Source organism: Molothrus aeneus, chromosome 6 (assembly GCF_037042795.1).
Source record: "Molothrus aeneus isolate 106 chromosome 6, BPBGC_Maene_1.0, whole genome shotgun sequence".
Lineage (NCBI taxonomy): Eukaryota > Metazoa > Chordata > Aves > Passeriformes > Icteridae > Molothrus > Molothrus aeneus.
In genome coordinates this window covers 35,573,334-35,717,512 of record NC_089651.1, presented here as the reverse complement: position 1 = coordinate 35,717,512, position 144,179 = coordinate 35,573,334, and the positions used below count along the sequence as shown (strand labels likewise).

The 144,179-nt window shown below is 36.9% G+C and overlaps 2 protein-coding genes across 2 annotated transcripts; both read right to left on the bottom strand.

Moving 5' to 3' along the window:
- Positions 1-30,013: 30,013 nt before the first annotated feature.
- SCFD1 (sec1 family domain containing 1) lies at positions 30,014-78,498 on the bottom strand. The gene is made up of 25 exons (XM_066551377.1): positions 78,431-78,498; positions 73,238-73,308; positions 72,440-72,528; positions 71,387-71,477; positions 70,544-70,666; positions 69,368-69,455; positions 65,539-65,628; positions 64,293-64,348; positions 63,239-63,324; positions 61,533-61,632; positions 58,225-58,364; positions 57,095-57,185; positions 56,700-56,773; positions 56,076-56,157; positions 49,103-49,199; positions 45,790-45,860; positions 44,825-44,904; positions 44,212-44,274; positions 43,178-43,253; positions 40,960-41,013; positions 36,511-36,563; positions 35,185-35,218; positions 33,843-33,908; positions 31,172-31,240; positions 30,014-30,235 (listed from the first exon to the last, which is right to left on the bottom strand). Exons 1-25 carry the CDS (start codon positions 78,459-78,461, stop codon positions 30,212-30,214), a joined length of 1,899 nt encoding a protein of 632 aa, XP_066407474.1. The 5' UTR covers positions 78,462-78,498; the 3' UTR covers positions 30,014-30,211.
- A 548-nt stretch (positions 78,499-79,046) lies between these two features.
- G2E3 (G2/M-phase specific E3 ubiquitin protein ligase) lies at positions 79,047-101,088 on the bottom strand. Its single transcript, XM_066552662.1, has 16 exons — positions 101,034-101,088; positions 98,346-98,400; positions 96,952-97,049; positions 94,908-95,009; positions 93,285-93,409; positions 92,039-92,204; positions 91,250-91,356; positions 90,077-90,193; positions 89,137-89,261; positions 88,899-89,031; positions 88,101-88,223; positions 86,639-86,949; positions 85,821-86,002; positions 85,486-85,658; positions 83,528-83,727; positions 79,047-82,929 (listed from the first exon to the last, which is right to left on the bottom strand). Exons 2-16 carry the CDS (start codon positions 98,383-98,385, stop codon positions 82,697-82,699), a joined length of 2,235 nt encoding a protein of 744 aa, XP_066408759.1. The 5' UTR covers positions 98,386-98,400; positions 101,034-101,088; the 3' UTR covers positions 79,047-82,696.
- Between the last annotated feature and the right edge of the window lie 43,091 nt (positions 101,089-144,179).

The window sequence follows — 144,179 nt, the reverse complement described above, 5'->3', positions numbered from 1 at the left end:
TTTTTTTCCCATGGAGAGAATTTTTAAAAACAAGTGTTGCTGTAACCCTTTGTGATAGAAATTCAAGATATTTTATTCCCATATAGCTAGTGTAGTTTTGTAGGACCAGGGTCTCTCTGAGCCCCTAAGTTCAGAACTGCTTGGAAAAACATTGAGAATAACATGGGTTATGGTAGAATTGCTGGAAGTGTCTAGGATCACAATGTTTACTTTGATGTCTCTGTAAAGGCTTGAAAGGCCATAAACTCGTACGCTTTGTTCTCAGATTTTTGTTTTAATTCCTTCTGGTTTTACTGGTATTTATTTCCTTTCTTTTGACACTGCTGTCTGTATTGGCTCTTAAAATCTTACTCAGATCATGATATCAAAAGAGAGGAAGTATGTTCTTCTATCGTCCAGCTTGGCAGGCGGATTGGTTAATTCTGAAAATGGGAGTGTGGCAAAGGATTTGAAGCTCCTAATTTGTTACCTCAAGGATCATCACTATTCACTATCTCTGAATTGCTCATTTATTTCTATATAGCGTGACTTTTGCTACTGTGATGCAAATAATTTCTTTTTGTAGTGACAATTGTGACACACTTTGATTATTGTTAGAAGAGAAAAGAATAGATTTTAAAATTTATATCTGAACCTTAAATTAAAGCATTTTATTCCAATTTGATAATGAACTAATTATTGGTGTTTTATTTTACATTAGGGTTACAATTAAAGATAATGGAATTTTGATTGAAAATACAAGCAATTTTATTTTTAAAATATTGAAAATCCCCTGCTTTTCTGAAATGAAACATCTGATTTTGATATATTAGAATATTCTAATATTACTAGTATTTAAAGATAAAAATATCAGATTTTTTCACCAGATTTAATCTCACCTTCTAGAATATCTGTCTGCAGTTCTGTTTTCTGAATAATTCACTCTTCATAAAAAATACAGCTCTTCAGGTTTTTTCCCAGTTTTATGCATTTGCTTGTGTATCTGAAATGAGTACTGTAAGAAATATTTACATCTATCATATAATATTTACATCTATCTATTATATAATTAATGGTCAGTACAAATAGCTTAATCCATAGTTAACCCTCGTGGGACTCAAGTGTCCACAAAGCCAAGTACTTTTTGTAACCTTCTTGCCAGTAGCAAATGTGGCGGTCTCACATTTTCCCCCCATGGATATGTCTCTCCAAGATATCTGCTTTTATTAGCAGCATTTGATCTCTCTCTAATGAGCTGACCACATTACAGCTTTGTCAAATTCCTTCCCAAGAATGGTACTTCATGTTCAGATGTTTTGTTTATGTCACACAGTGTCACAAAAAGGGCTGCTGCAACCCTCAGATGTTGATTTATTGCAAGTACTCCTTGCTGGGAAAGATTGTTTTTATTTTTTGCTAGTGTACATATTTTTAACATTTACAGGGAAATATTAAACTATCTGTTTGTTTGTTTGCTTGTACTGCAGCCATTTAATTAACATTATTTGGTTACATTAAAATTAAGAATGTTTTCCATGAAGCTATGCTAAAGGAATGCCTGAACACACTTTTTTAATGTTTCTGATCCAAATATGGGCGATTTCTTAAAAGAACACTAGTAGGAGGTCCATTCTTCAGTTTTATAAACATTTCTGTGCCCCACTAAGGCCCACAAGAACTGGGACAAGGCCAATGTAGACCAAATACAAGTTGGCTGATACATGTGCAGGACTTAAGGCCAATATAAATGCATCCATGAAATGTGTGTGTATGAAAAATCTGGGGAAAACAGTTTGAAGAAGACCACCAACAAATAGATCGCACATGAACATTTCTTTCATGTGCCTGAAAGAGAATCATTACAAATATATTTCCACAGTTTTATTTGTAGATTGTAATTTACCATAGGGCAGGAGAGAAAATGGTGCTTTACAACTATGTCCAATCCGAGAGATGGAAAAAGTAACCTATGGTGTCCCATTGTGGAGGAACATAGCAATTTTTTAAAGAAGTTTTTGGAAGTGAGGCAGTATGGAAGAAATAAATGTCTAAATTTATGATGTTACTTTGTAATATGTGTCTGAAGGAATGTTTAGTCATTTAGGAAATGCTACACACAAATGCTAAGCTGAACTGATAAAATATGTGCAACTTACCACTACGAATACTGTGCTTCATCAGAAGATTTTAATAATTTGTTATGGTTTGAAAGACAACCCAAATATAAGAAAAAAACCAATTCCATCTGCTAGGTAGGAGATGAAAGTGTGATTGGTAAAAGACCTGGGGGCTGCAGCCCATAGTCCTGTTCACGAGTCGTTCTGAAGTCTGTGACAGTGAGCACTGTTCTGCCTTAGTGAGGGCTGCAGATTTGCACTGTTTATTAGGATTAATTCTGTATTCCAACTTTTAAAGGGAAATGTCACACTAATGCCAGCATTTATTGGTATCCAGCAAAATTTAGAGACAATGAACCCTTGATCTTTCAAAATCAAACACTCCATGAAGCAATTCTTTCCCCAGAAAGGGATTTGAACTCATTGTCACATCTGGCATATGCAAAGCCACATCTAACTCTTTTGGGTTTTTTCTTTGCTTCCAGGAAAAAAAATGCAAAAAAACCCAAACAAACCACCTCGCTTCATAACCCTAGCTACAAAAAATATATTGTGCTGCAACTGTCCCTCCCTTCCTGAGTTTCCCCATTCTGTCCTTTGTTTTTTGGAGATAATGCTTTCTTTTCATTGTCAACAATTATTAGATTCATGCTTTATGCATTTTTATAGTGCACATCTCTTATTTGAAAATCTCTACACGTTTAATGACATTTAAGTTTTTAATTTTTAACTTTGTGATTCAACTGTCAGTAAAATTTCAAAATCCAAACGGTATAATTTCATGGGGACAATATGTAGTACTGAATGAGGTAAGTTAATTTCCTCTTAATGGTAAGACATACTTGTTCAGATATTTGAATAAAATTTTGAAGAAAATAGAATATATAGAATGCATTTTATAAGTTTTGTTACATACTTCAAATACAAGATGATGCCCTAATGATGTCAAGCTATGTTAAATGGGATGCACATGCATGCTGTTGGTAAGTAGAAACTGTAATGGAAATATTGGATATTACTGTCTGGGAAATATTCATTACTCCCTTATTTTGGACTACAAGCTCATCTGATAATTTAGAAGTTGATTTCCTTTGCCTTTTTCTGCAGATACTACAAAAGGTAAAGGAATAATTTCATTCAGATGTGCTTCATTGAAAAGGGAAGGGAACAAATGGAACATACATTCCTTTTAATTTGAGGACCCCTCTCTAGTGTGACTGCTATCTGGCAGAGAGGTACAGTGTGAATAATATGAGGCTGAACAGGCCAAGTGCTGAATCCTGTCCCTGGGTCACAGCAAGCCCAGGCAGCGCTGCATGCTGGGGGCAGAGTGACTGGAAAGCCTGGTGGAAAAGGACTTGGGAATGCTGGTCAAGAGCAGCAGGACAAGAGCCAGGGTGTGCCCAGGTGGCAAAGAAGGTCAATGGCATCCTGGCCTGTATCAGCAATGGTGTGGCCAGCAGGAGCAGGGCAGTGATTGTCCCTCTGCACTTGGCACTGGTGATGTTGCACCTCGAATCCTCTGTCCAGTTCTGGGCCCCTCAATACAAGAAAGACAAGAATGAGGAGCTGGAGCATGTCCAGAGAAGGGCACAGAGCTGGGGAAGGGTCTGGAGCACAAGTTATATAAGGAGCAGCTGAGGGAGCTGGGGGTGTTCAGCCTGGAGAAAAGGGGGCGCAGGGATGACCTTATCCCTCTCTACAACTGCCTGAAGGGAGACTGTAGCCAGATGGGGATCAGCCTCTTCTCCCAGGCAACTGGGACCATGACCAGAAGAAATGTCCTCAAGCTCTGCCATGGGAGGTTCGGGTTGGACAGCCTGAAGAATTTCTTTATTGAAAGGCTGGTCAGGTATTGGAGCAGGCTGTCCAGGGAAGTGGTGGAGTCACCATCCCTGGCCATAACACCTGGTGCTGTGGTTTGGTTGACATGGGTCAAAGGTTGGACTCCGTGATCTTGGAGGTCTTTTCCAGCCTTAATGGTTCTATTCTATGATTCTCCTCTGTGATTCAGGAGATGACAGTCCTCTCTCCCATAAGTAAGTGCCTTTAGTGGTCTTGTGCCTGGGATGCCAGTTGCTGTTTTCTGCCATGCCATGGAGACCCAGGGATTCTGGCTACTCCTGAATATCCTTTCTCTCAACTGATAGTAAGTAAAGTATGCATTTGTTTTGCACTCTGTGTAAAACTGAGTTCCACATATCAGCGCTGATGAAAGTTATGGAAAAGGCTGTTAAATGTGTGAGATGATTTTGCATTGAAGGTTGAAGTCAGGATGGTGGTGCAGCAGCAGCCAGATGACAATTTTCATGCACTGGGGTTAGGTTGGGTGTTGATGGGTAGAGGAGCAGTCAGGAAAACCAGAGATGAGTCTACAGGTGTCACACAGTAACAGCAGGCTGGAGGAAGTAGTCTGTACATGTCAGTGTATACACTTGGATTGGCTCTTTTGGGGGGTGTTTGTACTTATATAAATACGTGTATCTACACATCATATACAGACATTCATTTATAAAGTGTGGTAACATTTATTTATAAAGTGTGGTAACTGCAAGGGTAAATAGGATGGGTTAGCAGAAGGCTTTTAGCATGTTGAGAAAATAGCATGCAGTGTAAATGTTAGCACTGAAAATTTTAGGGGCAAATTCACAAGTATGAGCATTGTAAATGAGTTGGATTGCTACAATCTTCTGCTGGAACAGCAGTTGGTTGCAGAAGTGATTTTTTGTCTGATATTTCAGTGGCAACAAGGTGTCAGCTGGAGTTCAGAAAAAGAAGCAACAAACTCTTGAAAATGAGGGTGAGACCAAGTGAAAAAAGCCCAGAAAAAGGAAGAGGCAGGGAATGAGGTGTTGAAAAAAGATGACAGGTAGGATATAGAATGAGAAAAAAGACAGGAAAAAGAGATCTGACTGCTCTATTTCATGTTCTTTTTCCCTGCTTACCACTTGAAACACTGATTTTATTGAACTCTCCTCATGTGCTTTGAGGCTTTTGTCCAACCATGAGTTACAAGAAGTAGGCAGACATGGTGAATATTAATTTACTTAACTGATGTATAATATTGATAACAAAGCAAAAGCCTTTTAGCTACATGGCAAAGAAACAGGATTAAATAAAACCCCAAATCCTCTTTGGCTGCAATATCAATCCCTGATCAGTCTCAGAGTGCAAGAGTTGTGAAAGTATCAAAAGTAACCTTAAATTAAAGACTAAAATAACTAATATTGATGTCCTGTTTGGGTACAGAAGGGCCAATTGAATCAACTGAAAAATAGTTTGTTTATACAGCCAGTCCTTCAAATAGGCATCTAGAAGCAAAATGACCATTAAAGAACACATGGAAGTGCTGAGAGAAAAGACAGTCCAGGGAGTGGGTTTTTCCTTTGCTGCTGCTTTGTGAGCTAGGAAATGTCCTCCTTATTAAAAAAATTCTTCCTAGCAGCTAGTTCCCAAAAGCCCAGAGAAGAGAGTTGCTACTGAGAACGAAGGGTAGGACTCATCAAGTAACAAATAGAGGAGAGAGAACTTAGGAAGAAGATTTCCTCCTTCCAGTGTTTATTCAGTGCTTATAAGTGTAAATACATAAACACCTTCTTGATCTCTGTGGATGGGAAAGCACTGACAAGTTTCAAGTACAGCTCTACTCTCCCATTTTTTCAGAGCTGTACCCCTCTTCATTCCTGATTGAAAATGCCATATTTTTATCAGTATGCACAGATTTTTACTTTTATCAGAAAGGTACTACTCTTTCCTCTCTGTGACACCATCAGTAGAAAAGTGGTCTGGAAGGTGCTGTGTCACTATCACTGATATTAAGTGTTTCTGCTGGGAATCATGGCCATCGAGTTTATTAGCAGAGATTTCTCTTATGAATGTCTCTGACATCTCAGGACTCAGATTTCATGGAGTCCTTTAGAAGAGGCAGTTAATTAATTATACTGAGAGGATAAAAAAAGTGAGGAAATAGTTATTTAATACTGCAAGATACCTCTCTCTGTATATTTAGCTATGGGGACAGAAAAAGAAAGGAAAAATATTCTGATGATTCTTAAGCATCTTGGAAAGTCATCGTTCTCTCATGGCTATGACAGAAGGATAGTCAGTATTTTCCCTGCTCTGTGTATTGAACGTGCAATTGTTAACCCTGGCTGTGGTTTCACAGTTCTCTCCTTCAGGTGGAAAGGCAGATTGAAAGGTCCTCTCCATCCTCCACCCCAGCCATGCTCTCTGACTCCTTATCCTGCTCCTCTATAGCTGCCCATGTGCACAACGGCCTGTGAGCCACCCTGCAAAACCAGAAGGGACCCAGGTTAAAGTCAGCTCTGCTGGAGCCATGAGCTCTGCTGGAGCCATGAGCTGATGGTTATTTTCAGCAATCCGGCTCACCCCGTGCCTGTGAGCAGGTGCTGCGGCGGAAGAGCAGGGCCACGCAGCCGGGGGAGGGCAGGAGGAGCAGGAGCCAAGCTCCTGGGGCAGGATGGGCTCTGTGCCATGGACACCTTCGGAGCTGCGCTGCCATCCTGCTCCTGCTGAAAGCAATGGGGTTAATCAGGGCATGGAGGAGGGGGTCTTCTCATCTCATCTCTCATCTCAGCTCCCCACAGCTGCAAAGGCTGTTTGTTAGTGGCCTTTTCTCTCTGAGAACCTCTCACTGCATTAATAGTTCTACAACTAGTTAATGAACACTTATTAATAGTTCTACCACTGCCTTACATGAACCATTATTTTCTGTGTCTGTGTATTGGATTGTTTGTGTCCATTGCATATCTGCATGTAAAATTAGAAATCTGCAGTCAAAAATTAGCAACTGAGAATATTCCAACACCAATATTTAATATTCCATAAACCAACACGAATTTCACTTCTGATTTGGGTACATATCAAAAGGATATGTGGTTAAAATTTAGTAGGTGGTTTTGGATATCTCCAAGATATTTGAAACAGCTGAATGGGTTTTCTATATCAACAATTTTTTCCTGTTTCTGAATCACAAAATCAAATAGATAAAAATAATTTATAAAATTATTTTAAAAATAGTTTTTAATTTAAAATTTTTAATTTTCAAATTTTAAAAATAGAGCTTTGAGGCATATGCACTTGGCAACTTATTAAATTAACTGGAGCTGGTTTATTCTCTTAAAGCTTTTTCTCTTAAACTGTGGCTTGGATGTTGCTTAGGTGCCATAGGACAATTTATTTTTATAATATTAAATTTGGGAATGTTTATAGATAGTCCACTTGGCTGGCAATAGGAGGCTTGTGAAGATGTGCAAGAACAAGAAACATAAATTCACCCAGTTTGAGTGGGCTTTTAGTGAGCAGTGCCTGCTCTTCAACCTGCCCAGGAGGGCACACTTAAAGCTGCTGCACAAATCAAAAGATTTGGGCCCAAAGGCAAACCAGCAGAGGGAGATGCATTTCATTTCATTATGAGCAGAAAAACTATGTAGTCTTTTAATTTTCCCTTCTCAGTTATTTAGAATTAGAATAAATTATTAGAATAAAAATACTGCTTGAATTAGTCTTGCTATAAATTAAGAACTGCCACAATTTCCAAGTCTTCCCAGTCTCATAGTTTTGTGGTTACAAGGTCTGGTTACACTTTCTCTTCTGAACCTCAACTGTATTAAATAATGAACTTCAACTCATAAAACTCTTCTGAATAATTTTGATATCCTCAAACCCCTTCCTCTGCCCTTTATCTGCTGTGATGGAGACTGGTTATTCACAGGCACTTCCAGAACTTGCATCCATGGGGATAAAATTTCCTCCTAGTGGCTCTATCAGCTGTCTCCTCCATATTGACCTGTTTCACATTTTTTGCACAGCAGCCTCTTCTCCACAGAAAGACAAATTCCCTTGTGTCCTTATCTTGGCATCAGGTTGGACATGTCTGCTATTTCAGATCTGCAGCAGCTGTATCCTGACGATTTGTATAGGGCAATCAGAAACTGATCCTGGGGATTAAAAACAGTGGGTCTTGTATTTAATAGGTGTCAACCTACACAGGGATGAATTTCCAGCCCTCTGACCACCTGACTCTCCCACCAAGTGCCATGGGAGTTAACAAACTGTATGGGATTTGGCCCAGGAATAAGGAGAGCAATTTGTAAAATGAGTTGTCAGGTGTGAATTCCCCATGCACATGGAGACTGGTCTGTAGAGCCTGTTGTGTGCAGAGAGGTTGAGGTGCTGATAGAGAACTGATCCTTATGCTACAAAACTGACTGGATATTGGTTTGGGTATTAAAAAAATTCCTGTGGTTCTCCCCTTTCTCTTCAGCAATATTTAATGAGAAAATTAAAAATGTAAGCTATACTAAAGGCAAATTCAAACAAAAAATTGCTGATAAATTTTTGAAGTTGTAGTTGATGTATTTCTTATACCTAGAAAAATTACTGACATTCCAGTGAAAACAGAGTTCATTTTGCTATTTTGTCATTATTGGTACAAGGATAGATACAGCTTCAACAGTGGGACAGCTTGCTATCTGTCTTAGTGCAGGTGCTTATTCAGGGGGGGAGCAGAGATACAGGAAGCTGCATTTCCATAGATTTTAAATACACATTATTAGAAGGATTGAGTGTTTTTTAAGGGAGGATAGCTGGCCAACAGAGGAAAGTTAAGTGTCTTAAAAGTACTGTTGAAACAAGAGATCTATGATGTTGCCATTTTAATTGAGTGCCAGTAATCACTGCAAAAATAATCTGTTGACAGACACTCACAAAAATGAACAGAAAGAAGCCAATAATAATTTATAAAATACTGGTTTTAAAACCACATTTCTAACACTGAGTTTTTAATCCAAAACAGCAGAAGATGCTAAGCCTGTCTGAGATTTTTTCTGATATTGAGAATTACTTGGAAGAAACTTTGAATTAGTTTTTCAAATTAGGAAAACTTCACCAATGGGATGCTAGCAATTGGGAATGTTGAATTCTGAGAATTGCCTGCAATGGTAGGAGATGATACTGAATATAAGTTTAAAATACATTTGGTTTTTTATAAAAAATTATGCTCCTGATGTCTGAGAGCATCTCATAAGGAAGCACTGCTGTAATGTAGGGATGATTCAGCAGAGTTTTGGACTTTCTCTTCACATAAGGCAAACTGACTTTAATGCAGCACAGCTGTAGTATCATCAAGAGTAATTATACTCCAAATTTTAATGTTACATTTCACCTTACTTTGCTAAAACCTGTCACCCATCTTCATTAGTTGCATATGCCTCTCTTGCTCCAGTTTCCTGCCTGGAAAGTGGTGATTAAGTGTAAAAATAGATGACTATAAGTGTATCTAGATTCTTGTAGCCAAATACACACCACCCACTACATGTAAGCTGATTTGCAGCCTGTAGCAAGCCAGCTGGATCAATAGGCAGTGAAAATTCATCAGGGGCAAAGGAAGAAGGGGAACAGAATGGGTCTAGTTCAAACTGCAGAGTGTACACACACATGGCTGTGTTCCTGTCCACAGAAACAATCTGAACAACTATGTGAACATAAGTCATTAAAAATATGGATGTAGTCTATACACCTAGAAACCTAACTCAAACCATTCAGAGACTTGAAATGTAAGAGAAAGAGTTCAATTTTCTCAACTTACATGTTGAGAAGTTCAGTTTTCTCAATTTAGATGAAGATTTTCATACTCTGTTTTCAAAAGTAAAATCCAATGACATTTTTCTTCTTAGTCTTCATAAATAGAGACAGATTTACATGCAAATTTCCTCTTGTAACTAATCCTAACTAGAGCATCATGTCTGCCAAACTGCCAGAATTTTGTCCAACAGTTACAAGTCTTGGCAAAAAAGACATATGTACACACATACATATAGGTTTACAGAACATTCTGCCATCATGTTAGTCTGTGGCCTGGAAAAAAGTGATACTTGGAAGTTTATGAAATTTTACTAAGAAAGTCTTGACTTATGGTGTAGACAGATTATACCACAGAAATCAGACCAGATTATACCACAAAATTTTAGAGCATGATAGGTCAACAGTTTACTTTGCACACATTTGTGAGAGGTACAAAGTGAGGGATGAAACAATTCATTTGCAAGAATACAGAAAATTACTAGTTTCTGTGGTTTTTATGATCCTTAGGACAAACTAGGATTTCTGAGGGGGCCAGATGGAGCTGGGGTCTGGACTGGCAGCACAGATTCTTGTTAGCACTGTAGCAGCCTCTACTTTTGCTGGCCTTGATCTCTTGCTCTCTTGCTCCTCGATCTCAAAGCTTGCATTAGTTCTCTCTGCTGAACCACTCAGTCTGCTCTGAGGAGACCAAAGCTTTGGTAGGCTGCTAGCTTGGGTAGTTTTGGGAAAAAGACAGCTACTACCTCCCTATACCCCATTCTCTCACATCTGAAATAGGGATAATAGGTCTTTGTTTGGTGAGGTTGCTGAAAGACAGCAGCACATGTACACGTGGCTGCTGTTGTTATTTGTGAGTTTGTGAACAGCATGATGGGAGTACTCAGTGAGACCTACAAACAGGCAAAACGTCAAATCTATTATCCTCAGATATTAGGCAATTTTTTCTATTATCTACTGAACCCCAGACATGAATCCATTTACTAGTCAGTCTTTAATTATACACACCAGTGGTTCTGAGGGTTTTGGTGATTCTTCCCTCTGAGACTGAGATGACTAGCCTCAAAAACTTTTCTCCAGGGAAAGCTTTAAGCTTTCCCAAGCTCCTCAGTTTATCACTGACCTGTGGTTCAAGGTCTGCCTGGTCCAAAGGATTGTTTTCTCCTGTCAAGGATCAGCCTCTGTTCTGGCTTTGTCAAGGGATGTGTTGTCAGCTGGATGCCACCACTTGTGTGTCAGCCTATTCCAGCTTGCTCAGAGCAGAGCACCTGCTGGCAGGTGGTGTGCCAGTTCTCTGATTCCTTTCATTGTTGTAGACTGGCTACTGTTAACTTAATTTGCACAATTTTTATGCAGTTATGCCAAACAAAATGTATAGTTTGCTTCCTACTCCAAATCATAGTTGCAAGTCATAGTAAGTCTGGGTGTGAGAAATTCAGAAATGAAGTCCAAGTGTGCCTTCATGCTACATTTAGATCATCTGATTCAAACACCACAGAAATGTAAAATGTCAGTGTGGCAGTGTAAGAATATAACATTATGATTAGGGATATAGGACACTTATTTTCAAAATCCATTAGAAAATGTAAATTCAGTAGTGCTTGAATCTGATTGGCATGCAGAGCTATGACACTGCTGCCTTTTTAAGTACTAGCAGAAACACTTCATACTTTGTGTGGAGAGAAAGTGCTGCACTGGTGCTGTAGAGGTGCCAAATCTCTGCAGGTTTGGTCTCTGATGAGTTCTGTCTGTGGCACTGGCAAATTGTGAGGGTGTGCACTATCCCATCACATGTTCTGTTTTCCTGCAGAAGGAATCAGAAGCACATCAGCATGGAGGAAGATAAAACTCTCAGTGGAGCGGGGCTGTTGAAAGCCAGGTGCCTCAGTGCTGGGCTGTGCCCCCTGCCCCCAAGTCAGGACTAGAATGCCCTGAGGCACAGCTGCTCCACCTTGCAGGTACAGCCAGCACAGCACAGGCTGCAGCACGGTGCTGCCCAAGCTCCTGGGGTGATGTTATTGTACCCCCCCCTCACCTCTGCCTCTGTGCACCTTGGAAGGGTCCCTTGTTCCTTCCTTCAGTCCAAGCCCACCAGTGTACCAACACCACAGCTGCTCCTTGCCCAGGTCAGGGGGTGCTGAGTGCATGATTTCAGGGCACACAGCTCCTCCAGGCTGACATAAATGCAGCAATTTACTCCAGCTGAGGAGCCCATTTGTCTGCTAGCTTGCTCCATAACCCCTTCTGTAGTTTGGCTAATTAGTTACATTTTCTTTTCAGATGAATGAAAATCTCTAGCCTTAAACGAAAATTTTGTGTCTCAAATGACTTCTTGTTTTTTCTTTTTTTTTTTTTTTCTTTTCCCCACTAAATCTCTGTTGAAACAATTTCTGTGTCTAAGGACATTCTGAAGATTTGGATATAAACACCCAGAGCAAGTAGATGTCTGTTTTACTTGTGTTGTATCACATTGCACTACATCTGTTGACATTTAGTCATTCCAAATACCCTTTTTTTGCAAGCAGATGTAAAACACGTAGTTAAGTAAGAGAACATGTTGTATATTTTGTTGTATTTCAATGAAACTCTATACCTAGAATAAATAAATGTAAGTGATACTTGTTGATTTTTTTTCCTGTTGGGCTACAGACTGAAAAGCTGTAGTATTCCTTAATGCCATTTCTATTTTAATTATGTAACATTCCCAGGGAAATGGGCAGCTAATTTTGGAAGATATAGATAGATATTGTAGATAAAAATAGGTAGGTATTGTAGAAAAAAAGACTATTTTTAATGGTGGTTTTACAGCATTCATAAGCTTGGGTAAAAAACCAAATATTACAACTGGGAAAACTGATATTCATGACTGACAGAACCGTTTATCTGAGTGTTCAGGTCTTCTGGTACTTAAAAATTTCCATAGCTAATGTGATTCATTCAAAAGACTTCAGTCCATCAAAGGTAGAAATCATGGGCTTAGGAAAAACACACTAAAGCATTTTAGAAAAAGGGTTAAGAGGAAATAATGTGGCAGGATAATAAGGAGGACTGGAAGAAAAGAGTAGTGGGAAAAGTTATGAGATCAAAGCTTAACTTTGTTTTAGTCACTTGTTTTGCTGGTTTCATTTGGCAAATTGCTAGTGTAGTTTCCTGGGAAATATTCTCTTACATAAAGCTTTATTTCTAGTGACAATTTAGCATGTCAGCTAAATAGTAGCTGGAATTATTGACTACAGTCGTCTCTATGTGAAGAAAACATCTGGGCTGTGATACCTGGGAAGACAGGAATAAATAACACTGGAGACATGGCTGCTTGTAAATAAGGACAGAGTGTAACTGTTGTGGGTTTGTTTTTTTTTTTTAAGATATTTGGGAAGGATCCAAGAAATATTTTGGACTATTTTGAAGATTAAAGGATTAAAAGAATTTTATTAGAACTGCACCAGTTTTGGAACATTTACCTAGCAGTTAATCTTCAACTATTTTTTATTATGTTTCCTAGGCTGGTAAAAGAAATAAGAATTTCACCAACACATTTACAAGTGTGAGAGAAGAGTTAGTGAAGAATAAGAAATAGTGAGTGGGTGAGCTGTCTTTAAACCAGCAACAGGCAGGAGTGAGTGTTAGTAAATGGAATTTATTGTAAAGGCATTAAAGGTGTGTCATCATAGCCAGGAAAAATGATCCATCTGTGCTGTATATCCTAGTGTGAGAACACGTCCATTGCTCTTCAGATCCTTGCAGAAGTCTCGCTATAAACCCATGAAAAGCACATTCCTGACTTCTTAGGATGACTGTTGCACTAACTGTAAAGCACCTGTGGTGATCCCCACCTGCAGAGAGCTCAGCTGGGAGCTGGTCAGGCACTGGCAGAGATGACACAGCAGAGTTTGCTTGGATGGACTGGGGATGAGCAGGAGAGGTATGCAGGAGTAAGTCTTTACTAAGAAGAAACATGACATCTGCATCACAAATACACAACCCAGCTGTGGTCAATCAGCTTTACCTTTGACCTACTGGCTCCTTTTCAACAAGTGTCATCCTCACCAGATTTCATGGTGTCAGCCAAAACACTGTTGAGCCACTCTTCCAAAGAGCTTCCTATTTGAAAGTGATTATATTGAAATAAAAAGGTTGCAAAGACCGTACTTTAACAGGTTTCATTGTTTGTGCAAGCCAATCCAAGGCATGCTTGTTTCAGTTTTCATGAGATTAGTCTGAGATACGCTATGATATTGTCAGTTATTTATTGCATTTTACTGCAATTACGTCCTTCATCAAACTATTTACATAATATATTTAATAGAGTTAATAGTTCTCTTTGAGAATGAAAGATAAGGATGTAATATCAATCCAAGACCAGTGGGACTGAGGGAGAGGAAAAATTAAAATTACAGTGTTCAGAGTTCCAAGCCAAAGTCCTTTCTGATCTTCAGCTCTGAGATTTTCCTCTGGCGGGATCTCCAGAGTACTCTGTCACCAGATTACTCCAGTTACTGTGGAGGTAGCCCTGAAGTCTGCTGGGTTTGGGTATGTGCTCTGAAGAATGTGCCAGGTTTTGAGGAAAGTTGATTTGGATTAGGTTATACCCTTCTTGGAAAGCCTTTTAGTGCTGATGGAAGTGCTCCACACTGCACAAGCGGTCCCACAACTCCTTATTTTAGCAACAAAGCCTTGTTTGACACTGCCTTTCCTGCCTCCTTTGTGGCCTGTGACCACAGCACTGAGGCATAAGGGACTGACTCCCAGTTTCCAGACACTCCTTTGTATCTGCTGCATTCTGATATTGTTGCAGCTGGTTACCATGGTGTGAGTAGCATCCCTCGGAGCTGCTGACACCCTGGAGAGCAAAGGGCTCCAAGCGATCGATGGGCTGGAGGGCAGGATCATCAGCCTCTCCTTAACCCTTGACATTGAATGCAGATATTTCTTTTTCTTTCTGCCTTTTTTTCCAGAAAGATTGATTCTCAGGGTCTAAGTCCTGGTTGCCACCAGCCATTTTCTGAGTGGCTGTCAGCTGTAGCAGAGGAATCGATGTAGAATGTAGCAAAGGACACATCCTTGGCAATGCCTTGGCGTGCACATGACCAATGGTTTTGCTGTTGAATCAGACAGAAGGAAAACTGCAGACTTGAAGAAAAAAGACAGCGTTTTGTGGGGTGTGTTGAGTAACATCAGCAATAGGGTTTATCTGGAAACTGAAGCGGCGTGGAAACATTGGATTTTCCTGTGTGTTAATGTGTATATACACACCAGTACTACCCTCTGACAGCACTGGAAGGGCTGTCATGAAAATCCCCTTTTCTTCTTGTTATCTTCCCAGTGTGCTTATCAACCTCATAACTAGCTCGCAGAAGCAATTTAGGATCAAAGACAATAAATTTGTGTAAGTAAAGGGGCTTTTTTTATAGCCTGGCTTTAATATCTTTCATGATGCCAAGTAGCTTCACTGACAGTGGCTGCAATTTTCATGTGTTATTAAAATTCACTGCCATTGTTATGCTAATTAAGCCTTAACAGAAAATAGAGCATTTTTAGCCTGTTGTTGGGATGAAAGTGTTAAAACCATAAGAGGAGGAGAAGGGAGTAGCTTCTCTCAAAGTGACCTTGATGCTGGGAATGCTAAAAATGTAGGTGTAGGAAAACTCAATTTCTTATGCCTAGTGTTGCTCATCATGCCCTGGCTGTTCTGAGAGGTAGAACCCCTGTGGAGGGGCAGCACACTCTGACAGACAGGCTGCAGGCTGAGCTGAGCCCTGTGCCCGTGCAGCCCGGCTTTGCTAGGGAGGTAATGAAACAAATCCACTTATTGCATTTCACCTGTGGCTTAATGGTTGCTCTTGCTTACTGATATGTGTTGATTCACACAGATGTGGGTAATTCAAAATTCATGAGCAGCCAGGAAAAAAAAAAAAAAAAAAAAAAAAAAAGGAAAAAAAGGGACATTTTAAAACCATAATCTTTCAGGAAAGCTTTAGGTAGCCCTCTATCCTTATTTCACTGAACTGGTTTATTTATTGATTTCTGTCTTATTTCTCAGTGACTGATTTTATTTTTTAATTACATTGATCCAAGATGATTATTATTAGATTATTAATAAATTTGATAATTTCCAAGCAAGTTTTGAAGAATACTTCTCACCTGACAGTCTGAATAATAACTGTTTCTCCAGCAAATGGTGAGCAAGATTCCTTTCTTTACTGTAATAAATACTACTTGATATTTTCAAATGAAATTTAGGAATGCTACCTGGTTTGCCCAACATGTAGTAACTAGGTTTTTTCCCTAAGTCCCCAGAAAGCTTTTGCTTTATTTTAAGCATGATTTAAATTTAACATCTCTTTGTCAGATGTTATGGAGAGGATCTTTCCTGATGTCCATTAGTTAAACAATTCCTTTTTTTCTTTAGTGCCCGGATCTTTTTTTTCTTTTTTTATCCATATGAATTTCTTCTCAGGTTTGTTCTGCCCACCTTTTACCTTTCCTATTTTGTCATCTCTGTGATTATTTGTTCTATATTTTGGACTTAATCTTCCTTGGCAATGGGAGAGGGGGTGGAGGGGCAAAAAAAAGTCAGAAGCCTCTAGAAGAGAAGAGATCAATTTCCTCATCTGAAACTTAAGGTCCTGTCATTTGTCCCTTTTCCCAGCCTGAATTTTCAGCAAACTCAAGGTCTTGGCTAATTAGAGGGAAAGAGTACCTGATTCTTGCAATATTTCTACTTGCTTACCTGCTAAGAATTTAATCTTATTTTCTCTCTCCTGTGGTTTGGGGTAGTAGGTATGGAAAATTTCTGTGCATAAATAAATGTTCTTTTGTTTTTATTCCACATTCACTTTTCAGGGACTAACTTTACTTCCATGTTTAAAAATATCTTTTCACTTGTCAAATTCACTGACTTCACTGTTACCAAAATAATTCATCTGGTACATCTGTAAACTTTCACTAAGGGTCATTTTATTTTATGAATATTGAGATAAATTAGAAAAGGCATTTGGGAAATTTTCCTACTTCAGAAAAATAAGATTAACTCACTGCTTGAACACTTTCTGTTTTGGCTCATTATATCTCAAAAATAGCTCAGTATAGGACTTCCAGATGAGTACATTGGCCTAATCTGTTAGCTTTGGCACCTGTTAGTAGTGTTGAGTGGCCTCTCCTTTCACTGATAATAGTTAAGCAGTTGTGGTTAAAATTACTTTGTTGATAGAACAGTTTCCACATACGTAAAAGGCTCTGAAATGCTCATGAACAAAACCGTGGGTAGTACAGTGTTTAGAAATTCTGGAAATTTGTAGAAACGTCAAATAATTTGTTTCCATGTGTTGTTTTTGATTATTAGTTTTTAGTCTAGACTGTGAACCTTTATCTTCTGATTTAGAATTTGTGTTATCCTAACTTTAAATTAAGGGCAGGATTGTTGGAGGGTCAGGAAGAAACAAAACAGTTTTTATCACTAGAATTTTACCTTCTTATACTGAATGTTTTAAAGTGTAACTTCAAAGTGAATCACTTGTCCTTTTCAGTATTTAAGTGGTTTTGAGAAGGAAAAGAATTCAAAGTGCTCCCTTGACCTTTCCTTCTTTATGGCCTCATTATCTTCAGGCTCTGGAAATTAAAAAAATTCTTACCCTCCTGGCATGTAACACTCTTCCACCTTTAGTCTCCAACCATTTGCGCTTTAACTGTAGTGAAAATTTAATTGAAACAAATGTGGCATGGACTAGTCCCCTTGCCTGGCAGTAGGTGGGGTTCTCTATGGATGGCTGTGCAAAGAAGAGGGGTAGAAAAATGCATCATTACCTTGCTTGCCTGACTGAGGGGTTTGGAGGCAGAGGATGTATTTTAACATTGCCATATCTGATGGCTCTTATTTAAGTTGATTGGATTAAGATACTACTAGAGATCTAAATAAAAATAAATATTCCCATACAAGGATGCTGATTTTTTAAAAATTATTAGAGTGAATGCCAAGCAGCATTCATTGTCACAAATGAGTGAGAAAGAAAATAAATGTGTGAAAAGTGTCTGGTGGGTAAGCAGAGAAAAGAGAGAAGAGAACTTGGTAGAGTGATTTGTCTGGAGAAAATTAACAAGTCAGCAATGGGTGATACCATTAGCATTAATAGGGAAATAATTTTAGTACTTCTTCTTAGGACATGGATCTGCTGGAGTGGGTCCAGAGGGCCACAAGATGATAAAAGAGAGGGAGCACCTCTCCTGTAAGGAAATGCTAAGGGGTTGGGGCTGTTCAGCCTCAGAGGAGGCCTTGGGGTGACCAAATTGTAGCCTTCCAGTACCTGAAAGGACCCACAAGAGTTCTGGAGAAGGACTTTTTACAAGAGCAGGTAGTGACAGGGGACAGGACAAGGACAAACTGAAAGAGGGTAGATATTTGGGATATCAGGTTAGATATTTGGGAAAAGTTCTTCAATATGAGAGTGATGAGGCACTGAAATGGGCTGCCCAGAGAAGCTGTGAATGTCCCATTCCTGGAAGTCCTCAAGGTTCTGAGCAATCTGGTCTGGAGAAGGATGTTCCTGCCCATGGCAGGGGGTTTGGAACTAGATAATTTTTAAGCTCTCCTCCAGTTCAAAACATTCTATGGTTTAGTTTCCTAGAAGCAGCATCATAAGAGCCAAAATAATAAAAGTCACATTTAAGATTAGTAAGCACATACAATTCAAACTTTCAAGGAAATAAAGACACTAAGAGTTTCCTTGCATTTAAATTGCATATTTTTTCTGACTGTTATGGTTGTGAACACTATCTAAGTGACCCATTAATGGAGGCAGCATCCTTTTAAATTTTGGGTTTGTTTCCCACTGCTGCCAATGTATTTGATTTTTAGAAGACTCATATTAAACTGTGAGGAAGTAAGAGAGGTGATTGGGATATTGTAGTTGATCTCCCTCTACCTTGTCTCATGGGCAGAGATTTTTGCTGAGCTGCCCTCAGTGCAAATGCATAGCTCTGAACTTGCAATTGGTGATGTACTTTTCCTTGGCAAAAATGACTGTGTGTTTTATGCATGTATATTACAAATCTTCAAGAAGGACTTAAGCGGGACTGTAGTTCGACTGCTACCATTAAACCTGTGATTAAAAAAAAAAATTCAAGCAAGCTAGGACACAGTTGCCCTCTCTGCAAAATATCAGTGAGATCAAATGTTCAGGCAGAGTAATCATAATGACAAGATTTTTTGGCCATGAAGCATCTTTTTCACTAAGGCTGAAAAAGACCTCTAAGATCATTGAGTATGTCTTATGAAATACAGGTAGCTTGGACTAATTTGTTGGCACCACCCAACAGTGGGTGTGAACCTGCATTAGAACCAAGTTCTTGGCTGCAGAAATGTTTTATCTCTGAAACTGCTGGTTCTGACCTGGCTGGAGGTGCAGGACTGGATGGATGCCTGATCTCTGTAATATGGCTGTTGATGTTTCCTGTGTTTTTCTGACTTCACTTGCAGTAGAATTAAGATAAAAATGAGCTCTTTTGAAAAATCTGATTCTGTATAAAGCATATGCATGTTTTAGTAAACTCAAAGTAATTTGCAAATGCCTCTCAACTCACCAGCTTTTAGAATACATGATACCTGGGGACAATGAACACAAATGTGCCACAGACTTGGCTGAAAACAGTTTTAAGTGCTCTTTGTTATTGCTAAGCATTTAAGGTTGTTAAAATTTTCTTAGTGAACTCTTTGCATAGATACCAATAGTTTGGAGTTTTGTTTGGGAGTGGTGGTGTCTGTAACTTTGTTATTGATGGCAATAATTAAGCTGACCATCAGAGGTTTTAATAGGTGCAATAATTTAAGTATTTGTGTAGTTTCTAACTGACTAATGGCAGAATATGGTGGCTGTGTGTGTGTGTGAGCTTGTTGCAGTGCATGCTGGTGCTTACCAAAGAGGCTGCTGGAAGTGGAGCTTCCTCAGGAGCATGGACACTGCATGGACAGCTGGACAATGTCCTGTTTGTGTCAGGACTGCTTCACCCCTCAGACAGCAACTATGGAAAACTGTCTTTCTCCTGTGATTTGCATTGTGGCTGCAATTTCTGTGATTTTAAATATATTCAGCTCAGCTGATTATTCTCAAATGTCTTGACTTCTTACTAGAAACATGATGCATTTAAAGGCTCATGGCATTAAGTCAGGACTTTGGATAAACTGAATGTCTTCAGAGGTAGCTCTACAGCTCCTGGATAGGTGTCTTTTCATAAAGGCACTGCTTGAACATTAAACAGCTTTGAATGTTTAACCTCAAAAAGAAAGTGCTCATTTCTAAGTGGTTGCTGTAGACAGAAGTGAGAGTACAACAGTAAACACTGCTGGCCATAATAAATTTTTTTCCATAAACACATATCTTCACTATAAATTATAGCATATGTATTTGAATATTTTACTGCTGCTGGTGCTGTAGAGAAATTTGAAGTTATGTTATTTTAACCTTTTCCTATAAAAATATTGATGGTGGAACAGTATTAAGATAAGGTTTTTTGGGCAAGGATTTTTCAGGCAGTGATGGGCAAGAGCAGCTCTGAAAATAGTTCAATCAAATTGACGTGAAAGTTGCCAGTCAAGAACAGAGGCTTGTCAGCAATACATTTATGGTGGGCTCTGAAGAGTCAAATGAAGTGCTTTTTTGCCCACAGACCTGCAGAAGCTCTGGGTAGGACTTGGACACCAACTGCCTACAGTCTGAGCAGTGTGCAGGTACCTGCAGATTGGCCCTGCAATCACTCCCGGGCCTCTGTCACACAGGAAGAACTAATGAGATGGGGGAATTTCTCAGATTTCTTTCTACTTAGATAGCAGTTCATTTATTCAAACTTCTGGAAGGTAAGTTCATGCAGAGCAACCTTACTTAATTTTTTTCATCGTGAATAGTGCCATTGCTTCAGTGAAGGCCTGTTTCAAAATGAGAGCTGTTTAAAGGTCAGACATAGTTTATAGTATCATTATTCTCTTCATGTGCTCATGCTTTGGGAAGTACATTCAGACACCTGATTGTTGAAAAAATATTTTTGCAAGGCAAAAGCTCTTTTTCTACGTGCTAGAAGTGTTAGTTTTGAATTCGAGCAAAATGTGCTATTTTACTAAGGCTGCAGAGCGATATGTCAAAAACCAGATAAGATTAGTATTTTTTGTGCACTCTGATTTGATAAAGCCCATTTTCCTTTTGGAGGTACCTTTCTTGGCCTCCTGCCCCTATTCCTCAAACAAAAGTCTTTAGCTACCCATAGCTTACTAGCTTAAGTGCACTTTCAAAATGGTAATTTAAGAGCCCTGTATAGCCAAAATAGCTCTGTTCCGGAACGACTCACAGCATGGTCTTTAAAACAGAACACCCAGCCACTAAACTGTTCTGTGTCACCTCAAAACATCTGCTGGAAAACAAGGCTATAATAGATACATTGTTCTCAGATGCTTTTTTCTTTTTTTTGTTAAGTCCTATTAAGTAGCCAGTATTTTATTTCAGTAAAATAGGGCCCTTTTCTCTTGAAGGAGGAAAAACTTTCCTTCTACAAGGATAATTCTGCATGCGTGCGTGCCAGTTCTTTCTTTTACATCTTTTCTTTTAGAGTTTCCAGTTAAGAACTATTCTCTCTCAATCAGGAGCTGTTTACTCCTCTTGGATGTTTCTTTCCCACCGTGCATATGGCTCCCTCTTCGCTCCCCTTCCCTGCGGTCCCAGTGCTGCCTCACTGCCTAAGAAAGGGCAGTGTTCACACGGGGGGCTGTGGTGCACTTTCCCTTTGCTCTTTGCACTGGCACGCAAAATGTTTGCTGCTCTTTGGGTTCTGCTCTGCATCCACAGCTCTCAAAACAAGTGACATGCATTCTTTCTACAAACATAACCTCTTTTGTGGTCCATGGGACCACACTGTCCTATGGGGAGATGTCCAGATCAGCTGGGTATTTACGCTACAGCATTGGCTTCCCTCCATGGTTCCCCTTCCCTCTTTCCTCAAAGGCAGTGTGTGTAACAAGATAAAGTATGCTTAATCTACAAGAAAGATTGGTAGTTGCTTTTAGGTCTACAGGTCTAGAAATCTAGAAGATAAAAATAGAAACTATAGGTAGCTTTGAGATTCAGAGAGCTCATGACCTGAGAGGAGCCTTTGGAGGTAGTTGGCTGAGAAGGAGTCTCCTGAGGCCTTTCTTTTTATTCATCCTTTGATCAAGAGTGCTTGCCTCTGAAATGGCAAAGTTTAAAGACTGCCTACAAAAGCATCTGCTATGAGCCTAGTATGGCTGTATCTGTAGGCAAACTGGAAACAACATTTCCTCTGCCAGATGAACTTTCAGACAGTTATATTTTGATTATAGTGGGGAAAGAAAAAAGGAACACTGAGTTATGAAAAACACCTTTATTAAAATAATAATAAAAAAATTCAAGTTAACTGCATTCCATTTAAAGTATAGCCCATAATACTGACCTACCAGTCAGGTTTAAAATAAATAGCAAGCAAAATAATTTGATGTAATTTGATGAGTAAAAATTTTACTTTAATTCACATAATCATGTAAACTCTTCCTCTTTCAAAACAAGTGACTACTGACTTCTTAAATTTAGATGTGGGAATCTTTCAAACATGTAATGAAATAAAAGCATTTCATAAGGAAGGCAACACATTCCTCTAATTATAACTTATTTGGAAAATGTTAAGATTCTTAAAATCATATTTTGTATTTAATAATGAAATTTGTGTGTGGAAATATATATTGCAGGTCTGCCATTATAGCACATAAAATATTGATGTTTTTTATGAGTTCTGATGAATTTGGGGAGGAACAAAAAACACACAAAGCAGCATAAGATGCTGCAGTTAAATATTCCTTGCCTTTTGGTCTTTCATTATTTTACAAGAATTAGATCCTCACAGAGTTGCGTATCCTTGTAGGAGAACCAGTCTCTTCAAAAGACTTGAACCTAATTGTGTGCATTGCAAGGCAGTCCAATGGCATAAATTGATGTTTTCATGTGCTTTCTTTCAAAATAGCTGTAGTGGTATTTGTAGCAAAAGACGACTTTAATTTAGTTTATATCCAACTTCTGTCTGATATGTGGACATGCTGAGATTTTCTTGCCTTTTCAATCTGGGATTCCCAATAAAACAACTGTAGGGTCAACCTCATGTTTTTTGTCTCCACCTTTATTTTGTATACCCACAAAGTTTTATAGGGTGGAACTGGAGCTGTGGCACCAAACAATGTGCAAGATTTCAGAGGCACCTGTAGTCACTTGAACTGCATTTTCTTTGTGCTTCTATCTTGACAACAAATTCTCTTTGCCTAGGTGGCATTCTTTTCCTGGTATTTGCTCCTGTGCCTAAATATGTGAATTTATTCACTGGTTCCTTGGGAAATGGTTCTTCTAGTGAAGAAAGCCAACATGGATCCAGTCTCACACCTGGCTCAGCAGGGTGTCATTTTAGATGCTGGAGTTTCCCTCCTGGCTCTGTTTAGTGACTGATGTTACCAACCATATGTGGTCACTTGAGGTTCATGACTTAGTGCTTTGCTCTTCCCCTGACCATCTTGAGAAGGAAGGGAGAGAGCAGGGGTTGGAGCCCCCCTGTTATTTCATGGTCCCCTGCTCATGGCTGCTGTGGGAAGGGCATGGGAGCCTGTGTAGTGTCTCTGCATGCTTGCTGACTAGTAGGATTACTCATTCTCCTTTAATTTCATTTTAGGGGACAATCTCCCCCTTGGACTTGTGCTGGAGTCTTTTTACAATCCCTCCCCCTTCACATGCTGCTGCCTGTGTGATCTCTACACCTGGATGCCTTGGGAATGGCCTCTTGCTCCATTTTCCTTCTATATGACAGACTGAAACTGCTTCAGTTACCAATCCTTATCACTGGACAATGAAAATTGCCTTTAAGTGAATACACTTAAAGGTCCCTTAGATTTTTCTATTGCCACTGTAGAAAAAGTAAATATATATATAGATGAATAGCTTCAAAATGTGGCATGTTAACTAAATTATAGAGACATGTGTCCATAATATCTTGCTGTGAAAATTTCCAAAGAATGCAGTCCAGATCTCATCCTTTCTGTAGCCAGAGTTGCACTTATTTTCTTAGCACTGTTTTTGTTCCCAAAATGTGTGTTTATTAGAAATAGGTAACAGAAAGCAAGGTCATGTTGTGCCAAAGGATTCTTCTAAATGTGATGTGTTTTTGCTTCAGGAACTTTAGCTGTACAAATATTTCTGTGGGTTTGGGAAGGGAACTAGTTGTTTCCTCTGAGGTATCACTACAAGTATTTTGAGGCTAAATCCTTGTCTCTGCTGGGACACTGGTGCCTGGCTGGGATACAGGTGAGCTTGGCACTTGAAGCCCAGATCCTGACCAGACAGAGAGACTGCATACAGGGAGGCCAGGCCAGGACAATGGCAGAACAAATTACTAATGACACCTAAAGGAAGAAAAGCAATCTGGAAAGCATCACTGTTTGTTCATGATTTGACTGCCATGATTACAAAACATCAGATTTCATGAAGTTTTCACTGACTGCTTGACAAAGTAGGATCCAACCCGACAGTATAGGGGCTGTTCTTTTGATCCTTGATATTGCAGTGAACTGAGAGGGAGAGATTAATTCTAACTAATAAGTGAGAGGTATTATCATTAAAAAACCCCTTAAACTGGCTCTGCAGAAGAGTTCTTTCAGGTTCCCCTGTTTTCACACTGGGCCCTGAGCATGCACAAATGGAACTTTTCCAGTGAGGAGAGAGCATGGCACCATTCTCCTCCCTGAGAGCCCTGGGCTGGTAACAGCAGAGCTGCTCCTTGTCCTGTGCAAGGCTAGGCTGACAGACAGATGCCCCCCCTGGGGAGAAGTGTGGTCTGCAGAAACATCAGAAAGCTGGTGATCTGGTCAGTGAAGACCTGTACAACTTCCCTGTAAGAAATTCAGAACAGTCCCACAGCATAATGTGAGGGGTTTTCCTCCCTGCTCTCCTTCAAACTGTCACTTATCTCTCGTATGATAAAGGTGATTTCCAGCCTGACAGAGGTATAAAGCCCACAGAAGGTAGATTTATATAGTTACCTTCCCTGTGTTGCAGTGTTTATTTTCACATTGTTTGCTTTCAAAGAGCTCATCAAAGCATGATCCCAGTGAGGGAAAGCCAAAGCTTTTCTCCCTGGGAAGACAAAAAATATCCTCAGCACTGCTGCAGACTATGACATTTAGGAGTAGGTATCTTTCCTTGTGAGTTACCTGTACAAACAATACCTGAATGAATGGGGCCCATGGCTGATTAGTTATCTATGGGAATGGCTCATGTTCCAGTTCAAGGGCAGATTTACAGCCCAGCTGGAGCTCAGCAGTTTAGCTGCCAACAATCCCAGGAAAATGAAGCAAAAGACATCCTCCGAGATGACTGGAAGATACTGGTAAGGGAATCTAAAGAAAAAATGTCACCACATGTGTTTCACTTCTTTGACATATAAAAAGAGAGGGTTTATTTCAGTGCTAGCAAAACTGGCAATACAATTAGCTTTGCTATTACACAAGCTCTACATGAAAAAAGTGTGCTTGCCTGTGAAACGTTTTGTGTCATAATCCATCATCTCTCCCTCATTTTCATTTGGTTTTGTGACCTGATCTGAAAGTCTTTGTTATGGATACAGAGAACTTGCTGCATAAAAGAATAAACAAACCGAGTAGGAAGACACAGATCCCAAGGGATTTGTAGATGGAAGAAAATGTTGACCTTATTCAATCTATTTCATATGATGAATATTGTGGTATAGAAAAAGTGAACAAACATAGATATTTGTACTTGGAACAGATAAAATATATATGTGTTGATTTATGGTTTAAAAAGTCTTTTGAGAACATATATCAGATTGAATGTAATAAACACTCACTCCAGAACAGAATTTCCATTGTCATTTGGCGACTTATACAACAGATTGCAATTATTCCCCTGGTTTAGAAATGCAGGAAGAGCCCAGGAAGCTTTGCCATTGTAGCTGAATGTACAAATGGTCCTAGATCATTTCAGAGAGTAAACTAAACAGCTCAATTAAGTCTAACTCACAATAAATTATTGATCTGTGTAAGTTTACTCTGCAAAATGAAATAGGAACAATCCTGTTATTAGTTAAAACTGTATCTTCAGTATGATTTGAAAGCCTTGGGAAGTCTGTATGTAGAGAGAAGATAGAAATTTATTTGGGGAAGGAGAAAAGGTGGGGGAATGGTTTTAACTGTAGGAAACACTATGGAGAACTCTATTCCTGTCAGAAAATACTGAATCCACACCAATTACTGTTAAGGAAAGCTACATACCCCTTCTAGGACTTAATTTTCTCCATTAATTTTCATCCATTGATTTTCATGCTACCTGCATAATACAAGTAAGAATTCAGAGCAGTAAATGAGTTGTATTACCTGTCTATGCTGAGGTGCTAAAACCAATTTTCTGTAGAAGCAGTATGCCTTTGATCTATCCCTTTTGTACTGCCAGAAACAGGAATGCACATATGAGATGGGGAGACTGAAATAGGATGTGGAATGGATAGTTCTGAGGCTTTTGAGCATAGGAGTCTGGTTTCACAGGATAAAGACCACTCTTCCATTACTAAATCAAACAAGTCAACATATGCAACTATGAGAAGGAGCTGGAATAACATTTTAGGAAAATAAAATCTAGTGCTGCTTGATTTACATAAGGGGAAAGACACGAGCAGATAAAGGGAAAGATACAAATTTATCATTAGAATTTAAAATTCTGGTGGCAACTGAACTACCTAATGGTTTATAATTGTAGGAAAAAAATATGATGCATTGATGGATTCAACCTGCAGGTTTTTGCATGCTGGTGAAGTGACATGTGACCCTATTAAGGAGCTGTATGTGTTGCAGTGACATGTGACCATATTAAGGAGCTGAATATATCTGAATGTTGCTGAAAACAACTGCATCTGCTGCACAGAATGGGGTTACTAAGCCACTTCCACATAAAACAGAAGTGGGTCAATTAATCTACTGATTTACAGTAAGAAATATAACATGTTCTCTGATCTCTGAAGCTACACAGAATTCACTGACACTGTGGCTCACTTTTCTGTACCACTAGAACACTGGGCAGGCTTGGCTTTCTCTGAGCCAAAGCCATTAGTCACAACTAATGAACGATCTTAACAAAGAGAGGGAGCGGGTGCCTCCACTGTCAGTAAATAAGGGATACAATGTTCCAGCCCAACACCTTTTATTTCAGATCTCAAGAATGCAGTTGTGGTAGTTTTGAAGTAAGTTCCCATGTACCCTCTTATAAACCTTTTATCTCCTAAATCTCATAGGATTGCTCTAGCCAGCACACTGAACTGGCCATTAAGCAATTCCATTTTGGAATATACCATTAAAGTGAAAAGAGAAATGCTGCCCTTTGTTCAGCTTTATTCCTGAAGCCATGGTTGGCACAGTTGGGTTGGCTTTGTAACTGTGACTGATAGCAGTGTTCCCATTCTCTGCAGAACCTCTGGGTTTTGGGAAAAACTTGCTATTTTACATTTCATTCAGATTGATGGGAGCACCATCAAGCAATATGAAAATTTACTTCTAGCCTAAGAAAGATTTCTATCTGATTTGCATCAGAGAGTATAATACAAATAAGGCCATTTAAATTAAGTGCTAGTCTCCAGAAGCTTCTTTCCTTCATTCTGATTGTTTAATTTTTTTTTTTATTGTTACTTCTTTAGAGTGTCTAATTCTGAAAAAATAGAATTTTCACTGAATTCACCATTAAGTCACAAAGTATCCACCTAAATATTCTAAAATCTTCAAATTAAATCAGGAAAGCAAGCAAAGGGCTTTAATTTCAAAATGTGCATGTATTCTCAAGTATGTGCAACTGTTTATAAGAATGGTCCATAGTTCCTGAAAGATCAACTGAATTTTCCACAGCTGAAGACCAGACTGCTAATTTGCTAATTTTCTTCCTGAGAATAGGTACAGCACTTGACACTCATCATTGTGCTGTCTTTACTTACTTAAATGAAAAGTAGATACCAATGAAAAATTGCCTGTCCTGAGATGTGGAAGCTGGAGCTGCTGTGCCAGAAGCTGGCACTGCTGTTGATGCTGCCTCACCAGCTGGCCCTGTCAGAGCTTTATCAACAGAGAAGGGGCTAGAAAAGTTCCAAACCTCACTGGTCTTCCATGCACCACCTAAAATATTTATTAGCAACATGAATGCTGCAATTTTACTTAAAAGACTCACTGAGCCAGGCATAACCTCTCCTTTAAGCCCAGGCCTTTTAAGGGACCTTTGAAGACATGAAGGGCACTGTGACAGCTGTACATTGAAGCAGCTTGCCAAAGAGAGAGCTTATTGTTAACATTGTTTGCCTCTAATTAACCAGAGACTTTTGGTACCACCTTCCACATTCCCAGATCCACAGGTACTTGGGAAAAAGGGCCATGTAACAAAAACTTGCACGCCATAATTCAGGTTATGTTAGCAAGGAAGGAGCATGAGGCATACATGCTGTTACAGGGACAGAGCAGTAATGCACAGCTTAAAGTAACAGAGAGCTTCAGGACTACTACTCCAACTAAACCAGAAAACTATTTTGGAGATGAAGGAGAAGAATGTTTGAAGTACAAAAATTGTGTTTATTATTTTTTTTTAAAACCTGAACCCCAAACTGACCAGAGCCTGCTCACAAAGCAGACCTAAAGGTCCAGTTCTAAAGCTGGGCACGAATGAAACCTGTCTCCAGAGTCACTAAAGACAGAAAACAGATTTTTGAATGTAGCCACCAAAGTAAATTCTTCTATATTTACACAGTTTACTGCAAAAGCAAATTCTGTAAGCTGGGATTTAGGAGTGCTTCTCGTTCAAGTGAGCAGTGCCAAGATCTGGACAAAAACCAAGTGGCAGATTTCTCCTAAGCTGGTTGTCAGCTGCAAGGTTAAAGCTCTCTGCACAGGAAGCACAGCTGAGGAGGGATCATTTCAAGCGCCTGGAACAAACTCCCACAAGAAGTGATAAACACTTTAAATGTAATTTTCTTTTCCTGACACACTTTGGCCTTGTTTTTGCTAACAAAAATAGCACATATATGTATCTATATATATGGAATTAGAATAACAAACTGCATTTGATAGTGAGTCCTTGCTTATTGAAATCTGGGACAGTGTTCACATGCAACAACTACAATGAACACCATAGTAAATATATTTATTGACTCAGCAAAATTAGAAATTTATAGCAGTATTGTGGAGTAGATTACAAACAACACTTAGATAATTAAATAACACTATTATTACTTTTTGATAACATGGTCTAGATCAAGCATATTATTCTTGTGATACTTTTAAGGAATAGGTCAACTGCATTTCTTATACAGATGTTCTGAAAAACAATCAAGTTGGGGAAAGGGCATTGTGTTTAGTGTAAAACTAACATTCAACACTGAAAAACAGTGCAAAAAGCACTACTGAAAATTTTACAGTAAGCCAGTAATTCTCACAGTTGGCTAATAAACCCACAAGAAATGTTTTCACATTTTGAGTGTGTTAGGCCTTGTTTTGAAGTCATATTATTGCTTCACCAGTAGCTGTTTCCAGAGAGGAGGTTTCTAAAGACAGAGACCTCCACCTATAAAAAGAATTTGTTATGTTCTTTGATAAGTAATGATAATTCTCCAGAATTATCATAACCAGATTCTTTAAACTACTAAACTGCCCCTACTTAATGGAATTGTTAAAAATGGTATTTAAAATATGTGCTGATACAAGTTAAGAGCTGTTTTGTGAGTATGACTTGGGTTCTTCCCAAACATAACAGTCAGAGCAGTTACAATAAAAAGCGCAGAAGAAAATTAAAGATTTCAGTCTTACAGTTTGAAACTGACTGTGTTGGCAAGCAATTTTCTCTTAACCTTAAAAGAAAAGTTAAATTACTGTACCAGAAACTTGTACTGAAGGTATCTTCCAGTACATCTTTCGACCATAATGCAAAGACTGCACAAATCAAATGACTTTGCTAAAATAAAAGGGTAAGAACTAGAAGTAGTTCTCTTACACTAAGGCTCTTTGTCTGTGGTCCTGAAAGGCTCTGCTCTTTTGAATTTTGTTAAATAAAGATATTCTGGCTTTCAAGAACATAACTCCTAAAGACAGACTTGACCTTTTCTTAGAGCTATTGCCCTGCTTACCATATCAGAAACTTACATATAAGAACTTGAAAATGCCATACTTTTCAGCCAGTTCTGTCATATACCATAGCTAGTACTGCAATAAAAATGCAAAAATAGTGAAACTGACCTCCACCAAAACCACAGTAGGTTTTAAGTTTTATTTCTGAAATGCTGATATACACCGTATTAATTACAGATTTTTTTTAAAAGTTATCATGTTAATGAAATGGGTGAAAGTTTTAATATAATGACAAAATTAAAGATATGAAGATATCTGAATGTTGTAACAATTCTCTGTTGTCACATTTCCATCCAGGTAATGGTGTTATGGTGTTTCAATTTTATTTCTGGCCAAGCTGGGACAGCTAAACATGAAGAGAAACAAGTCATTAGATTTCTAATCTTATTCTTTCAGTCAAACAAACATCCAGATCATACAGCAAATATTTCTGTCATATATGCTTTGTTTGTCTCTGAGAACCAAATGTCTTCTGGTGATATTTAATTCATAACCTCAGAGGAGAAGGCCTGAGCTTCAAATTTTTATGAATGTATCTCATGAAGCAAAGGTACAGTGTACACAGTCAAGACAAAAAAAACGTTAATTAAGCTGAATGAGGAGGTAAAAGTCATCAAGTACTATCTGTCTCCTTCAAGTGCAACCAGAATTAATGTAGTTCTTTAAAATATAGTTTTGAATAACAACTTATTCTCATCTTAGTAGGACATAAAACCATGGGAGGTGACAGCTACTGAAGGGCTGCTATTTGCTGACCACCATGAATAATTTTTATTTTGTATTCATATTGGAATTCTATAGAGAAGTAATGATGTTTTTAACAGCACAAAAGACAGAGTTTAGTACAGGTATGGACATCAAGCTCCCACCAGGCCACTACTTTTATATCTATATATCTGTAGATATTTATAAACCAGGTCAAAAGTGTAAACATCTTGTAACTTGAAAAAGCTGCAAGAAGACCCTAGAAAGAGATACTGTTTGTGAAAGTTCCAAGAACTGGCTCAATTTTTTTCAGTAGGATTAAGACAATTATTATGAACTTGTTTACCTGCATCACCTGTGTGAACTCACATTGATAACAAGCCTTCAACAGCTAATTAAAAATAATGACATCAAAACCCCACTTCAAGCAAATAAAAATAGAATTGGTAACATGCATTAATCTTTCACAGATTAATTGGAGGTTTTTTTGGTAAAAATCCATGGAGATGTAGAGTTATATAAATCAACTTACAGATAAAGAGTAATAAATATTATAGAGGTTATCAAAGTTATCTACCTGTTTTATAAACTGTGTGGCATTAAAAAGTTCACTGCAGCCATACAGGACATGTTTGCCTTGTTTACTCTAAAAAAGAAAAGTCCATAGGAAATCAATTGTTTAACAGTATAGTAGAGGATTAACAAGCAATACTTTTAAAAGCATCTACAAAGGGAAATTACAGGATCTACTAAATTCTTTTGCACACAACAGTATGATAGCCTCTTGGAGGCTCCCTATGCCTTGCCATTTTGATGACACATTTTCAGCGTGTTGAATTGAACTTGGACAATAGATTTATTTTAAGGCACAATCTACCTCAATGACAGTATAAATATTTGCTTTTTGACATTGTGAGATAGTCTATTCTAGCACAGAATTACAAATAATTAGATTTGAAGGTTTCTCTTAATTCTTCTACAAAAAAATCCTGGAATGTCAAAGCTGAATGAACATTGCTTCCTGCTTCAGAAAGTTTTCAAATACTTTCTCTGTGCTTTCAGGAGCAAACTGGCAAAACAGATAGTGCTTAGAAAAATAAAGCCATGAATAAAATCTCTGTGGTATCTCCTTGCAAGAACAGAGCTGTTGATTTTTCTCTTTTTTATTCTGGAGGAAGACTGATTGAATTTGAGAATAATTAATAAGCTACATCTGTGGAAACAACAGATGCTCAAAGTCTACCACATGGAAAAGCAAATTTTGTTGGATAAGACTGTAAGTGTCACCTGGGAGAGGCACACAGGTTTCCAGGTGGTGGGAGGGAGAATAAAGGTTTTCATTAACCCTCCTCTTTTTTTCAAGAGCCAAGGGCTAAGCAGAATAAAGGTGAGGGAGTCTTCCCCCTTGGGAGGTCATGTCCCACTGCTCAAGTACACAGTCTGAGTGGAGAAACATACAGCAAACTTCAGCTGTGACACTGTAGTCACAATTGTGACAACTGTGATGAAAAACCTCTGTTCACAGGCTCCAGAAGAAGAAAGAGTATTTTCAACTTCCAACTCTCCATAAGATCTAACATTACCATTTCCATAGTTTTCAGTTTCTTCTGTTTGACAAATGACCTCCTGTTTGCTCTCTTATTCCTGTCAAACTTCTGCTTCCTGACACTTTGTATGAAGTGCTGAGTGTTTAACTTGTCATCACACCAGTGCCCTGTATATACACATACACAGCAAACCTCAGCTCTGTCAGCATGCAGTTAAAATTAGGGAAGTGAACTAACCTCTAGGGGTTCAGATGTTGTTTTTTTTAATAGGAAGTAACACATAGTCATCCTCTTGGGCATCTTTTGGATTGATATAGTAGCTAAAGAGGCTTTGGGTAGACTAAGGAGCAAGCTAAATGTTTGCCAATACACTCTGCCACACTCAGATGCTTCACTGAATTTGTTATTGAGGACAGTGATGAGTGCAAAGCCAAATCTAAATGATTTCTTTAATTTACATTTCTCTTCCTATCCTTTCCTCTATCCAGACCACTCTGTTTCAAAATGGCTGCCTGTCAGAGGGAGAAACTCAGCACACACATTCTGACTTTGCATTCTTCAAAATCTACCTGGACATCAAACTCTCATGTGCTTGGCAGAACAACTGGTTTTCAATGACTAATGCTCCATATCTACTCTTATGTGTGAAAAGCCTCTATCCAGTCTACCAGAGGGCAGGAAAACTGTACCATGAACAAGGTTAAGATCAGGAAGAAAGAATGGTATTCTGCTGCTGTTAAATAATTTATTACCTTCTTCAGAATTTTACTAAGGTTACTTTGGCATTTTTTTTAATTCCTGGAAAGTGCTTGAATATGACTCCTGCCTCCAAGGAGCTGTAATGATTTAGTTATTTTTCTCCATCCACTGATTTTTGGTATACATGTGTTCTGCTAGTCTGGCCAGTTGGAACCAGAGAAATTAAATCTGTTACACCAGCATTACATAGTTGATTATGTATTTTATTACTTGAGCATATGACACCTTTTATGATTTCTACACAGAATTAAATGATGCAGTTCAACAAGAATGAGATTCTACTAACTCAGTAGGGAAAACTTCTAACTGTGGGTAAGTAATAAATGCTTAGATATTGGTGCCAATCTGATATTTGCTTTAACAGATAGTATAATATTTGCATTATGTTGGTTTCTGAAACAACATACTTTATGCACAACTAAGATTGTCATACAATAAAATGGTGTTATCTCATATTACAAAACTGCATACAAAAAAGCACCAGGGTATCTCTTTTGCAAGATTTATGAAAACTAGAGAATTCTCAGCAGTTCCTTACTTTCAAGGTTATGATATGCTACAGCTGCTTCATTTAACACCAGCACATGAAAACTACTAACACAACTCTGAAACAGGTTAATTCAGTTTGCTACATCTGTTGACAGTTTTCAATCACGTTGGTGTGTATGAACACAAAATAAAAGAGAATGCAGTTTATTTACTCAACTCCAAAGGGCAACATGAGCAAAATCCCAGAAACAGTAAGTCTTTGTTGGTCTGAATTAGTAACCCACAATTTCTACTCATTTCTTACATTCCTTTTTTCCCAGACTCTGTATAGAATAAGGATGTTAAGGCTAAGTTCATAGACTTTGTCTTCTAAATACTAAATATTACAGAAAATATGCTCTATCTGGTTTCTACCAGTAAGTTAAGGACTACAACTGACAGAAGTACACATACCTTTATGTAGTCAATAAGATTTTGATATTCAATATAGTTTCCTCCTCCAACTACAAACACTATGGCCTAAAAGGCAACAGACATATTATTAAGAGTATGCATTCAAATTCTTGAAATTTCAGTAGTGATATACCAGATAATTAAACCTACAACAAAAATCATCACAATCACACTGTGGTCGTATAAGAAACTGGATACAGAACCACTGCTTCCTATCTGAAAGAAGATATCTGAAGTTTTGGTAGGATGCAGAATAGCAAGCTGAGAGCTTTTAACATGTCACTCTCTTCTGTTAAGACCTACTCATACATATACAGTTTCAACATGTTCCCTTTGTTGTCCAGAGATGTCTCCAATGACTAGAAGAAGAGTTAAAGTCTCCATGGATGTTTATTTGGGCCATAAATAAAGTACTTCTATCATAAAGAAATATACCTTTTCATCATTTTTTTCCCTTCCCACCTACTACTGGTAATAACTTCTAATATTACAGGTAAAAGCCATCAGTATTTTCTGGGCAGTGTTTAAAGGAGAATTCATGTCTAGAAAAAGGAGACTTAATAGTTGTATTATTATTGTTAGCATTCATTATCCAAAATTGTTTGACCATACTATATGAATTTTATATAGACTTTATCTTATTACTGACATTTTTGGTAGGACCATCTGTAGCTATATATATATGTGTGTGTGTGTGTGTGTGTGTGTGTGTATATCTATATATCTAGGATACGACATGGTATTTCTTTTGTTCCTGAGGATAATTAGGATATTTCATGAGAAACAGGAAACATTTGTATATTGCCAAGGTAAATATTTTGCTTATGAAACTTTGTAGTAATCAGGTAAGACTTTTTCTATTTGTAAATATTTACACAGAAAAATACTGAAAGTTACAGGCATTTGTATGAAATGATAACATTCATTATTTTGGTTTTTTTCCTTTAACTGCAGAGACTCCTTAATATGGTCATTTACATCAATGCTGTTGTTTAAGGCTGGACAAAGGATGAAATCTAGAGAGCATTCTGAAAATCTGGTCTAAAAATGGGGGATTTAAATTGCTCACTCAATTATGATATTAGTAAATCCCTCTAACTACCTTCCGGAAAATTTTCTACTTTTTTTCTCCAGTATTAGTTAATACTTACATAGTCCTATAAAGATGAAAAGCTTCAGAATAACAGCTAATTATAATTAATACTAGATATAATTAGTCTAAGTGCTTTTTTGCAAATAAGACCTCTCATTTTCTTAATCGGGATCATCAAAAATGACTGCACTTCAGGATTTATTTATTTTTAACACATGAACATTGAAAAATAATTTCTCCGTGACTTACCTCCTGGAATGGATTTTTATTTCTTGGAACTGAACTATAAAAAATACAGCACAGATTTCATTACACATTAATAGAAATATGCACAATAAGCATCACGTACCCATCATAAACGGACTACTATATACTATTAGACAAAAATGTAAGATAGAACAATAACTGCCTTTCCATTTGTTATGGAAAATCATTCATTCTACAGAACTGAATACATGAGTAAATAGGAATTGTACTTCATAATTTCTAATGTTGCTGTTTGAATAATAAACTTTATGACAACAATTCTTCCATAGTTTAAAAGCTCTAACTATAGTGCTGTTACCTAGGAGCAAATAAAATGAGTTAAAATGTGATCAGCATTAGTACAACTCAAGGCACCTAGAATTCCTACCTCCTGGAATCTTAACTAGAGAAGGCAGTCAGTTTGCAGTTCCTGCATACACTTACTGATGCTTCCAAATCTCAAAACCAGCTATGCAGGATCAGAATGATAAAGGGAGGATAAAGGGAGGAAGAGGGAAATTACAAGTTTGGGTGGTACAGAATTTTCACACAAATAACTAAAACCAAGCCTGAATCTACTTTATCCACACTGATCCTGTAATAAAGTGGTGCAACCAAATGAGATTATTGTTTTCCCACAGGTTAAATGACAGTTATTTTTAGAAAGAATATCAAAATAAAGTATCTCCTCTGTTGCTAAGATATTAGATTAGGTGAGACTATCAGACAATTATTAGTTAAAGATACAAAGCAAAAATCAAGATTTATAAACTTCTGATGTAACTCCTCTTCCTCTCTTTTAGTGGCAAAATAAACTATATCCAAGCCTCCCTTCATATACACATGAAAATAAAATGTGCACATACCTGAACAAAAGTAAATGCAGTCAAATTTAATTTTTTTTTTCGAACTTAGTAACAAATTACTAAAGAAGGGTTGTATTAAAATCAGACTTGTAACTGTTTAAAAAGTGACAAGGAAATTTTGGTGCACCATCCAATGACTATTTAACTTAACAGTGTAAATTCACAAAGTTTCTAAGAAACCAAGCAGTACAACTATGAAGAACCCTAACACTTATTATTGCTAAATATTAATGCACATTCCTGTGACTAATGTACATGTTAGCACTTATTTTTTAGAATTTTTTTTGCAGTGTTATAAAAATTTATCTGATCGATCCAAATTCCCACTTGTAAATTCCTTCAAGACCAACTGTCTTGACTTAGAATTAATGATCAAAATAATAACTTGTAGTCAGCAAGCAAAATAAAACAGATTTCTTAAGTTAGTCTTTTCATGGAGTAAAAGGAAAGAAGCAAATCTCACCTGTCACTGCCTCGCAGCATCTTGGGGTCAAAATACCGGTAGTCATCTGTCTCCTATTAAAAAGTATGTTTTTATCTCAAAAGATCGGAATTTTGGCTAATGAATTTTTGCTTGTATCTATTACATTAAACATTGTTCAAACCAGTATCATTTCCCATCACATCATTCAACATTAATTGTGGTGTCTACTAGTACTTAAAAAGCTTGTATATAACTGAACCACTACAGAATAAACAATAGTGAGAAGCTATGAAGAGTGCTATTGAGCTTTTTATTTCTGGTTCACCTAAAATTGACTATCACACACTTTCCAAAAAATACACTGGTTGCATAATGAATCCCAACAGAAAGACAGCATGCAGAAAGAAAAATTGTTACCAGCTTTAGAGGAACACCGATGGTTAGTAACAAACATGAACATTTTCCAGGTTACGGAGATCTGCTATTGATTTAATATTATAAAACAAAACACTTCTGAGGCAATGAGCGCTAAGGACAAGACAGATCAAAATCTGCTACTGTTATGTAACTTATCCTTCTCATGTCATGATTTATGACTACTATTAAACCAAAATTAAGCTCTTGAAGAAGAAATGAGTTCCACAAAATTTGAAAAGTTTGACTCTCTAAAGTACAGAAAAAAAATTTCTTCACAGAGAACACTGAGGCACTTCCAATATTTTTATTGGCAACAAGCAGGATTTTTGCCAATTATTATGGATGAAAAACAGGACTTCTTAGTAACTCCTTCTGACAACTTCTTGGCTTTCTCCTGTTTCTATACTACATTTTCATCCAGGTACTATTAAGTTTAGTTTGTCAATAAACTGCATGCAGAACTACAGTTTATCTGTGTGCTTACATGCAAAAACCTCTGAATTCTGCTGATTCTGTAGAGCAGAAATAATACTTCTTGAGTAGTAGACAAATTATCTGGGGGATTTACTAGAACTCACCTAGCATACCTACCTCTAATAGTAAAAAGTATTTAATATACATGCGGAGGTTACACACACACAATCCATTTGATATTACAAACTTTTATATAATTATATAAAATAATCCTGCAGCTTGGCTTTTAAAAAGAAAAGAATTTTGATCTAATTTCCCACTGAATCTCTGTAAAAGGCTTTTATATGTTCCACTGGGAATTTCAACTGCTGGAGTCTGCCAGCATTCATGATTTTGCAGCATTCAACTGCTGGAGTCTGCCAGCATTCATGATACCTAAAGGTGGTATAGTGACTCTGGGGTAAAGAGAGCTGGGAATGGACAGATATTGATAGACTAAAACTGAGAGGTATTTGAGAAACCTTTACCTGGGATAAAGAGTTTAACTTTCTCTGCTTATTACAGGGAATTACAGATTAATGACAGAACTAAAAATCAGAGCTAATAAACATATTACAAACATTTACTCCTGAATGTATTACTGCTGTGTTTTTTCACTGTGGCCTTGTGTAAGTAGACACACAGAGAGTGGTAAAGCAATAGAAATGTGATAACCTAGGGATTTTCCATTGTTGCTGTTTAAATACATTATTCCTGCTGAAATCAGTGCTGAGGGTGCAGGGAAAAGAAAGCGTAGTAGATTTTATTTTCTTTAACATATAGCAAGTCTGCCAAGAAAAACAAGTGTATAGCACTTTCCTTACATACAACTGAATTTGTGACTTCCCTAAGCAATTCCAGAAGAAAATAAATACTTCTGAATGTATAAACTTAGTTTTCAATATTTCAAATAAAATGGAAAAAGATCCATGGAAATGTCATTGACTTTCAGTCTGTATTTTTTTTCTGCAGAATCTAACAGGACCAATTTGGACTAGAATTTTTCTTTGTAATGCATGAAAGGTATATCCTAAGTCTGAGAGGTACCATATCTGCTGAAAGGGACAGTATTAACCAAAATACAGTTTCATTAATATCTATCACAACTAAGATCTATCTACTTCTTAAGTCAATACAAATGTACACACTGTATTGACAGAGGCTAAACCACTTTGTAAAGGTTCACTTTTCAAATATTTTCCCCACTCAATAATCAAATCATTTTCTAGAAGATCCTTAGAAGGATCTCCATAACTCTATAGTAAATCATGGTCAATTTCACAGATATGAATTAAAAGTTGTGTATACTTTTGTTTGTTTATGATGATTCAATGTTTTAACCAACCTCTATTTAATAACACCAAAACAAAGCAACTATGTTTTAGTTTTATGAACAGAATATTCCTTTATTAAAATAGGACCTTAAAAGAAATGGCCTAAAAGTGGGCTTTTAACAATAAATATTATTATTTAAAATACTCACAAGTAACTGATTACTTTTAAGGTCATCAAGGAATGATTCTGAATATGTTTTTCAAGAAAAGGTGTAGCTATAGTTAAACAATCTAGAAAAATTTAAAAAGTTACAAGATAGCAACTTAGATCTTATGGCCCATAAGATCTGTTCTAGCTATTCTTGCTTCTGAAAAACCTGAAAAGCATGGGTGGCATGGACTTATTTGTCCTTGCCAGAGAGACAAAAGAAACAGCAGAGACAAGCAACACACAAAGTGATTTACAGACAACCCCACAGAGTTTTGTGCAGGACATCATTCTAAACAGGTCGAAGATTTCAACTGAAAATACTATTGATCAAATGTTTGTGGTACAACTTGTATGCACATTTCATATATTTCCTTTATTGTTGCAGTTAATATCTAGAAAAGAAATGACTTACATTCATTGTATGTAATTACTTGACTTCTCAATAATCTGCTCTAATTTTGCATTACACCTTTTATCAGTATGTACACTTCATATACTGATTACTGTGGTTAATACGATTTCTTGAATTATAAAGGAGACTTTTATCTGTGTTGTAAAAAAAATAAAATCTTGAACTTTTTTCCTCTCCCTTTGTGTTTTGCCTGCAGTGCAGTAGTTTTCTATTCTGGGAAATAGAAAATGATCCCACACATCAGAAGATGAACAGAAGCCACAATGGTGTATTTCCACACATTGACCTTTTCCAGATACAATTTCACTTCTGTTGATAGTACAGCAAGTCTAAACACATTCCACAATGACTCTCTGGCTTGCTTCCTTGAGCTGAAACTTACTCCAAACTTGCTGTCAGTTTTCCTGCAGGTTAGGAGGATCAGCCTTTAGGGATTGCCTGGTCTCCTATGACTTGAAAAGTGGGACTCCCTGTTTTGTGCCATGAGTCTCTGCCATGGCAGTGGAACAGGAAGCTGCTGACTGACAGATTGGCCCAAATGCTGATTTTTTAAATGAGAAGATCAATGTTTTCTCCAAATTATCAAAGTGCTGGTAGCTGTTTTCTACTAAGTAAATGTGAAAAAATCAAGTCAGAAAAGAAACTTCATATGACTTGTAAACTTTTCTCAATCAACTCCTAAACTTGTAGCCTAAAGAAGCTAATGTTTATTTAAAAAAAATTGGTTTAATTTTTCACCTTCTTGTAAGTTCTCTATAGTTTTAATTTCAGCTTTCTATGGTAAGTGTTCTGGGTGACCTCTGCTGGTTGACTAAATAAAATTAGCCCTGTACATCTTTTCCAAGTCTTTCAAACAGGAACAACAATCCACTAACTCTGGAAACAGTGTCAGTTCCTTTGTTTGTTAAGTGAAAGCAAATTATCTTTGATTAGCTAAGAATCACGACATATATCATCTATGAAGTACAGTTTAAGAAAAGAAAGGATTACTTGCACGTTGATAATTTTTGTATTTTACCATTATTTTTCTCTCTGTACATACAGTTAATACATGCAGGTGAAAGTGGACTAAGAAGAATGTTTTGAATCTACTAACCAGGCCTACTTTTAGTTTTAAGTTCTAGCAAATGCCTTGACTGTGTAGCTAACACACAAGCAATTCAAAAATTTGTAACATTTAAATTTAAAATATCTGAGCAAATTTTCACAGAAACAAGGCAAGAAGAGGAATTTTCTGACAAAAACCACCTCTGCTTGTAAGAAGAATGACTGAATCAGTAGTAAAATATTTTCCTCTACATAGCAAAGTTTAAAGATGTGGGAAATGTAATTTTCCCTAATGCAACTCTCTAAATATTTCACTTCTGAAATTGTGCTCTTTAAAAAAAACAAACACTTTGATGCAAAGAAAATTTTAGTCTACAGCTTAATGTAGAAATTTAGGAGCAACAGAAGCTTAGTATAACACAGGTCTTATAGAAGCTCAGAATAGGAAAAATCTAAAAAATATTAGTTCCAATGAGACACAATAAATTGTCATTGTTTAGAATATTAAAATGAAAGAGGTCTTACTAAATAGTTATGAAAATGGTGCCATTCTTGAAATACAGCATGATTGGATTTTTTCTATCATGAAAAAAATTAGCTTTTGCATATGACATATCACAGCCTCAAGATTTCATCTGCTCCACCTCTCTCTATATGAAGGCAATTGTACTCACAGGGTTTGACTTCATCTCCATAAGGTTGTCCAAAATACGTGTGACTGGCAGATTCTGTAAAACATAACGTGAAATTGATGGAATGCTGAAAAGCTTACTACGAACTATTCCCAGGCACATCATTACTTATGGAAGAGTTTACAGAGCATCTGAAATACTCTTTTAAACAGTTTCCTCTTATGCTTTGTTAAGGTTAAGCTTATTTATTATCACCTAAATTACTTCTCTGTAAAAAAATGCAAACATCTGAGGTGCATAAGATAAGACATAAAGTGCAAAAAAGGTGTGAAGACAGGAACAGAGCTGTATTTAGGTATTACCAACATATGCAGATGTGATCAAACATGAATTCTTATTAAAAAATACATTGCAGTTAAGGAAAGAATTTTAAAGCTGATGCTGATAATTGTGTGATTCTGAAAAAGAACTAATGTTGTCAAAGAAATGGGTAAAAAAAGCAACCCTAGCAACAAATTTTTGGATGACCTGCAAAGGAATAAACTGAGGTGAAATTCAAGATTACTGTTCCTTATTTAACACGGGAAATGTCAGCTGGGACAAAAGATCAGAATATTAAGGAGTTAAACTACTTCAGTTATAATAAACTGAGGGTGAGTTTACATAGCAACAGGATTGGAAGTGAGTCTTGTTGACAGAATGTATCAAAAGAGGACATTCCAAAGGATGAGCTACATATTACACTGGAAAATTGATGTGAATCCCTGAATTACTGAAGGAAAAATAAAAAGTTATCTTTAATAGAAATACCACAGACCTACATTAGGCTTACAAATGCGAGGAAGAAAGGCTTCTCATCTTGCTAGCCTAAAATACCTGGAGAAGAAATTGAAAAGCCAGAAAGGCACATCCTGAAAACAAAGCAAATTGGCTTTTTGCTCCCTCAGAAGGCAAAACAAGGCAAGCCATTCTGTACAGAATAATATTAACTCTTTAAAGCCACACATTTAAAGAAATGACAAAATGTTTAATGCAAGGAGAGGAGGAAGTCTCCTGGAGACTATACTTGTTTTCTATTATTAGAAGTAACAGTTTGTCTGAAGAATTCTCTGTAAAATATAACACACAGGCAAGCTGCATGTTTAAATTTTCCTCAATCATATATCATGATATACCACTGAGTTGTAACTCTGCAATGCAGCTTATCATTCTAGTCATAGTGAAATTCCTGCAGAATTAACTTCATTAACTGCACTACAAACCCGAGACCCTAATTTTAAACTTTTCTGTGATAGCTGATAACTTTCATGTATAAATTATGTGTATAACAGGCAGAATAAACAATGACAATGATATGATTAAGTAGGTCAAAAGGATAAACCTTTAGTTAAGATTTCATTTTATTTAGTTCTAATATGTTGTATTTCTAATTTGAATTCTGACTCTTCAACTGAATTATAATATGATGATCTTTTTTTTTCAGAAATCTTGATGTCAAAATACTCCAGAATTAAGATTTTTAACTGTAAATAAATATTTATTTATTGCCATCTGATGAAATGACATACTGGGAAAATAATGTATCCTCTGCAGAGAAGGAGGTTTCTGGGAACCACAATTCAACATTCAACATGTCATTCCAGCTACAAGTCATACAACCAGTTTCTTTTTTTTGTGCTGTTGTTGTTGTTTGTTTTCTTTGTGAGGATGTATATTTACATGCAAGTTATGCTCAGAAATATTTTACAAAGTTAAGTGAATATTTGAAGATGGTCACGTCATTATAAACATATTTGTATTTTCATGCACATTACAAGATTATAGTTGCTGTACATTACACTCACATGGGAAAAAAGAAATGCTTTGAATTGTAAGTAAACACAGAACTAACACTTTCAGCCTTTTAATCACTCTGAAATAGATTAACTTAATGCATGTAGTTCTAAGTAAAGATACAGATAGTTACATTTTTTGTTTATGAAGGGCTAGTCTACTTTGAGTATTCCACAGCTGATTTTTTTTATAATGCTGAAATCAGTCTTAATTGCTACAAAGAGGTCTTCAAAGAAAATGTGAATTATTCATTACTTATTTGATATCTGGAAGTTACAACGGGATAGATCTATCCATAAGCAGAGATTTATGTTTACTCTTTTCACCGCACAATGAATTTTATTAATGTAACAAAGGTACTGAAATTTGTTTTTCCAAATGTTCACAGTATTCATGATAGACTTTCTAATTGTTTTTTTAAACTTACTTGTTGCTTCAGTACCAAGTTCTTCACTCCTTCCATTACAAACTGTGATCCTGTATTCATAACACGTGAAAACAGACTGAAAAAACAAAATGAAGATGATGTATGAGTTCTTTTTAATCTGTATTCTTAAGCTTTATAATGACATCCAATTCCCAATGAAATCAATAGGACCTAATTAACAAGTAATTCAGTTTGTCATAAAATATATTCTTCAAATCACATGGCAATCATGTGTATAGGAATACACTTGTAATTTACCAGATAGATCCTCACCTATCAATGGGAGCTTTGGATTTAATCCACTGAATAATTTATTTTACACCCAATGACCAGGGTTAACAGAGAGGCTGAGCGTGTTCAACAATTCAAAGAGCTTTTTCCCAAGTGAAACAGCACCAGAATTCTCTCTAACCATATTATGCCAAGATTCCTTACAACAGTGACAGGGCATTCCTGAAAGTAAAGCTGGTAATGAGGACTGAAATCCTCTGAAGAATGGGAAGATCCTAGTCCTATATCCTTACTGGATATATGTAACTTTAGCACAGTAATTTTTTTTCTCGTGTCTTGAAATAAATAACTACACCTTTCAACAAGTCAGATACCCAGTCCAGGACATTCCAGAGTGTCCTTGCACCCCTGGCAGTCTCCAAACCCAAGAGAGATATGATTTTGAATATACAGGGCTGTTTTTATCTTCTGCCACTGACTACTTAGGGCTCAAAGTGATAGCTGTCACAGATCCAGTCCCTGCTGCTGAATTCCTCTCCTGTGAGAGTACATTTAATGTGCAGGTGCAGAGAGCACTGTATTAAGATAGTTTGTGAATTTAGTCCCAGATCCTTTTATTTTCCTCTCTTCGTGTACTATGCTGTTAAGGGCAGATGAGTGCTTGTAATTGTCTGTAACTTAAAAATTTTACAAATAGGGAGATGTTTTGTTCTGGGCCTTGTAGAATGCTAACCACACTTTCAGCACTACTAAAATAGGATAAAAGAACCCAAAGGCTTACAAAAAATTAATCAAAAGCATACCCCAAAGGTTTAGGTGTAGCGTTTCCATAGCTGGTTGGAGCTGAAGCCATCTTAGTGAAAGCTCTGTGAAAGCAGGGATAGAAATCAAATATTTATCTAAGGCACATACTTCTGTAGAATGTTCCACTCTAGTCATCTGAAAGTGAAAAAACTTCTAAATTTTGAACTCTTTCAGGAAGTAACTATTTATTATATGCATCCCTCTTGCCTACAAATACAATAGGAATTAGATTCTATAGTTAAAGACAAGTATTTCATTTAAATACCATGTAAAACTACAATAACTGATATCCAACATGACTCCCTGGTATGAAAATAAAAAACTTTGGGGTCTGAACCAGCACAACTTTTCAACTAATTCAGTAAGTTGTTTCTGTCCTGGATCATTAAGGGCATGTCCTGTTCTATAGTGTTCTGGCACTACTGGAGCTTAGTTTTAAATTAAGATTTGCATGTATTACCAGAACAGTAACAGTAAAAACTTATACCAAATGAATACTTAAGGATAATTTACAATTTAAGACAAATAACACATAATTCCTGAATACAATGCTGGGTTCTATATTAACCTCATACAGTTAGCCTCATACAGAAGAAAAAAGAATTTACTTACTTCCATTGTTTTATGTAGCTCAAAGGAGCAAGATTACAACCTGCATCCATCAATGCTTTTTTATACTGCTCCAAATCAATCTGAAATCATAAAGTGGAGAATTATAAAAGGTTGAAGCTACTCTTGACTCCATGTACAAAGACAAGATATCCTTATCTAAATATTAAGTAAGTAGTGCAAAGTTATAGCATTGACCCAACTTAAAAAGTAATTATGAATCTTAACCCCATTTCCTACCAAGGACAGAAATGCAACCTGAAATTAAATTTGCCATGAGCAGATTCCATTAAAATGAACAGTATTTGTGGAATTAAATCCTGTGCACTTTCAGATATGGAACAATGTTTATACTAGCACCAACAGAATGCTGGTTTCTGTACAATGTCAAAACAGTAAAAAATAAACAAAGAGGAGCTAATATACATTAATAAAAACACTTTCTATTTGCCTAACCAAAACATTTTTTCCATCAGATGTTTCTATAGTGTAAGAATCTTCCTTGAAATTAATCATCCTACGTTCAAAAGAAATATGAAGAAATTGTTTCTTGAATTACTCAGATATTGGCAGATGCATTTCTCCTTCATTCTCCGGCTAGTCAACTGACTCAATCATTCTTGAATATATGAAGTGAAATGAGTCATATTTTTGTTTTGCTTTACCTACTTCTTTGAGTAGTGGAGCAGAGTAATAGAAAGCATGCTAAGATGTGTCTTGAAGTAACTCTGATCTAAATATATCACAATATAATATTCCTTCTTACTAGTCATTCATATTCTTTGTAATGGTGGCTAAAGCTTTGTGAGCAGATTTCCTGGCAATAAGACAAAATTTATTTAAAGTTTTAGAATTTCCTGAGCATTTCATACTTCCCTTTGCAAAGAAACAGAAATATCTACTTTGTGCTGAAATAAAAATCCTTTGTGGTAGCATCTGGTGTTGGAAGCTGTAAAGAACATAGGTACCTCTGAAGGTGCCTGAGCTGAGCTTATGTAATAGATGAGAAATAATCGCATTTTGTCTTCAGGAGTTCCTGCTGCAGTAAGAAAGAAAAAAAAGAATTATAAACTACAATTGTAACTATGCTACTACATTAACTGCTCTTCAGCAGCCATACATATGTATTGACAATAAATGTTATTGATAACCATGTGTATAATGGCAGACAATTTTTTTTAAGAGTTGGGTTAGATGTGCTCATTCTTTCTGCAAGTTTTACACTTCCCCCTTTTGTCTGTAGTAAATATTATTCTTCATGTAACATAATAAATAAATTGTGTAGAGAAATTATGACTCATTTTATGTGGAGATTGCAAATGTTATCTGGAAGTAGGTCCATGAAAAAGCAGACTTAAGAAAAATCATAGAAGTAAAAGCCTCAGCATATTATTTTTTAGCTCTACAACTTACACAGCTCTATGGTTCACTGTACTGAAATACCTGAGGACTGCAAAAGCACTTATATGAACCTCTGACAGGAAAAAAATCCGTGAACTTCCAACTTGCCTTCAGAAAGGATTTGACCTCCTAAATCCTCTTTTGTTGGAGAAAAACACTTCCCATTCTTGGGAAGCATTATTCATATGCAATGAAAATTCATCTCTAGAGATCAAAAGGTTGATGTAGCCATTACTTAGACTATAAATTATTACATCAGATTTTGAACACTATCTTTTTTATTTTTCTAGATGAGAATCACTCTGAGTAAAAACAATAGTTTCAAATGAAGTTTTCAGAAGAACAACTTCTCAAAACAAACATTTCAAATTAAAATTCATTATAAAAGCCTGATACTTTCAGTACAATATTTTATAAGACTGCACTTACTTGTACTTGCGGGTAAGAAAATGATTTTTTTTCCTGTTTTTCTTTTTCTGTATTGTTTGTTTTGGGCTGTTTTCCCCTACTATGGAATGTGGATTATGTCAGCAGGAGACCATCTGACCTAATCTGCAACTTTTATTTATAAGTGAGCATATATTTAGTCTGGCAGAAGTTAAGAGTAAGCACTGTCATAATGAGCATTTATGACTTGGTAGAATCTTCTCAAAGATTCTTCTGACCAGTAAGTCAGAAGATCAAGAACTGAAGAAACTTTGTATTATCAATACCAAAAGCCAGCTTTCAAGGTACAGATCCACCTGGAATTCACTTGGGCAAAAAAAGCTGTCATAAACAGCTGTAAGACTCAGGTCAATTGCCTGTCAAATATTCACTACTTTTTTCTAGACTACGATCTGTGACAACACAGAGAGGCAAACTGCTCAACATTCTGAAGAAAATCTAACTTGGCAAACCTAGAATGGACCACTTTTTCAACCACTTATATTCAGTTGAAAAATCAGCAGGCAGCCCCTAGCTTCCATTTTATCCCTACTCCAGGGTATAGTAATACCCACTAAAGTGGGAGGCAGCTGATAGAGCTAATAGAGCAGTAGATGAGAACAACACAGTAACAAATGTGAGGCTGAAGCCAGCAGCTGTAAAGTGGTCACATCTAAGAGCTTTCATCAAGAGCTCTGCAGATCCCATTGTCCACAAGACAAATATCCCCACACATTATGCCAATAAATAATCCACCAGAAGCACAGGAAGACTTGATGTATTATTCCTTAAAAATGTTTTTGGTGGTATTTCTCAGTGAATCCCACAATATGAGGCTGGACAGTTTAACAAGACAGCTTGCCTGGAAATAATCACCATGGTTTAACTTAAATCTTTTTCTTACATAAACTTAAACCTAGACAATGAATACAAAATGCCAACATAATACTGTGAAAACCTAGCTTATGAATACTTAGCTTATGAAGAAAAACTCTAGCTTATGAACCTAATCTTTCTCTTGCATAAAACCCAGGAACCTCGCCAATAGGAATGTTGGTAAGGTACATCAGGCTTGGAAAACAATTTGCTCTACACTGAACTCTAAAAAGGCATAGAAAATGTGGATTCAAGTAAGAAGTAATTGTTTGATGCTTAATAAAAGTACAGATTATGCATATTCTTATTAGCTTCAAATAAAAAGTGAACGTATGTACTGAATTACAGACTGATGTCTGACATTAGATTTTCTGAAAGCTTATTAGTTTCTAGACTTGACTTATTATGAGATCTCTAAAATTTTAGCTCAGATTTCTACCATCTGTGCACTATTTCTCCTACTGCCCTTTGATTATACAGCATGGACACTATTAAAAGATTTTTGCAGAATGTCAGCAGGATGTATATATACTCTTTCTACAAATATGAATCATTATACAAACTCCAAGCAGGCATTAAGCTCAGTATGTAGCTGTAAGACTACACACATAATCATGCACTAACAAAACGTTTTCTTGAAAAGCACACTGGAAAAAAAGCAGGAACCCTGGGTCTCTAAATGCTTGAGGTTTGCCAACATAATTGCCAGTATGCAGACAAGTCAGAGATCCTAATTTAAGTTTTACAATTTTGCTCTGCCCGTTATTTTCTTCCAGCCAGCTGGTATCAGATGATACTGAAATCTGTCAGAGTGTTTTGGCATACATCAGGCTGTGACAGATTGAAAGAAGAATTGATGCTGAAATAGTACAAAAAGCTGAGAAGTCATTTGGGTCAGACTTTCAGAGGAAGACCCCCAGTGACTCCTGCTAACAGAGAACCTGAGCACCCCTGGTGTGCAATGTTCTGATATGTCTGATCCCTCTCTGACACAGAAGCTGGGATGCATTGCTTGTGCTCTTAATGATCAAAACAGACATGGCACAGCTGAATCAACACATGCAAAGCTTCAGGTGAGTCCAGTGAACTGGCCAATTTACAACTTGTGTTCCTTCTCTCCACTTGTCCCATTCATCTATTTCCTCACACAAGCAGGAGCTACCTACATTACAGTCCCTTGATCTGGTCAAATTCTATGATGTTTTCATTGTGCTCGTGAGGTATGTATATGTTATAAAACATGCAGGAGGATTTTAAAGAATTAGTATTGTTCAGACCACAGAATGCCAGAATGCTACACTACTAAATACTGCAAAAGCACATAAAATAAAATATATTGACCTTCCAAAATAAGGGGTTAGGATAGGATTTTAGTAGAGCTGCAGAAGTAGCTAATATTTTGGATATTACTCAACTGAAGCATTAAACTCTCTAGACTGCTACTGAAGATCAATCAAAAGCTGCTTTCGTTACAAATCTTGCACAGGTTGCTTTTTACCAACCCTGAAATTCAAGCAGGTATAGATTTATTGGATAGCTTAACAAATTTTATACCAAGTTCAGATTTAAAGTACTCACCATCTGGGTCAGAAATCATGTCCAGAAGAGATTTATCCAGAGTGGATTTGCTCATTATTTTTTCCTCATATTCAAAATACACATCCAGCTTTCGACTCTGTTTAAGAGTAAGTGTTAGGATTAACATCTTAAAATTGAGAAAGAATATTTATTTTCTCTTTCAAGAAGGATGCAGTTTAAGTTAAAAATACAGTTTTAAAAATTTTATTTTTAAATACATTATTAGTAAAAGTAACTAATGCTTGTATTATAATATGCTTTTATTAACTCTCAGAAAGTTGATGTGTATTTAATTATCATATAAAAAAGTGAAAAAGCAAGTTAAGACAGGGGTGTCTGCTGTGAATATTGAACTGGAAGAGAAGCTTTGTTTTCAACTATGGCTTTGCTGCAGCTGAAAACTACATGCCATCATACACATTGCTATGTTGTAAAAGGAAAAAATAATGGTCAAGTGAATATCATGTCCAATTTATTCTGAACCTCCAGGCTCCCAGGCCACAAGACAATTATTCAATGCAGATAAATATGGGAAATTCCTTTATACATTAAGGCATCATCCCGAAGAAACGTTGGCAACTGCCAGCTTGGGCTGGTACGGAAATTCTACCTCAGATCAAAGGCTTGCCATAATTCACTTACACTAAAGATGGAGAAGTTTATAGTTAGATTATCTTGTTGACACTGGAAAAGAAGTCTCTCATTATACAATGACACATCTAGATGTTGTGAAAATCCTTTTCAGGGAGGATGGCACAGGGACTACACAAAATTATTGAGGCAAAAGCTTTATGGAAGACATCACATTGCCATGCAAGTAATGACTGCATTGCAGCACATCTGCACAAACAGACAAGCTTTGCACTTATTGATCATGATCTTACAAGCTAAAAATAGAAAAATGCACTCCAGAACTTATTTTAAAACATTCCACTACAATGCAGATCATTATGTGTGTTTGAACATTAAAATGTAGCATCACAACCAATGTTATGACTACTCAGCTTACAAAACCTTAGTATCTGGTAACTAACTAAATCCTGATGTTTGAACACATTCAGCCATGTATTGGCTCCAACAGGAGACTGGCAGAGTGGATTTCCATCTCACTGCTTTGGAAGTGTGTCAGGTCCACACCATTGCTGCTGTGAGACTGAAATGATATTGCCAGAGAGAGCAAGAGTCACCTTGCTTTTCTTGGGTTAAATGATTTGAGAAATTTTGCCTGATAATGCCAAAGCATTTAAAACTGCTATGGCGTATTTTATTCAGTGCAGTAGTAGTTCTAATGACAGGACATAAAAACTTTAGAAGTCTGGTTTTCACATATTTCTGAATTCTACTAAAATTATTCCTGAGATCACAAATAAAAAATTAATTTCAAAAAAGTTATTTTACCACCTCTCCAAAAAAAAAAGGTATTTCTCCAGTGTAAGGCTATCAGGATATTTCACCTTCTGAGCACTGTAAGTTCCTCAAAAAAAGAGCTAGAGAAGAGAAAGCAAAGTAAAAAAGATATGAATTACAAGAATATTTTTATATTGAAAGCATATGGTGATTAGCTTATGATGCAGGTAGCTGTACAATGCTTCAATTTCTCAGTTGCCACTTACTGAACTCCTTGAGAAGAGCATTTACTTGCAAAGCAACAACTTAATTTAAAGTTTTTGTGGATGCTTGCAATTATAGCTTATATAGTAAATCACCATGAAGAGCACTCAGAGATGACCCCCTGCTACTTTTAGGGGCAGAAGAATGTCTTCTGCTGATTGTTATAGTGACTATGACTACATAGAAGATGCATGAAATGAGGAGAAAAAAAAAAGGACTAGAGCTTCCTTCAAGCTATATTTACCTTGAGTTTATGTTAAAAGAGCAGTATGAAGCCTGAATAGAACCCAGCTACCAGCCTTTTTCCAAGACCTTACATCACATGTAATTTGGTATCTGGTAAACCACGTGAGACCTCAATTCTACAGCACCTTGGAGATTTTCTGCGTTACAGTTTCTTTAAATCTCTCTACAGACGTAAAGCAATTGCAAAGAAACTAATACAAATTTTTAAGTATTTCCATTACATTCACTTGCTTTTTGTATTTCATCTACATTAGTATCGCGTTATGTGAGGCTAGATTCAATGTTTTTAAGTTTAAAATATTTTTCCCTGACAAGAGGCATCCAATAAAAAAGGGATTGTCTTGAAATGTGGAAATTTGATCTTATAAAGTTAAATATATTACTGTTGAATTTGGCAAAGCCCATATTATCTTAGCTGGTGATCTGTTTACGAGAAATTTATTCAGATGCCATGTAAAAATGTACAACATAAAAAGATTCACTGATTCTCTGTATTTGTTTACAGATCAACTTCTAAATAAAATTTCGTAATTCAAACATCAATTTCAATTTTAAGAACAGACTGAAAATTGTTAACTTACTTGGAGCACAGGCTAGGTAAAATTCTTCTCAGCTATGTGCAACTTTATGATTGTTTGACTATGGCAGCTGAACAGAACAGATTACCAGCAGCAAAGAAAATTCACTGGTTGCATATATGGGCTACACTTTGAGCCTAAACTGAAACATTAATGATACATGTACACTCACTCTCTTCAAAAATTTTGCAGAATTACTTCTGAAGTGTGAACTCAGCACTCTTTGGGGGAAAACCCCCCAACTGAAAATCCCAAAACTTCAGGTCCATGTTTCTTTTTCTATCCACTATTTTTTTTTTCTATCCACAATAGGGACATCAGAGGTAAGCAGCAATGCAAAACTTTTGAGACTCTGTCTGATGTGATAAACTAAAGGGATGGATCAATGTGGTAAGCCTATTCAGCTGCTTCTTCATTAGATAACTAATGAAAGTTACTAGCAAAGATCTAATTAGGGCAATAATTTTTGCTAGGAATTGGATGGACACCTAATCAAATTTCACATGGGTTACTGTGCCTTAAACACAACTAGTTACCTTTTGATAGATATCCCAGATATGCCACATCAATGAGACAGTTTTCGAAGAGCCAACTTGTCTAAGAGGTGCTGATAAGAAGCAGATGTCCCATTTAATTTAAATAAGTGCAATTTTGCTCACTCAATGGCAAACTCATAGGCATGCCAAGAGGAAAAGCTGGGGAATAGGAGCTAAACAATCCTGTAGATTCAATAAAAAACACAGTAAAGAATATGTTCTTATGGGTGCCAAACTGGCAAGCAATGTGAAGAAAATCAATAATAATAAAAAATAATATAAATAAAGATGCATTTACTTTTACAGTTATTCCTTTTCTGACTCCTGCTCTTGACTTTCTATTACGACGTCTTGTTCCACACCAATCTCATTCAAGAGACCTTTCTGGCTGCCCCTTAAGAAACAGGATCCTACATTGCAGTTAAAGTGCCACACTTCAGATGCTTTTTAAAAAAAATACATTTGTGAAAGTTTTCAACTTATCATCTTTAGAAATAGGCTATTCGTAAGCCAAAACTTATTTTAGGGAAAATTACTGAAGGGCATGGGAAAGTCTACTTGAGCACTGTACTCCAAAACGAACACGATTCTTCTTAAAGCAAGTAAGTGGAGGCAGGACCCATTAAAATCTCTTAGAGGGTAATTTTTGTAGAGACTTGCTGGAAGCTCTTCTATCCTCTTTACACTACAAAAGTTCTTAATTTTAGAGAGAGAGAATATGCAGAAGAGAGGAGACATTTTCTAAGAAACTATCTGAGGTCCTTTTTAAAGATGCTGACAGAGAAAGACCAGAAATAACCGCCTCCAGAATGAGGGAGGCTGGTCAGGTAATCACAGTGTGCTGCTATGGAGAGGAAGAGAAACTCTGGAAGAAGGCTGGGAGTGGCAGACACAGCCAATTCCTTTTCACTGAACTGCACAGAATGATGATTGGAAGGTCACTGTAACTGAACTCAGGAAAAGCTGTTGTTACTAGAAGGTTAATGAATTATCAGTTCTGAACTACAGAAAAACAGCCTGGCCCACTATGACGTACATATTTCGCAAACACATATCATTTCACGTGGTGTAAGATCAAAATGTAAACTTATTTAAAACAGAGTACTTAAAATAGTGGAATTCCTTTAAAAATATGAATTTGAAAAGTTGAAAGGCTATTGTCAATCCCAATTAAGGGGATCTCAATTAAGAGATCATTCAAAGTATCAGACCTTGAGATCAAGCAGAAGTAGAGATACATAATAAAACCATGTAGGAATTTTAAAAATAACCTAAGCCAAATACAAGTAATTTAATAATACATATACATTTATACATATAATTTAACAATACATATAAAAATCTGCCACTTAAATTCTACATCTGTAGAATTCTAGCAAGAGATTATCTAATCTACCCCCCAACCATCATTTTACAAAAGTATATGTGTGCATCTTTTTATATTTATGATTTAACATACATCAGTAATCCTATTCCTATTATAATGACATGCAAAGATATGCATTACTTGAAACTTTAAAGCAGCTACATAGGCAACTGTAGCTCTAAATCTGTTATCTGTTGGGTACAGACCTTCAGTCACCAGCTTCAGCAGCGGAAAAAACCAATAAATGCAAAACAAGGATGCATTTGTTCTAAGCACTGACAATAAATACTTGATAGCTTGCTTCATGAAAAAGTGATGCATACTTTCCATTATTTCACTAAATCTTAAGCCAAAAAACTGCCAGGACCCGTAAGTATGTGATTAATTTCTGGTTTCCTCTTGCTCTGTCTTAGAAAATAATCCAAGAGAATGTGGAAAGCAGCTGTAAACTGAACATTAAAGTATAACCACAAGAAAATTTTAGTTCACTTAGTATATCCAAAGCAGGTCTCGTTGCACTCTTTCCATAGAACCTTATATATATAGTGAAGAAAAATGCTCAAATAATTAATATAGTAAAATCACATAATGGATAATGCAAATAGTCTATTTTAAAGTAGGAATGCACTTCCTGATTATTTTAGAAGTGAAAATACAGTAACCTGAAGAAGAGCATGGCACCCCACTAGCTCCTCATGACCTTAGCACTTACTTGCAAAAAAGAATCAGCCTTATCCTAATCTGGTTTCATTATGTAACTGTGTATAAAACCTCTTAATTACAGAGTCAATGTCTCATCAGAATTTCTTTTAAAAGTAGAGGATGAGACACTGCCTTTTTTGAGAGTATTTTTGAGGAATCCATTAGGTAGCATAATGTCTTGTCTACTAAAATTCCACAACTCAAAATTGAAAGATACTTTTTCTAACACTGGAGGGTGAAAAGAGAGGAGAAAACGGTCAGGAAAAAGCAGTTGGAATAAACTTTACATTGATTCAGTTAAAAAGCTTTATCATAGGCAAATTTCAATATGCGTCCGTCTGCATTAGTTTAAGGCAGTTTCCTAAATATCTGGAGATGAACTGAAGCTTTTTAAATCAAAAGAAAAGATGATGGAGATGTACATATCAATATATTGAAGAAACTGCATGGCCATTTGTCTCACAATTTTCTTTAACATTTATACAATAGGAAGGTAAAGAGCCTGAGCACTTTGCAGTACCAGAATTAAGAATGTGGAGGAATGGACCACCACTCCTAGGGCTCTCCCTAATAGCATCTTCCCTATCAGAGCAGCAAGCCAAGGGCTGGTTGAATGCCCAGATAAGGCAATTCCTTCCACCTCTAGGTAATCAAATGTGTTGCTATCATTTAATGCATCTGACTCCAGCTCACTGCCAATAGGATACTGGAAAGCCAAACTGATGTTACTGCCATTCTACATCTTGCTCTGAAACTTGTTTTCCAACCAACAAATCGTATATGGAATACTACTGGTCTAGGCCTGCCACTATCATGCCAGTCTCTTTCCTGGAAAAGTGAATTTACAGTCAAGGGATCAAAATATTAATATTGTTGACTTCAATTTTTTTCAGTGGTATTAAAGTACTGCTTTTAAATTGTCAGATACGAAAATTGACATATCTAATAGTGTAAAAGCCCATATACTAGCCCCTAGAGTAATGAGCTAAGCACAGGCACTTACCTCTTCTCCAACTTTATAAATATGTAAAACAAATTTATTAATTTAATTGCAGAATTAATCCTTGGTTCATATGCAGTACTTAAAAAAAAATCAGTAGCAATAATAACTGAGGACAGATCTTACATTCTTTACAAATGTTAAAGCTAGCTTCAAAACACATTGCCTTCCAAGAATTTTAAGTAGCTTGGGGTAAAACTCTCTAATTACTGATTTTCAGTGAGACTTGATGTTTGAAAAACCTTCCAAAACTGAAAAGAATTTCAGCGTTTCTGAAAGCCTCATCTACAATTTCTGTTTTCATGCTGTGAAAACAAATCCATTTTCCAAGTTATCCTGGCAGTAACCAGGGCCTTCACTTGACATGAATCCCTCTGCAAGGTCTCTGACAAAAGCAGCAGACTTAAAACAGGAAAGACAAACTCCCTTGTGAAGTTCTTAAATTATGCACAAGACATCTAACACAGACCCTGCTGGAAAGACCACTTCAGTAAGTTGGATCATTATTGCCACATCTCTGGGTATCAGTTTTGCTGGTGAGCAGTCAACAGTGCCCTTCTGACAAACACATACAGAACAGAAGGTTGCTTAGACTAAAGTAATGAATTGCCATGATACATCTCTAAAATAAACAAAACACTACCATCATAAACTTATTTTTTGAAAGACTTCAACCCAACACTTGTGGCCAACATTAAAAAAACTAGAATATACTAGTAAATTCTGATAAGAAAAGAACTGGTGTTCTTTGCTTTCCATGCAGAGGCATTCAGAATTCATTCTCTCTCACCCTTCAACACTAAGTAATGCAACACAGTGAATTCTGAAAAAGCAGCACCATTGAGAAGGCTCATTTTATCTTCACTGCCTCAAATATATTCCTAAAGTTAAGGAGTACTACTGACAGAAAACTGAAGTTAGAGCGCAATTGTACCTTTATGTGCTCCAAAACGGCAGTTGCAACATTTGTATGAAGATCAATGAGCCTCTTCTTTTCCAGAAGTTCTGGAAGAGAGCTGAAGAGATTAAATACAAACTAACCTGCTGATTTGCACTGTTAGTGGAATTGTGCACTGTATACAGTAGGCACTAAAACATTTATAGAACAGTCTGGGTTGGAAAAGACCTTTAAAAGCTATTAAAATCTAAAATTACAGAATAGGGTTGGAACTAAAAAATGACAACATATTGATGTAATGATTCTCATAATGATACCTGAAGAAGGGGATTTCACTAATTTTTTTTGATGAAAGAATGCAGAGGTTGGGGATTTTGGTGGAAGAGTGCAAGCAAATTTATGATGCACTCAGATTACTTGTCTTTGCTGAGGAAAGACTCCAAAGTCAAACACATTGTGGAAGTTACATATGCAAGCACTGGTTTAGGACACTGCATTTAACTTTATCAGAATTATAAAGCATTTAAAAATATTATAGAGCTGAACAGCCTCCATTTAAAGATATTTATTTCAAAGAATACTGAAAGTACAATAACAAAAAAAAAATTAGAAATGGTTCACAGATAACTAAATGACAATAATGCATTATTGACTACTTACCTGACAGCTGAAGTTAGCTTAGCTGTATTATCTGAAAGCATACTTATTGCTCCTTCATCCTCCCCTTCAATGCCCTGGGTTTTGAGGAAGAGTTTGAAAAGATGAATAAAAATAGTCATAATAAATACAAATATCATGCATGCAGATAAAGTCAATACATCTAGAATCTATTTTCTCGTAATGGTATTAATGTCTGGATTGTGTTTTTCAGTTAGTATGGAAGTTATATAATTGCAACACCAATGAACAAGAAATGGAAACTTCTCGTGAAATGTGGTACTTCTAGTCCTACTTTTAAGATCATATCATGCCTAAAATTCAGCATGCAATGTAAATTTTTGTCCATGGGATGACATGGGTGGGCTAGGCATCTCTACAAGCCCTATTAAACTTACCATGATACTTTTAAGTCTTTTGACTTCATCTTCTTGGGCTCTGTAAGATTCCAGTTCTTGCTGAACAGACTCGGCCACCTCTGGAAAAGGACTAATGCAATAATCTGCATTAAGCTCAATTAAATCAACAAACTGAAATAATAGAACCAGACAATAAAAACCTTTTTGGAAATAACAACACACAAATCATTCAGCAGAATCAAATCAGTGAAAATAATGACATCTTGACATAATGTAGGTTTACTTTAACTTTCTTACTGCAGGTTTACTTAAACTTTCTAAGATATATTCACTGCTTTCAATAATTTTATGTAGTTTTGGTAAGAACAATTTTGAGCTCTGTAACAAAGAAATAACAGACAATTATCATGGACAATGAATACTGGCAAAGATCATTCCTTATGTGGTGGTTTGACCCTGGTTGCATGCCAGTTGCTCACCAAGTGACTCTATCACTTCTCTCCTCAGCAAGACAGGGGAGAAAGAAAGGTAGAAAAACCCCCAAAGTCATGGGTCAAGATACAGGTGGTTGAAAAAAGGAAAGCTTATGTGTGAAAGCAAAGGAAAACGACAGGTTTTATTGTCTACTTCCCACCAACAGATGATGTCTGGCTATTTCCCAGGAAGCAGAGCTCCAGTAGGCAGAGCAGTTGCTCCAGAAGAAAAACATTTTAAAAAAATCCCATTGAACACTGCACACTTCTTCTCCTTTCTCTTAGCTTTTACTGCTGAACAGTGGAATGGAATGGAATGGTACAGTATGGTATGGAAAGGTATGGAGTATCTCTTTAGTCAGTTTGAGTGAGCTGTCCTGGCTATGCCCCCTCCCAAGATCTTGCCCACTCTCAGCCTGCTGGTGAGGGTGAGTGTTGGGGAGACAGTGCTGATGCTGTGGGAGCACTGCCCAGCAGTAGCCAAAACACTACCAGATACCAGTGCAAAGCACAGCACTGTGAGGGTTGCTGTGGGGAATGAAGTTCATCTCAGCCAGACCCAATACACCTTAAAAAGAAAGGCCCCCAAGCTAGAAAAGATTTTCAAAGAAGCTTAAAACAGAACTGTCATATATGAAGAATACTTAGAGTTTATATTGACTAAATAAATATAAACTGTATCCCTTTACAGCTTACCTGCCCTTATGCTTTTGCCAGAATTTATCAGATGTAGTTAAATCATAGGACTTCTTATTTTTTTTCTTAGGTCTTGCACCTGCTGGAGTGCTTTCTGTTCCTGCTGATTCTTCCAAGTTAACTCTATTCAAATGGAAATCCTACAATAAAGAAGAATCTTATGTAAGTATTTGACAATTTAATTGTTTATTCAGTCTTTTATACCCAACAAAATATTTTCTAGAATATTTTCTAAAAAAATATTAACACAGCTATTTATCAGAACTTCCTAAGAAGGCAGGAAACAGTTTACTGGTTAACTAGATAATAACAACAGCAATATAAGGATTCCAAAATTACTCACAGTTACTGAACTGTGATCAGTTCAATACTAAACAAGGCAATGAATGTTATGCAAAGACATTTGATTATCTCATATGCAAGCACTCTTCTGACACTGAACTTTGAACACTGTTGTCTGCATAGAAAATGAGTTATTTAGCAAGGACTGTGCTCTAACAATTCCCCAAAACTTCAAAGTAGGAAAGTATCTATGTTGCAGACAAAAAGTGTTTCTAAATCTGTTCACTTACATAGCTACAACATATGAATCAAAGCTGCCAAGAAGCTGATGCCAACAGCAACAGGATTATTCACTAAGAAGACTACTGAGCCACACCTTCACAGCTCTTTCCCTAATTTTTTGAGCACTAGTAAAATAATGACTGCATGATAAAGCAAAACTTTGCAACAAAGCTGCTATTTTTCCATATAGTTTTTCTTCTTCTACAGATGCATGAACGTAGAAACTACATTGCTTTGCTAGAGGACACAATTCTGTTCACATCACCAACTGCTCCCTGTGGGTCTTCTGGTTCTTTCCCCCACTGCCAAAGACTGCCCTGCATTTTTTGCAGCTTACTTATTCTCTCTGGTTTTCAACAAAGAGTATTAACAAGTATTCCACTTGCTGACTTTGTCCTAGCTCTTTTCAAGGACATTTAAAACTTCAAAGGTGCTCTTTGCTTGAGAAATAATGATAAGAGTGAAACCTTCAACTACAAGAAACTGTTATGAACCTTTTAGAATAGATATTTTTTCCAGAAATAAAACATCATTTATTATTTTCATTGAAGTATACAGAAATGGATCACTGTGAATGAAACTGTCAAATAAAATTTTAAAATGTTTCTAGTTAAACCCTGGCAGGGACTTAAATACTTCAAATGATCCATGCCAGAATAGAAACAGAACCAAGTAACTACTCAAAGGAAACACATAGAGTTGATGAATACAAACCTCATCTTACAAGAGGTGTTTAATACTTCAGAAAAAAAATAGTACATTTCAAGGACACATATTTGATAAAAACTTGAAGAGAAAAAAATTAATTTTATAATTTATAATTTTATAATTATAGCTAAATTATATTTAGCTATAATTTTTTTATGGAGATATATGTTTTGGATCATTTTAACTCACCAGTGACCTGTGTTTTCAAGTTAGTTTTGGCATTTACAAGTTTTCCTAAAATAATTCTTATTGATTAGTGTTCTTCCTTTCAACCCCCCATTTTGCCCTTATAAGGCTTTCTAACCATGCCTCCATGCCTCTAACTATTTTTCTGTATCCACTGATGAAAGGATTTTTATTCATAAATATAAATCCCTTCATGTAAGCATGTTTCTGTCTAGAAACAGCATGGTTATAATCTCAATGGATGCAGCACTCAACTTTGTGCCTGGGTAGTTCAACACTGCACAGCATTCCTGGACTATTGTAACTGAGACCTTAAACAAAACCCAGTTTGTTTGAAAGCACAGTTTACATAATCAACACCTTGATAACAATTTCATGGTTACAATTTATGGCGTCTTAGAAGACTACGGCAGTTATTTCATGAAATATTATGCTCAGTATGTGAAGAGTTTGGAAAGCTTGCCTTCAAGGTAAGTAACTTGACTAGTTTTGAAATTAAACTTTTGCCCTTGTCATGGAACCACAGACCACTTGGTTACAATTTCATGAAAAAAATTCCTAATCTGTGCACTTTTAAGATACAACATTTAACAGGTTAGTCCAGAGAAACTACAGAACTCTACTGATGCAGTAGAGATCTAATATCACTGAATAAGTCTTCCAGGGTTATTCCAATACCCCCCCAGATTTGTAGCACTAGCTGTCCTCAGCTTCCAGTACATCTTTGATCACTGCATCTTGATGAACTGAAGTCCTAACCCAACTCATGCTTGAGGCCACCCAACACCAATTTAAAAAGAAACTTGTAGAAATTCACTACTTCTATCTGCAAGTCTCTAGCCAGTTCAACACTTACTGGAGAAAACCTGGTGCAAACTGTTTTTTTCAGATACCCCTTTCCTAAAGAAACTAGGCCAAAAATTGTTATTTGCAGAAAGCACTCTTAAGTTTAACAGGAAAGGATTTGTGATAATGAATTAATTACATAAAATAAAATTTACAAGTGCCCTAAACCATTATATTAGTGCTGAAATATTTTCATCATAGCAATACAAGTTTCTGGACACTATGGATGACTATACAGTTCACCATCAACTTTGTATATCAACACATATGTGCATATTTCATGTATGCCTGTAACAGTCTCATTAATAAATCCAAAATAATTCTCAAAGACAGATATTGAAATTATTTTCACAATAACTCGCAGCACATAAAAACCTCCAGATAATAATTACTCTTAATCTTTTTTTTTAAATTATTTACTCCACACCTATACACAAAATGCACAAATCTGAGGTAAACAGAATGAGCTATCATTCAAGTACATTTCTACTATTGGTTTTATAAAATAAACTTGAGGAAATAAAGGCAGCTTAAGGTTATTTAAATTAAAAAAAAAATTAAAAAAATCTGTTTTAGATTCCTTACAGTAGGACTATACCACTCTGCACTGAACACTTACACCACCTTGTGGAGAAAAACAGGAAGAAGTATTTTTAGAAGCTCAAACTAAAACCAAAACTGGTTTAAAAACACATTAAAAGCATTTCTTTTTCAAAATTGAATTACACTTAATGGAGTCTGGATATCACATAACCTACAGATCATGAGTACTGAAAAAAAAGTTGGGATTGCTGAATTAGCGATCTTCTGATGATACCAAGATTTCAACTTTTAAAATATTTGAGAAATTATTGCTAAATAAACCTTCTAGGGAAAATCTTCCAAGTTGTTCTTTATTAAAACAGACAAAACAGATTTTGGATTAAGAGAGAATCTGATAATAAGTTTTAACAACAAACTGAGTGAAAAAATAGTTTTGGTAACAAAATCAGATTTATCCTTACCAGAACATCATGCACTAAAGCTTGGTATGTCCAAGTATGATGTAGAGGAGTTGCTAAATCTATGTTTCTGTCAACAAGGACTAATAAGGGCCTTTGGAAGCTGAAAAGATGACACTGTGTTAGTACTTCTTTATACATGGTTAAAGCACCCCAATAACATCCTGAGTGATATCAGCCACTTTAAGTATCTATTCCAAGATAAAAGCAAACTGCCTACTGCTGAGCTCCTCCAGCCTTCCCAAAAATAACTGGGGCTGATCACTATGATAAATTCCATTAATCAAATCTTAGTAATGATAAAGAGATTACTTTATACTTAGTGAAATTACCAATATAAAAATATTGAGCAGAAGTTGAAACACTTCCAAGGGTTTCTAATTTCATTTTGCTCTTTGCTTGTATATAAAGTCCATACAAAAATAAATTATGAACTTCTGAGATGCACTGTGGTAATTCCATCAATACCCAATTTTGTAAAAATTGTACAAAATGCAGTCATACCTAAAGTTCTTGGGCTATGGCTACATGAAAAGCTTATAGTGAAGACAGGAAGACTGTGAGCTGACAGAACATAATAATAACCATTTCTCTTAAGCACATAATCCCTACAACATGCAGTTGAAGTGCATTTGAACAGAGAAAAAGCATTTAAATTCCATGCTCTGGATTTCCTTGCAGTAAGTATATTCACTTAAATATATAATCTCAAAAGCCTTAGACAGCTGATTCTGAAAAACTAAACTAAACATCTGAAGCCATTCAACTGGTTAAAGTTTCCTGTGTTTGCTTTACCTTGCATTTGCATTTTGAGGGCAATGATGCTACACTATCAGGAAAACAAGCCATGCCTCTGAAGGAAAAGCAGTGCTTACAATGCAGTTCCCATGAAAATGAAGAAACTGGTATTTCACAACTATTCTCTCTCCTTTCAAGCTCATTCCTTTTGCCAATGTTGATGTTTTTGTGCCTTTTATCCCAGCCTTGATTTTAATTTGAGATAAAAGTATGATGACTGTTTTATACCCAGTTAGCAGATTGTAAGTTTCCTTCAGCTATGGTCTTGCCAATACATCTCCTCCTTTTCATGAACAGGATAGGCTCTCATAACACACCTTCCTAAGGCAGCCTGTGGAGTATTCAGCTGTCTGGGGGCGACAGTGTACAGGGATGCTGCTGAGAACATTATCAGATGCTCACGAGCATCCACAAAGGACTCAAATGGTCCTGACTTAACAGACCTTAATTATCCAGGTGGTAGTCCTCAAGCAGTGTCCTCTGATCAAGACAGGGATCAGCTGGGAAACACTTGCTTTTAATGTAACTAAACTGGTAGTAGTGTTCACAAGCAAGAAGATGGGTCTGTCTTTCTTTTTGAGGACTTCAGAGCTATGTTCAGACATCCAACTGCATTTCATAGCCCTGTAAACAGAGTGTATTTACAGAAGTTTGGCTCCTGCTGGGTTTAGAGGCTGAACAAAATTAACTGGTTCATAACATAACTTCTGACTTACTGTGCTAGAGCCATACTCTTAATAGTTATAGAAGTTTTTAAATGGGTTATGCTGTGGGATTGCAAAACTCCCTTGAAAGTATGTAAATTCTATTAATATAGAATTTGAACCAAATTTTTGTAAATACAGTTTTCAGTACAGTGGTGATTTACCCAGACATCTGAAATATGAAAAATAAAATGACTAACACGATACCTGAACTGGCCAGCTCCGAGTGTGTCACCTGTAAAAAGACTGTTTCTGGCATCTCTTAGATTCTCTCTGAGCTTCTTATCCAGTTTCTGAGGATGGAAAAAGAAACCCCACTTTTAACAAACCAATGGTTTCCTAACCTCTTTACAAGATCAACATTAAAAGATTTATTGTGCTGTTTTTGTAGCTTATGGAAGTCTTAAATGCAGGAAGACTAGGTCCAGTGTACATGGGAAATAAAGAAATCATACATCTATTTTGTCCCTCCAGCATTTCTATCTATGTCCAGGACTACACTGAAGATGTTTCCTTTATGTCTACTAATCTCATCCCAATTAGCACCCATTCCCTAAACATGCAAGTAAAAAATACCAGTAGGAAGCATCAAGAGGGAACCACAGCAGAAGCAGCAAATTGGGCTGGCAGACACTACCACACAATTGTTTTATAAAAGTGAGATTATCCTCAATATGAGTGCATGCACACTGCATGCTTTAATCAGTACTACCATTTCACTGACAAAGAAAATGTGAAGAAGATGGAAGAAATGAACCCCAGTGACTCCTAATGAAGACAGTTCTGTAGAGGTTGTTAATTGTGATTTAGTTTGGTCATTCCATTCCTATTTGATGATCAAGTTCAATGTCAGCTTAATTTGCTATACTAAAAATGTCTTGTACTTGCAGGGTTTCCCAGTAAGATAGATAAACATTTCTTACTGATACACACAGAGGAACACAGGTCCAACAGCCACTTTTTAAGTTGTAGATGCAGCTTAATTATAACGCATATTAGAAGATCTTGATAAACTCTAGATTAGGAATAATTATTTATATTTAAGTTTCCCATTATCTGATTCCCTAACACTACAGTTTCTACAGAAGTTCTGTGGAACTGAAATCAGAAAGGAAAGTGAATGTATCTCTTTTCCAGTTTTACTTCCTTCACAAGGAGAAGGATACAATGACACACGATCTCTGTCTAGTACAGAGAAAAGTGAAAGTGATGTTTGGAAAGTTGTAAAGCAATGATAGGTGTTTAGAAAAACAGTTCTTACCACTGCCACCATTTCAGCTGCAGTTCCTCTTGAGCATCTGATTATAGGTATAGCGCCTAATAAAAGATACATTGACTTCTACATGCATTGCCATTTTCAGATTCTTTATTACATTACTTTTTATAAACAACTTTAACTAACATTCTGAGATTAAATACAAACTTACATGAAACTTTTCTCTTGCAGTCTTTATCTATGAAATGAAAAATACTATATAGAAATATTAAATAAAGTTTTACAGAAATGAATACCCCATATAACAATTTATGAGAAATAGAGTATATATTAGAAAGAAAGCTCATCCACTGTTGGAGGGGACAAACTATCTCATGCAGATGCATTAGAAGTTATTTTCAGAAGATCAGAAGTCCCTTGAACACAATAGTAAGTATTATACCACCACAATGTATCTGTTACTTCTCACTGCTATGTCCAGGACTATCTATCTATGGTAATGCTATTTTCAAAAGCACATTTTCCATTGGCTTCCAGGTTTCAAAACATTTAGCTACAGTTTCTCACTTACCTATACAAATATGAAAATTCCAAAACCACAGATTTTAAGTGACTGAGGAAAAGACATTAATTTGTATCATACTAACACTTGAAAGAACTGAATAGGTCCAAGGGAATCTCTCTTGAAGAGACTGCCCCATGGCAATCCCCAGCTCCCCTTGTAGGAAAGCTATCTCAGATGGACCAATTTCAGTTACAACTTAAGTTAAATGTCATCACTATGAAAACTGTATCAGCTAAGCGTCAAGGAAACTCACAATAAAATAAGTAAATGGAATTCATCTTCCTATTTTTTAGGCAGTTACTTCACTTAGATCTTTGCAGGGTTTGTGTGAGGAATATTTTCTTCTAATTCCATGGTGTTTAAGGGATTGGTTTTTTTTTTTGAGAATGACAAATCCAAACTCAAAGCACTATTATTCATTGCAGACTAGGATTTTGTTAGAACCGTGCATCCAAACCTTTGCATTTCAGTATTCTCCTCCCATTGGTACTGAAGACTGAGACTCAACTCCCATGAAGGCCAACCTTTATTGTACTTTGCAGTGATATAAAGCAAGATATTTGAGTGATAGAAAGCAGTGATATTTGAGCAAGATCATTATCCCACCGGTGAATTATTGAGATTTTCATCACAGATATAATTCTGCTTTTGATTTTCTATATGAAGTCAGCAGACTTCTAGTTATCTCATTGAATATGGAAAATATGCTAAAATTTGGAAACTTACCAAGGGTAACAAAAAAACAGAAGAGACTATCAACAATAGTGTCCATTATAGTTTCCATTTCTGTGTCTGTTATATCTGGTCGGTTAATGGCTAAAACAGTGTGGAAAAGAGAATAGGGTTAAATAAGTTTACGCCATTTTAATAGTGAGAGAGCAATCATCTCCTTATCTGATGGCTGTTAGTAGTCAACAGCTTTTGTTGCAGAAGAGATTACATCCTGAAATGCCCCTCTGACCACACCTGTTAGTTTCCACTCCCTCTTTTTTCTGAGAAAAAAACTGGCAAAATTATTGGTTACTGTAGAAGGTCAAACACTATACAATAATTTCTGAGTCTCTCTCACTGCACACATATCTTTTGGATCGTTATTATTGCATCAACAAAAACCTACTAAGAAACATGTTATACAAGAGAAATGGCCATCCTCTTGGCTAACATTTTTCAGGAAGAAAATCCTCAAGAAGTACCTGTATAAAATAATTATAGAATGCAGTTATCTATATTTAAAATTTCTAAATCCCACCTTTTGTATGGAGATTCCTTTTGTTTCTCCTAAATTCATCGTCAGTCTCTAAATTAGGGGTAATTCCCAAGTTATAAAACATTGTACTTGACAGATAAGAGAGATTTCCTTCCCACATTTAGGTCAAAACAGAAGACATGCAGCAACATTTCTCTTAAGTAACTAACCCTGACAAGAATAAAATAGCCAACAGGAAACATCAAACCAAATCTTATCACAGATCTCAAGTCAAGCACTAGCTAGGATTCATGCCATAAATCCTATCCTTGTTTGTTTTACATTACCTTTAAAAATTTCTCACATGATTACCTGTCTTATCCTCTTTCTTCAAAAATGAATTTCAAAGCTCTAAATATTAATAAGCCTCCCATCCTAAATTTATGCATGGACAGCCATAACCATTCTATAACTTTAAAGGTGCTTTTTTCCCCCCAGCTTTTCTCCTGTAAGAACTTTAGAGACATGGATTATATTTCAGCAACTACCCTTAGTAAGCTAAAGTTCTGACTAGACTGACAACAGCAATAGAAGTTTCAAGTTTCTGATATATCAGCACCAAGAAAAGCAGACCATTCCCCATATCTGTATTTTTCTATAATGACAAAGCTTTGAAGAAATTCACTGGGGCTATCATTCTGTAGTTATCGCCAACTAATGGTCTCCCACTTTACAGGAAAGAAAAAACCTCATTTTTACTCTCTTAACTTTTCCAATTTTAAAATTTATTTCCCATCCTGTTAATATGTTTAAAGTACTCATTTCTGATGTTCCAGTAATTGGCTCACTGTCAGTGCCTTCTAATTTTGTCTACCATGAACATTTTATCAGCACATTCCTTTTCTTGTACCATAGCAACCAACACAGATACTTAATATTCCTGCTCCTTAGATCAACCTTTGAGAAACTTCATTAAGAATCTTTAGGTAAAATGTTCTGCCATGTTTTCTATAAGTTTTTCTCTCTCCACTCTAACAAGCTTATGGGGAATGCATCAACTACAGAAAAGTAAGTATAGGTCTCCTACATTTTCCTGCTGTACTACAAAATTCAACCAAATTGTAAAGGATGGTAAAGAAGCACTCAAATAGCATGAAACAGGATGTCTCAAATACCAGCTTTATACCAATATTACTCATTTACTCTTCCTTATACACTATCTTAGGAAAACAGAATCAGAGGGAGCCTGAGGGATTAACTAGCTGGTCCTCCTTTCCAAAGATGAGTTAATTTCTGTATCTAAACCAATTCAAAGAGCTTCCCAGTCACAAAAATACCATAATATTTACAGGTAATCTAATATTTAATTATTTTTAAAGTTAGAAAGTGCTCCTAACATCTGATCAAGAACATTCTTGATGCATTTAAACTCATCACTTCCTGTCCATTACTAAACAGAAAGAATGTATTTCCTTTTCTGTGTAGGAAAGTCTTTCACATAATTGAAGGATTTTATATTGCTTATTTGTCCTGACATTACCTCTCTGTAAAAGCAGTCACACAGCCAAGGAATCAGGAAACTGAAAATTAACCTGTTTTGTGATATTTGCTCTTAGTTCATCCCTTCAGATGAACTAAGATGAACTAACACAGATGAACTGTGTGTGACCACACACAGCAGTGCTGCTGGCAAGAATAGCAGCCATCTTTAAGTACCCTCAGATTACACTGACTTTTGTAGATTATAAACTGGCAGTCTCCTGTTAGGGATACTCTCCACAGGCAAAAAAGCCCACTCTTCCTCACCTCTGTACTCCTACTGCCTGTCCGTGTCAGATCTAGAACTCACACAACGAGACAGATCAGCTACCAAGCTCTAATGGAAAACTCATCACTCTCTGTGGGGGATCAGATTTCTGTTCCTGAGCTTTTGGAAACAGCCACTTCTACATTGGTTTAAACATGCTGGCAAATTTCAGCAGCCTAAGACAGGAAAACAAGCCAGATAGAAACTGATGGGTGTAAAACATTTTCAGTCATTTTAATTCAAATTCCTTGTTAGCATAAGGAATCTGATGACAAGTCAATTAAGTATCTTTATATACATAGGAACACATCACAAAACAATTAGTATTAAAACTCTTCAACATCAGGTTTTAGTGAAAAAAATTAAATCTGCTTTTCAAACAAAAATCCCTTCATTCGGCCAATGGAATCAATCCCTAGTGTGAGACACCCAGTGTGCGACACACATCTCAGTTATTATGGATCCAGTTTTAAAGAAAAGGTACTGACTTCAGATATTGGGCAAGAAAGCAGAAAAATCTCACTGCTAAATATTAGACATACAGAGACATCTCATCTCTATCTGGTCACTAAGGAGTATTTCAGGCACCAGGAATTAGCTGTGTGACTTTGTAGCTACATTAAAGCAATGAGGAGCTGCTGCAAAAATAGGACTATCTTGACTTCTGCTTCTTCCCTTTCACTGCATTTGTACATCCACACAAATGAGTTGGTATTTTAGAAGGAATGAGTCAATTAAACACACCCTGCAGCTCTTAAATTGGTGGTCCTGATGTAAAAAGACAGGAAGAGTAAAACTACAGCAGAAGCAGCCACACGACATACCCTGTAACATCTATGAGTAGATCATCTGTGAGTTACAGCTGGCCCCAGAGTAAGGGGCAGGAGAGGTGGAGTGGTGGTTCTCTACATTTAGCACACTGAATGGGTCAGAGGTGTACATAACATCAGCACAAGGGAGGAAGGAAAATCATGTGGACAATTATGACAACTAGTGTGTATATTGATTTGAGCTGCCATAGCACCAAGGCAACTGATCTAGGGCAGCCACTTGCTTTTCCTGCTAGGTTCCAAACCAGAAGAAGTCTTGAGAAAAAATAAAAACAGTTCCAGGAGGCTGACTTCACTTGCAACTCTGAAACTTTATGAAGAAGCTGAAATGCTTGCAGAAGCAATCAGTTTTGCTTATTGTCTAGAATGCACTTTCCCACCGACAGTGACTATCCATATGTGAAAACAATATGTAATTTTTCCAATGTTATTTGTTACATAAAAATTGTTGCATAAAAAATTTGTTGCATAAAATTTGTTATTTTCCATAAATGTCCATACCATAGTTTCACTTTGTATTTATTTTTCAGTATCACAATCGCCATGTAATAAAAGATGCTGAAATGAACATCTAAGAACTGTTTCTTTCATGATTTTACATATGTAACAGATTATCCTGAATTTTGAGCAGATCAAAGCAAAATAAGGTAATTGCTGGTTATTAGCTACAACTTCAAAAGTAAATTTCAACCTCAGACATTCCTGTATAATTTTTATATAAATTCTACTTACCACGGTATGAAACAAGTTCTTTGTTTTGGTTACACAATACAAACATATCATCTTCTAAAGTAATAAAATTAAGATATTGATCGAATACCTAGAAAGCAAGGAATAATGGTCAGAATAATCCAGAGTGAAGCATAAAAAAACTTGTATGTGATTTACTGCTACATTTTACAGAAGTATCTATTAAAAAGAAATAAATGCAAGATATAATTTATGAATTAAAAAGCCTGAATTAAAAAGTGTAAGGGTTGAGTGATTAACCCAAAATATTAGAGCACTGGAAAATGCCAGAACTGTCCAACTTCAACTGTTTCTGTGCACAAAGTTTCAGCAGCCAAGTATCACTGAAAAAACACATGTGGAGGACATTTCAATATTATAGGTTCACTTTTTATGAATATGAAGGACTACAACATTATCAGCACTGAGCTCTCAGGCAGGAGAGAAGAAAGAGGGCAATATCTGAACAATAAGACATTACAGCTCATGAATTTTAACTTTTCTGTAACACCATGTGCATTCAGGAAAAAAATTAAACTCCTCTATAGCATAAACTATTAATGAGATATCACAACAGAAAAACAGATTTAAGAAAGTTAGTTTACAGTGCTGTACTAATTTCCTGCTGCTGACGACGTAAGGCTTAAACAATACTAGTAGTGTTCATTTTATTTCACAATGGGTTCTTTCTCTCATGCCAGTAGTACTAACTGGAGTGAGAAAAAGTGAGTGTATTTAAGTGTATTACTTAGTAATTTAAAGGTTTTGGTGTAGCCATCTGACAAAAATAAAAGTAAATCTCTAACACATGCCTTTAAATCATAAAGGTACAGGAGAGTACCCAGTAAAACTGTGTATATATGAAATATTATTTCAAATGAGAACTGCACTCCTACTGCTCTTTTTGTTTATTTTGGAGATAATACAGAAACATATATGCACTGAAAGGACTCATTCAGCCGTTGTGATCAAGAATCCTCTGAAACCACTGTATTTCCCCTCCTATCATTTAGCCCAAAAGTCTTATAACACTTTGACTTTTGACAGCTGAAGTATGGTACTAAGCTGCATTATTGGGATGACTGTAGGTTCTGTTTTTCTCCCCAGTATGCCTGAAAATAAGAATGCAGTCTTATAGCTTTAATGGTGCTAATATTAGGGACTGGGGGACTTTCTTACCTTAGCCACTTGAGTTACTGCATTAGCACCTATAGCAGCATTTGCAATATCTTCCAGTTTACTTCTTGAAATGGCAGAAATGAAGTTTAAATAGTAAGACTCATAAAGCTGATTTCGAAGATCCTGAAAGAAAGGAAAACTTTCCTGAATAAGTACTAACAGATTTCTGAGTAATTAAAAGAAGAAATCATACTTTTACTATGTAATGTTACAGTTATCCACAATCAAACTAAACCTTCAGAAGTGCTTAGCTGCCTGTTCATACACGACATTTTGATTACATATCCAGATATAAACAACCCACCACAGAACTGCAAAAAACCAGGAAATGACATTTAAGCCAAAAGGCAGCAATTACTGCTGATCAAAAATATCCTTTGCTCTTCTTATTTTGGCAAAAATGTCAACCTTCCATCCATCTCCTTACCAGAAATGTGAAAAATTGAGATTAGCCTAATCCAATCTTCCCACTCAAAGCAGTATCAAATGGTGCAGGTGGCTCAGGATAGCGTCCAGTCAGGTTTTGAACCTTTTCAAGGATGGAGACTCCACAAACTCTCCAGGCAATCTGTTCCAGTGTTTGGCCACCCTCATTAAACTAGCTTTTTCTAATGTTTAATGGAATATTTGTACCCACTGCCTCTTGTCTTTCCACTCCCCAAACTCTCTCTGAAACACACGAGACATGTTTACCTTTCTACTTGCTGGGAAATTTAAGTTTTGCATAATAATATTTTTCTGACAAATTTGTGCTAGTAGTTACAGTCACGTTCTGGTGAGTGCAGGATTACTTCACACACATTGTTGTGTGGGCTCTTTTGAAACATTACAGATGCAAGTTACCTGGCACATTCTGTCAATATTTTCTTCTGTTGGCATTACAAAGTAAACAGCTGGGACATCTGGAATAGCATCCCGATCTGAATGCAAAAGCCTGACAGGAAGAAAAAAGACATCTTCTCTGTTTTTTCTCTGATATGTATAAAATTAAAAAAGTTAAAGAAATTATTTATTGGTACAGACAAATGAAATTTCCTACAATTTCCTTCTATATTTAGCAAGAGTTTTAGCAAGAAAAGAAATCACATTTGTGTATTTTTTGACTGAATATATTAATAGATGTGTTCAAAGTTTATTCAAAGCTTGAGAAAAGGCTATGCAAATGTTCAAAAGCAGATTATCCATTCAGAGAAAGCTAAAATACTGCATCCACAAAGTTCATATGTGAACTGCTGCTGTGGTAAAAAACCACTATATTTAATTCTATTAAACTTGCCTTTCCTGCTTGAAGACAAAGTGCTTACATGTTTTTGTCATGTTTCTGCTGATGTGTAAGCAGGTTAAACTGTTTCCATTTCTAGCCTTCACTTAGCAAAAGTTAACAAACTTGGAAAAAAATACACGTTATGTTCAAAGTTTCTTCATGACTATTACCACAGCTAAGGAATGACAATGGACTAGGTAAATGGAATCTGGGGAAAAAGACATGGAGAAATCTCTTAAAATCATACCTAAAGGTTTTATATGTTTGACAGCAGACAAGTAAAATCTATGTGTAAAAAGACAAGCAAAGAACATACACAGTCCCATGAAACAGTTTGTGCCAATACAATTGTAACATGTGTGATTGCAAAAGGATTTGTAGAGACAAATACCAAAATAATAACTTTTATTTTTGAACAAGGGCCTCCTGTTTTGAGCAAGAACATTGTTTGGAACGATCACTCCCTCATTCTGCATAATGGCATCTGATTTTAGGAACAAATCTATTAAGTTTATAATTTTTATTCTAGCAGTTATTTATTCAATGATTTTTCACTGATTTGTTAATTATTTTGGGGAATATTAAATAATGTTCTTTTTACAAAAGAATTCCCAATTTTAAAAAGAACTTACAGATGCAAAGTGATCCCCATATCCCTCAGCTCTTTCACTGACAGCAAAGGTGAGATGATATCTTGGCCAAATCTGTCATAAATGAGAACCTGAAACAGATACACATCATCTTATAAAGTGCTGTAAAAAGTGGATACCACAGAATACAGTGGATACAGGAATTCAGATTTAGGGAACTACTACCCTAACTTCAAAAGTGCTTCAACATCTAAACATCTACCAATTTACAACAAATCATTAATTTGTCATGGACTTCCATTTGTGCTTACAAATAAATAAAATATAAAAGGAAAACCAAGGGAAACTCAGTGATAAAGGGGGAAAAAGAACCATCACTTCCATCTCCTGAAAAGTGTCTTGTCAAACAAGAGTTTGCTGTTTGAAGTTTGTTATTGTATGTGCAGAGTTTTCCTGACTGCATTTGAGAGAAAACAAGAGGAAAATCAGAAGAGAAAATAGGAATTAGTGAAAACAGACAAGGGATGAAGAGACAGAATATATGCTCTGCAGCAGCAAAAAATCCTCATGACTTACAAGTTACATTTTAAAGGTAATAAAGCTATCCTGAGCTCAGATTCTTCAAGCTATCAATAGTTCTTCCATTTGTATGGGCTTTTTTCTGACTCTGGTATTTTTTCAGCAGTTCTGATACTCAATTCTGTGTATTTACAATATAGGAAAAAATATTTTGTACAAGTTAATAACACAAGAAAAATGAACTTGATTTAGTTAAAATCTGCAAATCTGAACTTTTCTGACACCATAAAATTCTCATGTTCCAGTTCCAAAAGTTCTTACCTTCCATACTGGTTCTCCTGTGCTGTTTTTAACTGGAGGAACATTGAAGTTCAGCATACGTTTCAAAGCCACTGGAAAATAAAGCCAAAGAATGCTTTACTCTCTTTGCACTTCAACAACAGTGACTTAAAGACTTTAGCAGGATTTTGTTATACATTTTAAAGGAAAACCATTTGAAAGGAAAACCATTGCAAAATATAAATACAAGTCACATTTTCATTATTTTTATGCAGCTCTAACTGACAAGTGGCTAACATCTGCTAGAATTTATGGACTCCAGAGGACACAGCAAAAGGCAAAGAAGCAAGTTCTAAAACATTTATTCTCCTTAGTTATACAGGCTGTATTCTAACAAGGTTTGCCTTAAAACTAATTCCAGTATCTTCTTGAAGGTGCTTTCTGTCCAGTGGGAACTAGTTTGCTTTATTCCCTGACCTGCTTTTCCTACCCCACAGGAACAACACCATACATACCAAACAAAAAATACCTTTATGCCTAACTAAAATCAATACACAGTTTGAAAGATTTTGAGAACTCATATGAAGAAACTGCTGGCTTAAGATACAAAAATACCCTTAGTTTGTAGCAGGAAAACTCTGAAAGATGAATGAACTTTAATTTAACTTTCCATTCCACATACAAACCAAAGCAGATTGTTCTACCTACCTCTAATTTATAAATCTATTATGTAATGAATCCTTCCCCATTTATCTGATTAAACAACACAGCGTGTGCTGCTCTTCCATCTTTGACTAGCAGCAAAAGACTATTTGTGCTATAGTGCCGATTCTCTTATGACTCCTAACAAAATCAGCACAGAGTTTTGAAAAGAGGAAAAACTTGCAGAAATTAGAGTGATGGATACCACTTAGCTCATAAATGGAGAGCAGTAGAAACAATTAACTTCTGACTCTGGCTGAATGAACATAGTGCAGTTCCTGGGATCTACAGCATCACAAGACGTCAGGCTGGAGAGGACCTTGGAAGACCTCCAGTCCAATCTCCTGCCTAAGGAGGCTCAGCTCTGAGGCTAGGCCAGGCTGCTCACAGCTTTATGCAACCAGCTCTCCATGGAAGATGGAAGATGCCACAACCACAGTGTGCAACCTGTGGCACTGACTGTCCTTGTGGAGAAAAAGCTTTTCCTTACATCCAGTTTGAACATCTTGGTTATGTTATGCAATTTATGCCTGTTGTGCTTCACCCTACTGCCATACACCACTACAAAGGGGCCTGGTTCCTTCTCAGTGCTGCCCATAGGTATTGGGGAGCTGCTGTAAGGTCCACCCTGAAGCCACCTGGAGAAAAAATCCATGCAGAACAAGCCTTAGTGCTAGAGCCTCACCAGAGCCTCTGACCACCTGGTAGTAGTCCCTGCTGACTCCCTCCAGCTGGGAACCCCCTGCAGGTCTTTTGTGCAGAGCTGCTCTCCAGTCTGGCAACCTCCCACACTGTTGCCTGTATGTGCAAGGGGTTCTTCCTTTAGAAGGGCAGGAATTTGTCATCGTTAAATTTCATGAGATCTCTGCTGGCTATTCCTCTTGCCCATCTAGGTGCCTCCAAATGGCAGCTCATCCCTCAAGCAGAAGAGATTCCCCTAGTTTGGTGTCACCTGCACACTTAATCAGAGTACACTCTGACATGCCCTCCAGGTGACTGATAGACATTTTAAACAGGAGAGGTCACAGAACACACTCATGCAGTGCTCTAGTTGTTACCAGCCTCTAGGTAATTATGTCTGAATAATTACAAACCCTCTGAGCCTGACCATCCAACCAGTTTTTTTAATGTAGTTAGTGGTTCATCCATCTAGTCCACGACATCCTAACTTGGATATAACACCATGGTGTCAAAAGCTTTGCTGAAGTCAAGGTAAATTAAATACTCCTATCCTGTTGCCTACAAACCCAGTCATTTTATCACTGAAGGCAATTAGGCTGGTCAAGTATGATCTACCATACATAAATTCATGCATGCATTTTCCCTCATGTGATGAGAAGTATTTTCCAACAGGATTCGCTCAGTGATTGACTCCAAAGTGACACTAAGGCCTGGAAGCATTTGTAGGTGAAGACTGAGGCAAAGGCAGCCCTGGTTTACCTCAGCCCTGTGTCTATCACCATTAAATGAGCAGCTTCATTTAGCAAAGATCCAGCCTCTTTTCTTAATTACGTTTTTGCTACTAATGTTGCAGCAGAAGCACTTCTCCTTTCTCAAGATACATGCTGCACAGCTCAACCTCAGTAGAACTTTGGCTTTTCTTGTATCATCTCTCCCTGGCCAGGCAGTGTTTCTGATGCTCTGCTTCCTCCTGTGAACTGCCCTTTCAAACGACACTACTAGAAGTGAAACACAAATGTGGGGAAATCCAAGCTAGCATTGAGTGCTGACTCTTGATGGGCTCCAGCCTTCAACTTGCTTCATACTTTTTTCTTTTCTTTTTTAAGCAGCACGAAGCAGCTCTGAAAATTGATTACAGGATGCTCCTGGGTTCTTTGGCCCCTCGCTGCTGGTGACATCTTTAGCCATATGAGCAATTTTATATAAAGCTGTATGGTTATGTGCTTTGGTACGACTGGAACTGAAGCAGCTGCATTGCAAAGTTTAACATCTAAAGTAAAACTTAGCATAAGCTCTCTGCCAAGAAAGAGTAATCAAACTAGTAACGTGCTGTGACAATCACGTCAACATTCAGCAAGTGCCCGAGTTCCTTTCCTGTATTCATATTGTCATTTCATTTACATGAATGTTGAATGTTCTCTGGGGCAAGGATCAGGTTTTTACTGTGCTTGCACAATGATATGCTTTTGTTATGAAACCAATCCTGGTTATGAACCAGGATAAAGGTCACAACAGATGGTGAACATACATAGTAAGACCATAACTAAATGATAAGAAACTTTTTTCTGAGTACATTTTAGTTGTTGAATCTAGCTCCTTGGAAAAGATCACCTTAACAGAAGACATCATGGATTCAGTTGTAAAGGCTGACTGAAATAATCAAGCAACAACTGGTGACATGGACAGTGGGAGTGAATGCACCTGCAACAAGTTTGCCAATGACATCAAGCTGTGTATGGTCACAAAATCACAGAATCATTCAGGCTGGAAAAGACCTCCAGGATCAGTGAGTTCAACTTTTGACTGATCACCACCTTGTCAACCAGACCATAGCACCAAGTGCCATATCCAGCTGAACACCTCCAGGGATGGTGGCTCTACCACCTCCCTGGGCAGTTCTTTCCAATGTTTAACCCTTTCCATGAAGAAATTCCTCCTCAATAAGATGGAGAGAAAGGACGCCATCCAGAGACACCTTGACAGGCTTGAGAGATGGGCCTGTGTAAACTTCAGGAAGTTCAGCAAGGCCAAGTGCAAGCTCCTGCAGCACAAATATAGGCAGGGCAGAGAACAGATTTAGAGCAACCTTGAGGAGGACTTGGGGGTGTTGGTGCATGAGAAGCTTGATATGACCTGGCAATGTGTACTTGCAGCCCAGAAAGCCAGCTGTACTCTGGGCTGCATCTAAAGCAGCATGGCCAGCAGGATGAGAGAGGGGATTCTGCCCCTCTGTTTTCCTCTGGTGAGATCCCACCTGGAGTACTGTGCCCACATCTGGGCCCAACATCAGAAGAACTTGAACCTGTTGGATTAAGTCCAGGGAGGAACACCAGGATGATCAGAGGGCTGGAGTACCTCTCCTATGAGGAAAGGCTGAGAGAGTTGGGTTTGTTCAGCCTGGAGAAGAGAAAGCTCCAGGGAGAACTTATAGTGCCTTCCAGCACTAAATGGAGTTAGAAGAATCCTGGAGAGGGACTTTTCACAACAGCATGTAGTGACAGGACAAGGGGGAATGGCCTTAAATGGAGACAGTAGGTTTAGATGAGCTATAAAGCAAAAATTCTTCCCTATGAGGGTTGTGAGGCTCTGGAACTGGTTGTACAGAGAGGCTGTGGATACTCCATACCTGGAAGTGTTCAAGGCCAGGCTGGATGGGGCTTTAAGCAACCTAGTGAAAGGTGTTCCTGGCCATGGCAGACAGGAGTTAGAATGAAATGATCTTCAAGGTCCCTTTCAACCCACACCACCCTATGAACATAGTGAAACAGAACAGAAAAGAATAAAACTGTACAGAATATAAGCTCAAAGAAAATAGGCTTTATTAGAAAGATAGCAAAGAGAAGATAAGCAAAGACTTCAGAAGAACATCAAATAGCACTATCAATGGTAGATGGCAGAGGAATGAGATTACAAAAAAGTAGACTGGTACCAAAAAATTAAGCATACTAGTAAAATATTTAATGTCCACGGAGACTGTGACTGAGATTTTTAGGCAGATGATTTGAAACATTTCATGCTAACCAAATGCATCCAGAATCCTCTATACCACCAAAGATACTGCAGCTGTCAAGGAGAGTGTCATGATTACAGCTTAACTACTGACTGCAACTTTGGCAAACAAGGGAAGAAGAGGACTAAGGAGCTGACATTCCCTGTGCTTTAGGAGAGTATGTCCAAGGCTTTACAAAGCAGCATCACCAAGGCAGAGAAGAATCAATTAAGGACTCTCAGCAATGTCTAAGAAGGGACTGAACTAACAAACCCTTTACTCACAGAAATCCTCATGCAATTAGTTCAGTTGTTATTATCGTATTCCCAACTTCTTGAGGGTCAGTACAGACATGGATGCCCCTGTATTGTCTTACAAGAACATGACAACAATAATTTTAGTTTTGCACCATTAAACACTGATTCCCGTCGATCTTTCCCACGGGCAGAAAGAAACCGAAACGGAGGGTGCACTCGCTCCCACGGCCGCGGAAGAAGGCACCACTCACGGCCCGGGCCCGGCCAAGTCCCGCCCCGGGAGCGCCTTCCACACCTCGGCGGCACCTATGACCACGTCCCCGGGGCCTGGGGCCCAAGCGGGGCCGGGGTCCCTCAGCGAGAACTGCGGCCCGAGGGTCCGGAGCCCCGCCGCCCCGGGCCCGCCGCCGCAGAGGCGAGGAGAAGGCGGCAGAGGGGCCGCCACCCCGTTGCCGGGAGACCCAAGCCGGGTGAGAGGGCGCGAATCCGCGGCGGAGGCGCGGCGGCGCCCGCAGCCCGCCCCGCGGGGCCAGAGGCGGGCGCGGCGGCGGCGTGCGGCCGGCCCGCTCCCCCGCCCGAGCGCCGGGACCGCGGGCGGGCGCTCACCTGTCTGCTTCTCCCGGATCCCGGCCGCCATCTTCCCGCGCCGCCGGCCCGGCCGCGCCGCCCCGCCCCGCCGCCGCCTGCGCAGCCGCCGCGACACGTGGCGAGCCCCGGGCCGGGGGCGGGCCCGGCAGGAGCGCCCGCTGACGATGGAAAACCCTGGCCCGTGCTGTGCCCGGCTGAGCGCAGGGCCGGGGTCGCTCGTTGGCACCGCTTTTCTGTTGAGTAGGTGGTAGGTTATGCTCTTGGACTGAAGTTTCAAGAAGAAATAACCGAAACAGTTTTGATACGACCACCTCATAACTAAACGGAAGGACTGATGTTTCAAAACCAAGGATCTAGCTAGAAATAAAGTCCTGTAGTTTTAGTGAGTTACCGTAATGGAGAATAGTTACAAGTTTCCTTCCCTCTGCCTCACATGGCACATACCCGCAGGGCCCTTGCCTTCGTGCCCCTACAGCAATCCCACCGGGAAAGAGCCGCCTTGCCCCAGCTCAGCTTTGGATACCACGGATAAACATTTGTGTAAATCTACAAGTACGCAGATGAAACTATAGAAAATAGTGATAACACTTCTAGAGCTAAAATCCGTAAATCAACAAAATAAAAACACGGAAGCTACGTATTTAACCTTTTATTGCACTTTGCACATATACACGGTATTTCCCACAATTACTGATTATTCAACACTGACGCTACAAAATATTGCTTGAAGATGCAACAGAGTTTAGGCACTGATCCTGCAGAGTTCAAGTTAGAGCTAAAAAAATTTACAAAATTACAGTATATTGCATAACATTCTAAATACCATAACTTTAAAAATATCATTGTTTATGTAATACAAAATCAGCAGGTTGGTTATAGTTTTTTTACAAACATTAACATTTTGAAAATGATTTTCTGTATACATATGATTTGACACATTAAAAGTTTTTGCATTTTTATTTTTCTTTTTTCCTATTAGATATTCCCTTAGGTAAGAAACAGAAAAGTTTGATCTTTAAAATGTTTTACCATATAAAACAGATTCAAAATATACTTGAAAGGCATATTTTGTAGGCTTGTATGTTGCAATTCTATTTAAAGTAGATTTTTTTGCATATACAGAATGTGAACGTGAATTAATTCAAAATTCTCATGTTTTCAAATTCCAGGACATGGCATCTTAATGAAGATAATCAAAGGTGCAGCACACAATGGTTTAGACTTGTAGTACGAAGAAATTTTTTCTCCTTTGGACTATATTTCACTCTTCATTCAGTTAAAAAACCTAACAGCTTTTTCTGGTAAGCATCCTCTGAATGGGCAAAAAAGCAAGTCACAGATTTCTTATTCCTTGGTTTTTCAGACATAGAGCTAAAATACTTGACGATGGTTTTTTTATTCTATCTACATTATTAAGGAGACCATACTAAACCCACTGATACTAATATATTACAGTTTAGTAGAAAATTATCACTCTAGAAAACAAATAGCTTATTTGATGTGCTAATTCCAGATGGAAACTAAGGGTTTGATGCAGAAACTGTGAGGTGAAGTTCTTTGGCCAAACACAAAAAGGACTGCAATAGTTCTTTCATGATGCTGACAAATCTTATAAAAGAAGCACTGTCTATAATATATTTTATACATTGATGCCTACACAATTATTCTCCCTGTGTTACAGAAATACTGAAAGTAAGTAGCCTCCCTAATTTCAAGGTATGCCTCAGGCTATATTTATGTAAAATGAAAACTACCCCATAATATTGCACTTCAATGATCTGCTACAACCATAAAAAATATAGGGTCCTTATAACTATATAAATTGTTTCTACAATGTCAAGACAAGGGATACAAATCTGTGTTTGGAAGTTAGCTTATTCAATGGAATTCTAATGAACAGTTTAAAAGAATTTATGACTGGTCTATAGAAATGCTGAAAATGAGGAAATTGCTTTCCAGAGCAGCATTCAGGAATACCACTTGAATATATGAAGTATTATATTGGAGTGTCTAGATAGAGCTGATCAATAGAAAAGGGAAGACAACTTGTCTGATACTGACATGTACCCGTTCAGGACAATGGGAACAAAATCTGTGCAAGATCGTTTTAAAGTTGACATTTTTTTACACCTGGCATATAGGTTAGTTCTGCCTTTATATAAAAGCCTTTCAACTCCTGAGTTCAAAAGTTATAAGCAATAAAAGGTGTGAACTCTATTTTTGTAATCTCAGGTATGTTTTGAAGCCTTATGTTCACATTGTTTTATTACTTCTTTCCCCACTGAAGGTTTTAAAATGCTGTTTATTTAGTTCCAGGTTCTGAACAATTTCTCTTGCCACTGCAGGTACCAAAAGTCCTCATCCTTTAAAATTACTCACATTCTGCTTGCTACTTTTGTAAAATCTGTACTTCTCATATGGAAGAATAACATTAGAGAACATATTCATCATTAGCTAGGCAAGAAAAACAAATACTGCACTCATTTTAAAGTATAATATGATAGTTGCAGGAAAGTAATTATATTTGAAAAATACAAACATACAACATGAATCTTTATTATGTAAAAAAATTTGTGCCAAACCACTCTCACTGTAATGGTAACAGACCATTGGGAAGGCTAAGACTAGAAGAATTTATTAACATAATGAGAGTCAAAAATTATGCAAAGATCAGAAACACAAAATATTATTGGAGAAGACACTGAGAAAATGCTTAGGTATATAAAAAAGCCAAATTACATTCTCCAAGAGATGATATGTTTCTTTTAAAGGAGACTTGAATATGCTTTTGGCCAACAAGCAAAAACCACTCTAAATCTTGTCTTACTTTCTAATAGTCTTAAATTTATAATGACAAGACTGATGAGATTAGATTGTTTTAGGCATTAGTAATGAAAAATGTCTGATCTGTAAGGACTTGCAATGATTTCCTTAGACTTTCTATTATTTTTGCAGAAGCACCTATCCATTTGTAATTACTGTGGATGTACTTTCTTGCCAAAGAATTCAAATGTAAAGCAATCCTGCTTATATTTTCAATTCAAACTAAGCTATATTAATTAAAAAAATATATAAGTATTTTCCAGTATTTTGAATAATGTGCATACATATAGACAGATACATGTATCTGCATTACATGTATAGCACAGCTTATGTTAAGGACATATAGCACAGGCAGTCAAAACAGAGGGAAATAGTATAATTTCAAAACAGAGAGCAGCATACATTTAAAAATAATGTATTTAAATGTCCTTTTAATGTCATAGTTTTTGCATTAGTAACATTAAAGTATTGCTGTATGGGAATTTCACTACTTATATTTTACAGCTTAATGGCCCAGCCATTTGCACAAATTACTGCAGCACTGAAATATATTTTATACAGTGCTCAGAATGTGCCTATGACTGAACTGGAAGAATTTAGAATAAAAGCTAGAAAAGCATCAGGCCCAGACAAGCTTGATGGTCGACTGCCTTTAGTTTAACAAAGAGTTTTAGTGCATGGTTGAATGAAAATACTTAAATGGAGGACAAGCGTATATGCTCTAATGAGCAACAAACTTTTGTTCTTTCATACTTTAAAACATTACGTCTAACTCCTATATTTCACTTTGAAAGACCAGGTATTGTTACATGTTCAAGATTTCCTTCTGGTTTTTACTATTTTGGCTCTATGAGTAATTAAAAATTAATGTATGACAGTAGAATGCAGAAATGTGCAAATGTCAAAGATCTTGTTTAAAAACAGAGACACAAGTTCAACCAAATTTTGTTCTTACACTGTATTATTTTAGCGGTTTTCTCCGGACCTTCCATAAGAACATAAATGAATCAATACAAAACAAAACTACTGAAAAACTATATATAGAACTGAAGAACTGCATCACAGTTTTATGCAAGACAACTCTATACAGCAATTATCTTCAAAATGTACTTGGCTTGTTTTTGACAAATAAGTTACTTAAGTATTTGATACAATCCACATACTTGCCTGTTACAGAGTGTGTTTTTCATACCTGTCTACAGCAAAAGCTAACATTTAAATGACTTCTGCACGAGATGTAGGACTCTTAAGGTCAACTTCAAAAGGAAAATTTTTCAGGAGATAAAGGATTTTTTTTAATTTGAAAATTGTTTTCCATCTCATAACAACTTTTAGCATAATTTTGGAGGAAAGGTCAGAAAATACTAAAAGCATGTTGTCCAAAAATACAGTAGCAAACTGAAAGCAGATGTTCCTGCAGAAAACTCAAGTTTCCAATGTTCAGTTTAATAGCAAAAATACTTACTCCCTTTCAGCTCTTAGTGTGTTTCTGATGGTGAGCTCCATTTTATTTTTGAACTGCTGATACGTCTTTGTTCTAGGAAGCTCTAAGCAATTAAGAAGTCTGTTTCCAATGGGATACCTTATATGTAAAAATTTAATAGTAGGTTCAGGATCAAAACCAATGGCTGGTATATAAGAGGAGCCTGTTACAAAGAGCAGAATATCCTCCAATGTCACTACAGAGTCACCACCTAAAAGAAAAGGATTAAGTTTTATCACTGATTGTCTATTACACATTAGCCATTACCCCACATGTTAAGTGCTAAGGGGAAAAAAAACCCCATATGAAATCAAATCAATATGCTGAATTAATATGCAGTTATATGGCGACCTAAGAAAACGTTTAGCAAGAAAATCCCACTTCAGTTACTCCTGAAAAATCTTAAGTGAATACAAAAATCTCTTCTGCAAGCGAAAGATAGGAAACAGAGGTCTTTAAGATTTCAGACAATCTATCTAATAAAGGATTTTTCTGTATCACTTAGGTTGTGTGTTGGATTTTCATATTTAAATTCACAGGAATCCTAGAGACAATCTTTCAGATATTTACCACTCTAAAGGTCTGGGCAACAGTTTGAGAAATTCTAATTAGTAAGAAAAAGGGGGAAGAAGGAACAATTAGGAACTGACAGTGACTACAAAACCTTGATTTATTTACATCACTGAAATCTAAAAATCAAATTCTGTATGTATACCAGCAACTAAATAACCTGGACAGGGAAGGGGAGGATTTTTTCATTTAAAAAACAAACAAAAAAAAACCAAAAAGGAAACCAAACCAAAACTTACTTTCCACATCTTGCAAATAGCCCATCCAAAAATCAGCACCTTCAACTTTATTTACATCTGATGAGGAATGGATTGTAAAGAGATTGTAAACAGTTTCCGCTGAAAGTCTTTCAGGTCTGTAGCAGAATATGCTAGAGAACACATCTGGGTGCGTTTGCATTTTCTCCAGAACACCAAGCGTTTTCAAACCCTGCCTAAAACTAGGAGAGGGGGATAAAAAAGGAGTGACAATGCATCAGAACTGTGCAAGATGGGATATAATAAATCTTCCCCATCTCCAGTCTCTAAATCTTGTCTAGAAGGTTACATAGTACTCCCATTTTATCTTGTGAAATGCATTTAAGTCTCATTTTAACAATCTAAATGTTTCTGTAGAGCTTTTTGGGGAGATGAAAGAAATACCAATGATATGTAGAAATTAACCTTATTTCCTGGTACTTGACTGTATGTACAAGGCATACTTTTAACTTTAGTAAGAAAACATAGCAATTCTCTTTCTTACAAATAGCTCTTTGGAAAACAGCCTAAATTCCTTGTCCACAGACAAAATGAGTTCTCTTACAAGATAGCCTTTGCTTGTCTTTTGCAAGTTTGCATGTGCTGTTATTTCTGCCTGTGACAAAAGCAGAGAGCAGCATGCTGGGCTGTACTGGAACTGTGTTGCCAGCAGCTCAAGGGAGGTGATCTTTTTCCTCTGCTTAGTAGCAGTAAGGCCACACTTTAAGTGCTGTGTGCAGTGCCAGGTTCTGGCAAAGGGTGAATAGAAAGATTAAGGGACTACAGCATAACCCTTTGAGAGGCTCAGAGAGCTGGGATTCCTCAGCCTAGAGAAGAGAAGGTTCAGGTGGAATCTCAACATGTAGAAATATCTGAAGAGATAGGAGGTCAGAGACAGGCTCTTTTCAGTGGTGCCCACTGGCACAGAACATTTAACAGCTAAAATAACCAACTCTCTAGTCCTTTATAGTGACAAGTAATTCCTTGTTCTACTCTCTTATGCCCACCTTAAGCCCATCTCTCAAATGCTCTAAACTCCACTACCTCATGGTGTTTCAAGTTAACTTAATATTTAAGTGTTTGAATTAGTGCATTTGTTTAAATGCACTAATTATTATGTTTTACTTTTTAACTCACTAATTTTAAAATATGATATAGACTGTTCAAACATGCCAGAGGGCCTTGAACTAAAGGACTAAATTCTTCTGACCTTCATTTAAAAAAATCCTCATATTAAGAATCAGTTTTCATAGCTCTTTGAGACAGTAATCAAATTTGTCAGAGGTAATACTATATGTGAAATTTAAATCAGGCTATGCTTGTTGGAAAAATTAGCATCCAATAAATTTTTACTGAGCAGATGAAGAATGCGAATTGGAAGTAAGGCCAGGGACCAATCAAAGAACAGTCAAGAGTTGCAACTTTTCCAGCTCATGAGGTCATCACTACCTCACAGAAACATCAATGCAATGCTTATATTCTAAGCAGGCCAACTTGCACTTGTTTAGAGTATTGCACTCCTAATAGCACACACCAACTCCCTAATTAGAACTCTAGAAAACTCATTTGAATTCTAAACATATGTTAAACATTTCTAAAACAAAGATTCTAAATTCGAGCAATTCTGAATTAGAATTGAACATAAGCTAGAGAAATTTTACAGTGCAAAGGTCTTTGTGATGCTGTAGCTTCAAAACTGTGAATCCGCCTTCTTCATAAGGTTGAAAAGGGAATGTAACGTGACCAAGGAGAAGCCAGAGCAGATATGTAGAGAAAAAAGTTTTTCAGTTTAACTACTTAGTTAACAGCTGCTACTTAAACAACTGAAAATTACAGTACACTTCAGTGGTTTAAATGGAGTAAGTAAATAAGAATACCTGAGAGTTAGTTTTAGCAACATATTCTTTAGAGCTGCAGTGAGGAGAAGAACCAAGAAGTTTGAAAACTCAAGCAAAACAAACCTTTCTAGGGGTAAAGTAATTCTCTTGATTACATGATAGATCAGTATGTCATTCACCAGCATGTTCTTATCACACAAAGCTGTTACAGGTCTAAAACAGCCAGCAGCAGTGAGGAATTCACAGCAGTCCTGTAGTGTAGACTGTAGGCTGGACAGACTATTTGCATATTTTATCTGCATAAAAAGATAAGTTAGGCACTTATGTATACACACATGTAGTAAACATTTCTGAAAAATACATCTTTTAATTTCAACATAATTTATATTCAGTAAGTCCTTCTCTATCTCCAAACATAGTCTTGAGCAAGAAATAAAAAGAAACTTATTGCATATTACCGTTTTTATTGTTTGTGCTACATCAACATCAGCAACATCTTCCAAAACTGGCTTCGCATTCTCTGGACCATAGACAAGACATTTGAACAGTGTTTTGGAAAAGAAACCAGGAGGTGGACCACCATGAACCAGAGAAACAGCAATCATTTTACCAGCTTCAAAATAAAGATTTTCTTTTAAAGCTGCAAATAAAAAAGTATGTTTATTTAGATGCATAGAAATTATTTTGGATCATTTTTTTAGTAGAAAATGTCATAGTACTGTTTTTTCTTAATGACTTTTGCTATCTTCTGACAGTTCAAACTATAAGACCCTATTTTTACATAGGAGTACCACATTCTTTTACGCCAGCTCTTCAGCCACTATCAAGGATTGGGAGATGTAACTTCCACTTTACACCGAACTCATATTTAATTCTGAAGCGTAAGAACTCAAAGAAGCTAACTTGGGGTCTTTTGGAAGCACACTATGAGAAATAATGCTCTAAAAATTTGAGGAAAGGAAAATAATTAGCAGAGAAAGCGAGACAGAAAGAAAGAAATTAAATTAAAGAAAACAAATAGACTAACTAAAAAGTTCCAAGTCTAGTTATATGCTGTTTTTCAATGGTTGTAGTCGACTTTTCCAACCGACCCAAATTTTTAAAATTACAAATCCACACACCATCTCTCTTTAGAATTGAAAAAATAAAAAAATCAATCCCCAATTTTTATCCTTCAGGACTATACTTGTGAACTGATGCTCATACTGGATAAAGATTAAAAAATATTTTAAGTTGCACACTTCTCAATTTGCTTTTGAACAAAGCAACTAATTACCTTGAAAATCAAGGGACAAGTTCTTTCCAAAAGAGCCCTCAAACAATGATGAATTCTGAAGGTGAAGCATTAATACTTGGAATAAATGGTGTTTTGATGCAGAAGAAGTATTTGTCTTCAATCTATTTTTGCAGTTTGAGAAATTTACTTCAATAGTGTTTGTAGGACTGAAGATGCGCTGTCTAAATCCTTTTAAAGCACTACTCCAAATATTTTCTGCATTGATGTTAAGTCTTGTTGTTTTTGTTTGAACTTGTACCTTTAACTCCTTCAGTATATTACAAACTTCCTTTCTTTGCTGTCTTAAATACCTACAAGAAAATTGCATGTATTCTCAGATTAAATCTATGATTTGTAATTAACAACAGTTACACAAAAAATATTTAAATAGTATATTAAGAAGAACACTTCTTTAAACACTGTGGCACATTCAGGTATTGCCTGAATTATATCAGTAAAACATTTAGTATATATTTAAAAAATTTTAACACTATAGCGGCAAGTTTTAGAATACCTCTAAGATCTGAAAAAAGAGGGTGAAATAATTACCCTGGCATAAATCAAATAGTGATTTTCTTAATTCAGTGACTCCAACACAGTACCAAGCCATCATCACACGAGTTGACATTTAAACAGAATGAAACAAGTAAGAAATTGAAGTTTATAATTTTGCCTTACAGATATTTTGCAACCAAACTAGAACAATCATCACTATAATAAAAAAAGTATATTTGAGAGGGAAGAAAATTCTCATTAAAAAAAACAAGATGTTTTCTTTATGAGCTTCCAACCAAAACTATCTCAAATACCATATTTACTAGAAACACCTTATTTGCTTATCAGAATTTTTAGCACATAAGGTAGAATACATAAATTAACTACTCACAAGAAGATAATGAATTTTATGTCCTCAAACTGAATATTCTATATTAAAACATGTTGTTTTAGCACTGACTTTAGTACAGTCACGAAGTATTCATATGGTACAAATACAAAAACATTAAAAATTTAGGACTTATCTAATTAGAAGAAAGCAATTAGGATTCTTTTAATTCCCTATTTTCTAAAGAATGTTTAGCCATGCATCAGTAAGGACAAATATGCATTTCTGGGTTTTGACCCCCTTACCACCTAACCTAAAAACTCTCCATAGGTTTCATTCTTTTCCCCTCATACCCCTCTAGCATTTATAAACAGCAGAAGCCTTTCTCAAGCTATGACTTCTGATTTTAAGTGTAAACTCATCTCATTTTTGACTGACTATATACATATACACACACAAATATATAGGCATACTGTATAGAGTCACACAGAGAAATATATATGGATACTGTATATACACACAGATATGTATAGATACTGTATATACACAAAACCACACACACACACACAGTCTGTAGGAAATACAGTAAAAAGCCATGTGCTAGATTACTCTTCAAAATAAGAAAAACAGAAGAAATACTTGTGCCTCAGGGACCAGTTCCAGTTTGACATCACTGGAGATGGGGACACTGTCACTCTGTTGGATGCTGGCTGTTCTAGGTGTGAGCACGGTGACAAGTTCTGGCACATTATCTTTGGTGATCTAGAAGTCAAAACAGTATTTTAAGAAGATACAACTGAAGAATGCATGAACACTTCCTATTTCAAGGTAGCAGTATAGTTTCCCCCTAAATCAGTACTGAATCTCATTTGTATCTCCATTTCCATGAAGTCCACCAGCGCCTGAACTACAATTTTGAAAATAATGATTCTGTATTTTATTACACCGTGGACTAATTAGGATGTGTTTTTAGCTGCATCTAATACATCAGATGAAAGCCCTGACTGACACAGTAAGTAAAAACTAAAAATATTAGTTCTTACAAACTTGAAAACAGCAGAGGAAAACATTATTATGAACATCTGTCTTCAAAGTCAGGCTTCTAGAACACTATTTAAATGGAAAAAATTCCAATAAGCAAACTTAAAGCTTTGCCATTTGTATATTCTTAAGTTACCACTAAATTGTTGAAACTCCTTTAACAAGGATCTATCTTTACCAAACTAAAAAATGGTTTACATGCCACCAAATTCAAATAACTATAGCAAACTTACAGAGTTCATGGCTTCCTCAGAAAACTTCAATCACTAAATTTTTTATTCTAAATTTAATTTGATTTGCTATTTAATTCCTATGGAATAAGCCATCATTTCCTCATGTTTAAGTATTATCTTAGGGCAATGATCAATTTCTGTGAGAAAACAGAAAATTACACACTGGAGTAGAAAACTGCGTGGAGATCCAGATGACTGCCGAGGGGACTTTGGAGGTGGCTCTTCCAGCAAACAAGGTGTTCCATTTGAATTTTCAGAGGCAGACAAAGCACGCTTTTTCCGTTTGCTATACTTCCCTGTAGGATTACAATTTATTAATTAATGTATTTTCTAGTTGCAAAATATGCTTATATAACCTGCAGTTATCATTTAAGAAATCACTGTCACATCCATAACTTCACCTGATTTTGCAAAGATACTTCTGCATTCCATGCACTCCCAGTTTTGCTCCCATGCCTTGAGAGATGAACAGGCCAAATGAGTCCCACGAGAACCGCAGTACTGGCAACGCTGAATTTCCCATTTACTAAAAGGAAAAACTTCGGTATTTAGAATTAGACAGAAGAATGAGGCTAGTTAAAACAAAGACTAATCATAAGGGCAATCCTGACACTAAACCAATAAAGCATAATTTTATCAGTCTGGCAGAACTGATTCTAATTAAGGAGACTTTCTTCACACAAGATATACTCATAACTGGCTGCAATAAGAAAAAAAAGCTACTCATGTTCCAGCAGCTTGCACTGAGTGAGGCTATTAGTACTCCTCTGTTCTGAAGTCAACAGATTGCAAGCACTATCTTCTTCTCCTCCTGCTAGTCAGCAAACTCCTCTGTGTTTTATGGTATCCACCAGTCAGCTTTTCCAAATAGTAATTAATTTAAAGGAGAGCTCTCTAGGGAAACATTCAAACTACTGACGACCTAAGTCTACTACTTTAACAATAACTTCTTGTAAAGGCTATAAGTATTTTAACACTTAATAAATTGCTGAATTAAACTCTGAATGATACATACACAACATTAAGTTAGGTACATGCTGTGTTGATGCATAAATTCTACTTCAGCCTGTAAAAAATGAGGACAAAGTAACTGATAATCCATTTAATTTGGTTTTCATGGTTTTTATAACCAGATGAAGTTAGAAAAATTTAGCACTGAAATATGATTATATTGAGTAAAACAAAAACACTATCTAGACAGTGTGTTCGCTTGACATTAAAACGTGATGCCAAAAAAACCCCCAAACACTTATGTACATAAAAATTATAAATAACAACAATAAAAATATGTCAAAAAACCTATTCTATCCCAAGTTATACTTTCCTGCTAAAGTATCATACCTATCAGGTTCATTATAGTCTCTTCCTTTCTTGCAGAGACACCTTTTAACATCACAGTGTTGATAACAATGCAGTAAGTCTTGATATGCATTTTCTTCAAGTTCCCAAGATGCATCCCTGTAAACAAGGCAGAAGATTGGATATCAGAACTCTATTTCTGATTGTTTCAATGTGTATTTTGAAAAAGATATATGCACAAGCATATGAATATATTTCAATCATGTCATGTACTAGGTAACAGACAGGGGGTTTCTAGGTAAGTGAGAGGGGGAAGGGGGGGGAAGTCTAGTAACTAAAATAATACTATAAAACACAGACTTTTTCTTGCATAAAGTTACTTTGATTTCAAGTATTTATTATTTTTCATATGACTTCAGTGACACAGCACATTTGCTCTGTCTCCATCTCTTTTTTCTCTCACAGAAAACATGGATATTTTTTTAGGGAACCTACATACATGAGTTACAACTGAAACTGGTTTCATGAATGGTAACTCAGAATGTTCCAGGCCAGTATGGTGAAGTTCATAAATTATTTTGACTCTTCCTCCTCTCCAGAATCTTAAGCTTCTGTCTCAAGAGGGAATTGATGGTGCTCTCTGAAAACTAATAGTTATTAAGTAATAATACTTCTAAACCAAGAAGCATCATTCTGATCTCTTTCTGTCATATTTTGAGCCTCTTCAGGTGACAGAAACAGGAAAAACAGCTTGGAATTTTGGAAGCAGATATTATACTAACATAACCTTTGCAATCCCTTGGCAGAAGACAGGAGCTGTATGGCTGAGTAATCAGCCATGGCAGAAATTCAGATAATTAAACTTGGACACAGAAGATACACTTCTTAGCAATCTCTACGTTAAGGAAAAATTACTGTATTTAAGAAGTGCTTTTATCTTCCAATTGGGTTTAGAATTTAAGCTGAATCATGCCATTAAAAGTGACTTTTCAGAGCTTTCTGTTTTGTGTTTGATAGAACCAATTTCACCTTTGCCTATTTTTATGCGCATCTAAAAGGAAACAGGCTACTCCTTACCAAACTGAACAATTCTACAACTGAAGGTAGAACCAACATTTCACATATTAATAGCTGAAGTTCTGTAGAATAAAATAAATGTTTATAACAGCCTATCAAAGTTTTCATACAAGAGTAGTCATTAACAAAATTACTTACCTTTCTGGAATGTGTATGCCCATTCTCAACATTTCATTTTGAAATTTGTCCTTGTTATTACATACTGTGCACCTAAAGAAAAATATCCCAGCACTCAAAGCTTGATACTGTGCCAAGAAAAAAACAAAAAACACAACAAAGAAACCAGACCAATTATTGAATTACTACCATCTTTAATATGACAATAAATTATGTCTTAATATTCAGACACATTACATTCATGGATACCGTCCTGACATGGGTGTTAAAGCTGGTATCAATTATGATGTGACTTGACATTAAAGCAAATGGCAAGAATTTTCTCTTCCTTTAAGGAAAGAGCTCATATGCCAGAATAAGATTCATAAACAAAAGCACCATCCTTTTCAGTCAGTGTAAGTAACCTCTCCAGATCCAGTGTAAGTTTACAAAAAGAAAGTTATAATTTTTTCTAGTCTTGGATTTAGCCAAAGAGAACTGATGATGGATAAATTACATTTTTAGCACTCAGATTCTACACATAATGACTTGCAAGAAACTTGCTGAACTTCAGTTCCTAAAAGTAGCAAAAGGCATGAAATATGTATCATACATGCAGAAACATGGAGGGGCCACAGGGAGAGAAAAATTAATAGCATTAAAACCTCAAAATCCTTTTGTGTGCATAAAGCAATTTTAGCACTGCTCTTCAAACCTAGTATACTTCATACCTACTACCTACTCTTACCAGTAAGCAATTGTTCCATTATTTTTAAACAGAAATGTGATCTCCATGGATGCAAAAAGACTGAACGGGAGAACCTGTATTACCTGCAAGCATTCTCGATGAAACCAAGCATTTTTACAGCAAGGACTTTTCAATACAGTGTACACTGGAAGATGTTCAACCAAATCCAGGCATATTGTGCACTGTGAAGCTCCTCTAGGTTCTTTATCCATAAACTCTTGGACTGGTCTATGTTCCCAACAGTAAGATCTAAAAAGAGTAATTTATGGTTCTGTTAACAAAACAACATTTTAAGAACCTTCTTCATAAAATTTAAAAACATCAAAATTAATTCATTAACCATTTTTTCATGACTAAGTGCTACGCAACAAGCTAAAAATGCAGACATACTGGTTTTGGCTAGGCTAGAGTTAAATTTCTTACTAGTAACTTGTATGGTGATGTTTTGGATTTGTGAAGAAATCAGTGTTGATAACACAGTGATGTTTGAGCTATTGCCCAGCAGATCTTGAACAGTCCAGACTTTTTCTGTTTCTCACCCCTCCCCACCAGTGAGGAGGGTAGGGATGCACAAGGAACTGGGAGGTGAGACAGCTGGGATGGCTAATCCCTACTGACCTAAGGGATATTCCATATCATGACATCCAAGAAATGCAGCTCTAGAACAAACCTTTCTGAAAATGCCTTACCTTTACACCTACTTGAGGTAATGCAAGTTGTTTTGTGTTAACTGCCTGCCAGACTTCAATCCATCTACCCTACAAACTCAGCTCACAACAAGAAGGATAATGCACTCAAGAGTATTTTGACTACAGCCAAGATGCTAGACAGATGACAGTAAAAGAAAACAAATAATTTTTTTGACATTTGATATTAAGCCCATTTCCCCTGAAGTCCCTCTCTGATAAACTTGGAAACACAACAAAATGGCAGACACTGTGTTGTGACTGTTGAGAGATACAGGTATCCAAAGCTCTGCCATTTCAAAAAGGCACAGGAGACATGCAAACAAATACCCAAATCAACCATTATGCAGTTTATTTCAGAGCTCAGAATTTACCGCTCAGTTTTATAAACAACTTAACTACTTGTATAAGCATAAAGTCATGTATTTAAAAGTGTTGAGAATTGAGTTTATAAATATTAGGTACACAATGTAACTGTTTGACTTTCATGTCTACCACAAATCAGGTATTTGATTCCTAGATAATCTGATGTCATTTGCAACTATCAGCCTATCCAATAACAAGCCATGAAAGAAACCCAAGTCACCTCCTGTATAAATATAATAAATTGAAAATGGAAAAACAACAAAGCCCCAAAACTCACCTGAAGTCTTCCATAAACTGGAAAATGCATTCCCTTTGTATCCCACAAGGAAAATGGTAACTTCGTTTGCATTTAGGAGCTACACATCCAATTGAAGCTCCCTTTTTCTTACAGATATTACATGTCTAGAAATAATTTGTTTTGGAAACAGAATATTAACATTTTAAATACAAGTAAAATTACAGGAATTAAACCAATAGAAAAGTTACAAAAAGTGTAAGAAAGAATAGTAGCTAATAGATTAAAATTGTGACAAGACTAATGTGGTTTAGCTCTGTTACAAAGAGTAAACATATGCAGTTATTTCCCAGACTTAATGTACTGGTTTATATGCATATTGTCTTGTGACATGTAAGATAACATACAAGTTATTTTACCAGTACTTATAGTTTATACAGCTATAATAGGCATAGACATATATATGCTTATATATAGGCATCTATAAATTATTTACTCTCAGCTTCAAGCTCAGCACAATGTCATGAGGTATTATGAAAGTTTAATTCACTCTTATTTATCTGGAACTTACCTGTGGAATAACAATAGTTGCAAACTCTAGAGGCCCAGGGAAGCTGACTTCAGTTGTGGGGTGAATTGTAATGGAGCATCCAGGCCACACTGTGATCTCAGAAACATTCACCAGGCCTCAGCCTGAACCAACTGCATTAGACTAAGCCTCTCCTGAGGCTCATCAGAAACACTGTCTGCTCCCAGAAACTAACAGGTGTCTAATGAGCTCCTGTTTTATAACAAACAGCCTTGGAAACTGTTTTCTTGCCTGAATAACAACCCAAGTGGAATAGCATTTTCATTACTGAAGCTTCAGAGAAAGTTACCAACTCAAATTGCAGCCAGGATGGAAAATTACTGTCACTAAAGCCCTCTTATGACCAAAGTGAGACCATGGAGCTGGATTCCCAGAAGACATGGGGCTAATGTGCATGTCTCAAACACTGACAACCCCAGTGGAGCCAACCAGGGACTGCTGGCAGTAACACACACAAACTGCTGGTGATAACCCAGGACACACCGTGAGAAAGAAGATTTGACTGTAGCAGAGGGCCCGGCAGAGATTCACTTGTCTATGAGAAAGAGCCACAACACAGCACAGTGCAAGCACAGGAATGTGGAGCAGAAGTGGGCATAGACTATGGGGTAGGATTTAGACCCCAAAGCCCTCCAACCCACTTCCAGAAAGGCCTGAAACAACAAGACTGCTCATGAGAACTAATTTACATAGAGGGCAAGAAATCTACCTTTGGGGTGGAGAAACCTATCCCCAGAAAGGTACACCCCACAAAGCCCAAGGCCAAGTGTGTAAATGACTAATTAAACTTTCTGACCTCTAGTGGACCCTCTGACTTTTGTCACTCCTTTTGCCCAATAAGCAAAATCTTAGGTGCTCCCTTCTCCTTAAGGGTGGATCATTATAATTTCTGCAGGGTTTTTTTCCTTGTGGCTTCCACAAATCCAACATACTTGTTATTTAAACGTAGAGTTCAGGTGCTTGAATGGGTTCAGCACATTGTCCATTGGAGGAAGAAAACAAACCCCACAGGCAGTACTACGAGCACTTAAAAGTTACCTTTTTCCCCTCGTAAATACCAAAGACATCATTCTTACCAGTTTTGCAGCTCTTTTTACTTCTTTTCTAATATCTGCGATCAAAAATCCATCTACACCTTCATCTTCTTCACCCCTCTGCCAAATGCCACTTGACATTAACTACAAAAACAAATTAAGTATTTCAAAACATCCACCTAATCTAAAGATTTAAAATTACATACACTGCTTATCAAGTAAGAGAGAAGTTTAGTCTAAAAAAGCTCACATGGAAACATTTTAATGATTAAAAATCTGATATAAAACACATTTTTGTCTGACATGACAATAACCAGTAAAATGAAAATAAGTATTTCATAACATCAGAGTAATTGTATAATACTGCAGGGCCAGAGATAGTGTATTTTGCCTTCCTTTTTGAAGTATACAGACTATTCAGATAATTGTCAAACAATTACTTTCAGCATATAAATCTTCAGAGGAAGTAAAATTAAATTAGCTTAGTTAATATGAATGACAATTGTGCTGTGAAGATAATGAAGCACAGTAGGAAGTAACTGTACTGAAGTGTCACCTAAGAGGGAAAGTAATTCGCTTTAGAGGAGATTTAAATAAACACAGAATCAAGTAACTAGGCAAATCAGAAGAGCTTGATGATAATTTAAAGTTAGGCAGCAACATTACAGTCTTCAAATAACTGAAGAGTTTCACAACTTGATGCCGTTTATATTCTTTACAGTCTCATTTTATAATGTCAACATAGTACCATTTAAACTAGTTTTATCAATATTGTACTCAAATAAATGTAAGATTACATACCCAAACCAATTAAATATATTTTTCCAACTGTGAGACATTTGGCAAAGAATAATTAAACTGTCACTAATGTGCCTCTTTGTAGAACTCTTTTCTTATATAACATACACTGTATTTAAGTAAAATCACAGGGCTTTGCACATTTTTAAAAGAAGTAGACACAAAAAATGTTAAAGATACTACAATGAGCTTCCTGCAGTTAAAATACCTTTTAACTCCTAAAGCTCAGTATTGCATGCATGCCTTTTCCTACCTGTTTATCAGGATAGGATTTTTTCTTATCATTTGATATAGCCTTATATAGGAGACAAAATTACCACTAACATGGTATAATGGCCTCTATTTTCTTACAGCTGCTTAAAATTTATTTAAAATCAAATTTCTCTATCTTTATGTAACTTCAGAAAACCTCCACTCTCCTCAGTTTTTAAAGGATTCAGTGTCCAAACTATTAAATCATCTACAATCAACACTCTTTAAAGAACTTGTTGAGAAAACATACCCCCTACATTACTTCTGGTACTCGACACTCATTTTAAAATTGGGGAGAACAATTCAAATTATATTTATTAACAAACAAAAGATTTCTTTTTTTGGTGAAGTAGTAATGTTATTCTAAAGACTTGCAAAAATTTAGAGTTTGAGAGGAAATTTAAGTATACCTTTAGGAATATGAAACTTGGAAAATGTCAAGGGTGATAACAAAAGCTTCAAGTTACAGCCATAGCTTTGTTTAAATTATACACTTGTACTATTTAGTGAAACTATACTGATATGATCAACAGGTTACATATAACTTAACTGAAAATTAAGACTTAAGTTGTTACAATGTTCTGTGTAATGTCAGAGAACAGCTCACAGCCAGCAAGAAATATTGAGAAATTTAAAAAAAAATTTCTGTACTTTCCACACTGGGTGGAATTTTCACATTTCAAATTTTGAAACTACATTTTTCTTATAGGAGGCAATATGTAAGTGCAAACTGTTCCTTTTGTCTTAACATGTACCTTCAATGCTATTTGCTATGATAGGTTAGGAGAATTAATGAATTCCTTTAAATGGACCATGAACAGAATTTAGCTTTGAATAAAGGCTTGTTGGGATTTACTTATTTCATCTGCTGCACCTGACAAGTACAAGCTTTCAAGGCTATCAGTTAAAGCTCACATTTCAAGCTTTGCAACAACAAAATTATTACAAAAACGTGACAGGTTATTAGTATTAAATACTTGTTGCACCTTTTTTTCAGATAAACCAGAAACCCCAAATATCATTACCATACACTTACCAAACAGTAATAATGAACAGTGAGATTGTATTCCACATAGGTCCTTTTTTCTCCATACTTTTCAGGGCAGTCATCTGTCCGTCCACAGAGAACACAGACTAAAATACAGAATCATGTTTATAAGCACAGTGAGTGTACTGGAATTGCTATGGATCAGCTACAGAGCAGTAGCTTTCATCTCTTTCAATCACATGCATCTTCAAGTAGATTACTGGATAAAGGACAGTAGATATCCCTTTCCTTATTGTTGAATTTTATAATAGATACAGAAGAATGTACTATTTGTTCCTCCTCTAGTTACTAGAAAGAAAATACTTCACCAGCCTGCTGATTCAGTAGTGGTCTATCGGCCAAGCTAAATTCACAAGCAGACTGTGCTCCCAATTGAAATATTCTTCCCTAAACACCCAAAGAGAATTGTGAAATGGCCAACAATGTCCAGGTGCATGTGAAATGTCATCTAGTTGCTACCACAGCTTTTAAAAACATTTAACAATTTGAGACAACACTGCATTTAACTAAAACCTTGAGGACTTCCCACTTACCAAAGCTTCTAGCCCACTATCATAGTTCCATGGACTTTTAATAGCTTCCCTTTAATTCCCAGTCGATGCATAAAATACATTTACAATATCCTAAGATTCAGAACAGTCACAGTAGTAACAATAGGGCTAAAGAAAGTGCTGAATGGTACATCTCAAACACAGCTCTGTGTGACTTGGCTGCTAAATTCACAAGGTTACTTCCTTAAAACATCTGCAGAAAACACTATTTTAAAATAGTCTAATTACAGCAAACAAACCTAAAGAAGTTGTAAGTTATTTCTTTTTCATTTCCTGAGACAAGAGGTGATTCTAACACAATTTCACATAATGGTTAGGGCTGGAAGTGACCTCCGGAGATCATCTGGTCCAACCCCCTGTAAGGCAGGGCCACCTAAAGCAGGTGACACAGGACCTTGGTACAGGTGGGTTTTGGATGTCTCCAGAGAAGGAGTTCATGACCTCTGTGGGCAGCCTGTTCCAGTGCTCTGCCACTCTTCCACATGTTGAGGGGGAAGTTCTTGTGTTTTAATTCATAACCATTGCCCCTCATCCTGTCACCAGGCACTGCTGAAGAGTCTGGCACCACCCTCTTGGCACCTGCCTCTGAGATATTTATATGTGTTAATGAGATTCCCTCTCAGCCTTCTCTTCTCCAGACTAAACAGGTCCAGTTCCCACAGTCTCTCAGGAGCTCCTTGTGTGTCTTGTACTGAAGAGCCTCAAATTGGACACAGTAATTTTATTACTGGAAACTCATCTACTCTTTGAGCATGAATAAAACAAGTCATGACTAGCATTATATATGCAGATTAAGTATTTCTGAAATTATTTTATAAAAGCTTTACTCACTTTTTGTGCTTTGAATATCAAAATTATTCCTTTTACTCATCCTGAGTTCTTCTGGCTGTCATGCAAAAGAAACAAGGTATTAAATACATCCAGTGCATAAATAAACATTATACAGCTCTTTTATGTTTATTCAAAACTGCAAAGAAAGTGCATAAACTCCATAAACCAAAAGCGGTATTATGATAAAAGAATATCATAATTCAACTGTTATTGTGGGAGACAGGGGTTCAGAAAGCAGGATGCAATTGTCCAGAAAAAAAATCTTAGAGCATGAGAGATATAGCAACTTTTACCTATTTCCCCAAACTAACAAACAAAGCACATTTTATATTCAGAAGAGAAAAAGTCCAATGCAACAGCTAGTTATCTACAAACTTATTTGTACAGAAGAGTTCTTACTTATTTTAAGCAACAGAAGTAATGGTTCACAGATAACCTAAGAAACAGCTCTGACTTCTGCTCAAATAAAGATTGTACTAATACAAAGAACTTGAAAACAAAAAAATAACTGGGTAGCGATGTGACTATGAATATAGTCTTCACTGTTTGGAGAAATTGCAGGATCCTGGATCAGAGAAATCTTGATCCACAAAAAAGCCAAAGGGAAAAAAACCCCACAAACTAAAAAGGTGAGGAATCCAAAACTGGGACATGCATACAAGAGAATTTACACTATGTAGGACAGTGTATTTTACATTCTGAAGTAGAAAGTAATTTATGTAGAAACAGTGATCTAACTTGCAACGTGAGCTGCCCTTTACTGTGTGCCACACCATGCACCCTATCCTAGCCCACCTTGGATAAAAAAAAATCAACCCAAACCAAATAATCCCTAGTTTCTTCACCACAGCATCAAAATGATTACTCTTTCTCAGCACTCTTCCAAGGAACACATCTGTAGATCTTTGACTTGCCTTCCCTTAGGAAGCTGAAGAAAGCATTACCTAAGTTCTGCAAGCCAAGAGTGATGGCCTGCATCCCCAGGCTGGAACTCAGGCAAGCGGACCACTCCTCTTGCTACAGGGAAGCAGCCAGTAACAAATCCAAGGGTCAAACCAGAAGCCTGACAGGCTGCCAACTATCGGTGGTCCGGTATTTGCAGGTTTGATGACTACCAGATATCAGCTTCAAGAACAAACTTTAGGTTAATTCAAACTATTGCAAATAAAGCACTGGAGCAATTTTACTGGAGATCTAGGGAAGGAAGCATATTGAGAAAGAAAAAGAAATGGAGGCAGAAGTCTCAGGCACAAGGCAAGTGCTCTATGCCACTGAGAACCGGAGTAGTTGCACAAAGGACCTTGGCCACAAAACGGTCTAAAAGGAAAACAAACCAAAAAGCACCACTACTAAACTAGATTAAAACATTCCTAAAGACACACCACACTGATAGTCAGATTAAATAAGTGACCACTCATTTCCCAGAAACACACTTCCCTTTTTCTAAATAAAGAGGAATAACTATACTTAATCAGGTACAGAGGGAGCAAATGACCCCCAGAGCTCTCACACATTCCCCTTCTTCAGGATTTCCCCAGGATGGTCACTGTCAGTTTCGCCGTTCTCACGCTCCTGCGGTAATACAATACAGAAACTGCCTACACACGGCCACACAAGCCAAGATTATTTTTGGTAGAAAGCCCTACAGGTGGACAGAGCATATATATGCGGCTGGAAACAAGAAAATCACCTACACACCTTTCCCTGGCTCCAGGAAAATAGAAAAAAGAAAACGCTACATCACCCCCAATTCCCTCTACTTTTCTCAAATTCTTTCGGGTAAGTGAACCCAAAGTCCGAATTTACAAGTTAAAAGAAAGCGGATCACCCATTAAGACCCCCTGCATAGGTCCTCGGGGGCTTTTCACAGGAACAAAGCAATTCCGCATCCGTCTGTTTGCAAGGCAGGAACGACCCCATTATCGCCCAGTGTCTTGAAAACCGGTGTAAATAAAAGGCATCTACTTTGCCTAAACAGGCTAGAAAACTCCTCAGAGTGGGTGTTTAGATTTTGCTACATTTTGTAATTTTTTTACTGCTCCATAGCGTAACGCGATTCAAGTCTTTTAACTAGAGACTGAAAAAGAAACAACAAAGCAAGCCCCAAGAGGCACGGTATCACGCACACGTTTTCCCCAGCACAGGAACAAAGGACATCTCCCGAAGCCCCCTGTGCACCCCGAATTTCCACACAGTGGGACCTCCAGGTCCCCCCGCGCTCACTCCCCGGAGCCGCGTCCCGAGAAAGTCCCGTTCCTCGGCGCCCAGCCCCGGGCGGGCGGGCAGCGCTCCCGGCACGTCCCGTCCCCAGGAGCCGGGGCCGGGGTTCAGGCGGCCGCGCTCCCCCCGCGCCTCGCAGGGCTCAGCCGCCACCGCCGCCCGGCACAAGGGCCACGGCAGGTCCTGGGCGCGACGCCCGCCGCTCCCCTCCCGTGCCGCACTCCGCGTCCCCCCGTGGCACCGCCCGTGTTCCGCTAGTGCGGAGGCCAGAGGGAGCATGTTTGGGTAGCTCCCCCGGAGCTCCGGCCGCTCCGAGCGGCGGGAGCCAAGCTGCGGCGGCTCCCCAAAGCATCGGCTGGGAGGCTGCCGCACGTGGCTCCCCGCACGGCCAAGGAGGGGGCTCCCGCCTCCCTGCCCCGGCAGCTCACGCAGCCCCGGAATCGCCCGGAACCCCAGGGCGGCACTTACCGCTCGGACCCGACCGAACCGGGCCGAGCCGCGCCGCGCGCCAACCGACGGCCGATTCAAACACCAACATCCGCCCCCTGCCGGAAGCGCGGCCCGGCCCGGCCCGCCCAGCGCCCCCGCCGCCCCGGAACAGAGGGCGAGCCTCCTGTGAGGATTTACCCGAGGAAACAATAAGTTGCGGTTTTTGTAAGAAATATTAAAAAAAAAATTCTATCTTCTGCAGCTTGTTCTCAAGGGGCCTAAACTGCCACCGTGTCAGGCCGTGCTGACCCTTTTTTCCCCCATAGCTGCAATGAAACGGAGTTTCTCAGCAAAGTTGTGTATTTGATGTTTGTGCTGATGTTTTTCCATTGGAACGCTACTGGTGTTGCACCACGTCACAAGGGAGCTCATTCTAGCGGCTTTGGGATTTGGCGAGTTCTTCTCCCCTGTCCAGCAGAGCTGGAATGCTGCAGTGCCCAGGTCCATACGCTGGGAATGCTGAGCAGGGTCAGCTCAACACCCAGCCCTGCACACCACCGGGAGCGGCTCCATGAGCTGGGAACGCTGAGCAGGGTCAGCTCAACACCCAGCCCTGCACACCACCGGGAGCGGCTCCATGAGCTGGGAACGCTGACCAGTGTCAGCTCAACACCCAGCCCTGCACACCACCGGGAGCGGCTCCATGAGCTGGGAACGCTGACCAGTGTCAGCTCAACACCCAGCCCTGCACACCACCGGGAGCGGCTCCATGAGCTGGGAACGCTGACCAGTGTCAGCTCAACACCCAGCCCTGCACACCACCGGGAGCGGCTCCATGAGCTGGGAACGCTGACCAGTGTCAGCTCAACACCCAGCCCTGCACACCACCGGGAGCGGCTCCATGAGCTGGGAACGCTGAGCAGGGTCAGCTCAACACCCAGCCCTGCACACCACCGGGAGCGGCTCCATGAGCTGGGAACGCTGAGCAGGGTCAGCTCAACACCCACCCCCTCGAGAGCGGCTCTCCGCTCATCGCCGCCCTCCCCAGGCTGGTTTCTCCTATACCTGGTCCACACCTTTATTCCCCCGGTAACTTGGCTGTTGAGCCCGGAATCTCTGCAGATCCCCAGGCTAGATCCCAGATCACTTGCCCTGGCTGGAAGTTCTCTAGCTGCACACAGAGACGGAACAGAGAGTTTATCTGGAATCTGGAGTTGGTTAGGCAGGTGTGGGGACCTGCAGCTTGTTTTCACAGAAAACAAGACCCATTGCCCCACTGCCTCTCTATTTTCCTGTGCTTCTTCACCTGTAATATACCTTCATCACACCCGTTCCCCTAAACATTCCATAAGTGCCTTCTGTACCCTAAAATACCCCATAATGACTTTGTTCTTTCCTGACAAATATGTGAGTTGGGAAGTTCCAGTTTAATCTCCATGGGACAGAATGTTTCCTTCAATGGCCTTTCAGAGGCCTGGTCTTTGTCACAGTCTCGGTTGCCTCCTGCGTTTGTGTATCTTGGGCTTACCTACTTCTGTGTTGGCCAAGTCTTGCATTGTTAAACAGCTGTTAATCCTTCTGTACTTCTGAAAAGAAAAGAAGGATGTCTATGGATGTGAAACAGTGTGGGTGAAAGGTAAAGAAAGACAATTATAGGTAATTATTTTCTTCATTAAAAAGAAAAAGAGAAAGAAAATTTAACTTATTATGTTGATTTTCCTAAATGTACTGCAGTATGGTGTGTGTCCCATTTTATTCAATAACCGGTGACCTACCTGCTATCCAGAACAGCTTCCATTCTCCTTCATGGATTCAAATGCACATTTTCAAGAAATGTAGAGTATCATTCTTGTCTGTACCCTGTCTGGCTTGCTAACTATTCTAATATATATAAGGAATTGTCACACTGCCAATGGAAATGATAAGCCTCAATGTTGTCTTTTGAGAGTCTGATCCCAGTTTGCCACATTCTGGATATATCTGTCTCAAGTAATGGTGTACCGAATAAAGGTCATTATTATTATACTACCTCCAACTTTTGTAATATATAACACTATTTCTGGTATTTATTATAGAATATATTTGCTGTATACAAACATGTATCCTGTATGATTCCAAATACAGACTATTTCATTTTGGTTCAGCTGTTAAGTTCTGTAGACTTATGAAAATTATTGTTATTATTGTCAATTTTCTCAGTCAGAAATCAGGTAGTCCTACCCATAAGGGAGAAAGACCTCTAAGGGAAATATTAACATTTGAATGTATCTGAGTGTTCTCCTGGGTTTTATGAACTTTTTTTTTTTTAATTTAATGATACAGTCTCAAACATTTTTCTATATTTATGTAAAACTCTGACAAGCAGTGCTTCCTCTAAACATCTGAAGTATGGTAAGCTGTCTAAAACTCCAAGCCACGTATGGAGATGCTTAGTAATGTCATAGCTTATAAAGTTTTATGATGTATGCATGATGGCAGCATGTTATACTTGATTTACATGGTTATATAATAATAACATTAACATAATAACTAATAAAGTCCTTATTCTTTAATTGTTTTTAAAAGAAAGATGTCCAGGTTACCTTAAAATTTATATATATATATAAATATAAATATATAATATATATATATATATATTTTTTTTTTAAATCATGGACTTATTATTTTCTTCTGAAGTTCACAAAGCACTTTAAAATTATCTTTCCACGTGTGATGACCAGCTCTATAGTTTATATATCTCTGTTTTTTTACTTGCTAGTTTGTTGGGATTCTTAAATTCAGTTAAAAAAAAGTAAAAAGTTTTTCCTTTTTCATCCTGTGTCAGAAAAACTTCCATTTCTCCCAATCCAAACGATGAAACTCTAGACTGTAAATGTGAATGTGCTGTTTTACTTCAATAGTTCATGATGTGTTTTATGTTTGAAAGCTGTATTTAAATATCAGCTAATACTTGCCTTGCAGAAAGCATCTTCTAGAATAGATTATTGGTGATGCTGATGAAATGCTTTTGATTCAGACACTTATAAAATATTCCAAAAGAAAATTGTATCCGTTTTTGCACAGTAAGTAGCTTTAGGGAAAATAGTTGGGAAAATGTTTTGAAATTTTACTGCCACTTAGTTCTCTGAATGCTGATGCCTTCCAGTGTTTCTTAAACCTTTAAAATAGGTTAATGTTTCTTGAGATGTTTGTTTGAGCATACAAATATTTAACATAATTTGTGAGATAAGTAGCCTTGCTTATGAAATTCCTAATCCACCTCAGGCAAGAATCTTACTTATAAAGGTAAAGTAGAATAGAAAACATTTTCTTTGAGCATTTATATAAATATTTATTTTAAAGGTGGACAGGGGTTGTTCCTTTAAGGGCTCCTATTTTCTGTAAATTTATTGTGGAAATATTAGAGGTTTTATAAATAAGCAGAATTGAGCAAACTTAGGTGAAATCTGCTGAACCAAAGTTTTTCAGTTGGATAGACTGTAGACAGCTTATTTGTCCAGTAATAATTATACAGGAGTGGAGGGAAACAGTTTACCTTAAGCAATCCAAGAAAACTCAGGTGAGGGAGCAGTCAGTGGACACAGAAATCAAACAAAATTCAAACCTTAAAATCTTTTAAAAGTGCATGTTAGATGGTAATTTTTTTTAATTGAAAGTTTTCTGTCTGTTTTCAGCATATTACTTCTGCTAAAATCTTATGGACAGCTTAACTTAAGAAGTGATTAGTACTAGTTTTTCTTTCTTAATAGTCTAGGGCTTATGTTGCTCTTCAATGAAAATGTCAGAAAGAGACCCAGATTTTGGAAAGCATGGAAGCATTTGGAAACATACCCCTGAATTGTCATTAAAAGCTGACCATCATTCAGAGTTGACTCTAAATTCCCTTTCAGCTAATATCCAGTCAATCACATTTTCTTTTCCTTTCATAATAACACCCTGAATATCATTCATAATTTTTTACAGATACAAGGACAAATCTGAAAAGGAATCTGCCCTTACAAAAATGAGTTGTTGGATTTTTAAATATGCATGGTTTTTTAAGACATTTGTGTTTAACTGTGACAATCAAGATGCTAATTTTGCCTTCTCAGGCAATGGTGAATCATTCTTCTGTGCACCCTGCAAACATTTTGTTTTCATCGGACCCAGGCAAGACAGAAATACAAGTCCACTCCCACATGAAAACACTGGTGTACCCTGAGGGTGTAATTGTCCTGTGCAGCACAAATACCTTTGAATTACATATGAATGAAGATCCCAGCTCCAAGATCCAGAGTGTCTGTTTGCAACTTTGTTGATTTGTAACAATTAATCTCTTTAAAAAAACATTATATGCTAATATAGGAATTCCACCACAAAAGCTTAGTACTGGAGTCTGACAAAAGCAAGAAAAATGTTGATGGCCTCAATGATTGCTCTGCTGATGTATGTATGGGGTTTTCATGGCCAGGTTTTGGGGGCTGGGGGTGGCTACAGGGGTGGCTTCTGTGAGAAGCTGCCAGAAGCTTCCCCATGTCCTGCAGAGCCAATGCCAGTCAGCTCCAGGATGGACCTGCTGCTGGCTAAGGCTGAGTCCATCAGCAATGGCAGTAACGCCTCTGTGATAACATATTTAAGAAGGAAAAAAGTTATTGTGCAGATGTAACACATCTCTGCAGCCAAAGAAATGCAGAGTGAGAAAATGTGAGGGGAAGAACTCAGCAGACACTGAGGTCAGTGGAGAAGGTGGGACAGGAGGTGCTCCAGCTGCTAGATCTGAGATTCCCCTGCAGCCCATGGTGAAGGCTACATGTGTCAGGCTGTGCTCCTGCAGTCCATGGAGGACCACAAAAATGCAGAGATCCTCCTTCAGCCTGTGGAGGAGACCCACACTGGAGCACGTGGATGCCCAAGAGAAGACTGTGAATCCTTTGGAAGCCTGCACTTCAGCAGGCTGGCAGGGACCTGCAGACCTGTGGAGGGAGTGTTGCCAGTTTTAGGAGCTCTCCAAACACAGGCCCAGTCTCGTTTAGAAAGCAGACATTGTTTATTCTGTGCAGGGTGCAAGGTGGAGGTTTCCACAAATCAAGCACACCAACTATCAAAACTTTTTACTATTTATCTATTTTATGTTTATTAGCTATAAATGACATGGTTCTCTTATTAATTAATATTCTATCTTCTATTGGTTAATGGTTCTCTTGCCTTCTCATGCTAATTAGTTGGCATACTCAGTCTTTCTCTTGAGTCAGTGGGTTTCCAGGGTTGGTGGTCTATGAGTTGGTGGCTGCAGAATGGTGGAATTAGGTTTTACTCAGAGCTCATTCAGCACAGTTGCTGAGTTGGTTTTAATAGTTTCTTCCTTATCTTGGATGTTCTGCCAAATGTCCTTGTGGCCGCAAATGATGCATTCTTTGTGGTTTACCCTTCTTCCCAAGTTTTGTTTAACCTCCCCTTAGGTGTGAGATCATTAGATCCTGTCAATCCCTAAACCTTAACAAGGCAAATAAGTAATTTGCCTTTCTAACACTTGGACATCACTTGGAGCTTGCATTTGGCTGCTATCTGTTTCAGAGATTAAATCTTTGTTGTTGATTAGGCTTGAAAGTATGCAAAGATGAAACATCAAAGAAATCCTTTCTTAAGAAAATTTTTACATATTCCACCTTTTGCAAGAATAAGGCATGATCCTATTTCATAACCCCTTCTCATTCCCTATAACTCTCTGAGCAGATTTTATGACTCTTGAGATGTCAGCATCAAGAGGAGCCCACACTGGAGCAGCTTTCCTGTTAGGACTTGTGACCCTGTGGGGGATCCATGCTGGAGCAGACTGTTCTTGAAGGAGTGCACCCCGTGGGAGGAACCCCACGTTGGAGCAGTTTGTGAAGAACTGTAGCCTGTGGGAAGGACTCATACTGGAGAAGTTTGTGGAGAACTGTTTCCTGTGGAAACATGGGGAGGAGCCCCATGCTGGAGCAGGGGAAGGACTCCTCTCCCTGAGTAGTGGCAGGAATTGACCAAAACCCCTATTCCCTGTCTCCCTGGGCCATGGCAGGGAGTATGAGGGGGGAGGAAATAGAACCCTGAGAAAAGAGGGAGGGCAGGGGGGAAAGTGTTTTTAAGATTTTTTTTATTCTCATTATACTTCTCTGCTCTGATTTGTAATAAATTCAATTAATGTCCCAAATTCAAGTCTGTTTTGCCTGTGATGTTATTTAGTGAGTGATCTTGCTCTATCCTTCTCTCAACTCATGAACTTTTTATTATAGTTTCTTTCCATCCCCATCCCCTCTCCAGTTGCAAAGGGGAGTAGAGTGAGAGAGCAGCTTTGGTGGGTACCTGGCATGCAGCCATGAGCTACCCACAAGTAAAAAGCAGGAAGGTATCAGGGAGGTTACAATACCTACCTTTTGATGCCACAGTTAAGAGTTTTGGGAGAGAAAGACCTATGCACTACTCTTATGAAGTTCATGGATAGATGTAAGGAAAATACCAGATGAAGTAAAAGCAGCCAAGGAAGCATCACTTGCTGGGGACAAATGAGTCTGAGTCCTGATTTTTGTATTTGTTACCAATGATTTCTTTTGCATTTACACAGAAAGGAAATTTGATCATAAACCTCTCTATCACTTCTTCTCAAGGGCTGAGATGAGGTTAAATTCTCAGCTCTGAAATGGCTAGATAACCTGAAATCTTGATCATTTTAATGATGATGATGATGATATATTCTGCACCTGACTTAGGCTGTGGTGCACTTACATAAGTGCTCTGTGTTTATTTTACTATTGTCTAAGAATTCTTCCTCTTGAGGAAGACCTGTTTTGGAGAACAGAAATAATTTAGATTGAAATGTTGTCTCATAAGTGTTATCTCATTGCAGAAATTTAGAGCTGAAATTCACTACCACACTCCATGATTATCCAGACTTCTCACATTCTGCAAATTGCCCAGTATCTGAAAATTGGCTAGACAAAAGATTAAAAATAGCAGGTGATTACTTAATTCCTGGAATACATTCTTCTACTGAATGACAATCAAGGGAAAGCAGCCTTTTTTTCTTTTTAAAAGTACAAACAGTTACAAATAAATAATTTTATTATAAAATGGATTGGTTTTAAACTATTAAAAAGTCTGCTCATGCATTTTTCTTTTCTCTAAGGTATGATTGTAATAGGAGAAGAAGGTTCTAATCTGCAGCTACAAGACCACAGTATCAGAACTGTGCACTGGGATCATCTCTATGGTATAATTTAGAAGAAAAATAGAAAGTGCCAGTACCTGCCACTAGGATTTTTAATACATTAATTATGTTACTTACAAGTCTGCTGCATCACCTACAATGAAAAATACAGTTACTGTATTTGCTTCAGGTACTGCATTTATTTTGTTGATCTACATCTTATTTATGGATACCAAAATATTAATCAGATGCTGTAGAGGATGTAATATATTCTAACTGACAGATCTCCTAGGCTGCAATTAGCTTTTATTAAGATCTGAAGTCACCCTATATCTCCATTACTTGAAATAAACTTATCCTCTAATTTTTTGTTTTGGTAGTCATATGTGAGAGATAACTATCCTATGAAATTCCAGCATTTGTAAAGTGACTAGCTATGGAGTCACTCTCCATTGTCTAGGGAATTATTTAAAGCTGCTCTGTTCATCCATAGGTGTTGATAAGGACAGCACGTAGAATCCTTCTACTTTGTCCTGGAAGCAGCAGTGTACTGAGCACTGAACATAATGGCTGGGAAAACAAGTGTTAGTAGCTAGGAATTTCTTCAATCCAGTGATTTTTCACTAGTACCCTTGTCAAAGAGAAGATGGGTTTGAGTGGGATGGGGTTTAGCTGTAGAAATTCTGTGAATCAACTGTGGTTGACTAAAACCAGCAGAGGGGAACTAAACTTCTTTATTGACAAGTACTGTTTATACTGCTCTTAGGATAGTGCTGTGCTTGCCAAGTTTACTTCCTCAAAATAATCTTTGGATAATTTCACCAGTGAATGGTTTCAACATTCAAGTTTTACCTCTGAAAGCCCATTTCACTATAGTGTTAATCCCTTGCTCAGTGTCATAGCTCTTTTGGCTGTGCAGACTGTGACTGACAAGATAGTGTTAATCAGCTCAAGCTGGAGTTGAACTGCAATCATCCATTTTATGGAATGATATTTATTCCTATCACTAGTTGATATTTTCCTCATAGCTATGGACCAGTTCAAAATTTATGGATAGCTTTCCAAATTATTAATTGGGAAGTGTTACCTATTTGACTTTACATAGACTGGAACAGTGACATTTTTGTTGTCCTGTTATGGAAACTCTGGATATGAATACTGTGTCTCCTTTCTGAGGTCCACTATATTGCTTCAATTTACAAGTATTGTTGTAAAAACAGGAATGAAAATTAACTTTTTTGATCTCTGCATTCCCCCAAGGCCCCAAAACTTCACAATGTTAAAATCAATAGTTCCTTAGATTCTGATCACTACAGACTTAATTTTTCTTTCAATGACCCTGAATAAACATGTAGCTTTCCACATCTCAAACTTCCCTATCACACTTACATTTCAGTAGTTATATAAATGAGATTATCCAAAATTACTTCATTTGTGTTAAATGCTTTTGAAAAATTTTTGAAAAATTACAGTTTGAAAAATGTTATTTTAAAAATTGCAATTATTGCCCTGGAGACTTGATCTGTTATAAGGTTCTGTTTGTTTCTTTGTTTTGGGTTTTGTGTGTGTGTGTGTTCATTTTTTTTTATTTTCTGGAATAAGGTAGATCATCAGGGAGTTGCAGAGTAAATTTCTTCATGCCATGCTGCCACTTTGATTAAACTGTACATTGTGGGGGCTGAGTAAGCAGAACATGTTCTGAGGTCTGATGCTTTATATTGTTTCAGCAGCCTGCAAACATGGTTACTTGTATGTGGCTAATGTGGTGGCTTAAGTGATGTGCCTTGATTCCTCTAAGTTATGAAAAGGAAAAAGACAACTTCATTTAATTCCTTTTTATTTCATTCAGACTACCAGCCACCAGTAGTCTAGCAGTAATCTGAGGCAAAGATATCCAAGGAGAAAAATTGCCTCTGTCATCCTGGTTCTCTGAGGGACAACCTATGGCTGGGGAAGCTGAGGCTCTCGTCCATATTCTGCCAGTGACCAAAAGCGTTTCGTTTCCCTCCATCTCAGCTTCCTAAACTATAGTGTATGAAAGATGATGTGACTTTCTTTGCAGAATATTTTGAGCACTGTTCTTGCAAGATCTGTGGGCTGATTTTCTTGATTTTTGTTTTCTGTTGTTGTTTCTTGACTTGTAACAAATTAAAATGAAGGTTTGAAATTGATTTTCTTGAAGCAGTTGCAAGTGAAAAATTACAGAAAATTGCCACTAGATGGAGTCAATGATTTTCTAAATTATTCTTCATAGCTCAAAATAATAGAGTTGCAAAATTATTTTGATCACTGAGTTAAGTGGAATATGATAATTTAAGTAGCTCACCTGTATCCTGTTATAATTGCATTATCTGTTCTTTGAACTTTACAATTCTATGATTTTTCACTTAATGTAAAAAGATTTTTTACAATTTGATGTTGAATAACAATATCTTAATAGAATTCTTTATCAGTCTTACAACATCCTGTATCAGTGCTCACTTTCCCCATTCACATCTCTAAGTTGTTCTTATGATTGTCCTCAATCCTGTCATTTCACAGGGTAAGTTCAATTCTAGTGGTTTCATCCTTTTTATTAATTAGAAATTGATAAGTAGGGTGAATTGCCAGACATAATTTTTAGTTCATGTTTAACTAAAAAGTCTGTTATGCATTGTTCTGAAAAGCAGCTTGGATGTCATCAACAATCATGAAATGCCAGTTAAGAGTAAGCTGTGATAAATTTACAAGGACAAAGATTATTCTTTGACCTGTTTAGACCTGCAAACTTCACCTTAGACCAGGATTATGGCAATATTTTTTTCATGTTGCATTACTTAGTACAGTTTAACTTCCTTATCTGAAGATAGCTAGCCAGTCAAAAATGTAATTCACTTTTATTCTGTAAAATAAACTTGTTTTCACTAAAGAGTTGTCCAGATGTTCCAGCTTTCTTCCAATGGGACATTACTAATGTATTACCTATGAAATTGTGCAGGATGCACAACCATTCTCAACTTCATTTTCTGACTTTTCTGTCCTACAGTCAGACTCATTGTGGTTGTCTTTTGTACAAAATGAAAAAAGGAGGTAAGATTTCCCTTCAATATTTGGCTACAAGTAACAGGCAGATTTTTAGTACTTTGTTGAAGAAAACAATTTCTTGGAAAAAAAATACATGACAGTACTTAATAGAAACTCTTTCAGCTCCTAGTGAATATAGTCACTAGTTCAGAACTCTGAGTCTTATCTAATACAGCTTTTACCTTATTTTGTTTCTTCTGATAATAGCAAGGAAAAATGTAATATGAATAAAAATTTCACATCTCAATTGATGTTTCTGTTACCAGGCAAATTAGTTAATGCCTTCAGTGTATTACTTTTAGCCTACTTCCACGAATATTAATTTATACTAATAAAAGAAAAGTTAATAATACCAAAAATAGAATATAAAATTTTTGGATATGTATAATACATATTGAAAAAAAACCCCACAAAACCAGAAAGGTATGTGTTATTTAACTACCATAGGAAAAACGATGAGAAAAGTATGATTTAAAAATCTATTCCTCACTGTGAAAAATCAAAACTTTAAGTTTTAAAGAAAGCAGATCGTTTACATATTTTAAAAAAATTATCCTCATCATAAATAAAAAAATTATAAATAAATAAATTATCTTCATCATATCATATCCTCCTACTGAAGAGAAAGTAAGAGATATATCTGAATCCCTTGCTTGCTTTTCAGCATCTTGAATTTAGTGTAAAACAGAACTGATGAGGAAAAGCAAAGCAGACTTTTTGATTCCAAACCTATACTTTGTTATATTTCTAAAGCCTGACAGATAGTCATAGTCAAACCTATCTATGGGTAACTTTTTCTATTTATGTTGCTGAAAGCAGGACTGAGAATTTATCTAAATTCAGCTAATTATTTTTTATAGAATCATAGAATGTCCTGAGTGGAAATGGACCTACAAGGATCATCGAGTCCAGCTCCTGACCCTGCACAGGAGAGCCCCAAGACCACGTTCCTGAGAGCATTGTTCAAATTCTTGGGCTCTGTCAGGCTGGTGCTGTGACCCCTTTCTTCCCTGGGGAGCCTCTTCCAGTGCCAGCCTCCTTCTGGGTGAAGAACCTTTCCCTAACACCCAACTTCTTTTAACACAGCTTCAGGCCATTCCCTCGTGTCCTGTCACTGTCACCACAGAGCAGAGCTCAGTGCCTGCCCCTCCTCTTGCCCTCCCAAGGAAGCTGTAACTGCAGTGAGGTCTGCCCTCAGTCTCCTCCAGGCTGAACAGACCAAGTGACCTCAGCTACTCCTCACATGGCTTCCCCTCCAGGCCCCATCTCTGCTGCCCTCCTTTGGACAATTTCTAACAGCTTTGCATCCTTCTTATTTTGCGGCACCCAAAACTGCCCCAAGCACTCGAGGTGAGGCTGCTCCAGCTCAGAGCGGAGTGGGACAATCCCCTCTGTTGCCAAGCTGGTGATGTGCCTGAGGCACCCAGGACAGGGTTGGCCCTCCTGGCTGCCAGGGCTCTGCTGGCTCAGATTCATTTTTGGTTAAGTATTGTCAAAAACACAATTATTTTTCAGGCTATATTCATGTTCTCTTCATCAACTACTGCCACAAGGCTACAAGCTTAAAAATATAAAGTACAATTTCTTTCATACAATGTAGCAAAGACTTTATTAGTTTGTGGATCTTTTCACATCTAAACAAGTAAATGAGTTTATAAAGCTGTGTTGAATAAAGGTCGCACACTAACAAATTAAATGGAATACACCATATAAACTTAATTTTGTAAAGTTTACAAAGATTATTTTTAAACCATATGTAGGCTCAGAGTCAGCTATATTGTGCATCTGATGATATAGTCATCTCTTGGAATAATCATTATCCAATCAATTACAGAACTATACTGTATGGTTTTGACGTGTTTGTTTTACACATTCATAGCTGTTATCAAGAACTTTAATGGCTTACTAACCCCCACTTGTGAATAAAGCTTTTTCTTTTGTAAAGGTGGCAGGATGTGGCAGAATAGAAGAACTAAGACTTTTTACACCTCCTCTTGTCAGTCTGAATGATTCACTAGTCATGGTAGGCTCTATGCTCTATATCAATACAATTAAATAATCAGTACCTGTAAGTTAAATCACTTCTCACACCCACTAGTAAAATATGACAATAAAGCTATTCCCACTATAGTTTTTTCTCTTTTCATTGAAAGTACTTGCATATAGTTTAGAGACTAGTGCTACAAGACATAAAGAGATAACTAAAACTTCTTATCTGTATCTAATAAATGAAACAGAAGAAAAGATACATTTCTGTAGAAGTGCAGTATGTAATTTTTACAGGGACAAGACACTGAGAAATGGTAAAGTATCTTTTGTTTATTTAATTGTAGGCCCTGTAAATGTCATTAGGATTCTAGACAAGTGGTATTTTGGACTTGAGAATCAACTATGTGATGCAGTAGTTATAAAATGAGCAGATAAAACATTTTTTTAAAAAGTGAAGTATTGGTTTAAAACTTAAACTCATTCAGTAGGAGGAAGGTGCTTATTTTTTCTATGCGTTGCCTTGCTAAATCTTCTAACAGCCTGGATTGAGTCTTGACAGCTCAAAAGCTCTGCTGAATCCATATAAAACCTGTGATCCCTATATTAGATTTCCTTTAGAAAAACAGGGAGCAGTGAAAGTTTTTTATCTAAAATGAAGTTGTTACCAATGTAGTTGCTATAAAGTAAAAAATAACTATGATTTATAGGAGTTAGTGTCTCTGAACTTGTGACTTTCTCAATCTACTCTCAGCTATATTCAGGCGCCATGAGAAGTCCAGCTCACTGTCTTTTTAATTTTATTTTAACAGTGCCTTAAAGAAATAGTGAGAAAACAATAAGTTTGATCTCTATGGGTTTATGTTCTACAAAGATTTGATAGTATAATGCAATGCCATCTTGGAATGCATCTTATGTCTTCACTATGATAGAGTCATAGGAAAAGGGGTGGAAAAACTAGAGGTTTTTGGGACAGACAGTTCTGTTAGTATTGCTACATTATAGGATGTATTTGGTTGCAAGAAGCTTTTATTTTTGGATGGACACGTAGAGCAAAAGCAGAATTTTGTGCTGATATTAAAACTAGCACCTTTATTACAGAGTTCTCAGCTAATCTTAAGTGAATAGGGCAGAGTTAACATATCTGATAGATTACTGCAGGTGGATGTCTGCAGAGTAGACAGATAGTGCAGCATGGGTTACACCAAGACTGCAAAGAGCCCCTGCTGCCCTGCTCCCTCACATTTTCTGAAGCACAGTTCTGTTATGTGTCTTTTAGCGAAATACAGGAATCAACCAGCTTGCATCCAAGATGCTTTCTGAGACTCTTCTAGGGACCAAGCCATTCATGTATGCTGTAGGTCTTTAACATGCCCTGAGTTCATCCTAAGCCCTTCAGGTGCTGTGAAATACCATGCAAATGTAGGTATGCTCAAGTGGCCATACATCAAATGGATGTATGGTATTGTTCTGTAGTAGAGTTCAGTGTAGGAATGGTAGAAAGGATCAGAGAAGAGGAGAATGCTAAGCATTTTTGTTCATGTCTATCCCAAAAAAATACTTGGTGTTATTTCAGAGATGTCTCAGCTGAGTTTATCAGCTGTGCTTCCGGACTGGCTCAGAGATTCACAGGTTCTTCATGTCATCTGCTGTGATTGACCATACAAATGGGGATAAAAGGTCTTGTGGTAAGAAGACTCATGACAAAATGGGGGATGGCTTGGGGTGCCACAGAGAAGGCTGATATCTGACTTTTTCTTTTTTTGTTGGTTCTTTTCTTTGGGGTGTGTGTGTGTGTGTGTGTGTGTATGTATGTGTGTGTATGTGTAGAAAATGTTTTTCCCAAAATTGATACTGATGGTAGGCTACCCTTTGACACCTCCTGAGAGAAGCAAGGACAAAGAAATCTGCCCGGTTTGACAGCTATTACCTTGCAAAATGTCCTAACAGATACAAATCGTACTTGAAATACGTTCAATTAACGATGACTAATAAAGTCTGTGTGGTTGGGTTGGCTACAGATATGAGAGATTGTTAAAACAGGTTATGTGGAAATGATGGCGAGATGTTCTGGAGTGGAGGCTCCAGAGGGCTGGGGCAGGGGACAGAGGGACAGAGGGTGTAGAAGGTGTGGTGGGAGGTGTGGTGGCAGCTGTAGGGTGCACCATTCAGACCATGCATAGACCAGTGTGGCAGGCCTGCCTGCAGTCCTGAGCATACATTGTCCTTTGGTTTGTGACAATACTGAGCTCCCCCTGGCACGTATGTTACAGCTGTGGTGGCAGAGCTGGTCCAGGGCACCAGTCCTGAAAACAGGGAAGATAATGGACTGTAATTGGTGAATTTTGTGAGTGCTGGGTAAGTAGCAGTATTTGTTTTCTTTACATAGGTAGATGTCTGTAACCTCCCATTTCCCAGAGTGGCTTGAATTGAATTTTGGTCTTGGGACAGTTTTTTTGAACATTTGTCATGATTTTTCCAGCACTAGCATAAGCAGTATGTGACTCATATCAATAATTAGATCCCTACTCACACAGCTTAGTAAATACTCTGCTTATAATATTTAAGTAACTATTTCCTTTCTGAGACAGAAAGAGTACTTTGAAGAGTTCTAGCATGTGAATTCCAATTCTGTTTTGTAAATATTTGAAGTAATTCCTCCATTCTATTTATATATCAGGTGTTTTTCCCGATGATTTTCAAACTTGAGGAATTTTCTTATATGTTTGAGACATATTTTGTCTGTATCTCTTTGTCTTTTTATTTAACTGAACTGTTTACTCAACACTTAATATAAATAGAAGGATACAAATAAAGTTTTAGCTCTAGTGCTGATTGATGAGTTTTCCAAGATAAAGACATCAATGGCATTATATGTTTTTAATATGCACAACACTGATGATATTTATGAACACATGGTAGGTGTGCATAAATCAGTATGTTTGTGCCATTTTATTGAAGAATCCGAGGTGGGTTGTCATGGTGATTAAAAGCTTCAAAATGCTATTTATTGGTATTAGTTTGCTGGGCATAAGGGCATATTCATTCTGCTACACTGAAACTTTTGTTGTAAAACTAGCTACATTTCTACCTGTATTGCAAGGGCTGTTCTAGCAGGATATGTAAATAAAGATCCAATGAACACATTAGACTTAAAGAAAATACACTGTTTTATATTTTTGATCAACATAACAGTTTTTGCTTTGAAGCCATTAAGAAGGTTGTCTTTTAAATGTGTAGTGTTTCAGGCTATTTATAAGGTAACAGAAAATTGCCAACTTCAAACCTCTTTACCCCACAAAGAAAAAAAAAGTGCTGGTAACGGGTAAATGAAAGTATTTTCTTCACATAGAAATGTTACAGAAATTAAGAACATCAAATATGTTTTGCTGGTATTTGCCTTTACAATAACATTTACTCTACGTGAAAAGCTACTAAATTTCTGGTGCTTTTTCCTTAAGTAATTAGTAAAAAACACTTATAGATCAGTTAACCTTGTTGAAAACAATGTTGTTTTCTGCATGAGGGCATTGATGTGTTGTCATTAGTATGGTTGGGTTTTTAACAATTAAATCAATGAAAATGCTGCAACAAATGCTGCATACATACACAACATCACACACACTCTGAATGAGTAATACAGTTTTCATAACAGACTTGAATTGATGATTATTAACTAGAATTATATATATTTATATTTAAACTGACACTACAGAATTCTTTTGAGTCTTGACAGATCCGTGGAATATTTAAATGGAGTAATTGTAGTTACCAGACCTCCTGGGACTAACCCGCTAGAAAGAAAGTGACATTTTTCAAAGAGAAAAATGAATTTATTATGTGGAAAAAAAGCTAAAAACGAGGTTATGGTGTGCCTGTTTATAACCATCCAGGAGGAAAAAATGTTTATATGGAGTTACTGATACACTGTAGCAAAATACTTCACTTACAGTTAATTACAGAGGGGCTTTGCATATATCTTATTGGATTCTATGTTTCCTGAAATAGAATAAGCCATGCTGAAAGGAAACCTTTCGAATATTTTATTTTTGGTGCAGTCGTGTTCAGGAGTTGATTCTCTGCTATTTGTGTTTTCACCGGGAATAACTTTACTAAATTCAACATCCTCTAGGGTAATAAAGAAAAAAGCCATCCAAAAGTGAAAACTACTAACCTTTCCCTCTGTGGCACCAAATACTTTGGATAAATCACACCCTTTCACTTATAACTGTCAGGCATACTCAGATTTTCAATTAGGGAAGTTTTTTCAGTGGTAAACTGGAAAACTGCCTGCTGAGCTTTCCTGAACTGAATAGAATCACCACATAATTTAGGTTGAAAGAGAATTTTTGAGGTCATCTGGCTCTACTCAAAGCAGGATCAACTTAACTAGGTTACTCAGTATCTCACCTGCTTGAGCTTTGAGTGGTGGCAATGGCACAGCCTCTCTGGGAAACCTGCTCTGCTGTTTGACTGTGATGAAAGCATTTTTCCTATGATCTAGCTGAAATTTCCCACGTTGCAATTCATGCTACCAACTGTAGCACGAATGGGGCTGTAATTGTGCCCCATAGAAGGAGTTTGGCTCTGTTTTTCCTCCTAGTAAGCAGTTGAAGACAGCAAGATCATTAAGATCTCCCCTTTGGTTATTCTTTGTATGACTGATGGAACCCACCTCTTTCACCCTCCTTGTACACTGTGTGGCCTGGTGGCAGGCTGGTACACACCACCAGTGCCCATGGAGATGGCTGCTTGCTAAGAACACAACCAGAAAAGTTCAGGATTAAGTGGAAGGAAGTGGTTTCAGAAGAAGGAAGTGAATGAGACATGAACTGTTCCCTTAGGAACATGTGGAGACCTTAATACCCTTAATATCAAGGGTATGTCCAATGCAACAAATAATGCCATTCATGAGCTGGCAAGGAAAAGTAAGCAATAAGAACCTCTGAAACTGAAATTCAAGAGAAACAGGGCATTCATGGGTATTGAAGTGACTTTAACCAATATTGTGCCTGTATACTCTGATACTGCCTACAGCACAAATAAAAGTGGGACATGGTGGGTGACAGCTATGTCTTCCTACATTATAGCATTTTCATTTAATAACGTTTTTTACATTATATATAGTAAATACAATATTAAAAATTAATTAAATATAAATCTCATATTTTCTCACCATTCATCTATCAGTCAGGTCACCAGGAGTAATTTTCTTCTCTTAAATGCTCCAGAATAATAAATTAATAATGCTTGACCAAGATGAGGTGAAACACACATGACCTTCCTTCTCTGTTACATGCCATTTAGCAGCTAAAACCTGAAGTTCCTACCATTGTTTTTCCTGTAACTATGGTTTTTAGTTAATTTCAACTGCTATTACTAGGAAAAAAAAAAAGCTGCCACTCTTTACAGCAGAAAAATATCTTCTTTCTTTTCTTTTTTTTCCACAGTAGAATCATTCTGTTTTGCTGAAAGCTACACTGAAAGCTAATGTCCAGAAACAGTACCTGCTGCTATGCTCTTTACTCTTTCTCCCCTTGACCAGGCAGCAAAAGAGGATTTAAAAAAATACATCTAATTACACTAATAATTGCTGTATTGATCCATGCAACTTGTAAATAAATAAAAGTATTAATTTGCAAGACATTTGACTAAATATTTCTTGAAGGTAACAATATGCAGTTCCAATAACTGAATGACTACCCGTCCCTTGAGAAGTAGCCATGGTAAAAGAAGAATAAATAAAGGGAAAAAACCCCACAAGCATGCAAAGTTCCCTTTAAAATATTTTACCGTGTTCTTACACTATCTTGTGTCTTCATCAGAGTAGTGTCACCACCTTGTAGTCGTGCATTAAGCTAAGTGTATAATGAATAGTTCATTCCCTTTCTTAGCTTCTCCTCAGGGGGAGAATTAAATGTGCACTCTTACATCCTGTTTTGGTGCAGTTTTATTTTTTAATTTTTTAGAAGATTTTTGCAGAAGGTGCCTGAATTGCAGAAAGTTGTCAGAATGAAGGACTCGGGGGACAGAAAATTATAGAGCAGAACATTATTATGTATCCTAGTAACTATTCTTTTAATCCTGTCTCAGCCTATGCAACCACAGAGGTGCAGAAGGAGGAATAAAGGCCTATTACCCTTATTTCTCAAATCTGTATGTGATTCTGCAAAGCAAGGCAAGCATTGAAAGGCTGAACTTCTGTAAGCTCTACTGGACAGAGGCATCTTCCCGGTGTGTGGAGGAAGGTAGGTAGTCATTCCACCCACAAAGCTGTTCTAGAGGTTTTTCTCTTTAGGAGCTACACACAGCAGGGAAAAAACATTTTGGAAAGGGGTCTGGACATAAGTCTTTGCTACACAAGGGATATGTACTACCTACCAAACATGAGGTGACAGGTGTGTTTCTGAGTTCCTCTTGTTTGAGGCCACTTTGCACATATATTAATTCTTCATTAGAGAGGAGAAGCTGGACAGATATGGAAATCAAGGGGTTGAAGACTGTATAGAGTTCTGCAAAATGTCTGCATGCCTAGCACCTATATAGTAGAGAATTTTAAACAAGATTTATGCCTTTTTTGTATTTTTTCTTTTGGATTGTCACTGTGAAGGAAAGGGAACACTGTAGCAAGACTAAGTAGAATCTTGAGATAAAACTTAAAAAATATCTCCTTTTCCCCACCTTATTCTTTTTTGTTTTGCTGAATATTGAGTGAATAAAAATTCAAGTAAGAGAGGGAAATATTTCCCTAATATGAAAGAGAGAATTACAAAATGAGCATTCAACTTGAAGAGAATGTCAGGGAACAACAGTACCTTATACTGCACTCTGAAAAATTGTAAAAAGTACAAAGGTTCATAACATATTGTAAAGAAAATTCTTTAGAACTTGCTCTGTTATCTTGGAGGTAACAGACACACCATATGCTGTGTCTGGCAGTTGCTATGGCAACTACTTTTAAAATTTAAGCATGGGGAAACTATTGCCTAAAATCTCCACAACTTGGGGCCAAATCTTGCTTGATGCTGAGCACCAAGGGAGAATAAAAAAGATAAAAAGGAAATACTAAAATATCTTTCTTCTTGGCTACTGAAATTTTATCTTGAAATCAATACTAAAGGAGATTTCAAGTCATGGACTCCTGACGACATTGAAAAAGAGAAGAATATCTTAAATTTAATACCATACAAATGGTTTGCAATTAAAATTAGGAAAAACCTATTTGTTCATTGAGACATTTTACATAAAAATGATGATATTTGTAAGACAGTAATCTGTCACTATTTTATGTATTTGAGAATTCTTGCTTAGAAGTCAAAGATTAGTAAATTTTTGAAGGAAATAGATGGGAAGGTAGTAGATCTTCGTGAAATGATAGTGTTTATTAAGACTCAACAAATACAGATTTATGTCCTTGGAAAACTAGTTTTAAATATAAATAACGCTTGGACTATCACACCAGCAGCCTGCATAATGCACTTCTAATGAAAAAGAGGCTTAAAATATCAGATAAGGATGCTTCTAAGGAAAAAGCAGTACAAATGAAATTAAGAAGTTGTTCTGTTGTTCTTCACCTAAAAAGCTCTATTGGACCATGGTACAACGAATGCTGTTATAAGCAAGATCAGCACTTCAGTAACTGGATTTCTGTGATTAAACTACATCACAAATTCTATCTTGCTCACATGCATTCTAGATGGTCTTCTTGAGAGTTTGCAAAGATGGGACATAATTGAGCCAGAAAACAATCCTGGTGTACTGTAGCTCTTCACAATCCACACATATTCAGCTTGTGGTTTGGAGTAATTCAGTAATGGTCTTGCCCAATGTCACTGAAATTGGTGGTGTTCACTCTATAGATGTCCCCCGACTGTGCTTGAAGCCCTGCCCATTCTGCTTACCTTAGCAGAATGGTGGCTCTGTGCAGAGCCTCCCTGCCTTCAAGGGAGTCAACAGCTCCTCCCAGTTTTGTATTAGTATCAAACTTGCTCTGTATCCCTTCCAGTCCTGCATCCAAGTCACTAATGAAGATGTTGAAAAGCATGGGGCTGAGGATGGAGCCCTATGGAACCCCCCTAGTGACAGGTCACCAGTCTGATGTCACCTCATTCTCTGCCACCCTATGTGCCTGACCTGTGAGCCAGTTGCTCACCCATCCCTTGATGTGTTTATCCAGCTGTGAGCTGGGCATTTTGTCCAGAAGGATCCTGTGAGAGACAGTATTGAAAGCTTTACTGAAATCCAAAAGGATTACTTCAACTGGCTTCCCCTTCAGCTAGGTGGGTTACCTTGTCATAAAAGGAAATCAGGTTTGGTGAACAGGAATTCTCATGAAGCTGTGATTAGTGACTGTTTTGTCTTTCGGATGTTTTTCAGTGGCTACAGGATAATTTTTCCATAACTTTACCAGGCACTGAAGTGAGACTGACAGGCCTGTAGTTTCTGGGCTCCTCCTTCTTGCCCTTCTTGAAAATCAGGGTAACATTTGCCAGCTTCCAGTCAGCTGGGACCTCTCCAAGACCACTCAAAAACTGAGAGAGGTTTTTTTTTCCCAAGATCCAACATCTTGCAACATTGCAGGACCTTTGCAAGAAAGTGTTAATCATCTCAGGTGTCCTTTTTTCATGTGTTATTTCTCACTGGGTTGAGTCTCTAAGTCCTCCCTCCAAAATAATGAATTCTGTGAGCTGTGGCTCTCATAAGCTGCTATGAAATTATCGGTGCGATTATAGACAAGAGAAAGATTTAAAACTTAAACACTGGTTTAGGCACTAGTCTACTCAGGGTTCTTGAAAATAATTATTTACATTGTAAAGGAAAATATGTGTTTTAAATGCACTTTGTTTGGCTACAAGGATCATTATTCTATCTTCATTGCTCTGTCTGCTGCTCATTAATCAATGTCCCTTAATTGAGCTTCTTGAAACATTTTTTGACAGACAGCAGCAGTAGAAAAGGTTGGTCACCAGCCCCTTCTCCTCTGTTCCCTGTCCACTCACATTTGGGCCTGAAAATCATTGTCATTTCTGTGAGAAAGACAGGTCTTGCTGACTGGTTGTTCCAGTTGGTGGCCTCTGGCTCTATTCTGGTAATGTCTGTCCTTCTAGAAATGTCTAATATTTGCTTGTCAGACCATTTCTCAAGGGGATGTGCATAATTTTGCCAGAGATTTGACAATTCTTCATGTCACTTAAGATATTTGCTTGCAAAAACTGACTTGTTGCTGAATAGACACTAAGGCACTGATGTTCACAGTATAGCTGATAGCTGGTGGAAATGAAATAATCTGTATTGACACATTTGGAAGTTTCACATCTTTTTCCACTTAACATGCTAACGTGATAATTGCTAGACTGATGATTTTTCCAGTGACACGTCTCCTTTTGTCAATATTTAGACCTGTGTATAGAAAACTTATCTATCACACCTGGCTAATTTTCACTTAATTTAAAAATAAATGAAACATATTTAGTTTGCAGGGTTAGCAGAACAAAATGAGGTTTTATAAACATTTTTCTTGAAACATTATTTGAATGATAGGAAATGATAATGGCAAATGTATATAAAATCTGACTCAAATGAAAGTGTATTCCAAGAAATTCTTTTAATGCTTAAATAAAACTAATTGAACATTTAAGTTGAGACTTCATTTTGCTTGCATTTACTGCAAAGGTTTCATAACCTAAGTGTTTAGGTTATGAAACCTAAACATATGCCAAATAGAAATAGCAACAAATATCCAATAAAGTGACTTCAATATCTATCCAGGAGACAGGCAAATTTGTAGCCAAAGTGATTTTATGTTCCATTGTACATTTGTTCATAAGGTTTAAATATTGAATCCAAACAATTAATTTATCTAGGCTTCTATCAAAGCATTTCTTTGCTGTGTGTGCCATGACTCTTGCTATTAGCAATTAGGTAACAATTTGTCAGTGAAGGAACATAGGCTGTAGTATTTTGACTATCCTGACATAACTGTAAACATTTTTAGCTTTAGCTTTCTTTAGCTTAGGTGCTTTTTGCTGGACTGATCCTCTGGAATGAGTGTGACCATACTGTTCCACAAGAACAGCTATCATGACCATGGAATGAATCACTTTACCGTTACTTTCAAAGGTTAAAGTCGCCACTTTTCTTCTGCAAGTAATTATCATTCTTGCTGTAGTTCTGTTTTCACACCCATGCCTGGTAACTGTGTTCTGCCTGTTGGGGTGGAAAACTTATTCCCTTATCTTTGGTTGCAGCTATTCTGTGTAAAGATTATGTGTTCACTTACTGGGAGTTCTTACTCCATAACACTTGAATATTTTACTTTATTGTGGTAAACACTGATATTCCAGTCACATGATTGAGAATTCAGCCATGGTCAGCTTTTACTTAGTCTGAATGATTATGAAATCTTACATATAATACAGGTGTTTCACAAGGTTTTCAGTATTATAGATACTCCACATATCCTAATTTTGGATGTCATTAAGCTAGTTAAGGTGTTTTTCTTTCACACCTTTTTCTTCAGATAATGAAAATCCACTTTGGGATTTGCATTCAGAGACTTTATTCTCACGATTGGAAGGATGGACATCATTCTAGAAAAGTGCCACTGTGAATTTGCAACATTCATATAAAATTTGCAAGTGACATATAAAAGAGGCACAATTCATATATTTTTTCACTATATCATCGTATTTCCTGACCCATCTTTGATTAATTTGCTTACAATATCACAAATATGTGATCTGAAAAATTACTTTTGTACATTTTTATGAAATCCAATAAAGAATCTTTTTCTGCACGACTGCAGTCATCGCAACAGCTTTGTCTTGTAGTTACATGCTTATTAATACATTCCTGCTGTTCCTTGCATTATGTGATGCAACTTGTGCTGAAACCTGGAAGCTGACTGCTTCTATTGTGTGTCACTCAGTACTTCTTTGCTGAAAGTCTCTGGAATTGTTTCCTTGTCTTAGAAACAAACCTGATATTTGCCATTTAACTATATTCATATTCTGCCTTAATGCCCATTTATTATTTTTTAGTTAAAAGAGACATTATTTCACATGTCATCTCGCAATAGATGGTTTTAGTTTATCTTTCAAATAGTTGCGGTTGCTCATGAAATTTCTCAAATAACTTGCCTTTGATCAGACATCAGGGATTCCTTCTTGTACAGCTTTTGCTGGGTTTTAAGCTTCATATACTTCACCATTATTGTGTAGGCCTTTAAAATCAGAAATGTGGGTAAGAGGAAAGAAAATGTGCTTTTGCAATCAATACTCTTGTTAGAAGTATTCTGTATTATTCCATCTTGCAAGCCTTGCAAAGGACTCTCATTCTGCAGAAAGATTATGTTGTAGCTTTCCATAACCTGCAGACACAGCTGAGGATCTGATTTTCTGAGTGAAAGTGCTTTTTTTTTCCCCTACAAAATCTGGAAACATTGCCTTCATTTCTTTTACTTCTTAAGTTCCTATCCAGATGAAGAGATTTAGAGAATTTATTTTTTTCCAGAATAAAAAGAAAATTCCCCCAATCCCAGGTAAGTGTCAGAACATTTTCAGAATGCCAGTTACTTGAAAAGTCAGCATTATAATAGGTTTGTACCCTTTCATGTGACAATACCCACAAACTTCTGGAACAATAAAATTGAAATGCAGCCAATGGATCCAATACTGTGATCTTCCAGCTTTTTTCACAGTCTTTTGAGACATGGTGCATTTCTGTATGTTTCAACTGCTAAAATTATTTGGATAGAGAGGGAATCTGAGGATTTTTTTTAAATAAAAAGACAAATTAATAGATTTTGTGTTTCTAAAAAAATAATTAATGTATTATATAGATTTTCTCAAGGTTTTCAAAATGAAAAGCAAGTAAAATTCTAAAATGTGTTATTAAATGCATAATTTAAAGTGTTTTAAATTTTGATCCCAAAGCAAAGGACAGAAGGTGTTTTATAATGCTTGAATACTTCTGTCTGACAATGTTGTGAACCACGGCACAATTTTGCCAAATCCATGCCATTTTTGGAACTACCAATTTTCTATATAAGTTTGTTCTTTTGTGGATATATTTCCACAGAAGGAGAACATTAGGGCTCTGGTAAGCAAATACAGAGAAACAAATCAAGACACAGAGAGACTAATTTTGCCTTAAGACTAGACAATTTTATAATCACCCTCCACAGCTTTGGGAAACAGGAGTCTTGGTTTTGCATTTAAATCTGTTTGGCAGTATGCACTATGTCTCCCAGCCACTTGGTTATTTGTAGAATTTGCTGTATTCAGGGGGTTTGAAATACTTTAAAACAAATTGAGCTGAATGGACATCTTAAACCATTTCCTGATTGGTGTGTCTTCTAGCCCCTAATGTGCCTTTCTAGGTCTTAGTTATTTCCTTTTCATAAAAAAATAATTGCTCTTAAAAATGTCTGCTTGGATTTCTTTTGTAAAGAGAGCCAAACTGAGGAGCTCTAGGCAGATTAGCTGGACTGCTTCGTTTAGTAGGCTCTCTGAGCTTTGAAGAATGCTTCAAAAGTATGGAATAAAGCTCTTTTTCTTCCTATTTTTGCATGGGCTAACAACTTCCCAGTCTTTTAATTTGCTGTCCTGTTGCATTAGAGTTCATTATCTTTGTGTTTCAGTTTAGTAATTCTGTCTGAGTTCCTATCCTTTCTCTCTTCTGAGTCCCTGCCGAAAATGGCAATACAAGTAACACAGCAGAAGCTTGTATACGGACAGAAGATATAATGAGAATAACACTTCTCGTGGGAATTAAATGCTGCATCACAGGGTTTCATTTGTAAATATCTGCAATGGGAAAGTATGTTTAAAAGTGCATTCAGATTCACTGTTTGGAGTCTCTTCTCTTTTGCACTATGCCTGCACTGTTCGTATTACAAAACAAGGCATGCAGTTCAGGCTAGATTGAGGGTTAGATATTTACATTTGGAGAAAACAAGGCCAAAAATGGTTTTAAGGCATAGTAAAGAAAAAAATTACTTTAAATGTATCGCACAAGCACAAAAAAAAAATAAATCTGCAAATATTGGCTGATAATAGCCTCATAAATGAGAAATTCAAAGAACAAAGACTGCAAGTGACTTATTCAGTGTTGTTTGGCAGATGGTGGCAAAATGCAGGTCTTCAAATGACAGTTCCCATGTGCTGACTTCTCAAGAAGATCATCACATTGGCTGTGAACACACAGATTGTTTTCTGAGTGGAAAACCTGACCTGTCTTGTACCAGTCCAGAAGTCTTTTACAACATAATACACAGTGGGGAGAATGGATGGATAGTTCACACATGGAACTACTACTGAGTGAAAAGGCTAGCTGTTTTCATAACTGAGAGAAAATAAAAAAATAGGATTGTGTGGAAAAAATTTGACTAGCTCTTGTATGAGATTTATTCCCTTTGGCCTAGAAAAGATCTTCCATCAACTCCTTTGCCTTTTTTAAGAGGAAAACTGGGAAAAGCTTAAAATGTCAATGTAGGTATTTTTTCTTTTAATAAGAAAGAATGCACAGAAAGGTAATCTTGATGTTCAAAGAGATCTTGTCAGTTCTGTTGATGTCAGTATCAAAAGAAGTTGATAATTATCAGAAGAAAACACATTTCTCTTAGTTACTTTCTTTTTCATGAAAATTTCTCATGTTAATCACAGCAGCAGATCTGCAAGGGTATGTACTGTGCACCTTCACTTCTGCAGCACATTGTCTACCAAGATTCATAGAGGCAATTATAGCATTATACCTTCTCTGACATCACTAAACTTATGTTGGACAGACTGCAAAAAGAAAAACATAGTAGTTATCTTAAACCTATATTTCTTGTACAGTATAATTATACCAAAGGAGTGGGTTATCTTTTTGCTATCTATAGGTCAGGTTTCGCCATGTTGCATTTCATGTAAGGGGGACTATTGAAGGTGCTAAGGTGAACAGGTGGCTCATGGAGAATTGTGAGTGCATTTCACTTCTGCAGGACTAGTGTTTATTTAAGACAAATAAGCCTCTGCATTATTATTAAATGAGTTCTTCAGCTAGAATGGGCTCTACTCTGGGGAGCATTTGTCCTGATTTAATCTGTACACCACTCCTCCAAGAGTGTTAACTTGTGAAGACACTGGAGGACTTCTTGATGACAGTTTAATTTCTAACTGAATTGCCATCAAGATGAGTTCTGAAAATCATCACAATGATAAAAGAAATCAAAAGGCCTTACTGCAAATGAATCAGAGATAATTTTTTCTCTTTTTTTATAAGGAACAAAAGAAGTTCTAATACACTATTGCTTTTTGGATTCTCTTTAAATTTCTTTCAGAATGCAATAGCATAACCTGTCTACAACTTCCTTTGGTTGGGATCATACAGTGTGATTCAGACAATGACATCTTCAATTCTGCTCAACAGGATTTATCCGCAGAATAGTGCACAGCAACATATTTTCATTTATTATGTTTCATTTCACAGACTTTTTTAAGGTCTTATAGCTTAAAAAGCCATGTGTTTTGCCCATTATGTTTCCTTCAAAGCTGCATCCACTAAAAGAAAGGAGCTTGGAAATGCTAGAAATTAAAAATTTCTCACATACTAATTTGCTCTCCTTTGGATTTTTCATAAAGACAAATCAGGCAGAACATTTCTGTGCCTTAGTTTCCTCAGCTGGAGAAGGAGGGGGAAAAAAGAAGCTGTGATAACTCCCACATATGTTGGGAGGATACAGACATTTGATAGGCTTGAATGGAAAGCTTTACATGAGAATATTTGCAATAACCAATTGCTTTTGTTTTGTCTGGCCTCTCATGAAAAGAAACACAGGGTTAATTCTGGAAGCTAATTCTTGGAACTATATTGTTGTATAAATCTAATCTTGGTATTATTCCGAGCTATATTCTAAAAAACACAATATTTTTTTTCTCTTTCCCCCCCTCCCCCAAATAGTACTGCACCATAATTACAATTGCCATAGAGGCAGGAGCAGAGGAATTAAATTCCCCATAGGTGTTGCATGTAATTGTTCCTAGAGAATCAGAAGAATAAACATGGCAACAATACACAGCACAAGATAGACTAAACCTAGTTTTTCTGCAGAACTGCAAATAGTAGCAAATCAAAAGACTGTTCTCCTTAATTACCACTGTATGAGGCATCAAGCTAAAAGCAGGCTCACTCTGTAATGTTTTCTATACAATTACAGTATGTACATACAATGCAAGCCCTTATGCACCACCTAATAGACAATATTATACACACAATTATTGCTAACTTCCATTTTACAGGGAGAAATCACTGGTGAGCCTAGGACATTGGCCTCTCAGCTTCCCCAGCAAGCAATACTTGACTGAACTAAGGGAACAGTTTTACTTCCTGAAGCCAGTAGAGACTATACTTAAACACATTTCTTCACAACTTACAGCCTGTTGTATTAGGTGAGAGCTTGTGAGCTGGCTGGGCTGCAATCTCTGTGAGGTTTGCAAGCTGGAGCTTGTGGAGTACTTAACGAACTTTACACATTTTCTCTCTCTCTGTATTCTGAAATCAGCTACCCTGCTGATCAGAAGTCCATTTGGGACTGGAACTCAAGTCAGCAAGAGTCAAAGAGCTGAAACAATAAAAACAGTGTGGGGTTTTGGGGAAGAAATTGTCATTCTTGTACACTGATCTAACATGTAGCAGTCTGATCAATATTTTCTGTTGTTGTTCTGAGCCAAAATAGGTATTGGTACCAGCTGAAATATATGTCATTATCCTTGCTGCCACTTTTACCAGGATTTTATATAGTTTCATGTTGTTTCTTTAATCCGATTTCAACTGCTATAAGGCAGCCACATATTCCAGTAATGAATTTCTTCCTATTGTAGTTTAACTGTGCATTGAAATTTCCATTCAGTTGGAGAAACCCTTTTGCTCTCTGACATGTTTTTACTGATTATCAGGGTTACTGGATACACTGTGCACTGAATTTTAATTGGCACCAAGCTATATATATTTAGTGAGAAAAAATGGGAAGTGTTTTTCATTAAATTCTTGGAATTCAAGTGTTTTCTTTGAGGATAAAATGATTCATAAGATTTACTGATTTACACATCTGAAGCAGATTGTAAATCAACCTTCACCTGTGGCATAAACAAAAGAAACAAAATCGTGATAGTCCTTACTTAAACAATACCTATTTATACAATTATTCATGTTGTAACAGCAACTATTATTTTACTTGCTGTACAGGGTCAAGAGCAGACAAGTGGATTTTAACTTTCAGCATATTCACCTATTTTTATCTAGGAATTTAAATAACTCAATAGTACTAAATACTATCTGAAAACAGTTGCATTTTATAAGGGTTTCTTCTAGCCATATTAGTACACCAAATGAAAGTTATCCTTTTTATGTTAATATAATGAACTGTTGGAAATACAAAATCTCAATACTTTCTCTGAAGGATGGAAAATGAACAAAGCCCAGGTAAGCAGATTTGCACTGTTTTTAGCATGAATAAATAGAGATGCACAGTTTTTTCATAACAAGTGAATCAGAAAGAAATACAGTTTAGGAAAGCATCAAACAGTTTTTAATTATGGCATAGTGGACAATCTCATCCACCTAGGAAGCCCAAGTGCTGTCTTTCCAGCTCATTGTTCTGAAATTCATTACTTCTTCTTGGAAAGAGAGAAAATATTATGTATTCTCTCAAATCATCACAGTCCAGCCAGCTGGGGGGCAAAAAATGAACTCTCTAAAGTAGCTTGTAATTCTACTTATTGCCATCAGCTAATTAAGAGGTAATGTCTGTAATCCATACTTTCATTTCAAAGACAATAAAAGGATAAGGAGAATCACTAAAGAAAAGAGAATCATTAAGGCATACTGTAGCTGAGGTAACATCATATTTTTGTGTAAATTAGATAGACACCTTTGAAACCATTTTATTGGTGCTGATTACACGAAATAAAAGTTTTCATTTATAAATTAGGAAAGAAGTTGCTTCTGTTTTATTATCAAAAACTGCAGAATGGAGCAGCCTAAAGATGAAATATAGATTGTTTTCTGATTTGCAGGAGATGCTAAGCCATTGTTAACTACAAATAATGCAAAGAGAGGAAATGAAAAACATATTAATGAAGATGTTGCAAAGAAACTCTCTCAATGACTCTCTCAATGCCTGAATCTATTTTACTTCATGGCCTGATTTGTAGTTGTTTGTACAGTTATTAATAGTTTAATTTTATTAGTTCACTGCAGAAAAACCTGATTTACATCTTGTGCAATTAAATGATGAGTCAGCCTCAATCACATACTAATCTTGATTTCTTGAATGCAGCATTGAAGGTGACCTCAAAATGTTTTTGACATTGAACTTACAAAAAGCATTCTGGAAAACAAAATTTTGCATCGCATCTAGAGAAAAGTATACCCCAAAAGACACCACATCTTTCAAAATTGATGGTGGTGGCTGAATTCTGATTCCATTCAGACCATAATTAATGAACTTCTGGTTTTACACTGTTGTAAATTTTAGAAATGTAGCTGGTAGCCATCTGGTGAAAAAGGTAATCTTGCACATACAGAAAGAATATTTTAGGATGGGAAATAGTCTAACTTGTGTGCTGAATAGCTATGTGGGAATTTGCTGCAGTAATTACCCTCCTATCATTAGTGACAAGTAATTGCTATAGCAACCCTGCTGCCACCTGTCTCACACACTCTCTTTCAAACACACACACACGCACACACACACACATACACACACACACACACACACACTCTCACATGCTCTCTCACTACATATTCATAGTTTTGAAACAAAAGCAGAAAAGCCAGTAGCTTAATGTCATTTATTGAATCACTGTTTTTTCTAATCATCAAAATATAACCTCTTTCTCCCCTGCCAACTCCTCATAAATATTTATTAAAAATAAAACATTTGTGTTGTAGAAAATAGTGCTGTTCAACCAAAGTATCTCTATTCAACACTAATTCTCTGAGGGAGAGAAGAGAGAACTCTCACAGCTTGATTCCTTTTTTAAATTTTATTGCATACATTGGGCCAGAGAGTGATTTTGCAGATATGGATATGAATTCCAACAAAGGCAGCCATCTAATATATGTAACTGGTTTGTTATTCACAACTAGGGCAGCAGAGATTTGTTCTCTTTGATTTAGACACATTCCAAACCACCATGTGCCTCTCTCAGCACCAGGTATTTCTTTATTGCAGGAAAACACTTCCAATTTCCACACAATATTTTTAACTTGTTGGCAGTGGGTAGAGACTAAAGAACATGCTGGCTATCAAGGTTTCACTAGGGCATCATCTAACCCCGGTTCTAGTTTTCTGTTTTGTTAGGGCTTTTCACAATATCGGTGGAACCTGACTTTGAAATTCTAGAATAATCTACAAGAATAACAAAAAATCCTTTGTATTTGAAATTACCAGAATTCACAATTCCCTATGACTAGGCAGTGAAAGAAGGGAATGGTTGCTCAGCATTTTCTTTTTCAGCTTATGAAATGCCAGCTTTCAACCCTCAGTTACAAGCATTCCTCATAAAGCCATGATCCTGCTACATCAGCACAGGACAGAAATCTGGCTAACAGGTTTGTCACCACTAGATGTCAGCAAAATACCAATAACCAGGACTAAGACGTTCAATTTTAGAACCACTAGGTCTCTCTAACCCTATCACTCAGTACGTTCTAATGTGAAGATGAAATAAAACAGCGTTTGAAATATGAAAGAACAGTGAGGAAATTCAGGAACAGCACGCCTCGACATCCGACATTTGTGCCCCACATGCTTATTAACTCTTTTGATGAAAAGAGACCATTCACATTTAATTCTTAATATATATATTTTTTCCAAAATAAGACAGATTTTCTCATGCTGCTCAGTCTATCTAAAAATAACTCTGTGCCACAGCTTTCATGTTGCTGAGGAAGAGAAGGGAGATATCTAATGAAGAGGTATTCAATTTTTTCAGATGAGAAAATAGTATGAAATGCTATTTCCAATAAAAGCTTGCATACAAAAAGTAAATTTTGTAATACTTTTACAGAAGTGAAACCTATCCTTTTTATTGTTTTTTTGAATTTAAAAAACCCTCTTAAATATTTTTTCAAATCAGCTAGGTAATGTTTTTAATTTTAAAATCACCTTATGGACTTTTGTTAAGGATATTCAAAGCTATGTGCCTCCTTAACATCTCCCTGCAACTGCCAGCAATCTGAATGTTTTATTTATTTGGTTTAAAAACTAGCAGGAAGAAAGCTGCTTCTGATAAGCTCACTGCTTAGTGTGGAATGGTTGTCCAGTCATGTGAAGCATGGGTAGACTTCAGCTTTCAAGAAGGAAATCCATGTACTGTCCGTTATACAATTTGTCTCATTTATTTCTGATTAAATTATTCATTCTTTTTCTGATATTCTATCTCAAGACAATATGGCCTGTCAAAATACAGGGTTTGCAAGCAGAAAGTAGTACTAATTTCCCAGACATATGTAGTTCTTCTGTGCTAAATCTTTAAGCAGTATGCATTAATCTGAGGGATTTGTTGGTAAATTATGCTGTATTTTGTCACCTATTTGACTGGAATTGTTCCACGTATTTGAATATTAAAGAACCATATATTTTGTTAATGGGAATTTTCTGCTTCATAACTGGGAATAACTAAAGACAAATAAACAAAAGACAAATAGGAACGAAACCCAAAACTCTGCAAACATATAAAACATGAAATGCTGTCTCAAAAACATTATAGAAAGAGCTATCTGATAGTTTATGATGAGGAGGAAACAGGGGTTTTTAATGTCCATGAGAAATAAATCAGTGCTACAAATGAGTTGCAAGAGTTGCGGTGCCTTCTTCAGAAGTGCCAGGGGTGCATTCAGCCAGTGCCCAATACTGTGACATAACTCTGCTCCACTACATTGAGACTATTTCATGTTTTACTGAAAATACTGGTCTTGTGGATTTGGGTACCTATTTTGAGTACTTCAGAAAAAAAGAATTCCAGAGATTTTCCTGAAACTTACTCTTAGAAATTAGCAATTCACTCCATTACTTCTGTATTCAGCTCAGCAAACAAATAAATAAACTTTGCTTTCAGCAATGAAAAGGCATTTGTACAATTTACCTTCTGAACATCATCACACTACTAAAGACAAAAACCTGTGATGGTGAATATCAAAATTCAGTAACTACTTAAGATTCCAATGTTTAATAGCACCTGAGCTTCTTATTTCATCTCTTTCTATCAATTTAGCAGCTTTGACCAGAGGAGGAGGCAGAGATTCCTGGGGGCAATTCTAGGAGATTATAGGTTGGTTAATACTTGCAAGAAAACCCACAACAGTAAATGCATAGTTGCTGATGGAAATAGTAGGGACAGCTCTTGAGTCCATGAGCAGCAAGACTGGTTATTTGTTATTTCTCTAATGTAAGGGAAATAACAGAAGAAAATATCCAGTTCACACCTGACTGTGGGTTCTGCAGACCTAAGGATCATTCTATTAAAGTCAAAGCCCATTAGCAGTGTGTAAACAACCTCTTAGACACTGACTGTTCATGTTGAATATATTTTTACATGTTTTCAGTTCTCATTCAAGGCAGAAATGTCAACACTTTTGCCAGACAGTAAAGGGCAGACATTAAAGGGTGCTACAATCTTGAGGCTGCCATCTGTTATTCTTGAGTGCCAGTCCTGATGGAAAGGAGAGGTGATACTTAAGAAGGATGACAACGGAGAAGCAGTGGGAGGGATTCAAGGGGAGGAGGCTTTGTCAGGAATTTCTGTTGCTCTTTCGTATTGACTTTTCACTAAAACCTTGCACATACATTTTTTTTTTAATTTGAAGATGAAAACTGCTGTCCTCTCAAAATCTGCTAGATATCTTATGAAATTGCAGTGCCTTATGCATGTGATTCAAATACAAATAAAGGATTGATGGCATTTATAACATCTTCTACAGAAGGCATATTGATGGGGATTCATGAGTCACAAACAAATTGCACATATGAAAGCAAACTGTATTAGAACACATTGCACTTCCATCCAGAGGCTGTTTAAGAAAGCTAAATACTATGGCTTAGTCATTATGGAGGAAAACTTCATTTCAAATGATAGTGGAATATACTGCCTGACACAGATAAAGAAACTTCTTTTCCTTTTCCTCTGTTACCCAAATAGTGAGAAACATCATCATCTTGGTAGGATGGCAAAGGTTTGAGGATCCATGAGGATGTAGATTGTGGTTTTTTTCCCGCTAGCCTTATGCTCAAAAGGAATTTCCAAGTCACTCCTAGGTAACTAGGGATGAGGAAATCAGAATCTATTTTATATTTTCTGTCAAAGATCAACGGTTTTAATTCCCTTTCTGACCATCTGCTTCTATCCTTAAAACATCAAATCTACATTTACATCCAGACACTTTTGGTGAGATTCTAGATTTCTAGCTGTGATGACAGATCTTTGGAATAATTTTTCCTGACAATCAGTAGTTATCTGTCAGATAGATGTAATAAGTACTTATTTAGCTAATGAAAGTGGATGATTACCAAAAGACTAACCACATTCTAGAAACTTGGTGTGTACTTTGTAGCTCTCTTGTCCTTCATGATACAGTATTCAGAATAAATTGTGTGTCAGTAGACTGAGACACTCACTCAACAATACAAGTACATTTACACTGGTGTAGCTGGAAGCAAAGATAGAAAATATGAAAAGCATCAGACCAAGATGTTACTCAGATCACAATTAGGAGACTGTCTGGTGCCGCAAAATCAACCATTAAACATCGAGGTTTCCATTCGGAAGCGTCACTCAGAATGTGAGTTAAAGTATCTCCCAAGATAGGTCATGTGGAAAATGATGCCAAACTAACTGGTAAGTCAGTAGCAATCTGCAGATTCTATCTTCTTGCAGACTGATCATATTTTTAAAGTGAAAAACTGGGGTGTTGTGTTCAGGGGTTCTCAGGGAAACATTCTGGCACAGGGAAAAGGGAAGTTGGCCAGAAATTCAGAAAAAAAAAAAAACCTAAAAGAAAAAAAAGGGGGCACTCTTCATCTTACTTTCAGCACTAGAATAGAAAACTGGGACATCTTGTAGTAAGGACAGGTTGGATAAATTTTTATCACTGTGTCACCTCTTCCCTGTCTTCACTCTCAAATTCATTCATTCACATCTAGCTCAAGCCTTTCCTCTTACGTCAACATGCACACCATCAATTTTGCATGTGATTTATTTTACATTTTTTTCTACTCTGAGTTTTGACAACATAATTGAATCATTTTTGCTCATGATTAAGGTCTCCAAGAGAAATTAAGCTCTCTGTTCAGAAATGTTATCCTATTCATCTTATGATTTCCCTTCCTTCTGTTTGATCATTTTACACTCAGGACTAACACTTAAACCCTGAAACTTCATCTGACACTTTGAGGCTTCGGGTATTCTCTTTTCTCTTTCCTTTTCGATATCATTTTTCAAGACTTAATAATAGAGTCCAAACCTCACAATAGCCCTAAACCTCACACGTGCATATTCCATTCCTCACTACCACTTACTGACTGAGGACTCTGAGCATATAAAGGCAATGATGAATTTTGCATGCAGGAAGATTGCCTGTGTTAGCTACTAACAGACTTTTCTATCTCTTCATTCTCCCCAGGGGAATAGTCTGCTGAACTACTACAATATCTTTCACAATATTTAATCAGAACCAATAATTATCAGTTTTATAAGAAGAACATACACTTTACTAACATCTTCCAATATGTTGCTACCAATACATAGTAAGCAGTCACAAAACAATTTAGAAAACCTACCTAGAGCAATGATGGCAGAGGAATGCCTAACAGTTACCCAGCAATAACTTGGAAAATATGTTAGACTTTGAAAAGAAAATGGTTGTCAACCCATCACAGTAAAAATTCTACTATAAATTTATAAATGTTCATAATTGTAAGTGCTCAAAGTTCAATTTTCAGGAAGAACAGATGTTATTCAACAAAACTGCTCAAAACATTGCTTCTCAGACCACAAACACCAGCTCTTCTACTATGGCAGAACAACCATGTGAAACATGGAAACTTTGCAACATGGAAAACATTAATGCTTTGGGATTCAATGAAGAGAAAATACATTAAATTTAAGCATGCATTGCACCTTTACTGCCCTGGCACCTGAGTAGAAAATGCAGACTATACCATTTAAATCTGTAGAGTGAATAGAAATCTGCAAATACGGAATTAAATTCAGTTAAAATCATTGTGTCTTTAATTCTATAAGGTCTCAATCTGCTTCTGATTATCAGGCTTGGAAGGTACTGTGTTTAATTTGCATTTGTTTTAATAAAGTAGTTTTCCTAGAAGTAGGTTGGAGGTTGATGAAAACGGAGGCGTATTCATTCCCAATACGTTTTAATGGTATAACCATTTAGTAGGAAGGACTTTAAACAATTTAAGAAGGGGAAAATAAGATGTGGAAGCAAATATAAGCCAACTTGAATACAAATATGTTAATATGGTGAGGTTGTGGGGTCTTTGACTGTGGAGATAATCTTACCCCTGGCTGGACATGGTCCTGAGCAACCTGCTTTACCTCACCCTGCCTGAGTAAGGCGTGGGAATAATGCCCTGTCAGCCTCAGCCATTGTGTGATTCTGTGATCCTCCCAGGCTTCTTTCTTTCATTATCTAGAAACAGCCAAATTTTTCTGCTGAAACTCTGTTGCTGCAAAGTAGGATATACAGAATATATCCTGTTTATAAACATGATCTTGTTACCACCAGGAAATAAACTGTCAGTTAATTTAATTAATTAAAAAAAATAAAAACACATCTCAGATGAAAGCTAGCTTGGAAGTAGCCCAGAGGTCAGAAACTGAAATCTTTGATGTAGGCTTGATTATCTCAGTCTTCAACATATGTCCTTGCATGATGCTGTCTGTAAGTTTCTGAAAATGGTGAAGACACTCCACATTTCCAGTGGGTGTAGGAACAGTGAAAACAAGCAAGAAAGTGAACTTCCTGGATAATGTAATAGAAATAGCATCTCTATGCCCATCTGAAACTTCATTTCACCAGCTAAGGTTTACAGTCAGTCTAACATTACAGTGCTAAATTCATTCAGAGGCTCAACTGGCTTACTGCAAGTGAAAACTTGCAAGCATTGATGTAATTTCTGAATTTGACACTAGGCACAGATATTTGGTGGGTTATAGGTCTTTTGAGTCTGAACATTTGAGTCTGCCTATGTAAGCTACATAAAAACAAGAAACATTTGTTTTAAAACCATAAGACGATTAAAACTTGTAAAATAATTCTGTCAGAAATGAGGAATCTCTGCAAGAAATTAAAGAGTTGAAAGAGGTTAAAATGATCAAATTTTCACTAATATTTTGCTAATTGAAGGCATTTGGGCCCAAATTTTCAGAGCATTTTAAAAAACAAGCATAGATCCAATTCATTTCAGTCACAGCTGTGATCACTTGGCATTTGCATGGATCTGCCAAGGATGACTCAAATAGGTACCTAGAAAATGTGGCCATTTCTAGCAGCCATTAGCAGCCATATGAAAATTTTAATTTAAGTGTCTCAATTACCATCACATTAGAACTTTGTGGTAGATTCAGTTCTCACTGTCACAATTCAAATCCACTATCCTTCGCCTGCCATTTCCAGACACACTGTGGTCCTATAGACTTTCCCAGTTACATGATGGATGAATCAGTTTCCTTTTGATCTTTATTCTCCATTTATCAGTTTATCCTTGATATGTTTCCAAAACAGAGTGAAGTCTATTCAATTAGGCAAAATGTGAAAATCTTCCAAGAACAAATAAATAAGGATCTACCACCTAAAACATACATGTAAGGCCTGAATTAATATTGCTGAATCAACCTTAATTCTTGGGTCGAATGTAGAAAATTAATATTCTTGCACTGCAATACATATAGCTTCTGAGATTTTTTTTTTCCAGAAAATAAATAGCAAAAATTAGCTGCAAAAAATCCATGTTGCATCTTGCATGTTATGAACAGCACAGAACTTTAGTAGCCTATCTGGAAAAATAGGTAGTAAGTAGTAGGCTATTGTTTTTAAGCTGATATGACAGACTACACAGCATACTTCACAGGTATTTTTCTTATGACAGAAAAATTCTGGAGAAATTAAGCTGGAAATAGTATAGTTATGTTGGCAGATTGAAGCTCTGGAGCTGATGAGCCTGTGGTCCTAGCACAGGCTAAGTTTTTAAGAATTTACATATTAGAATGGATGCAGTTTGGAGCTGACATGCCTAAACCACTTCTGGACTATTTAAACTGGAATACATTGGACTGTATGGGAATCATGGCTGCTGGGTAGAGTTGAAGCATGTCTAGTGCACAGTGTCATGGGCTATTGAGTTAAGCATGCTTATTGTTCAGGAAATTATGTAGCTCGATTCTAAAAGCTTCTTACTAAGATTTATTATGATTCCTTACTACAAGATGAACTGTAGTATCTAAAAGTTCAAAACTTGGCTGTATTTGGCTGGACAAAACCAAAGTTTTGCTTCAAAGCAGACATAAACTGAGAACTCCTTATGAAAGGCTTTTATAGTATGAGGAAATATTTGAAAAATATTCAGCAGCCAATACCTGACATGAGACTTTCAGTCCAGAGTCTGAAATTTTAGAAGATTTAAATGCAAGTCAAATTTGAATACTAAAATAGTAAAGTGTTAGACAACCTTAGGTCTGGATAATATCTAAAATTAGTGTCTTTTATGTGTAGGAGCATGTGTAAAAATGATAATATAAAACTGTTACTTTTTTGTTAGCCTACTGCTTATCTGCTTTCACACAAACTAAAAAGCACATTATGGCTTCTATGATCCTATATTCTTTTCTCACCCATACCTTGAAACATGTATAATTCAGGTTTTTTAAGGTCTCTTAAGAAGAAAAGTGGATGTGTGCTTCTCTTTACTGTGGTGGCAAGTATGTGACTAAATATTGTCAAGGATGTATAAGTTTGTATAAGTAATTTCAATAAGGAATTAACAGGAAAATAAAACAGATAAATCTCAGTGTTTCAGATAGAACAGATATATATTCTCCATCAGAAAAATACAAACTCCCACGTTACTAACCACATTATTGTGACTTTCTCAAATGATGAGTAAACCAAAGACAGGGAAGAAGTTTGGTATGGTTGTCTTTCATGATATTACTAATATTTTATAATATCTGACAGTGATGAATAACCTTTCATGTATGTTTACAAAGTAATGGCATAATTGTTCATGCTTGCATGATAATTAAATGTGTTTATGTTTACAATTAGATGTAATAACATAAAGATGGTCTGAACATTTGCCAATGTATCTTCTATCTGAATCTTTTAAAAGATAATATACAGTAGCAACTAATTAGGTGACTAATCTTTATGACAATTTATGAATGTTCTGCAGGATACACACACAAGCAGACACACATACACACATTTACATTCTTATCTACCTTCACAGAATGAGGTGGATAAAGTCAGTACATTTTTAGCATAATGCCTTACTTCAGTCTAAGGCACATTATCCTTACAGAACACTTGACAGGGTTTGAATTGCAGTAAAATATATGTAGTAGTGAAGTATTTTATAATAAAAGTTTACACTATCTGATATAAAAAAAAAAAATTTAGTGCTCTGATTTGTATGTATAATTTAAACTAGTAGTATGACTCAATCAGCTCCTGTGGAGGAATGACAAAAGGGGTCTTTTAGATGCCTGACATGAATTTGCATAAGAATAGATGGTTTTTGTATTTTGATAAAGGTGTTTCTTGTTCACTGAAACTGAAAACTTTGAATGATTTTTTATCTTGCAATGACATTGTAAAGGACAAAAAGCTATAAGTATTAACAATTCAGAAATATGGACAACACAATGTTTAACCATTGCAATAAACCAAAATTTCCTTACAGAAAACTGATGAATCATGGGCTAATAGAATATCTCTAAATAAATACTAATATATTTGTATTTTCCAATGTTCTTTGGGAAACCTTGGCTTAACTTTTAAGGTTCCAAGGATTGGGGATTAGTGTGGCTCCATTTCAGAAGAAACAAACATTTTATTAAAACTAACCTGTAGGAAACTTAAGCACAGCAGGAGCTTAATAACCTTGTCCATTGCAGCTTTACAGAACCTAAAGAAGGGGACAGTGCATAAGTTCTGCTTAACACATATGATATGTTACAGTTTTAAAACTGTAACCATGAGCAGATAATCTAATTTAAAAAAGATAATCAGAATTGATTATTAAGCTTCAAGGGAGCTGTGAACAAGAGTTAGTGTTTGAAAAATACAGGGACTTCCATTCAAACAGTCAAATTAAGTGTTCAGCCCCTATTTAGGAGCCTTTTCAATATATTTTATACCCTGGGGAACCTAGATCCAGCTAAGAGACATGGCCTGTGGTTGTTCTGCCTACATTTGCAACAGCTTGAGGTATGCCATCTCACATGGTTTAGGGAAATTGCTGCCAGCATAAGACAAATAATTCCCTCCCTCTGGTCCTCAAGAATAGCTGGAAAGTGTAATCTCTCATTATCAAACCTTCTGCTTTATTCTGTCCTGCTGTAGCTCTGTGTCACTGGCCTTGTTCACAGTCATCTCATCTTTGTCACAGATACATTTTTTTAATGTGACAGAACTGCATTTAGTAATCACGAGCTTGACAGATATGTATTTGGAAAACAAAAAATTATAGAGGGTAAATTTGAAAGTTTCAATCAGCTTAATGCAAAAATATATACATTTTTTACCCATGTAGGTTCACAAATTTCAGCTGAACACATAAAACCTTGAATTTGATGTAATCCTATGTGATCATTTAAATAATAAAGATGTTGTCCTACTTGAAGATTCCTTGTGTTCAGTGTTTATTCTCTCCATTCCAACAATTCCTTCAAAATTTATATATTACAATATCTTCAAATTTAAACTGTAAAATCAAACCTTGAATTTTGCATTTGTCAGGACCATTACTTTATCGCTTCCTTATATGTAGGTAAGTCTATCCAGCATAAACAGATTTCTCTAACAATAAAGTGTTGCTCGTTCGCCACTGTCAAAAATCAAAGGTACAGTCTTACCATTCATACATTCAATCTTGATTTTTACAGCCAATAACTTTCAGATATAATTACTTTGACTTATTAAAATTATTTCACCTGACTCTAATCAGCAATAGGGGTGACCCATCTCATAACATCTGAACAATCTGAAAACATTAGGCTTTATAGCCCTCTGTACTGAATGAGAGTATTGCTATTGCTCAAATTGCTAAGTCAAGCTACAAGCAGCTGAAAGCCTCATGGTCCTTGGTGACTGCAAAAGCTCTCAAGCAGATCTCATCCCCTTCTGGTCAGTGGGAATATATTATATGAGTGTAATCAATAGAAACAGGATCTTGATTTCTGAGTAGTGGAGAAAATGGCAGAGAACATGCTCCAACTTCTCAAAAGAGCCTTGTTGGAAAGGACAGAAACTGTCACTGGAAAATCTGGGAAGAACATTGAGTTTGATATTTTATAGCAAATCAGAGCCAGAATCAAGACTGGTGTAAACATTTTTGAAGAGCAGTTCTATATCTAAGCCCTGAAAATTCTACATAGGACAATTTACACATTTTTTTTTTCCTAGCAACTTTTGTCTTCAGAGAGGTTATTGGACATCAGGGTGTAATGTAGGTATAACACATAATGATAAGGAAAAACAGGAGGAAAAAAGTATGACTGAATTTATATACCTAAAAATATACACTGAGAGTTGCCCCAAAGGGCCACTACAAGAAATTGTCTCACTTATACAAACTCAGTGTTGTTCTCTTTGAAGTGTGATACAAAATTTTTCTCTTCCAAAAAGATATCATATGGAGAGGAAACAGCAAAGGCTTTACTAACAAAGTGTATTAGGCTTGTTCTCTACCACATTCTGGAACCTGATTTTACTTATCCCATCACAGTTAACTTCCAACTAATTCTTCTCAACCAGCGCCTTTAATAATAATTGGTGAAAAGCGTCCCTCTTCTCTGACTGATTTCAAATATAACCGAGGTTACTTTCCTCAAAAGGACAAAAAGCACAGTGCAGCTAGAAACATTTTAACATAAATAGGGAGAAAAGAATGGCTGGACAAAATTGTCTTTCACAGTCCAATCATTGCACAGTAACTCACTTATACCATGTATATCTCTTCTCTCTACAGGTTGATGGCCACCTAGCCTTACACATTTTAGTTCTTGGAATTAAATTGTATTTAGTGGATAATGGTTTTATATTCTCCAAGTTAATTTCCTGGACTTATTCCACTCTTCACTCGTTTTACTGCAGGAAGAGATTAAAGCGTGGGAATGTTTATATGATTGTCACATGTTTATGCTGAGAATTCTTAAGAATACCACCTATACACTTTTCTGGGAATTCAGTGATCCATCACTATCAAAATTCCATCCTCTCACCTTCATTCTTTTCTTAAATTGCACACACATATACAAATGTCATAAAAACCTGCCACCTATACAGGCAACATGATTAACATACTGTGCCCAGTATTTCAGATGCCACCCATGGTCAAATCTTCCCTATTATGCCAGTCATTTCAAAGCTACTATTGCAGAAAGTTAGATATTTTATATCAGAAGTCATCTGACCAACATATTCATTTTTCTCAGCAACTTTGCATAAAAGTTTTGTGATATTTCATGAAGTAATGACTTTGCTCAGCATCAAAAAAAGGAAAAATTCTGATTAATAAAAACGACCATACAAGTTATTTTAATGTTGGGATTTGAGATTATGCATGATTAAGCTGAAGTTTACTGATCCCTATAGCCTTTGAACACCATATATCCCTGGGTGAAGATATTTATAATTCAGAAATGAAGTCTAAGTTGTTTATCTCTGTTATTTCAAAGTAAGAAGAACCTGGTTTCCATCCTGAAAAGAGGGCATGGTACTCGATGTCCCTGTTATGCATTTGAACAGATCAGTAGATGATCTGTACAGACCTCCAGAGCACAAATCTGGCATAGAGTGTAACTATGACACTTGTAATATCTTTATATGATGCAATATTTTGCAGTGACCCCCACTACATTCCTCAGATGGTTAAGTTTCTCTGAGAAAATTTTAATTTCTATCATGAGCTAAATTTTGCATTGTGAAAAGGAGGTTTGTGGACAACCAAAGCTATAGGCAAGAGATCATATGGACACTTGCAAATTCAGCTTTTATATGTATTTTTTCTACCTGAAGATGTTTGATTTTATTGTTTTTGACACTTTTTTGAATGTGTCTTTCAATGCAGGTAGATAGAAAGGAGAAGCTGAAGCAACCAAAACCCCATCCAATCGTGGGTTAACCCCATCCAATCCACCTACTTACACTGACAATGTTTTAAATTTATACTTTGCTGAAATTTAATCTAAATAGATTATTTTCTTAAAAGGCTCATTTTGACTAACAATGAGAAAATAATTTAAACTTAAAAAAATAACCATCTTTTTATTTCAGTATTTGTTGTGAACCATATTTAAGAAGAAACTGGGTATTTAAATTTCAGTATTTAAATTTTTTTTTGGTTCTGTTTTTATGTTATGATCTAAGTGGTTATTATAAACACCTCATCATCAATTGTTAAGAATTCTTGAGTATTTCCTTTTGAAGAAGGGTGAAAGGTACATAATGTCTAGGAGAAAATGAAAGGCAACTGTTTTTTCAGTGTTTCAAGTGATTAGAATGGCATAAGTTAGGGTTTAGCCTGCCTGATATTGTGAAATAAAAGGAAACTGGCATCTAAAACTCATCAAGAAGGAATTCCAATGGGAAGGTCAGCCAGTTTTGTTAGAGTCAGTGGTGGAAGCAGAAAAGAAAGAGAGACTGGTACAAAAACGCTGACAGGTATTCTTCAGAGGTTAAAAATAGCAGGA

Excerpts from the sequence above, each read along its gene's own strand:
- SCFD1 (XM_066551377.1), bottom strand. The coding sequence starts at position 78,461 with ATGGCGGCCGGGATCCGGGAGAAGCAGACAG. Across the intron at positions 70,667-71,386 it reads ATATTGACAGAATGTGCCAG|GATCTTCGAAATCAGCTTTA; the intron begins GTAACTTGCATC and ends CCTTTCTTTCAG. Across the intron at positions 61,633-63,238 it reads CTCGGAGCTGGCCAGTTCAG|CTTCCAAAGGCCCTTATTAG; the intron begins GTATCGTGTTAG and ends TCATCTTTTCAG.
- G2E3 (XM_066552662.1), bottom strand. The coding sequence starts at position 98,385 with ATGAGTAAAAGGAATAATTTTGATATTCAAAGCACAAAAA. Across the intron at positions 86,950-88,100 it reads AACTGGTCCCTGAGGCACAA|GTATTTAAGACAGCAAAGAA; the intron begins GTATTTCTTCTG and ends ATTTTCTTGTAG. Across the intron at positions 86,003-86,638 it reads CTTGTCCCTTGATTTTCAAG|CTTTAAAAGAAAATCTTTAT; the intron begins GTAATTAGTTGC and ends TTTTATTTGCAG.